General features: G+C 44.7%; 1 protein-coding gene, 1 long non-coding RNA gene and 1 other non-coding gene across 13 annotated transcripts; all 3 read right to left on the reverse strand.

Moving 5' to 3' along the window:
• Positions 1–1,124: 1,124 nt before the first annotated feature.
• On the reverse strand, positions 1,125–82,464 carry CHUK (component of inhibitor of nuclear factor kappa B kinase complex). The gene is made up of 21 exons (XM_054034253.1): positions 82,285–82,464; positions 81,352–81,446; positions 77,159–77,273; positions 71,642–71,711; positions 66,033–66,121; positions 65,002–65,091; positions 64,721–64,845; positions 64,120–64,227; positions 61,630–61,765; positions 60,998–61,192; positions 44,630–44,732; positions 42,592–42,715; positions 40,605–40,756; positions 35,759–35,820; positions 29,834–29,943; positions 22,304–22,353; positions 16,679–16,775; positions 15,749–15,896; positions 14,759–14,895; positions 4,336–4,435; positions 1,125–2,369 (listed from the first exon to the last, which is right to left on the reverse strand). Exons 1-21 carry the CDS (start codon positions 82,405–82,407, stop codon positions 2,343–2,345), a joined length of 2,256 nt encoding a protein of 751 aa, XP_053890228.1. The 5' UTR covers positions 82,408–82,464; the 3' UTR covers positions 1,125–2,342.
• Positions 82,465–89,013: 6,549 nt separating this feature from the next.
• Positions 89,014–100,533, reverse strand: LOC128840946 (uncharacterized). 11 transcript variants are annotated; one of them, XR_008445742.1, is made up of 7 exons: positions 99,997–100,530; positions 99,049–99,131; positions 97,443–97,501; positions 95,463–95,526; positions 94,572–94,688; positions 90,931–91,966; positions 89,014–89,606 (listed from the first exon to the last, which is right to left on the reverse strand). It is a non-coding gene; the product is annotated as an uncharacterized LOC128840946 (long non-coding RNA). The 11 variants fall into 11 exon arrangements; XR_008445741.1 differs by having other exon boundaries at positions 94,572–97,501; positions 99,997–100,189; positions 100,473–100,533; XR_008445744.1 differs by lacking the exon at positions 95,463–95,526.
• Positions 94,853–94,995, reverse strand: LOC128841384 (small nucleolar RNA SNORA12). Its single transcript, XR_008445825.1, has one exon. It is a non-coding gene; the product is annotated as a small nucleolar RNA SNORA12 (small nucleolar RNA).
• Positions 100,534–127,522: the final 26,989 nt, after the last annotated feature.

The following is a 127,522-nucleotide window of genomic DNA, read 5'->3' on the forward strand; positions in this document are numbered from 1 at the left end:
AGGCTAAAGAGTCCCAAATGACACACACGTTTAAAACCTGGGAAATTCTGAGAAGACACGAGGAAGATTCCCTACTGGGAAAAAAGCAAAACCAAAACACACTATTAAACTAAAAACCTACCAAATAAACTACAATATATCCTACCTACTACTAACTAAACTATTTACAGATAAAGTAATGTGTGAGTGGACAAGATGGAACACTGCCAGCTGGCTCTGTCTAACAGCCAGAAGTGGTGAAATGAACTGAGGGTCCTTTGGTCATGCCATCCCCTTGTATAACGTCTAAGTGGGGTAGAGGCTTGAGGCTACCCTGGGAACGGATGAAACCAATGAACACTGCTGGCAAAAATGTTCTGATCTCTGGATCAGAGATCTTCATCTCGCGCATGAAGAGGTATAGACACAGAAGATATTTAGACCAGTGCTCGAAGAAAAATATATTTTAATCCCAATGATCAGAATTCAGTTTGCTGGTTTGGGATGAAATATGCCTTCTTATACTTTATTTACTAGTGGGCTCAATTCTCCATTGCCTTGTATCCTTGGTCACTCATACTGGTGCAAAGTGCATGTAAAATGTACACCCAGTTTGCACAGATGTAAATGACTGCACAAGGAGGCAAGGGAACAGAGGCCCACTTAGTGTATTGCTGGTTATTTTGTGGGTGATATGAAATTTACAATTTCCTTCACTTTTTATTTCTTGCTATTCAGTACTTGGATTTGGTAAGTGACGTGAACTTGTTGCTTCAAAGCTACCTGGTTTTGAAATGTTTGGGTTTTAGAGTAAGTCAGCCTTATGTGGAGAGTAATGGAGAGAGACAAGCATGGATCAAGATTTTCAAAAACAGCTAATGCTTTCGAGTGCCCAACTTAAGACATCATAAAAGAGTATGATTTTCAGAAAGTGCTGAGCACCTGCCCTCTGTTAAAGAGGTTGGGTTGCACATCCAAAATCACTAGCCATTTTTGAAAATCTTGCCCATAAACTGAAGTCCAGGTAGCCTGTTACCTTCCCCCTCCTACATCCTGCCCAAACAGAACATTGGCAAGTCAGACCATTTGAGGGTAGCATCTTTAAAATGACGCAAATCTGGAACAGAATAAGCATCACAAAGAGGTTCTACATAATATAATATTTATCACAAATTAACAAATAGAATTCTTAAATATTTTAAGTAGCCAGTGGATATAAAATTCTGTCTGTTTGGAATTGGGGAGCATTTCCTAATCAGTAAGAAACATCTGTCAAAACTGCTTCTCAGTGGACAAGAATGCACAGCACAGGTGGAAAGCCATGGCTGTAGTGTTTTTCTTTCATCCATCAGAAATGGTATTCCCTAGACCAAGGCTCAGATGGTTGGGATTTTGGGGGGTTGGGGTGCAAGATAACATAAGTAATATGTCATTTTGCAACAGGATACAAAATGTTATAGGGATTTTGAATGCGAGATGCCTGCCTCAGGAGAAGAGGGTGAAGTAGCCCAGCACCCCAGCAGAACACTGCAGATACTACTGTAGTCTGTACTGTGCATCTTGTCCACTTAAGGCAGAGATCTGTCCGAACCTAGAAGATACTCCCTGCCTTCTTCCTACTCAGAAGAAATGAGGAGAACACCTCCCTGGTATCTGCCCGCTCTGCTTCCCCTAGAGCTCTCAGCTGCTCTAGCACCAAACAAATTAACGCCAAATGCTGAGGCAGAGTATCTCCTTCCGGGAGAGGTTCTCCATAGACAGAACATCTCAAATAGTGCCCTAATCTCAGCTCATCAGTCAGAGAAACAGCTGCCTCCCCTAGCAGTGCCTGCCAGGCACTGACTGCATGGACAGGTCATACTACTAGAAAGACTGGCCATCGCAAATATTTTCAAACCAACCCAGGTGCCTAAAAAGCTTCTAAATATAAAGGGTATAATTTTCAAGTGTGCTGAGCATCTGCAGTGCTCAGGGATGTAGTGGGAGCCAGGATCACTCAGCATCTCTGAAAATCAGGCTACTTCTTTAGGTAGCTCAATATGGATTTAAAAGCCCTGACATGAGGCAGCAGGTTGGAAAACATTTGCCTCTAGCAGCAAAACATACAAGGCAGGGTCTCTGTTGCTGCCCATGTACTTTATAATCAAGTCCGCTAACATCTACAAAACACAAAATGCCTCTTGCAGGACTAACTGTCATCCAGATGCAGTGGGAGAGAAGATTATTCAGTCCTGAATCAGCAGTGTGTGGAATCAACTCCATAACATTGATACTGGGCTGTTTCATCTCATCGCAGACTGTCAGCCAACCTTGAGCACATGGACATATTGGGGATGGCAACAATGCCCGCTTGTCTTCCTTAATTATTTCAGCCAACTCCAATCAAGACTCTAAAAAAGAAGCAAAAGAGCAACTAGAGTTCAGTCAGTTTATCAATTTTCAAATCAATGGCCACCTGCCTGGGAGCCTGCATTGTCCAAAACCACTCACTGATGGCAGTCTTGGAATTATAAGATTGAAGTGGGCAGTGTTTTAACTACCCAAGACCTGCTGGTAACAAACTCAGCTAATCAAGGTATTTCAAAGGCTTCTGACAGTTCACAAACTGCAACTACTTTCTGCAACAAGAGCCTGAAAAGAAGTCACCCTGAATCTACTCTCAGCATTGGGGAGGAACTGTTGAGAAAACCAGAAATGAGGAATTTTTGGTGCCAGGGACTGTGAGCTACTGAAACTCAGTATCCTGGCAGACAGTTAACCTTTGACCTCTAAGCAACTGGTTTCATCTGACACAGATCTGCAGGGACCAGAAGTCCTTACTGTCTCAAGGCTATTGGGTAACCACATGACATGAGTAAATGGTGTCAGCTCAGTCCCTACTGTCACAAACCTACCACATTAGTTGGCACTAATTGGACCTTGGTGGAGGTCTCAGCAGCAATAACTGATAAAGTGTCAGAGCTATTCATAAGCAGCTGGTTTGTAAATTAACAGAAAATAAGGTGAGAAGTAGTAAGCAACACAGGGTCATCAAAACCAAACATTAAACCCTAAAGGTTGGATTCTGTGCTGTGCCCATGAAAGGTGCAGCCTAGGAGAGGAGGTTAAGGAGGCTTTAAATAACATTTCACCTTCCACATTCTGGGCAACTGGGCTCTGCCCTGGGAGCTGCTCTAACTTACAGTAACCTCCCCAGGGCTGCCCATAGCTGTTCAAGAATCACTTTGGCTACTCTACCTCTCTACCCCATCCTACTCTAGGGTTTGTGGTGTCCGCAAAGAGCAGATTGTGCTGCTCATGTGCTGCTCCTGCGTTGGGAAAATTCTTTACTGGTCTCTTACACAACTGCCACAAAGGTTACAGGGGTCAGAGCAGTGATCCTCTTAACATGTTCTCAAGTGGCTGGTGAGGAGTGGAAGCATGTTGTATATGTAGGTTTTAGCATGGCTTCATAGGAAATCATCCTCAGGGAACCATGTATTGAGGGGAACATCTGACATTCCAGCTAGGAGAGTAGCTTAACATCACAATGGGAGGAGATAAGTGAAATCTTAATCCCAAGGTCACAGCAGGGACATTTAGATAAATGTAACTGCATAAGCAGCTTGCAACAGAACAAGCTGCCAGGAGAGAGAGTGGCATCTGACACAGGAGATCATCATCATTAGTCTGGACACCATACTGAGTGCTCATGGGAACAGCTTCATTTCATCCATTAGAGATGGGTTCAAACAGGTAAGGACCTTGCCTGCTCAAGGGGAAGGACAGGAGGAGAAGAACTAGCTGGCCCATAGTTTCTGTCTAGCCCAATGACTTATGAATTCCAGTTTTTCATTATTTAGAGAATGGTGAAATATCCTTCTGCTCAGACACAAGGTCCCAGATTGACATCATACTTGTCCAGTCACACCACTTGTTCCTCCTACTCTCCACTCCTCTGAACCTTAAGCTCATTCCTACTGCCCAACCTGCTTTTGTCAAGTCAAAGGGTGGACAGGGCTCAGGAACAGGAGAAAAGGTTTACTGCAGGCAGTTCTTTCTATTCTATAACAAGATCCTGAGAGATAATACTCCCACCACTGTCCCCTGCTTACCACATCCCTGCTTGAATAGCCCATCTACCTTGCACATTTCCAGAGCCAGGAATAGGATTCCTTAGCTGATGGTTTTGTCAATGCTCCTGCTATCCTTTGTGAGCAACTCACCAGGACACTGCACACATATTTGACAGCAATAGCCTGACTTGTCACAAAGGACCGGAGATATATTTTAAGAAGTCCTCAGTAAGCAAAAGCTTCCAACTGAAGCCAATGAAACTTTGAAAATCAAGCCTCTGAATCATAGAAACAGACTTACCATCATGCTGCTGTTCTGCTCCTGTTTCGCCTCTTGAATGATAGTGCTAAAGCGGTCCAGATAGTTCAGATTCTCTTCTATCACATGGGCAAAAACTTCCCTATAAAAAAAAAAGGCATAAGGGGGCAGGTTTAAACTATGACTGACCCACTCCTCCGGAAGGAGCAGAACAGGGAGAGAAGGAGATAAATTTACAGCAATTTATCTGCAATTCTAAAAGTTACTCTGCAACTATATTTGGCATGCCACTCTGCTGATACCAAGGGAGTGACATAGAAGGCTTCCAGCCACCATCCACAGGGCAAAGATTAAGTTAGGAATTGTTCACTGAACAATAATGTCCTGCACTTCACTCAGGACAGTGCAGAGTTCCAGAGAGGTGCCATAATACTGGAGACCTCAAAGATGAACAGAAATGCCATGAATTACCTGGGATCTAATCTGAAGCAGCCAATTTCTAAAATTCTGAGTAACCAAGTATGACCTGAAGAGCCCCTCGATGGCAAATGGCAAAAGACTCACTGTTCAGTAAATACAATGGTTACCGGGCCTGCCAAACTCACTGCATCTTAACAGTGCTGTCATAATATTTATCCAAAAAGCATCTTGTAAAAATTGGTGACCCTCTGATCATTAATACTGCATGATGTAGAAATGGTTGCTTACTGTAATTGTGGTTCTTCAAGAAGTGATGCAGACGTGTATTCCAGGTAGGCACGTGTGTACCCTGCAGGCCAGAGACCTTTGCCTATCAGTACTCTTAGAGGGGTGGAACTTATGTCTTATATCTGTAGCCCCTCTCTTGACTATATGAGGCAGCACCACCGCAACCCCTCTCAGTTCCTTGGCATTGAAGACACTGATACAGAGGGAACAGAGGGTGAGTTGTGGAATACACATCTGCATCACATCTCGAAGAACCACAGTTAACTGTAACTGTAACTATTTCTTCTTCGAGTAGATGCAGATGTATATATTCCACCAGGTAGGTGATTCACAAGCAACACCCCTCAGTTCCTTTGCACCGAACGTCCAGGGGAAGACTCTGATGCAGAGGGGATGGAGGGTTCATTGTGGAACACACATCTGTCTAGCCTTTCATCTGAGCAGGACTGAACAGTTTCATGCTTGCCTCGCCTGTTCATATCGTATGCAGATTGCATGAAGGAACAAAGTTTCTGTGCAGACCATCTCTAGATGATAACGTCTTGTACAGAGACATGAGCACTACCCGTCCAAGAGTACTGCTAGGCAAAAGTCTCTGGCATGTGGGGCGCACCACACCCCATCTAGAATACATGTCTGCATCACATATCGAAGAACCACAGTCTAAAGTATGGAGGCGCTACTCCTCCAGGGAAGAATGCGGCTTGGGGAAAAATACAGGCAAATACACAGCCTGGTGCAAATGAAACAGAGTCTGCCTTGGATAAGAAGTTTGGGTGTGGTTGAAACATTACCTTGTCCTTTGAGAACTGCATGTAAGGAGGCCCCACCATCAGGGCCTGCAACTCACCCACCCTCCTGGCAGAGGTAATGTCTATCAAGAACGCAGTTTTCTGAGACAGAGGTGGCAGTAGACAGGATGCAAGAGACTCAAATGGAGGCCCCAGTAGAGCTGTTAAAATCATGTTCAGGTCCCATAAAGGGACCGGCTCTTGGACCAGAAGATGTAGGTGGAAAAGTCCTCTCAGAAATCTTATCACCATGGCACTGAAACAAACTGATTTCCCTTGGATAGGGGGATGAAACACTGATATTGCTGCCAAGTACAGTCTCAGAGAACTGGAAGCCAAGACTGATTTCTAAAGGTGTAGCAGGTACTCCAAGAGGTCTTGCATGGAAGTCCCCACCAGGTGGGCCCCACTTCGCTTATTAAATTAGGTATTAGCTTGCGTTTTATTCTTATTTTCTTTTGTAACTAATCCTGAAGTTTATGCATCATCACTTGCAATCACTTAAAATCTATCTTTCTGTAGTTAATAAACTTATTGTTTTATCTTAACCAGTGTGTTTGGATTGAAGTGTGGGAAACTCCATTTGGGATAACAAGGCTGGCACATGTATCATTTTCCTTTGATAAAATGATGGACTCCCTATGAGCTGGTACTGTTCAGATGGATACTGAGCAGTACAATACACACATTTCTGCGGGAACCAGGCTGGGCCTAGAGAGCTTGCGGGTGTTTCCCTGTATGTAATTCATGATTGACTGGTCAGAGTGCTCATTATTTAGCTGGGAGTGAATCTGCAGCCTGAAAGCTGCATGAGCAGGCGAGAATTGGCTGTTCTGACAGCAAAACAGTGTAAAAGGCACCCCAGGCTGGAGAGTTAAGGGGACACAGCTGTTCAACTGTCCAGATTGTACCCTGGGTAATGTTACAGTCTAAAGCAGGTCTCGCTGATTTCTCTAGCGGATAAAGTTTTAAGACCGTTTACTCTGGATCTAGCAGCTCTTCGGATAAGGACTTGCAATCCGTAAATGTTCCCCAACATCTCATTCACCCAGGCTGTATACACAATTGGCAAACATGAAGAAGTGCTGTATGGGTTTGTGGGATTTTTAAAAAATGGTATGAAAATTATGGGCTATGGATGGCATTATAGAATAGAGACAATAGCCCCCAGCTCCCACAGATCTCTAGTCAAGTCGTTTCTATCCGACAACACATTGCCTTTTGGGAAATGTTTGCATTGTGCCAGACAGGGGGTGTGACACAGTGGGATACCTACCTGTGGTGCACTGCACTTTGCATCGACACAAGCACTGCTGGTGAGTACACACAGCTCTGACACAAGCAGACAAGTTTGAATGCGCATGAGTGATATACTAATTTTGGCAGCTGTACACCCATGTAACTTGAATCGATCATAGTTCGTAGTGTACACATGGCCTTGGAGTGAGCATTATTAAGGTGCATAACAGTTCCACATGACAAGCATTTAAAACCTCAAAAATTTTAAACAGACACGTGGAGATCTCCCTACTTGGAAAAAAACAAATCACATAAAAAACACTATTAAATTAAAACCCATCAAATACTACAATACACCCTAACTATCACTAACTAAACTATTTATAGATAAACTATTGTGTGAGTGGATGAGATGCACTGTCAGTTGGCGTCATCTCACAGCCAAATATGGTGAAAGGAACTGAGGGTCAGTTGGTCACTCCATCCCCTTTTATAACCTCATAGGGGAGGAGCTTGAGGCTATGCAGGAAGCAGCTGCAGCCAACAGACACGGTTGACTAAAGCATTCTGATCTCCAGTGCATGTGGCACCAGATATGGAGCACATATAGACAAGCACTCAAGGAAGAATGAAATACAAGGGAAGAATATGGACAAGGAGAAAAACAGTACACACTGATTGGAATAGTAGTCAGGCAGGTGTTACAGTCAGCGAAAGGAGTATACCTAATCCAGCTAGAAAGCTGGGTGAGGTTTGAGGGAAACAACTGAAATGCCTGAAAATGAATGCAAGGCGTCAGGACAATAAAACAGAGGAACTGGAACTACTGGTGCAGGAGGCCAAACTGGATATTATAGGGATAAGAAATCATGGTGGAATAGTGCTCATGACTGGAATACAGGCATTGAAGGGTATATGGTGTTTTGGAAAGAGCAATAAAGGTAAAGGTGGAGGGATAGAGTTCTACATCAACGATGCAGTAAACTGTTTGATTCAGATATGGATAGAGAGCTCATTTTATTAAGAGAGATAAATACTTTGGGGAATTGTGTCATAATGGGAGACTAACTTCCTGGATAGGGATTGAAAAATAAATGTTGCTAATGCTGATATGGCCCAGTTATTCTTGGATGTGATAGACGACAGTTTTCATTATCAGCTTGTCACTGAATTAACAAGAGGTGATGCAATTTTATACTTGATTTTGATAAGTAGTGAGGACTTCATAAAAGAGCGGGTCATAGGAAATAACCTTGGATCGAGTGATCAGAACCCTGGATAGAGTGATTCAGTTTAAATTAAATGGAAGGATAATCAAAACCAGGCATCAACTATGGTTTTTCATTTCAAAAGAGAAAACTTTGGAAAATTAAGGGAGTTAGTTAAAGAAATCAACTGGGCTAAAGAGCTCAAAGACTTAAAGATGGAGGCGGCTTGCAATTTCTTGTAGGGAAAGACTCCAGACCCAGCTGGATGAATAGCCACCTCAAAAAGGTTATTAGTAGTAAGCAGAGAACCTTTAGGGAATGAAAGCAACATCTTGGAGGTTAGGAAATGTGGAAATAAATGTGAATTAGCTCTTGTCAAGGAGATTAAAATAAATACGATTATTTTTTAGAGAGAAGGTAGGTGAGATAATACCTTTTTTTGGACCAACTTCTATTGGTGAGAGAGACATACAAAGAGCTCTTCTTCAGGTAAGCTCAAAAGCTTGTCTCTCTCTCACCAACAGAAGTTGGTCCAATAAAAGATATTACCTCACCCACTTTGTCTCTCTAATATTCTGGGACCAACATGGCTACAACAACACTGCATACGACTTTTTTAGTTATATAAATAAAAAGAGAATAAGGAAGGATGAGGTCGGGCTGCTATGTAGCACAGATGGGAGGAAGTTTAAAGATATTATATGTATGGCCCAAAAACTAAATGAACACTTTGCCTCGGTTTTCAATTAAAATGAGAACATGGATGGGCATGAAGGCAATTTGGCAGATGGAAATGAGTGTACAGAAATGGAAATTATCACATCTGAGGTGGAAGAAAAATGTAAAGAACTTAATGCACTCAAATCAAGGGGACTGGATAATTCCATCCCAGAATATTGAAAGAACTGGCACATGAGATTGCTAGTCTGGTAGCAAGGATTTTTAATCATTCTATCTATCTGGGAGGTAGTACCGTATGACTGGAGAATAGCTAACATCACACCAATAACCTGGGCATTTATAGAACTGCTGGTTTGAGCTCAGTAGCCTGCAAGTCTTGAGAACAAATAGTGAAGGAAAAGACAGTTACCTTTTCTGTAACTGGTGTTCTTTGAGATCTGTTGCTCATGTCTATTCCACAATAGGTGTGCATCCTCGCCATGTGCACCGGTGAGGGAAGTTTTCTGCCTAGCATACCCCTAGGGGAGCGCCCTAACGACCCCTAAAGTGGCGCCTCCATGGAGTGGTATAAGGGGCGCTCCCCCCACCCTCAGTTCCTTCTTGCCAGACAACTCCAACAGAGGGGAAGGAGAGCAGGATGTGGAATAGACATGAGCAACACATCTTGAACAACAGCGACCCCCCCCCCCGAGCAGAACCGGGGACAGCGACTGTTCTGCCGAGTTGCAAACAGGTCCACCTGCGGAGTTCCCCACACTTGGAAAAGTCTGTGCACCACCTCTGGATGGAGAGACCACTCGTGCTGAGAGGAGAATCCCTGCTCAAGCGATCCACCCATGCGTCCCGGGCACCTGGCAGATGGAAGGCCTGTAGGCAGATGCTGTGGGCTATACGGAAGTCCCACAGCTTGAGGGCTTTGCGGCAGAGGATTGAGCCCCACCTTGCCTGTTGATGTAGAACATTGAGGCCATGTTGTCCGTGAGGACCCTGACCACCCGGCCCTCCAGGTGCAAGCGGAAGGCCATGCACGCCAGCCGCACCGCCCTGAGCTCGACGTTTATGTGGAGGGTCAGATCCCGAGCCAACCACAGACCTTGGGTCTGAAAGTTCCCCACACGAGCCTCCCATCCCAGGACCAAAGTGTTGGACACCAGCTCCAGCAACGGGGCCCTGCCTCTGAATGGGACCCCTTGGAGCGTGTTTCTCGGGGAGGTGATTACTGGTTCGTGTACCGTGAAGACTTTGTCCATCCTGTCCCTGGCCTGGGAGAACTCAGAGACCAACTAGAGCTGGAGGGGCCTCATCCTGAGTCTGGCATGACGGACCACATACGTGCACACCGACAGATGACCCAAGAGCTGCAGGCATGCTCTGGCTGTTGTCACCGGAAATCTTGTGACCGTGTCAATGAGCCCCTTCAGGGTCTCAAACCTGTCTGGTGGGAGGGAGGCTTTGGCCGACAAGGCATCCAGGACTGCTCCGATAAACTCTAAGCATTGAACCGGGACTAACCTGGACTTGGTGTTGTTTACCAACAAGCCCAAAGTGGTGCACGTGGACAGAAGCAGAGCCACGTAATCCTGCACCTGCGACTGGGAGCTGCCCTTGATCAACCAGGCGTCCAGATAAGGGAAGATCTGGACCCTCCGGCGCCTGAGGTAGGCTGCTACCACCAACATACATTGGAGTTTATGCTCCAATACATCTGTTAGTCTTAAAGGTGCCACAGGACACACTTTTTTTTTTTTTTTTTTTTTTTACACACAGATCCAGACTAACACGGCTACCCCTCTGATACTTGATACATTTCATGAATACCCATGGGGCAGTGGACAGGCCAAACAGGAGGACCGTAAATTGGTAGTGTTCCTGCCCCACCGTGAAATGAAGGAAGCATCTGTGCCCCTGGAATATATGAATGTAGAAATACGTGTCCTGCAGATCGAGGGCGGTGTACCAGTCCCCAGGATCCAGGGAGGGGATGATGGAGGCCAGGGAAATCATGCGGAACTTGAACTTCACCATGTACTGGTTTAGGCCTCGCAGGTCCAAGATGGGCCTGAGCCCCCCTTTGGCCTTCGGGAGAAGGAAATAGCGGGAGTAGTACCCCTTGCCTTTTAACTCCCCGGGTACCGCTTCCACCACTCCTAAGCCCAGGAGCCGCCCAACCTCCTGCTCAAGCAGGGCCTCGTGCGAGGGGTTCCCCAGGAGGGACGGGGGGTGGTTGGGCAGGGAGGAAGTAAACTGGAGGCTGTAGCCCCGGGAGATGGTGTTGAGGACCCACTGGTCCGAGGTCAGCGCGAGCACTCTGGGAAGAAAGCACACAACTGACTGGAGACGGGAAGCTTTATTGGGGGTGGATCCCTGATGAGAACTGGCATGGCGCTCCCGGGCGTCCTGTCAAAACCGCCTTTCCCCTGCTTGCTTGCCCTTTGAGGACCCAGGCTGGGGGGCAGGGCAAGACTGCCTCTGTGGGTGCCTCTTATAGTCCCACGACTTCTTATAAGCGGTCTCATATTTTGGGTGGTTGGCCTGAGTGGGATCTGCTGCGGCTTGAACTTAGGTTTAGCTGGAGCCAGAACATAGAGACCCAGAGTCTGGAGAGTCGTGCGGGAGTCTTTCAGGCCATGCAGCTTTGTATCCATTTGTTCCGCAAACAGAGCTTTGCCGTCAAATGGGAGGTCCTGCAAGGAGGTCTGTGCCTTGCTGGACAGTCCAGAGAGCAGGAGCCACAACATCCTTCTCATGGACACCGCTAAGGCCATGGACCACGTGGCCGTGGCCACTGCATCTGAAGCTGCCCGTAGGGTTGCCCTGGCAGCCGCTGTACCCTCCTCCACCAACGCTTTGAACTCCTTCCTGTCGCGCTCCTGGAAGGAGTCCTTGAACTTGGTCAGGGAGCCCCACAGATTGAACTCATACCGGCCCAGGAGAGCTTTGTGGTTCACCACCCGTAACTGTAAGTTCGAGGACGAATAAATTTTCCTTCCAAAAGAGTTCAGCCTCCGCTAATCTTTATTTTTCGAGGTAGCGGCTGGCTGGCCTTGCCGCTCCCTGTGGTTGACCGACTCAACCACCAGGGAGTTAGGAGCAGGGTGGGTGTATAAGTATTCATGCCCCTTGGCGGGTACAAAATACTTGCGTTCCGCTCTCTTGGAGATGGGGGCCAATGAGGCTGGTGTTTGCCACAGGGCATTTGAAGTTTTTGCCACTCCTTCATGGAAAGGCCAGGCCACCCTGCCCGGTGCCGAGGAGGACAGCATTTTAAACAGGGAGTCCGAGGGCTCCTCCATCTCCTCTGCTTGGAGGTGGAGGCTTGATGCCACCCTTTTTCAGAGTTCCTGGTGGGCCCTAAAGTGCTCTTGCAGAACGGAGGGAGACAGGGCCGTAATCGCCTCATACGGGGAGGGCGAGGAGGCCGGCGCGGTACTTTGGGTGCCACCAGCACCGGAGGGTCCACCACCTGGTCAGTCTCCAGGCACAGTGCCAAGGATGTACGTCCCACCAACTCCTTCCTCAGAGGTCTGGAGAGGGAGGCCGATGGTCCTTCTGAGGCTCCAGCCACCGAGCGAGCCCCCACCGGCCTTTAACTCTGTGAACTGCCCTTTGATTTATTCTCTTTCATGATGCTTCAGATAGAGCAGATGTCAGTGCTGGGCAACTTGTATGACTGCTAGCAAGCATCTTCACTCTGAAGACAGAATGAAGATGGTGATATCTGGTGCCAATATATTCTTCTCTCTTATTCCAAATGGGGCAATCAGACAAAGTCTGCACCACTCAGTGAGTAGTCATGTCCCAAACACAGAAAATAACTTGTCCTGCGCTCTAGTGTGAATGACATCACATGAATCTTTTTAACACAGACTTAAGAGATTCCTAATCCAACTTCCAGTGCCCTAAGAGTAACTCTGAGGTGCACCATTGCTTTTCCTCTGCCAGCATACAACTTGACTAGATTCATTGAACATAAATTAGTTAAAGTAAAGAAAAAGCTAGTTCTGGTGAGAAAGGAGGTGCACCAGATCCAACCAGACTCAACAAATAGGACAGAGCAGCTACCCACTTTTAAAGATATGTTCTCGGCATGGTAAGGTGCCTGCAAAGAAGCACACTGCTCTGAGCTAAGCCAACAACTTTTACAGCTGTTAGGTGCGACCCAGGAAGTCCCTCAATGCCAACTGGCAGAGGGCATACCAAACCATAACTCACATCATTGCCTCAACACAGTGTTGTCATAATCTTTAACTACAAGGCATCATGTAAGGTATACAAACCAGTAACATGCTGGTCTTTAATATTCTCTCACGATGCATGTAACAGGTGGTGTATAAAGAATGATAGATGTGTGCTGGAAGAAGGTGTTTTGCAAGGAGTGCATAAATCCAGCCTGTCCTAGATAAAGAAATGTCATTTCACCCGCTTTCCTGCGTCTCCAGGGTAAATTGAGCCAGGTAATAGCTCAGAGGAAAAGTACATCTACATATAAAGTTAACACAGCCATCAAGCTAAATGAGTGAAGGGGAAGACCACTTAGCTATCATGATAGAGGATAGAGCCCGCACTCCAGAAAGCCTTCCTAGCTCTTGAAATGGACAACAGACTTTGGGAAATACAAGCAGAAGCATAAAGCCATTTTGGCATCCATCACTGGGCAGACAAAAGAGGCTAGAGCTCTGGTAATCTGAAAAGGGTGGATCCTTTAGCCAAGTGGGTTGAAGTCTCTGGGAACTTGCTGAAGTTAAGTTTTAGTCACTAGAAAGCATGTTTTGTTTTACTTGTAACCACATCTATGTCTTCTATTCTTACTTATTACTTAAATGTTTTCTTTGTTATAAAACTTGCTCTTGTTTTACTACAAAACCGTCTCAGTACTGTGTACTAAACTGAAGGGTGAAGTCCTCAGCTAAACGAACAGGTTGGTGTGTGTTCGGTCTCTTTGGGGGCAGCACATACAACTTCTGGGTATCCGAGAGAGCGACTGGACACTGTTTTGGGGAGACTCAATTGAAAGAGCTGTTGGTGTCCCCTGCAAGGAGTAACCAGGCTGGTGAAAACCAAGGCGAGACCATTGTGCATGAGTAGGTTGCTGGTATGTGGGCTCTAAGCCAAAGCAGCACAGCAGCAGGCAGTGCCAGAACCCCTCACTAGTCTGGTTGAACCCCCATAGCATCACAAGGGCAGCAATCGGGGCCAGCAAGTTTCATAAAAGAACAAGACTTCAGCCTAGTTTCTGATTCTGATATTCAGTATAGTCGTAACATACGAGACCTATTAGGACTCTGTCCTTCCACATACTCGGAAAAGGCACCAACACTCAACTGAATGGGAGCTCAAGATCACAGGCTAATTGCTGCCCTGAGCCCAGGCAACCTCAGTGACCCCAGCTCCTGATCTGTCAAGAGAAACTGAACAATCAGAGTCCACTTGAACTGAAGAAGATTCAGGCTACTGCAGCTGCAATGGACACCAAATGCAGCCAGCTTTAATCAGGATTAACAATAGGCCAGGCAGCCAACAAGAGGACTTGGGCAAGAAGAGAGGGCGGATTGTGGTTCACAGTGTTTCATAGGCTAGCCTTATTCTATTTTGGTTCTTACACCATGGCCATCACAATGGTATCTCTAAAGTCACAGTTACTCTAGCAAAACGTACCAGGCAGCACACAAGCTGTGTGCGCTTTTCAAGAAGTCCAGCGTCCTAATGTATCACAGTTGGAGCCTGTCTACACTACAACTCAGTGAGGGAGGGCAAGCTTTCAGAGTTCTTGCATATAAAATAGGTATACTCTTCAGAAAAGAAGGAGACTGGTCTTAACCTCCCCTCCTTGGCTCTTACCCATCTCTAGGAGCTGCCATAGAAGAGAGGGGATGGGGTATGTTGCCAGAGAAGTTTGGAGGGAGCCATGTAGCAGTTGAAGAGGTGGCTGCACTTTCGATGCTGGAACTCACAAGAGATCGAGCAGAACTCTGAGTCTAGAATAAAAGCAGAATTATTTTCATTGCACATATTCAGTGGATGGACACAGATTTTAGTCCTGCTTCATTTGGGTTTACACTGTGTATACAAGCCAAGAGACCTGAGATTAGTGCATTATAAGCATCATTCAAGATAACTATACATTAATGCAGAAGCTATGGCAATGAAACATCAAGGCAACAAATTGAAGTCCCAGAGGGCGATGAATTGCCAGTGTTTAAGGTTGTCACATCCACAGTAACTTACCCAAATTGCACATACTGTATATTTTAAGCTGAATTCACCTATGGCACTCGCCCTCCCATGGCCATGCACTATAGTAACCCTCCTGGCTAGGGAGAGCTGTATATGGTTTCAGAACTGAACTGAACTGGCAAGTGGCCAGGAGATGCAAAGCTTGCACTTCCCCAGGACCTGAGGGGGTAGCCTGGGGGAGCAGAGACAGACAAACTGATATGACTGGTGCTCCAGCCACACTGTCTGTCTTTGCTTCCCCAGCACAACAGCAGCAATGTAGGAAGCAGATGTGCTACTCCACAGCAGGCTTTTTCCTTGTTTTGGCTATTCAGACTAAGTTCTTCAGGGTAGCGACTATCTGTCTGTCTCTGTGTGTCTGTGCAGCACCCAGCAAAACAGGGCCCTGATTCTGGTTGGGGCCTCTACGTGCCACTGTAACAAATAATACACAGCATGCATAAGCCACAGAACAATTCCTGTATATACTCAGCACATAGTACTTCAAACCTTCCACAACACTTTACCAACCATCACAGATCTGACAGGTCACACACTGCCTGGCTAAAGAGGTTATTGTTAGTGTTTAGGGACTTCAATCCTAAAGTCACTTACACAAGCAATTTTCAGCAAATGCCAGATCTCCCTCTGCCTTTTTCCCTGCATCTGCATCACCGAGCTGTCAGCCTCCTTGATGTTATTCAGAGCCACTTCAATCTTTGGAAGCAAATCAATAATCTTCTGCTTACAGCCTAACAGCTTGCTGTAACAAAGGAGAAATCACAATCACTTTTCCATTCAGTGGGGCTCAGGCTTTAGCAGAGTCAATGTGCTGCACTGATTTTACATCTTGCTATTTAAGGAAAAACTGGGTAAACATGTACTTGTCCCTCAGCATTTACATTGATAGCTGAAGGCACAGATGCACAACTGAAAGATTCTTTGGGACCATGGTGGTTCCTGGAAGCCTTCGGGTCTAATGATCAAGGTACACAGCACAAAAAGTTCAATGTAAGAAGGCTTCAGGACTTAGAATTTTCTGTATTTTAGTCTTTCTTCACAAAGACACCTTCTGCCATGGACCCCTCCACCTCAGCAACAGTCACATATTTACATGGAACTCGCTTGAGGGAAGGTTCCCAGAGGAGATGTGAAATGCTTTTAGAGAAAGCGTTAAGGGTTTGTGTTACAGTATGAGTCAGATGAATGTGAGTATAGAGTCTCTGCATGTCCTTGAAGGGGAAAGCAATTCTTGGTGGGGGGGCTGCAGTGCCCCACTGACAACAGATAATTTGAGGGGGATGTATAGCAAGGTTTGAGACAGATATTCCCCTTTACTAGCTTTGAAGGTTTAGGGACAGTGATGGGAATGTGCCCTTCAGCAATCTGAATGGTCTCTGAATGAAGTTTTTGCTCTTGGAATATGAATGCAAGGGCTCTTTCTGCTCCTCAACAGAATTAGTATGTTAAAAGGTCTCCAGCCCAGAATGATGGAAGCTGCATTTTGTCTCTGTTTTCCTCCAGAAAGGAAAGCTCTTCTGGTACCTAAGGTGTCCAAAGAGCTCCTTGAGAACTCGATCCTGACTCTGCACAGTCTGCACGATAATCTTCACCATGTCAGTGCTGTCACTGTAGGCGTGATCTGGAAGGGACACCAATTGTCTGGTTAGCAGAGTGTTCCTCAGCAAACATTTCAGACACAAACCCACAAGTCAAAGAAGGAGTTCTCCTAACAAGCTCTGCCAAAGAAATAGAGACCTACATAAGAATACAGGAACGGCATACGGGGTCAGACCAAAGGTCCATCTAGCCCAGTATCCTGTCTTCCGACAGTGGCCCATACTAGGTGCCCCAGAGGGAATTAACAGGTAATCATCAAGTGATTCATCCCATCACCCATTCCCAGCTTCTGGCAAACAGGCTAGAGACACCATCCCTGCCCTTCCTGGCTAATAGCCATTGATGGACCTTTCATCCATGAACGTATCTAGTTCTTTTTTGAACCCTGTTATAGTCTTGGCTTTCACAACATCCTCTGGCAAGTAGTTCCACAGGTTGACTGTGCGTTGTGTGAAAAAAATACTTCCTTTTGTTCATTTTAAACCTGCTGCCTATTAATTTCATTTGGTGACCCCTAGTTCTTGTGTTATGAGAAGGAGTAAATAACCCTTCCTTATTTACTTTCTCCACACTAGTCATGATTTTATAGACCTCTATCATATCCCTCCTTAGTCATCTCTTTTCCAAGGTGAAAAGTCCCAGTCTTATTAATCTCTCTTCATATGGAAGCCGTTCCATACCCCAAATCATTTTTGTTGCTTTTTTGTGAACCTTTTCCAATTCCAATACATCTTTTTTGAGATGGGGTGACCACATCGGCACACAGTATTCAAGATGTGGGCGTATCATGGATTTATATAGAGGCAATATGATATTTTCTGTCTTATGATCTATCCCTTTTTCTTGATGATTCCCAACATCATTTGCTTTTTTGACTGCTGCTGCACATTGAGTTGATGTTTTCAGAGAACTATCCACAATGACTCCAAGATCTCTTTCTTGAGTGGCAACAGCTAATTTAGACTCCATCATTTTATATGTATAGTTGGGATTATGTTTTCCAATGTGCATTACTTTGCATTTATAAACACTGAATTTCATCTGCTATTTTGTTGCCCAGTCACCCAGGTTTGAGAGATCCTTTTGTAGCTCTTCACAGTCTGCTTGGGATTTAACAATCTTAAGTAGTTTTGTATCTGCAAATTTTGCCCTTTTTCCAGATCATTTATGACCTGATTAAAAAAGAAGGGGGTTAAGTCTATTAAATCAAAAACCCTTCTCCAGTGCACGCAGTTATACTACACATCAATCATGAGCCAGTCAGAGCACAGGGGAGCTGACACTAATCACCCATCTCTCCATACACTATACAATTCCAGGCACTCTGCCTGAGCACTACTTTCCATAATGACTTCAGCTGTTTACCCATCACACAACTATGCAAAAATCCCGCCTCTGACTGCCCTTATAATATCCTAGCCACAATATTCAGGACCATCTGAATTTCTGCCACCCTCCCCACCATTACACCAGACAGTGTAATTTAAAAAGCGGGGAAGGAGGAGCAGAGGGCATGATTAAGAATGTTAGATGCAATGGCAAGGTAGGGAAGATGCCAGAAGGTGACCATGTTTATTGTGGGCATGAGAATGAGGAATTGCAAGGACATTGGGCATAGAAGAATACCCATAAGAGTGCATGAATCAAAAGGTAGAGGGAGCATTTCAGTGTAGCACTAACTTGACACTCATCAATGCAGTAATAATGGAAACCTGGGACTAACATGACTTGGAGTTCCTTTCTGAGAGTTTGTCTAGCCCAGGATACAATTATTAAGTAAACAGGAAACACTTGATAAATGTTTGCAAACCCCCAAAATAATAAACGTAACAAACTAGTGAATAAAGTGTGTAAATGTGCACAAGTTGGGACAATCTCCACAGCACTCCCACTCCAGGCCTCCACCACAGCACTCCCTAAAAGTCCATCTAATTTTTGAACTAGAGGTGTAACTTCCAATTCAGAGGCATACCTGCGCTAGCTCTCATTTAGCTAGAGAGCTAAAAATAGAAGCATAGCTGTAAGTGGTGGTGGGGCAGCTAGCCATCTGAGTATGTGCCTGTCTAAGCCATAGGTATATACACAGGTGCCTAGCCCCTACCATCATTTATGGAGCCATGGCTATGCTTATTTTTTGCATGCTAGCTTGATCAGAGCTGGTGCAGACATACATTTGACTAAGTCATGGGAGTGGAATCAGACAAAGGACTGGCTACCACAGAGAGACTAATGGATTTAAGGCCTATGAGCTATTTTCCTAGACCTTTGAGAAAAAGCCAAAAAAATCACTGAACCAGAGCAATGCTAAGAAGGACTTGACTGTTTATCCATCTGTTCCATCTCCTTCTACTAGAGTGTGAGCTTCTCGGGGGGCAAAAGCTGCCTCTGTTTTTTCTGTTTGTCAAGTGATCAGCACAATGGGGCCCTCATTCCTGACTGGAAACTCTAGGTACTACTGCAGTAGGACCACCTCCACCATATAGGACACTGTTACGAAGGCTGAGCTCTTGGTGTGGTTTTAAGACAGCAGTGTCCATCAATGATGATCTTGCTCAATAATTCCATACGCATGGGTTAAAAAGACCTCTGGGAAGTTCTAGGAGGACGGCTGATCAGTTTCCTGAACTGAAGCATAACATTTAGGGTAAATGGAGGGACAGGGTGTGGCTCAACTGCTTTTTGGTCGTTTTGTTTGTTCCATATCTGACTTTTGCTTTCTACATCAAGTCCTGGTTCTACAAAGCCTGGAGCCCCGTCAGCCTCAGGCCATGGTGTTTCTCAGGGTTACCTAACCAGACCACGGTGTGGCTTTTGCCTGCTCCCCTGACATTGTCCTAGTGGCTTTTGGCACAGGAAGAAACTTCATCCACCAGATCCAGCCCAACCTTCTAACCAGGGCCACGACTCCCCTACTCAGGGGAAGAGGTGTGACTCCAGCAGAAGGTTCACAGTAACTACCACCCCCATCACCAGTTCACAAAAAGAGCGTTTGTTCTTCCTCTCCCCACTCTGTGTCTGTAACGCTCAGGGCCATTCCTTGTAGATAGTTATCAAAGCCATATTAGGTAGACTAGAATATCTAACCTTTTTGCCTGTATGGTTAGAGAATCAAAGAGTAAGTGCTAAATGTGTCTGCCTGCATTCCAGTAGAAATCTAATAATGTGATCTAATACGCATATAGTTGCTAAATCCTGTTCCTATCTTATAATGCTTCATTACTGTATTCTATTGACTCAGATCAAAAGGAGATATCATCATTTAGATGGGACTGGTGGTATAAAATTATTATTGTCCTCATCTCTTCTCAAAGCTTGTAATTCCACATAGTAAACCACCTATGAACTGTCTATGAATGGCTGTTACTAGAAGTATTGTCTGTGAAAGGACCCATTGAATAGAGATCACAAACTGTTAGCTCACTTTCCTCAAAGCCCATGTGGTAGAGTTACCTGTAAGTGCTCTGCCTGCTTCCACTATAAAGGAAACTTTAGGCCTGATCCTTTTCATCTCAGGTCTGCTTAAACTTTAACAGGGAAGATCTAATCCATAAGACTGAGGTCAACAGACTCTATACCTAGACTACCTATTGGACTGTAACCTTTTATATTGATTCCAGAAAGACTTTTACAAATCAGCAGCCTCACCAAACTCTACTATAAAGCTGACCTAAGAATTTTACACACATTTGTATGTATACTGATCTCTTAACCATATCTCTCTCTTCTTTCTTTCCTTTTATTAATGAAACTTAGATTTAGTTAAGAAGGATTGGTTGTAAGCATATATTTGGGTAAGATCTGAAATATTCATTGACCTGGTGGGCAATGTATCTGATCCTTTGGAATTGGTAAAACTTTAAGTATGGTTAGAGACCTATTAAATTCACAGCTGTGAAAAACAGTATTGCCACCCTTACTTCTGTGCTGCCTTCCCAGCTGAATGGCTGGAGAGCAGCAGCTGTTGGCCAGGTGCCGAACTCTGAAGGCAGCGCTGTCACCAGCAGTAGCACAGAAGTAATGGTAGCAATACCGTGACCCACCCGCACAATAGCCTTGTGATCCCCTTTTGGGTCCGGACCCCAGTTTGAGAAACGCTAAATCTCAAGGACTTCACATGTTTATATTTTTCCATTTTTAAATACAAATTAATGTTTTGTTACAACACCGTGAAACTTAAGATTTAAATATCTGAAATCATAAAATTCAAGATTTTTTAAATGACATGACCATGAAATTTGCAAAAACGGACCATGAATTTGGCAGGGCCCTAAATATGGTGAATAATGTTTTCAGTAACCCCTCACTATTTTAGACTTGGATGTCTAGATGGGAGCCAAAGGCTGGAATGCCTAACGAGGACTGTATTTGGCTTCTTGTAAACCAGCGCGCTATTTCAGAAGCTATTTTGTTACTGGCTTGGCGAATCTAAGGGCAGGTCTTCACTACTCGCTCAATCTATCGGGGATCGATTTATTGCGTCTCGTCTAGACGCAGCTAAATCGATCCCCGAACGCGCTCCCCGTCGACTCCGGAACTCCAGCTCGCAAGAGGCGGAAGCAGAGTCGACAGGGGAGCAGCAGCGGTCAACTCGCCGCCGTCCTCACCGCCAGGTAAGTCGATCTAAGATACGCTGTAGCCGAAGTTGCGTATCTTAGGTCGACCCCGCCCTAGCGTAGACCAGGGCTTATTATAGAATAAACCACCAGTTTGGGAGATTGTCTGTCCTATTTCTTGCAGTCTGCCCTGAGTGAAGCATTCTCAGTGTGGCCCATCAAGGCACCACGGTCACATTAGAGCGTCTGTTCTTCCTCTCTCCCCTCTCATCTGTGTGTCTGCTTGGGTTTGGCCAGTGACAGTGACCTGACAAACTCAAAGCTCTGTAAGTAACACAGAAGGTTTTGACGGCACCATCCCACACTAAGATAAGAGCTAAGCAACAAGGCTGGGTTGGTGACCTACATGATTTTCTAAACATCTTAATAACTGACTGAGAAGGGTTAACAGCATGCAGAGCCCTGAAGCAATTAAGCCTTAAACCACAAGACCAGAATCCTAACACTTTTTACCCTATAGCTGATGCTATGTAACACCAGACTGATTTATACATCATGACACCTATCTCCTCTACCCCAGACCCACCTGGTCAGGGCCAGGCCAAAGTGAAGGGGTGTGGCAGTTCTGACACTATATAAAAGAAGGTGTAATGAAAAGGATCACTACAAGTTACGTTTCATGGGCCATTTAATTTTTTGGTAGTGAAATTGATATATGATGTTATTTACACAACTCACAGACATTGCCGACATTTTCTCCACTCACCACCTATTTCTTTGGATATACACACCATCAAACCATTTCCCTCAGCTCCCACCAAGACCTTGAGGTCTTCCCCACCCCAATACTCTAAGTGTATCTCCACCCCTCCCTGCCCAACATTCCCTCTGCCGTGCTGCAAATGATAATGTAAAAAATCTGATCTTACTGTTGAAAGCAAAGATTACTTGCAGGGTTTGAGTTTTATGTAGGTCATAGAATAAACCTGTTCCATACCTGGAGGTCTTGGTTTTAATTGCTTGTATAGTTCTATGGCTTTTTGTTCACTGCAAAAAGAAGAAATCACTTCATACATGTATTCACACACACAGAGGAAACTGATCATATGTAATATTCAAGAGTAAAAAGACTTCATATTCAAGTTTTTATTAAGATGGAGCTAATTTTTAAATGTTACTAATAGATACCCTGCCTCTTCAACATTAGGAATCCATGTCAATTCATTCCATGATAGAAGTTGACATTTCCTAGAAAGCTGTCCCCTTTTCTTCATGATTCTGTATTTACCTTGTGGATAATTCAGACTAAATGGCATTAATTCTATGCTTTCTTCAATTATTTTGAAGATATTATTTATTATTTCTATAAAATCTACCAAGATTTTGTTCCCATATAACATTTAAACATTGAAGGTTTGATTTAGTAACTTTGTTAGCTTTTCTTCTGTATAACTGCCTGACAAATTCCCCATTTGCACTCATGTTTACTTGCTTGCTCTCAGTTCCATAGTGGACATTTGGGAAGAGTATGAGGAAGAGATCACTAAAAAGGTACATTGCTTTCTCCCTTTAAAGTAAGTTTTGCTACTCTGCATAGCTCAAATAACTCAAAAGCAGCTACATGTGGACGCTTCCAACTCCGTGACAAATCCTCACTTTCCTATTTCAAAAAGTTCTGCTGTGAAAGATTATGCTGATTAGTTTCTCCCTCACCCAGACCATTCATAAACCTGGAACCTCCCATTCCCTGTCTGGCCAGCCTGCCCAGCCACCCTTACTCACCCCCAGAGGAGTTTCAAGGGAATCACATATTCCGGTCAAATGTTCTGTGCTTTGTCCCAATAATAATATATGTATAGAGCACCCTCCTCCACAAAAATGCTGGGGTTGCTGAGCAACCATAATAGCATTTTCTTGTTAACTACCAGAAAATACCCCAATCTCAACAAAATTAGACAGGGTGGGTAAACAAAAACAGTAAGAAAAAAAAACCAACAGAACAGCAGCAACGGCAGGAGTAATTCAAAAACACCTCTGAAAAAAACAAGTTTTGGTGTTTTTTGAGTGGGGAGATGAAATGGACAGATTTCAGGAAGGAGGGAGTTCCACACGGCCACAGCCAAGGCTCGACCGCAGGCCTACTTCAGGCATGATGTTAGAACCCCTAAGCACCAGGTGGTGTGGGAGAGCAAAATTCCATTAGATAGAGGCTCAAGGAGGGAATCTTAAATATAACCAGGGCCAGTCCCATTCAGAACTTTATAAACCAGTAAAGATAACTGACTGAATCTGCCACTTAATAGGCAGCTAATGTAAAGAACACAATGCAGGCTGAATATGCTCCCAACAGCTCAAACTTGCAAGCTGTCATGTGACTGAATCTGAACGAGCTGCAAGTGGTGCATCAGCCTTGGTGGTAGCCCCACAAGAGAGAATTACAACAGCTGATTTCTCAAGATCACAAGGGCTTATGCAGCCATTGCCAGTTCGTCATGAGTTAAATGAGGACAAAACCTATGCAAATGTGCATAGCTGAGAACCACATCCAACACATGAATAGAGCATGGTGAAAAACGACACCATGATAATGCACCTGAGCTTTCAGAGTACTGGGAATAGCTAAGAGACGCCTTCCTCTTGGCACCCCCAAACCAGACAGCAGACCACTACACTGCACCTGTAATGTAGGGGGAGAAGAGCTTATTAGCATTCAACTCCCTCAATTAAAAAGAAGAACAGGAGTACTTGTGGCACCTTAGAGACTAACAAATTTATTAGAGCATAAGCTTTCGTGGACTACAGCCCACTTCTTTGGATGCATATAGAATGGAACATATAATGAGGAGATATATATACACACATACAGAGAGCATAAACAGGTGGGAGTTGTCTTACCAACTCTGAGAGGCCAATTAATTAAGAGAAAAAAAACTTTTGAAGTGATAATCAAGCTAGCCGAGTACAGACAGTGTGATAAGAAGTGTGAGAGTACTTACAAGGGGAGATAGAGTCAACGTTTGTAATGGCTCAGCCATTCCCAGTCCTTATTCAAACCGGAGTTGATTGTGTCTAGTTTGCATATCAATTCTAGCTCTGCAGTCTCTCTTTGGAGTCTGTTTTTGAAGTTTTTCTGTTGTAATATAGTCACCCGCAGGTCTGTCACTGAATGACCAGACAGGTTAAAGTGTTCTCCCACTGGTTTTTGAGTATTTTGATTCCTGATGTCAGATTTGTGTCCATTAATTCTTTTGCGTAGAGACTGTCCGGTTTGGCCAATGTACATGGCAGAGGGGCATTGCTGGCACATGATGGCATATATCACATTGGTAGATGTGCAGGTGAACGAGCCCCTGATGGTATGGCTGATGTGATTAGGTCCTATGATGATGTCACTTGAATAGATATGTGGACAGAGTTGGCATCGGGGTTTGTTACAAGGATAGGTTCCTGGGTTAGTGGTTTTGTTCAGTGATGTGTGGTTGCTGGTGAGTATTTGCTTTAGGTTGGGGGGTTGTCTGTAAGCGAGGACAGGTCTGTCTCCCAAGATCTGTGAGAGTAAAGGATCATCTTTCAGGATAGGTTGTAGATCTCTGATGATGCGCTGGAGAGGTTTTAGTTGGGGGCTGAAGGTGACAGCTAGTGGTGTTCTGTTATTTTCTTTGTTGGGCCTGTCTTGTAGGAGGTGACTTCTGGGTATTCGTCTGGCTCTGTCAATCTGTTTTTTCACTTCAGCAGGTGGGTATTGTAGTTTTAAGAATGCTTGATAGAGATCTTGTAGGTGCTTGTCTCTATCCGAGGGATTGGAGCAAATGCGGTTATATCTTAGAGCTTGGCTGTAGACAATGGATCGTGTGGTGTGTCCTGGATGGAAGCTGGATGCATGTAGGTAAGTGTAGCGGTCAGTAGGTTTCCGGTATAGGGTGGTATTGATGTGACCATCGCTTATTAGCACAGTAGTGTCCAGGAAATGGACCGCTTGTGTGGATTGATCTAGGCTTTGATCCGACTCAAAGAATATTTCCAACATACCTCTGAACAGCATACTAACCCACAGAATCCTCCCTACCAGCACTACAAAAAAAAGGATTCTGCATGGACTCCTCCGGACGGTCGAAACAACAGACTGGATTTCTACATAGATTGCTTCCGTCGACGTGCAAAGGCTGAAATTGTGGAAAAGCAACATCACTTGCCACATAACCTCAGCCATGCTGAACACAACGCCATCTACAGCCTCAGAAACAACCCTGACATCATAATCAAAAAGGCTGACAAAGGAGGTGCTGTCGTCATCATGAATAAATTGGAATATGACCAGGAGGCTGCTAGACAGCTCTCTAATACCACATTCTACAGGCCATTATCCTCTGATCCCACTGAGGATTACCTAAAGAAACTACACCATCTGCTAAAAAAACTCCCTGACAAAGCACAGGAACAAATCCGTACAGACACATGCCTAGAACCCCGACCAGGGGTATTCTATTTGCTACCCAAGATCCATAAACCTGGATATCCTGGACGCCCCATCATCTCAGGCATTGGCACCCTAACATCAGGCTTGTCTGGTTATGTAGACTCTGTCCTAAGACCCTACGCTACCAGCACTCCCAGCTATCTTCGAGACACCACTGACTTCCTGAGGAAACTACAATCCATCGGTGATCTTCCAGAAAACACCATCCTGGCCACTATGGACGTAGAAGCCCTCTACACCAATATTCCACACAAAGATGGACTACAAGCTATCAGGAACAGTATCCCTGATAATGTCACAGCTAACCTGGTGGCTGAACTTTGTGATTTTGTCCTCACCCACAACTATTTCACATTTGGGGACAATATATACCTTCAAGTCAGCGGCACTGCTATGGGTACCCGCATGGCCCCACAATATGCCAACATTTTTATGGCTGACTTAGAACAACGCTTCCTTAGCTCTCGTCCCCTAACGCCCCTATTCTCCTTGCGCTACATTGATGACATCTTCATCATCTGGACCCATGGAAAAGAAGCCCTTGAGGAATTTCACCATGATTTCAATAATTTCCATCCCACCATCAACCTCAGCCTAGATCAATCCACACAAGCGGTCCATTTCCTGGACACTACTGTGCTAATAAGCGATGGTCACATCAATACCACCCTATACCGGAAACCTACTGACCGCTACACTTACCTACATGCCTCCAGCTTCCATCCAGGACACACCACACGATCCATTGTCTACAGCCAAGCTCTAAGATATAACCGCATTTGTTCCAATCCCTCAGATAGAGACAAGCACCTACAAGATCTCTATCAAGCATTCTTAAAACTACAATACCCACCTGCTGAAGTGAAAAAACAGATTGACAGAGCCAGACGAGTACCCAGAAGTCACCTCCTACAAGACAGGCCCAACAAAGAAAATAACAGAACACCACTAGCTGTCACCTTCAGCCCCCAACTAAAACCTCTCCAGCGCATCATCAGAGATCTACAACCTATCCTGAAAGATGATCCTTTAACTCTCACAGATCTTGGGAGACAGACCTGTCCTCGCTTACAGACAACCCCCCAACCTAAAGCAAATACTCACCAGCAACCACACATCACTGAACAAAACCACTAACCCAGGAACCTATCCTTGTAACAAACCCCGATGCCAACTCTGTCCACATATCTATTCAAGTGACATCATCATAGGACCTAATCACATCAGCCATACCATCAGGGGCTCGTTCACCTGCACATCTACCAATGTGATATATGCCATCATGTGCCAGCAATGCCCCTCTGCCATGTACATTGGCCAAACCGGACAGTCTCTACGCAAAAGAATTAATGGACACAAATCTGACATCAGGAATCAAAATACTCAAAAAACCAGTGGGAGAACACTTTAACCTGTCTGGTCATTCAGTGACAGACCTGCGGGTGACTATATTACAACAGAAAAACTTCAAAAACAGACTCCAAAGAGAGACTGCAGAGCTAGAATTGATATGCAAACTAGACACAATCAACTCCGGTTTGAATAAGGACTGGGAATGGCTGAGCCATTACAAACGTTGACTCTATCTCCCCTTGTAAGTACTCTCACACTTCTTATCACACTGTCTGTACTCGGCTAGCTTGATTATCACTTCAAAAGTTTTTTTTCTCTTAATTAATTGGCCTCTCAGAGTTGGTAAGACAACTCCCACCTGTTTATGCTCTCTGTATGTGTGTATATATATCTCCTCATTATATGTTCCATTCTATATGCATCCAAAGAAGTGGGCTGTAGTCCACGAAAGCTTATGCTCTAATAAATTTGTTAGTCTCTAAGGTGCCACAAGTACTCCTGTTCTTCTTTTTGCGGATACAGACTAACACGGCTGTTACTCTAAATCCCTCAATTAAGTTTTAGATGCTGTGCAAACAGGTGTGAAGATCCAGCAGTCTCTCTTGTGCCCTAATCCCAGTCTGGTGCTTCTTGGTGTGCACTGGTGCTTGAAAAATAAATACACAGAGGAGAGAAAATCTGAGACAAGGATGGAGAGAAAGTCCCCACCCCATCATACCCCAGTCTGCTTCTCACCCCTGCCAGCCCCCAACTGCCAAGAGGCCAGGCACCCAGCCTGCTCTTCACTCCCTATGACCCCCAACCTCTGAGGGGCCAGGCACTCAGCCTGCTACTCACTCCCCTAATCCCTCACTCACCAAGAGACCAGGCGCCCCATTTGCTCCTCACTCCCCAACAAGGAAGGGGTATAGTAGAACCTGATATGCAATCCCCCTGCAACTGAAGAAGTAACCTGGTTTGGTATGTTTTCAGACACTTGTGAGCAGCTTATATCCCTCTGTTACTGAGGGGTAAAGTTGCTGCTGGTGACAGAGATTTGGACTTTAGGAATTGCCAAGAAAGGCTGTTCCTATGGAAGCGCTGTGACACTATGGTGACGGGTGCTAATATGAAACACTAAAAGGACAGTACTTTAGAGCAGCATTTGCCACCTTTGATACAGGATCGCATGCTGTCACTTCCAGTTGGATTGGATGGCACACAGTAACTGGGACAAGGGTCCTGTAGATCTAGGTCTCTCACTGAGGCAAGTCCTATTATCCAGTTACCACCGGGAAAAGCAATTGTATTATGGGAGTGCTCAGATGCCCTAGCCAAAACTGGAGCCCCTTTGTGCTGGGTATAGACAGTCCCTACCCCGAAGGCCTCACAATGTCAATAGGCACAGTGTAGGAGGAAGGACAGATTATTATCCCCATTTAACAGATGGGGAAGCCTGAGATTCAGCAGCTCAGTGACTTGCCCAAAGTCATACAGGGAATCTGACAGCTGGGGGAAAAAATGACATCTCCTGTGCCTCTGTCCAGTGCTTTAGCCACAAGATCATCCTTTCTTCTCATTTCCTGGCTCTAAACATTCACTTACTCAGGAAGGGAAGGGACATTTCTTCCTGCTCTCTGACTATCTGTTGTTTATGTGATAATTGGTTACATACTCAGCAGCACATTTTTCCTTATCTGTTTCTAGTAGGCTTCCTCCACTCACTCTGAACCCCAATTCCAAGCCAGCAATTTCACGATACACATTACTCATCAACACATCAGGCAATAGGCTGAAGCCTTGATCAGGCCTGTGACACTGCTGGAGACTGCACACCAAGCTAATTGGACCCACTACCATTATCAGTGAGTATCCAGCACCCCTCATCCTGCCCCCGTTGGCTGCTTTCACTCCAAAGTAAATATACTGAAATGTGTGCACTTACTCTGAATTGACAGCAGTGTAACTTAGACCAGATATGGCCCAGGATGGACAGTGTGTAGGGAATCATTCAGGGATGCACAGTGAATAAAGCAGAGATCAGGAAGACACCTACCTCAGTTAGCACACATTCACTGAGCACACTATAGAACAGAGTTTCTTTGGAAATAATAGATCCAGTAACTATAGGCTATATAGTTACACATATGCACAAAGAGACAAAGTTAAGACTGCATGTGCAAACTTTACTTTGGCACTTCCTAACTTGAGTGCTGCACTTTGCAACCCCAATGTTCTTTTAAAGCAGGCTGTAAATAGAATATAACTGATTTTCAAGGTTTTTTTTTTTTTTTTTTTTTTAAATATTATTGCTCCAAAACCACATCTGAAACACTTAATAATGTTTGAGAAAATATTGTCATTTTCATACAATAATGGCTCAATGAAGTTTACTTCCCTCTTTGGGCTGAAAACAAAGCAAGAAAAACCTTAGCTCTCTCAAGTACCCAGTTTTCAAAGAGTCTGGGTATATAATTCTAGAGCACTGAAGGAAACACACACACACTTACTCCCCCCCCCCGCCACACACACACACTTACTTTCACCTCTTCAAAATGGAGAATTTAAATAAAATAAATAATTTTGAAGAGGTGAAAGTGTGTGTGTGTGTGTGTGTGTGTGTGTGTGTGTGGGGAGCGGGAGGGAAGTATATATAAACAAACTTGTTACAATGTAAAATGATTTCAACAAGTATGAGAGAATAGCTCTTTTCCTTACAGACTCTCCATGACATCTCCCTGGCGCCTTGCATATGGACTCCTCTGCAGTTCCACAATCTCTGTGTGCAGAGCCATAATCTGTTCGTCTAGGTATCCAATATCTCCAGCCTAATGAGAAAAAATAACTCACCATAGATCAAGTTTTTACTGGAAAGTGATAGTCCATGTATTAAACAATTTCAGGAGCAGAAATACATAAAAAAATCAACAAAAAGATTCTCCAAGTTAGGTTCACTTGTCTATTGAACAAACTGAGTGGAATTAACAACATTCTGAAAGTGCGAGTCTTGCTGTTACTGAGGGACAATAATCATTCACTAGATCAACTAGTTGCTGCTATAGGTCTACGGATTTCAGACCAATTTCCACACAACGTACAATACCCTCAACAACCTTGGATAGACACAGACAATACAAACAAACAGCAAACATATCTTCTTATAACAAAGGATTCCTCTAGAGTCAGCATTGTTGGGTTAACCACAGCCACAAGACCACAGAATCAGCAGATAGTCTCAATTTTGGTGCTGAAACTGCTCCTATCTATAAGCTGTGGAACTGTATTACAGTCAAAGTTGAGATCCTTCCAGAACTTGAAAACTTAAAAAGCTATAAATAGATAAACTAGGTACCTGAATAGGAAAATGCCACTGTAGTGATCCCTCCTTTGTTAAGGGAAGACAAACTTGTAGTAAATCCAAATGGTCTGGTCTCACACGTAGAAGGAATCTACTAGTCTGGAGTCATGACTGATAAGTTAACATATTGTTAATCCCCAAGTGGAGGGTATAAAAGAGACCAGGATGAGATGAGGAGACACATGTAGGGAGAATGGCAGACTGAAGGACTCTGACCAAAGACAGCATTGGAAGAAGATGTTGTATCTCCTTGCATCTGATCAATGTACACTTTGATTGCCAGAGATCTGCAATTCTTCTCATAAGAGGTTCTATTTCTTTCTACCCAGCTTGTGGAATCAAACTGAGTTGACCATGCTCTGAGATTTGTAAATGTTCAGATTTTTTTCCTAATGCTTTTAAGATAGCTGAACGGAGTCATCAGGAGATGGTAGATTTTGAATCTTTTAGATCTTTGATTTTGCCAGCAAGGATATGAATTAGGTATCTGAATTCCAGATGGGTTCTGTGTCCTAATCAAATGGAATTGGATTGTTCTGCTGACATCCAGGTGATTGCATCTGTTTCCTTGGAAATACATGAAGTTAAGGCCAAAAGAAAGGAAACTTGTCCCCTGACAGAGATGATACTGAGCAACTATACTAGTTCAAGAAACCTGGAAGTAGTTCCAAGAAGTACTCTGGGTGAAAAAGCCCTGAGGACAAAATAAAAATGTCACTTATCCTTCTAAGAGAAACAAGTGGAGTTTGATAGGACAACCTTAACTTCCTAATTCTTAAGAAAAGAATCCAGATGGAGGCAGCACTTGGATCAAAGCACTGCTCCATCTTCAGGGTGCTCAAGGCAGGAACATGTAACACAATGCTGAGACTAAGTCCTATTAGTCAAGCCACCCAATATGACCCAAGACAAGTTCTGTTAGATGCTGACTTAGCATTAAAGCTATCCTGAGAGTGCAATGATTAGAAGACTTCCAGTACTAGCTATAGACAGAGAAGATAATATCTATCAATTACTCTGGGAGATGGACCTCGAGATCCAAGTCATCAAACTAAATCTGCCGGGACCCAGACACTGGACATTGCAATAGCATACCAAGGCTGGTGGAGAAAAACCACCAAGGAAACACATCGGCATCCTCCTTGAGTCAGAACCAGAGGAAACACTAGATGTAGCATTTTCTAATCATCCTGGACACTTGAACAAAGAATGGTCAACGGGAAAGCTGTAGTAAAGACCATAATTTAGCTAGTGTGCTGGCAGCAGCAACAAGTACACATTTCCTGTGTCATGCAAGTACAACGATCAAGAGAGAATCCTCCGCATCTCATGGACATCCAGAAAAATCAGAGGTAGGACCTTAAACTCCCCTACCCAGAGCAACAGGATTATGGATGACCGATCCTAAAGCCTTTAAACTGAGCCTTTCCTAACTGGCCCCTGCTAGAAAAAAAAGATTGAGCAATTTGTGGAAAGGGATGGGACTCTATATAACATCCCACTTCCACAAGACACACTTTATTTAAAAAAATAAAATGCAAAGTGTTAGGCAACACTAATATAGGAATCACCTCCACCATCTGAATGCACTATGTAAAAGCTGCTTCAATATATTTATCTGACTGGCCCACAACTACTACTAGAACACATGAAGTGATGCTTCATTGTTTTTGAGAAAAAACAGTAGAATTCCAAGGCAAAACAACAACATTGTGGTGGAGTAAAGGTTTCATAGATGTTAAGGCTAGAAGGGACCATTAGATCATCCAGTCTGAGCTCCTGCACCACACAGACCTGAAAACAGACCTGCATTAAACCCACATCTCGTAGTTGAGCTGGAGCTTATCTTCTAGAAAGAGCCGTCCAATCTTGATTTAAAAACTTAACATCTTTAAATTCAAAGTGGAGGAACTGGATAATCTCCATCCCAGAATATTGGAGCAATTGGGACATGACATTACAAATTAAGCAGCAAGGATTTTTAATAAAACTAGTAAATTGATAGTAGTACCATAGAGACTGGAGAATATCAAAAGAAGTTTAAGAAAAGGAAAAAAGGTTCCAAGTAACTACAGACCTATTAGTTATTCCCCTCTATTCGACACTGGTGAGGCCTCATCTGGAGTACTGTGTCCAGTTTTGGGCCCCACACTACAAGAAGGATGTGGAAAAATTGGAAAGAGTCCAGCGGAGGGCAACAAAAATGATTAGGGGGCTGGAGCACATGACTTATGAGGAGAGGCTAAGGGAACTGGGATTGTTTAGTCTGCAGAAGAGAAGAATGAGGGGGGATTTGATAGCTGCTTTCAACTACCTGAAAGGGGGTTCCAAAGAGGATGGATCTAGACTGTTCTCAGTGGTACCAAATGACAGAACAAGGAGTAATGGTCTCAAGTTGCAGTAGGGGAGGTTTAGGTTGGATATTAGGAAAAACTTTTTCACTAGGAGGGTGGTGAAGAACTGGAATGGGTTACCTAGGGAGGTGGTGGAATCTCCTTCCTTAGAGGTTTTTAAGGTCAGGCTTGACAAAGCCCTGGCTGGGATGATTTAGTTGGGAATTGGTCCTGCTTTGAGAAGGGGGTTGGACTAGATGACTTCCTGAGGTCCCTTCCAGCCCTGATATTCTATGATTCTATGATTTCAATAGCATGCAAGACTTTGGAAAAAACTTTAATGAAAGGATTAATTAAAGACATGGAGGTAAATGGAAAATAGGACAAAATGCAACATGCGTTTACAAAAGGCAGATCACACCAGACTAACCAGATATCTTTCTTAGATAAGATAAATGATTGTCTAGACCAGGAAAATACAGTCAATCAAATCTACCTGGATTTCAAGTAAAGCATTTGATACAGTTCCACATGGGAAATTATTAGTTGAATTCGAGAATATGAACTGGCTAAAAGGGATATGACAATGGGTTGTGCCTGGAGGGAAGTTATTAGTGGAGTCTCCCAACTATCAGTCTTGTGACAATTCTTATTTAATATTTTAATTAGTGATCTGGGGACAAAAAGTAGGAATGTACTAATGAAATTCACTGATGACACAAAGTTGGGAGGCATCAACACAGCAGAGGAATGAAATATTATCCAGTAAGAACTGAATAACCTAGAGGACTGGATTAATAGAAATGGGATGATATGTTATACTACAGCGTGCAAGGTCTTGTAGTTAGGGGCTAAAAACAAGAATTTCTGCTATAAACTGGGAGCTCATAGTTGAAAATGACAGAGGAGAAAGACCTGGGTGTATTGATCACAAGATGACTATAAGCCACAAATGTACCAAGGCCATGAAAAAGATAAAGGCGATCTTAAGACGTATAAGATGATGCATTTCCAGCTGAGTAGGGAAGTATTAATACCATTATACAAGGAATCTGGAATATTGTATACATTTCTGGTCACCCATGTTCAAGAAAGATGAATTAAAACTGCAAGAGGTGCAGTTTAAGGCTGTGAGGATGATCAGGGGAATGGAGAAGCTCTCTTATGAGAGGAGACAAAGAGGTTGGCTTTCTTAGCCTAGCAAAATGAAGGCTGGGAAGGGATCTAATTGCTCTCTATAAACATATGAGGGGAGTAAACACCAGGGAGGGAGAAGAGCTATTTAAGTTAAAGGACTATGTTAGCATAAGAGCAAAGGGCGATAAACTGGCCATAAGTAAATTTAGGCTCAGCTGGTGAAAATGTTCAAGGCTGACCTGAATGGACTGTGCTTTAACCTTTATTTCTCTTTGCTAATCTAAGGACTTCCAACACAGTGTTCCAATTGACTAATAAATCCTACATTGTTGTATGCCATTTAGTTGTAGCCATGTCGGTCCCAGGATATTAGAGAGATAAGGTAGGTAAGGTAATATCTTTTAGTGGACTAAGAAAAAGATATTACCTCACCCACTGCCTCTCTAATAAATCCTACTATGTTTTGAAAACACTGTTTAGGGTGTCATTGGAAATACTGGCTAGGGTGCATTAGTCCCTGAAGAGTGTACAAGTCTCTACCAGGAGTCTCTCTCAGTTGGACTTGCTGACCAGAATTCATGGTGTGAAGCAAGAATGCTGGAGCCTCCAATCAAGAATGCAGTGAATCTGCATTGTCTTCCTGGAAGGAAGAATGAGACCCCTTGAGGGTCTGGCATACTAAGGGGGTTCTCCAAGAGACTGTTCAAAAGCTAAGGATGTAGCACCAAACCTGGGGATCCGTGACACTTACCAAGGGTTGTGGTGGATTTCTCCAGAAATTTTAAAATCAAGATTAGATATTTTTCTAAAAGAGATGCTCTAGTTCAAGCAGGAGTTAATTCAGGGAAGTCCTGTGGCCTGTGTTACACAGGAGGTCAGACTAGATGATCACAGTGGTCCCTTCTGGCCTTGGAAGCTACGAACCGCATCATAAGAGATGCTTCCATAATGAGAAGTGAGCTTTATAAAGAGAATGTCAAAGTGGATGGCTTAGGTATTTCAATTACTCTGATGTCAAGACAAGTTTAAAATAAAGTGGTAAAATGTTAAGTGACTGGTTCCCTGTCAAGCTTGGTAAACCAAAAATATCTGTGTGCGGGGTGGGAGTGGGAACAACTACAAAATTTCATTTACTCCCAAAACACCTAACTCTAGAAATGAATAATAGTTTTCTATGATCTTGTTTCCCTAATATGGACTCTAAGATGACAATGGAAAGAGTACAATGGAGAAATAAATTGTTACATTTGAACAACATGGTGACAGTTGGATTGTTTCTTGAGGAAGATTCTCTGGCTGAAACAGTAATTTTGTTATTGCTACTTCGCTCAGTACATGAGGCATCTTGAACAACTGCTTCAGCTATGGCACACACTATATCTTACATAAATGTATTTCATTGGTCAGACTCAATGATTCTTTTTTTTTTTAAATGGAGATATCCCATCTCCTAGAACTGGAAGGGACCTTGAAAGGTCATTGAGTCCAGCCTCCTGCCTTCACTAGCAGGATCAAGTACTGATTTTGCCCCAGATCCCCAAGTGGCCCTCTCAAGGATTGAACTCACAACCCTGGGTTTAGCAGGCCAATGCTCAAACCACTGAGCTATCCCTCCCTCAGTTTCTTTAAAAATACTATAATTGCCTGAGAGAATTCCTTGAGTTTTCTACACCATACACAGGTCCTGTGGTTGCATAAGTTATTCCTCAGTAAAGCTTCACAGGGGAAACTGATCCAAATGCAAAAATTTTCAGTATCTCGGCCTGCCAAGTCCCCCTCCCCCGGACATCAAGCATCCTTCTTTCACTCCCATACCTCAGCACACTGGATAGCCTTTACTTCCATTTCCTTCCAGGCTTTGAGCATCTTTTCTGAGGCTTAAAAGAAATGGAGTCTGATTAATACACAAAAAGGCACAGATATCAAATGAATTGGGAACGAACCTAGATAAATGCATACATATACAGATAAATTTTTTAGAAAATGGGTAACTAAAGAAACACACTGAAGTCCATAGTTAGGCACCTAAATAAGTGTCCTGAACTTCAAGAATACTGAGAACCCAAACAGCTTGCAATGGCTGTTATCTTGAGTTCAGCCACTTTTTGAAAATCAAGCCTATAAACTTCATCTCATAACTTTAGGTTCCCACTTTTGGAAACTTTCGTGGCCTGTATAACACAGGCCAAAGAACTTCATCCAGTCATTCCAACATCAAACTCATCTTCTGGTTGAGCTAGAGCAGGTCTCTTAAAAAGAGACATCCCATTTTGATTCTAACACTCCAAATGATGGAGAGTTCACCACATCCCTATGTCAGTTGTAACAACATTTAGTCACACTCACTATTAAAAATAGCTCAACCAGAAGTTATGAACTTGAGGCAGGAATCATTGGATGAGGTTCTCTGGTCTGTGCCAAACAGTAGGTCAGGACTAGATGATCAGAATAGTCCCTTCTGACCTTAACATCTATTAATCTAAAATGCAGGTAACAGTACTTTTCTACCTCATAGGATTGTTGTGAGACTAAATATATTACAGACAGCAAGGCACTCAGATACTATGGTAATGGGAAACATATACAGATAGATTTCCAAAAGGGAAAAAAACACATGTGCCACCAGAATGGCAAAAGTGAAAAATGATCAGCAAAACTGCACTATGTATAAAGTTGTCAACAATGCCAATTGCCCACTGCTTCAAATGTAAAAAACATTATGCAAAAGGGGCAAGGGAGTCTTACTTCCTTCAGTGAATTCAAACTTTGGAACGGGCAGGAACTCCAGGGAAGGAAATGAATATGTGGCAGATTTTTTAAAGATAGCTATTCACCTTTTCTGTAAGTTGTTCTTCAAGATGGGTTCCACATATCCATTCCACTTTAGAGTGTGCATGCCCAAAACGCCAAAGTCAAAGACTTTTTCCCAATACAGTACCCATCAGGGTGGCACTTGCATCCTCCATATGCTTTTGCTCCCAGGCCAAAGTATGAAAGGAAGAGCTGCCCTGATCCCCCTTCAGTTCCTTCACACCAGAATCCAGAATGAATAGATTCTGATTTATAGGGGAAGGAGGGCAGGTCATGGAATGAACATGTGCCACACATCTTGACAGCCCCATGGATTATGATTAAGAGATCAGGTTCCAGAAAAGTACAAACTGAGGTTTGAGAAGGAAATGAACTGAGATAAAGGCAGCTCAACACAACAGCAACTAGATTTTTGGAGGCCTAGCAGAGCATGCTTAGAACAGCTTCCTCGCTACCCCCTCAACTCACTCTTCACTTCAGGTTCGTTCGCCTCCCAATATGAGTCTCCCCTATCTTAAAAAAAATGTAGTCCTTTACTTAACTGCCTTTCTGAACCCAAGATCCCACACCTCACACACTAACTCATCAATCCAGCTTTTACTCTTTCTGTTCCATGGAAGCTGCTCACACCAAACCTCTAACAACCTCTTCCAGGCCAAATCTCAGGGCTCGTATATCAGTCTTCCTCCTCGACCTTTGGATAGCTTCTTACACCACTGACCACTCCCTAATTTTTTAACTCTTTTCCAATGACTTTCATAGCTCCTTTCTCTCAGGGTCCTCCTCCTGCTTCTCTGACTGCTCTTATAGCAGGCTCTTTACCCACCCTCTTGATTGGCACAATCATTGACACCCTCTATGTCCTGTCTAGGTGCACATATCTAACAAGCATGGCTTCAACCACCACCGTCATTGTTGATGACTCACAAATCTACCTCCATCCAACCCAGCATCTCATCCTGTCTCTGATATCTCTTCATGGATTATGTCCTGTTCGCAAATTAAACACAACATGGAAAAAATTGATCTTTTAATCACTCTCTCAAGCCCTCTCTCCCTTCTTTCTCCCATATCTGTTGACACCATGACTATCCTAACAGGCATTCAGGTAGCATTTCTTTGACTCAGCCCTTTCTATGGCTACACATACCGACCATGTATAAATCTTGCTATTTCTCCATATGTAACAGCCTATCTTCTGTTTATGCCACCAAAATGCTCATCCAGGGTTTCATCATTTCCCGTTCTGATTACTGCAACCTTTCTGGCCTCAATTACGGCAGACTTACCTATTCAAATCTAATCAAATTGCTGATGCTACATTCACCTTTCTGGCTTGTTACTGACCACATTAACCCCTTGCTCTTCTTTCACTTTGCATCAAGCACCAGCCATCTTGTCTTCACCTTTAAGGTCCTTGACAACTTAGTCCTGCCCTACCTAGCTGCTCTACTAGTTTATTGCAATGTTCACCCCACTTTCACGCTGCCAACATTCTCAGCTTCCCTCCCCACCAGCCATCTCCTCCCACAGCTCTTCTACCTAGGAAAATTCCATAACGAAATTCATAGAGCCACACCCATCCCGTATCTCCTAGAAATCCCTCTTTAGGACATGCCCACCATGATGCCTACAAAACCCTACCATGACAAGGCGTGCACGGAAATGGGACTGTACTTCTGTTTCTTCCTTTTCCTACTCCCTTATTCTCACCAACTCCCTCACTTCTGCCATTCATAGATTCCAAGGTCAGAAGGGATCATTGTGATAATCTACTTGGACCTGCTGTATAACACAGACCATAGAAGCTTCCCAAAATAATTCTTAGAGCCTATCTTTTAGCAAAATATCCAATCTTGATTTAAAAATAGTGATGGAGAATCCACCACAACCTTGGGTAAATAGTTCCAATGGTTAATTACCCTCACTATTAAAAATGTACATCTTATTGCCAGTCTGAATTTGTCTAGCTTCAACTTCCAGCCATTGGATCATGTTATACCTTTCTCTGCTAGACTGAAGACCTCATTATTAAGTATTTGTTCCCCATATAGGTACCTAGCAACTGCAATCAAGTCACCCCTTAACCTTCTTTTTGTTAAGTTAAAATAGATTATGCTCCTTGAGTCTATCACTCTACGATATGTTTTCAATGCTTTTAAATCATTCTCAGGGCTCTTCTCTGAACCCTCTCCAATTGTTCAACACCCTTCTTGAACCACAGACACCAGAACTGGATGCAGCATTCCAGTGCCAAATACAGCCTTAAAATCTTCTCTACTCCAACTCAAGATGTCCATTTACACATCCCAGGATCACATTAGCCCTTGTGTCCACAGCATCACACTGGGAACTCATGTTCAGCTGATTATCCATCTCTCCCACCAAATCTTTTTCAGAGTCACTGGTTCCCAGGATAGAGTCCCTCATCCCGTAAGCATGGCCTACATTCTTTGTTCCTAGATGTACGGGTAGTCCTTGGACTACAATGCCCGACTTATGTCGGACACCACTTATGATACTTTTCAATTGACCCTTATGACGCTTGTTTCACCCTTATGACAAAAGCTGGCAGGGAGAACAGCACATATCACATGCTGAGCCTCAGCCAATCACTGATTTCACTGTTCAAGCTTTCTCATTGGCTCCCAGCCCCAGCCAATCAAAAACAAGCGGCAAGGCTACCCGGCAACAAGCTACCTTGGCCATGGAAGCCAATCAGACAAGCAACTGCAAGGATCCCCCTTCCAGCTCCATTCAGTGTAACAGCTGCTATAGAGAAATTTATAAGGAGAAGAGGAGAACATCTGCCCAAACTTCCTTGGACACTTTCTTTAAGATTGCAGAGAAGACTGCAGAGAAGCCCCCAGCCAAGAGCCCTTCAAAAAGTTCTGGGAAATCAAAGCATATGTGATTTGTATATGTTTATTTGAATGCTATTTACCAAATAAATACATTGACATTGCTACTTTAGTCATCTATAATTCATTTAGTACAAAAACCTGGGTTCTTGTGGTGAAAATAGTGTATCAAGCCTTGGTTCAGGAACTAATCCCCCTTTATATCTATGAGAAAAGCGGTTTCAACTTGCATCGTTTCGACTTACAACGTAATTCTGAGGAATGAATTGGGTCGTAAGTCGAGGACTCCCTGCATACATTTAGCCATATTAAAACTTATATTATTTGCCTGTGCCCAGCTTACAAAGTGATCCAGATCGCTCCGTATCAGTAACCTCCTCCTCATTATCTACCACTCGCTCAATCTGTATGTCATCTGCAAACTTTGCCTGCAGTGGTGTTGCAGCAGTATTGGTCCCAAGATATGAGAAACACAAGGAAGGGGATGTCTCGTATCAGACCAAAATCTGTTGGTGGAAGGCACAAACTTTTGAGCTATAGAGTTCTTCAGGATCGGAGAGCCCAGACCTGAAGATATGAGAAACAGTTCTATGAAATAACACAAGTATCCTGTATGAAGAAGGTCATAAAAAATTCAGTGCCATTGATGAAGAAGAGCTCTGTGTAACACAAAAGCTTGTACTTTCCACCAACAGAATTAGGTCCGATAAAAGACATCACTCACCTACCTTGTCCATCTGCAAACTTTATTAGTGATGATTTTGTGTTTTCTTCCAGGTCTTAGGTCCCCTGACCTCTGTCCCCAGTTAAAAAAAATACAAAAACACTAACAAAACTGTGCTGATCCCCCAATAAGTTCATTTGCTTATATGAGAGTCTTCATCCTCAAACCTCTATCTGTATCTTTTACATTACAAATTATCTGCAGCAGGAACTGTCTACCCACCATGACCTTCACTGGGGCCTTCAACTATTCCAAAAATACTTACATATTCCATAAGCCATCTGGTCACTGTATCTCTCCAGATCAAGATGAATGCTCTGATGAAAGAATTCCAGCTTTGCTTTCAGTTGCTGAGATGCGGACACCATATTGTTTTTCATCTTGGTTAAGTTGGCGTTATATCGAAGAAGACTCAACCTAAACAATAATTGCAAACAGGGCCTGTTAAAATTAATATAACTGGAATTCTGTGAGTTAGTAAAAAAGAATGAACGGCTATGGAGAACCTGAATTCTAACATCTAAAGGAAATGCATCAGTGGCACTGAATTTTTTACAACCTTTCAGGATAAGATTTCCAGCAGAGACACGAACCCAGTGTGTGACCCCGGGCAAGTCACTTAAATCCCTCTGAGCCTCAGTTCCCCATATGTAAAATGGGGAGAATAATTCTTCCTTTCCCCCCATTTTAGTTGTCTTGGCTATTTAGACAGTGAGCTCTCCATAGCTGGGACTGACTGGGTATGTGTTTGTACAGCACCAAACAAAACGGGGGAATGTTCATGGCTGGGGCCTCCTGGTGCTACCATAATACCAATAATAAATAAGACCATCTATCCCTGCACATGAAACTACTCTGAACAATCTGTATTAGTACTATTATATTGGTCAGAGAGCAATCATCATAGTTAAACTTGCAAAAACTATCTTTATTATCATCTGTTGTCTGTTCCTGGAATATGGTGAATTATTTTTGAAAACCCCTTTTAGCTTTTTCTGGCTTATGAACATCCGAAGTACAGTCTTCCCCACTGAAAATTCTACAGCTACCATTTTCCAACATACAGGATACTTTTGTTATTTCATAGAACTGAACTTTGAAACTTTAAATTTAGCCTGTGAAGGTACATCTCAGTGAGGAGTACTGTTTTGTTACATTCAATAAAACTGAATAAATATAATGGGAGCTGCTAGTCGTGATTCCACAGTTAAGGCTGAGTTGAGTTTTGCACATAAGATGGAGATTCGACCACTCTGGTGTACGAAAAAGAATGCAGCGTACCCTCACCAAACTTACAGCATGTACTCTGAACACAGAATGAATTTTCTGAGTATTTGCAGGTAAATCCATTAGTTTAGGAGTTAAACATTTAAATTCTGAAGTGGGTTCTAAGGTAATTACCTTGTGTTCCGAACAGTCTTCGAGTAACAGAAACTTCCAATTTACAATATAGTAAACACTCACTGAAATCTTGGGCACAGGCTACATTTGAATGCTGTTTTTTAAATGGACTAATGGTCTTTGTGACACCATGAAGAAAAAAAAAAAAAAAATCTACTGTGTCTTTAAAAATCAGTTTACTTTAAACTAATCTGGGACTACAACTGTGATCATGCACTAATCTTTTCTTTTAAAGGTTAACTTTAATTTGGCATTTCCTGGGCTTGTTAATGTTTGTTTTGGGGACAATTACATCATTGGGGCAACGTATTTTACTCAAAGTTACTAATTTGAGCTGAACCTTAACTCCAGTTCAATGCAGTTTTTATCTGGAATACAATTATATTTGATGGAAAATACACCTTTGAAAATGCTCAGCATCTTCTGCTATGATTTGTGACCTAATGAAGACCACAAAGCATTCCTTCTGACAAAATAGTCTTGATCACTAGCCATTTGAATTCTCAATTTACACTTACTGCTAAAATGCATTTGCAAGAATAAAACTACAGCCACCATAAACCCAGACCAGTTGCAATAAGCAACGCTACAGAAACAGCCTCTAGCTTATTGATTTTTAAAGTTGAAGTTGCTTTTACTGATGTAAATATTAATAATATATAGAAGCACTGAATATTTAACAGATTAGGACAAGTTCTCATCTGGTTTACAATTTAAGTTTATGGACAAAAAGAACAAAGCACTTCAAAAGAGTGGGTATCCAAGAATCCTTTAATTCATAGAGCTTTCAGTTCAAACATCTTCCATGTACACATCTCTCTTCCTGGTCTACTGAATTTGCACCAACTTACATTGCAGCTCTCTGCCCTTGGAATAGCCGGCTGTAATCTTCTTTTAGCCCAGTCACATAGTGCACGGCTTCTGCCCACACTTTACGCAGCTGTGAAATTGGCAACTGGATTTTGCTGTCCTGTACTGCACACAAGAGAAAAAGAAAACTGTATAAATGAAGTTTCCTAGAACATTTGTAAGAGACTAACATTGCATTTCTGTACCACTGCCAGCATTATTTTTCACATTGTAAGACTCTTTTAGCTACAAAAATAATCTATTTCAAGAGAATAATAAAGTAATGGGTGAAGATCCAGTCAACAGACTCATTAAAAAAATTACAAAACATCATCAGAATTAAGACATTTCTAACTCAGTCAAATTATCATTGATTTCTAGTACACTCCTGATGGTGAGAACAGCTAGGCAGGAACACACAGGATTTTGATCTTTTGTCGGTCTCAACTGGCCCATACTGGGCTCTGGAGTCAATGAATTTCCCTGCTTAGAGGTGTGCCCTGGAAAGCGCCTCCTCTATCGGCACACTCCCAAGTCTTTAGATAAGCTCAAGCTCTTCGCCTCCTTTGATGACTCAGGTACCAAGTCCTGTGTACAATGCCTCCTCTTTGGTACTAGCGACACCAATCTGCCTCTCAGTACCAGTAACACTGGAGATGCGCTGCTAACTGATGCCAAGGCACTTGGTACCTGGACCAAGGTAGATGGTTCAGACAGACAATGTAGCACCAATCCCAGCAGCAGGTATGTAAGTCTGGCTGCCCTGTCCTTCTTGGAGTAGCACTTAAAGCCCTTACGAATGCTACATTTGTCGCTCATGTGAGCCTCCCCCAAGCACTTAAGGAAACTAGGATGAGGGTTTACTGTTAGGCAGTGCCTTATTACAAGAGTGGCAGGGCTTGAAAACCAGAGAGCTTGGCATATCTCCAGTACTAGGGCTGGTACGCAGACTGGGTGCCAGATCCACAAAACCAGCTTTTTTAAAAACTACATTAACTAACCAACCTACACTAACTGTACAGAAACTTACAAATTGGCACTATTTACAGGCTTGACAAAAAGACTTACAGAAGCAAGAAAAGGGAATGCCAACAACCATCATGGGCAGCAGGAACGAACTGAGGAGGGTCAGGGTGGCTCCGCCCTGTCTGTCTGTGTACCATGCACAAGACACAGAGGGCACTTGTGCTGCCTCAATGAGTACCACGGGGGAAAAAACTCTCTGACAATTGTGCCCTGGAGCACTCCCTACAGTGGAATGGACATGTGCAATCACGCATAGAAGAACTGCTATTTGTCAATAAAATCCCATGCACATCTATAGTGCTGTACACATAATTCCAGAAAAAACACTACATTTGAAGAACACTAATGTTGCACAGTTGAGCACTCAACAGTTAGGAGATACCAAAGTTAAGGTTGCATGTATAATCTTAGTCCTTTTGTGCATGCCACATAACAATACAATCTATAAAAAACAACAGAGGGTCCTGTGGCACCTTTAAGACTAACAGAAATATTGGAGCATAAACTTTTGTGGGTGAATGCCCACTTCATCAGTCTTGCGTCTGATGAAGTGGGGATTCACCCACAAAAGTTTATGCTCCAATATTTCTGTTAGTCTTAAAGGTGCCACAGGACCCTCTGTTGTTTTTTTTACAGATTCAGACTAACACAGCTACCCCTCTCATACTTGAATACAATCTATTACATTCTGAAGAGGAACAGGAGGGAAAAGAGGTTCTGGAATCTAATTCTAACTTATATGATTCCATAGCAGTCTGCTCCCACAGGAACTCACACTAGAGAGTTTTTGGCCACACAGGTTGTGGTTCTATTTGGCTGGGATTTATTTACTGACAATGGAGATGGACCGTGTTCCCTCAATGCTCAAGGATTTTAATATAAATCTTTAAAAAGCTTAAAGAAAAAATAGCTCAGACAGACACTCTGTAGCTGCAGATTTTTAAGGCAAGACAAATTTGGTTATTAAACTAGTTGAAGGGCATTCAGGTTCAAAGTCTATTGGAATACACTTACCAATGTAATTTACACAGTCAGACAGACTTCTGGAAGCAAAGGGTCCTTCATACACAATTTTGCTTTTATCGAACAAATAAACCATGTAACTGTCCCAGCCTCTCTGGTGAGGAAAAGAAAGATTATAAACAGAGAATCCCAAACACAAACTGTCATCAAAAGGACTTCAACACATCTCACCAATACAACGGTTTGCTACTATGCAATTTTATGAACTAGTTAGAGGAGATGCTGATCTCAAATACAACCATACACAGAGCTGATGAGAGCTCAGCACTTTGGTGAATCGAACTATTCTATTTAGGTCCTTAAACAGAGACTAAGGATCCTAAGATTAAGCACCTATTTTTTTAAAATATTGATCTTTGGCCTCAGAAGGATAGGCACATGAAGCACAGCTGAGGTTCAGACCCCACACACAAGCCCAAGATTAGATTCTTTTGAACAGCAGTGTTCTTTGGGGCTGCACCTGTGCCCCTCACACCCTGTCGCTTTCCACAGCAGAAAGTATATAGGGCAGTGTGGCAGCAACCCATGCGCTGTTCCTTCACCAATAAAAAAAATCCCATGAATAGGACGTTCCATCAGGAATGTTGAGAAGATGTGGAATCTGTGTTGATAACCCATCTCGAAGAACTACAATCACTGTAGGGCAAGTAACCATATTTTCTTCAAGTATTTGCCCACACAGGTTCCTCTCTTCATGATTAGCAATCAATCATCTGAAAGCCAGAAGGTGGGTGAGGGGTCATCTACTTGAACAGTGATTGTAAGATTGCCCTACATCCACCTTGGAAGCTTGCACGAGAGAATACCGGGAAATAAAAGTGCAGACTTAATTCCATGCCACTGCTCTACGTATTTCTGAAATAGAGACACTGTAAGGCAGGCCACAGAGGCTTCCTGGGCACAGTTGGAGTGAGCTCTAACTTGTCCAAGCGTGTCTTTATTGGCTAGGGGATAGCAGGTCTTGACACAGTTCAAGACCCACTTAGTCTCTGTGAAGATTCTGATTGAGCCTTAACCCTCTCAGAAAACACCATGAAAAGCCTAGTCTTACATCTTTGGTTTGGTTCTGTTCAAATAAAAGGATAACATCCTAACAACATCTAGAGTGTGAAGTCTCTTCGCTCAGGAAGGAGTGAGGTTTCAGAAGGAAAACCAGGAAGTGAAAAGATTGGTTGGTGTGACACTAACTTAGGCAGACATATCAGGTGAGCCCTGAGGAAGACTATCCCTGAGGAAAATCATACGTGGAGGTCTTGCCCTGAGAGCTTGAATCTCCCCTATCCTTCTAGCTGATATGATGGCTATCAAGAAGGCAATGTTCACTGACAGATGGTAAAGAGAATGCACAGGCAGAAACTCAAACAGAGAGAGCCCATCCATCCGTCAGCACCATGCTGAGGTTTGAGGGGGGAAAACATGAGCCCCTTAAAAAATTTTGATGCCATAGGGCAGGGGTGACCAAACTTACTGACCCTCCGAGCTGCATACGATAATCTTCAGAAGTTCGAGAGCTGCAAGACATGCACTATCTGCCCCACAGGATGGCGTATGCCAGGGTGCGGGGCTTCTGCCCCAACACCCCCTGTGAAGCTAAAGCCCAGAAATCCCCCTTCCCACAAGGCAGAAGCCTCTAGCCCTGCCACCCCGCCACAAGACAGAAGCCCCGAGCTCTCCTCCCCCCCAGTCTGATAGATAAAGAATGAGGGACAGAGGGTGGTTCTGTGAGCCGTGCTTTAACTGTAAAAGAGCCACATGCAGCTCACAAGCCACAGTTTGGCCATACCTGCCATAGGGCGTGAGAAAACAGTGTAACCTTGAATATGGGGATGACTAGCAGATATCAAGATATACCAAGCTTAAAGAAGAATAAATAGAAGAGTAAATAGTCCAAAATAAAAAGGTTACTCACCTTGTGCAGTAACGGAAGTTCTTCGAGATGTGTCCCCCTGTGTGTGCTCCACTTCAGGTGGTGGTGCATCCTGGTACCGTCGATTGGAGATTTTGCTAGCAGTGTCTGGTTGGGGCGTGCATGCACAGTAGCTGTCTAGTGGTGGCGCTGACGCCTCTTCTGGCACGCACATGCCTCAACCCCCTTAGTTCCTTCTCCATCGTGGAGCAGTTGATTCTTACTCCAAAGTAGAGGGGAGGAGGATGGGAAGTGGAGCACCCACAGGGACACACCTCTCAAAGAACCTCAGTTACTGCAGAAGGTGAGTAACCTCTTCTTCATCGAGTGGTGTCCCTGTGGGTGCTCCACTTCAGGTGAATGTAGAGCAGTGCCCGCACGTGGATGGAAGGGGCTTCGGAGCGGATTGTGTAGCTGCTGCTAGGACCGTGCAGCCTCATTTAGCAACTGCGCTCGAGCGAAGTGTGATTGCGTAACAATTGGTGAAAGTGTGTTCGGATGCCCATGTAGCTGCTCTGCGTATGTCAAGGATGGGCCCATTGTGCAGAAATGCTGTAGAAGTTGCTAAAGCCCTTGTTGAGTGTGTTCTAATGCGTTTTGCAGCTTCAGTGTTGCATAAGAATTTGCACAAATGGAAGCAGTTTGATATCCACTTAGATAGTCTTTGTGTTGATACAGCTGTGCCTTTCGACCTTTCCATTGTTGATATGAACAGTCTGGGGGACTTACGAAAGGTCTTTGTCCTGTCTAGGTAAAAGGCCAGGGCACGGCAGACATCTTATGTGTGTAATGCTGCCTCTTGTGGGTTGTTGTATGGTTTAGGGTGGAAAGTGGGTAGGTGAATTGGCTGGTTAGAACGGAATGAGAATGATATTTTGGGCAAGTCCCAAGTGTCACTTTTTCCTTGTGGAACATTGCGTATGGGGGGGATGAGCCATGAGCGCCCCAATCTCGCTCACTCTTTGTGCTGATGTGATGAATGTTAAGAACGCTACTTTCATTGATAAATGGAGCATAAAGCAAGATGCTAAGGGTTCGAATGGTTTTCTAGTTATGGATTTGAGCACTAGGTTTAAGTCCCATGCCAGAGTGGGTTCACAGATGTCCAGGTACATGTTTTGTAGTCTCGTTATGAATCTCTTTGTAATCGGGTGGGTGAATACTGAGGTCCCTTCTACCTGTTGGTGAAAGGAGGTTATTGCCGCAAGGTGGACCTTGATCGAGTTTGTAGCCAGTCCTGATTTCTATAACGATAATATGTACTCCAGGATCAATGGGAGTGGGGTCTGGTTTGCCAATATTTGTTTGTTTTGGCACCAAATGGAAAATCATCTTCCATTTTTGGAGATAAGTATGTCATGTGTTTGGTTTCCTGCTATTAACCAGTACTACTTGTACTTGATCCGAACAGGTTAATTCGTCCCCCTTGGAGCATGAAGGAGCCACACTCTCAGAGGAGAAATTTCCCTGGATCGGGATGGAGGACTTGTCTGTTGTCCTGTGAGAGGAGATCATGTCATCAAGGGATACTGAATGGAGTGCATATCACCATGTGATTCAGGTAAGGGAACCAAGTCTGGCTGGGCCATGTTGGCACTATGAGGATTATCTTAGCCCTGTCAGTTCATATTTTGTGTATGACTCTGGAGATTAGAGAAATTGGAGGGAAAGCATATAGGAGCGGGGCGTTCCATTTTATCAGGAACGTGTCTCCCAGTGATTGCGCGCCCTGTCCTGCTCATGAGCAGAATCCTGGGCATTTCTTGTTTGCTCGTGTGGCAAATAGGTCTATGGACGGATTTTCCCACCTCCGAAAGATGCGTTGTGTTATTTCGTCCAGTTACCATTTGTGTTCTGGTGAGAACTGTCTCCTTAGTGTGTCCGCTGTTATATTCAGGCGGCCTGGTAGATATGAAGCTGTTATAGTGATGTTGTGCTTTATGCACCAGTTCCATAACTTTAGAGCTTCCACACACAACGAGTAGGATCGCGCTCCACCCTGGCAGTTGATAAAGAACATGCATGTCATGTTTTCTGTTAATGTTAATGTTCGGTTTCTTATTAGTGGAAGGAAGTGGTAGCATGCATTGCAGACCACGCATAGTTCTAGTAGGTTTATGTGAAGGTGCGTCTTTGTTGGTGACCATTTGCCCTGAGCACTATATTCTTTCAGGTGGGCCCCCCATCCAATTAGGGAGGCATCTGTTGTGATTTGAACTGATGGTGTTTCCTTTTGGAAAGGTATGCCTGAGCACACATTTGATGGGTTTGTCCACCAGCGCAGTGATTGAATCACCTCTGCGGTGGGTGTGATTCTCTTGTTTAGGCTGTGCCTTCGTGGTATGTAGACTGTATTTAGCCATGTTTGTAGGCATTGCATGTGTAGCCTGATGTACTGGGCCATGTGCCCCAGTAGTTGTAAGCAGGTGCGTGCATGCACCCATGGGCTGTGTGCATTGTTATAAAGCAGGTCATTGTTGTAAAGCGGGGCTCTGGAAAGGATGCTCTGGCCGTGAGTCAGTCCAGGGGAGCATCTATGAATTCCAGTTGTACTGGAGTGAGGGTGGTTTCTTTTCGTTGATTTGTAGCCCCAGGGAGTGGAAGAAGGAGATGGTTAATTGAACACCTCTTTCTGTTTCTGTCTTTGTAGAGCCCTTGATTAGGCAGTCGTCTAAGTAAGGGAATAGGAGTATCCCTTGTCTGCGTAAGTGCACTGCTACTACCGCCAGTGTTTTGGTGAACACTCAGTGCTGTCACTAGGCCGAATGGTAGGACTCTGTATTGGAAGTGTTCTTGTCCTACTGTGAACTTTAGGAAGCGTCTGTGAGCTAGGTGGATTGTAATGTGAAAGTATGCATATTGTAGGTCAAGGGCTGCGAACCAGTCCCCTTCTTCCAGTGTAGGGATGATTGAGTTCAGGGTGACCATTTTGAATCTGTGGGCACGAACGAATTTCCTCAACCTCCTATATTTCTTTTGAGTCAGAGAGTAATGGGAATAAAAGCCCTTCCTGGTGTGTTGTGTTGGGACTAGTTCCACCGCGCTTATTTGCGGAAGGTGAGGCACCTCGCCTCAATATATGCTCGTGGGAAGGGTCCCTGAAGAGGGACGGGGAGAGGGGGTGGGTAGCTGGGATAGATGTAAAAGAGATGGTATAGCCCATTAGAATTAGTTCTAAAACCCACTGATCAGATGTGATCGAGGCCCAGTTGGTGTAAAATGGCCTGAGTTGGTGCCCAAAGAGTTGGGTGTTGTCTGCTGACTCTGGTGTTATTGGGAGATCGTGCAGACCCTTGACCAATACTCCAAAATTGCAGTTTGTTTGGTGGTGGTGAAGATGCTGAATTCTGGGGTTGGTTCTGTCGCGTTTTTGTAGCCTACTTCTTGGTCCCCTTGCTTCACATGGTCTCTGCTGTCACTTAGACATGTTATCTCTGTTTCTGTGGTATGGCTGATAATGTCTCCTGTTTGGGGTTGTGTATAGCCCTAATGTTCTGACGGTCACCCTGGAATATTTCATGGAGTGGAGAACTTTGTCGGTTTTGGCCGAAAATAGTTTGTCTCTGTCGAAGGGCAAGTCTTCCACTTTGTGTTGCAGTTATCTGAAGAATAGCAGGTATTGCAGTGTCAGCTATAACGAAACAGCTCCATTGCTCAGACAGAGTCTGTTCCATTTGGCTGTGTGTCAGCCTGGTCGAGGGTTTCATATTGTGAAGGAGAATATCTTGCACTGCAGCAAAGCAGTTTCTTTTCATAACCAACAACCAGGTGATTGGGTCCAGCCAGCATTCAGGTGGCCAGGAGGGACATCAGGTCCAGATGAAGAACCCATTCATTGCTCTAAGAGAGACCAGGTTTGGCAGGTCCAGCAGGGTGACGGGCCATTAAATGGACAGGTTCACCAGGTCTGAGAACCAAAACTACCTGGCCCACGCTGGTGCTATCATGACAACTCGACCCTTGACCCTGCCTAAACTCCTTCAGCACTGTGGGTATTGTGAAAATAAGAGAAAAGATATACATCAGGCTGGGGGCCCAGGAGAACAAATATCTGATAGCAAACCCAGGCACAAGCCTCCTTTGGAACAGAACTGTTTGCACCTGGCATTAAGGCTCAAAAAGATCCACCTATGGGAGCCCCCATTTCTGAAAGACCTCCAGGAGGGCCTCAGTTTTAGGAGACCATCTGTGGTTCCCAAACAAGTCCCTGCTGAGGTAGACAATCTCTTGGAAACCCAGGAGATGAAGGACCATCAGTGAAACATGATGCTTGAGGCACCAGTGCGAGGCATGTAGCTTCCTGACAAAGGGGAAAGGATCTCCCCCTTGCTGATTTACACAATGCACTGCTGTGGTGTTGTCTGCAAGCACGTGTATCGTCAGATCCTTCTTTGGGGTAGGAAGGCTTTGTAAGCAAATCTGATAGCTGAGTTCCAGGGTGTTTATGTGCAGAACAGCCTGTAGAGGGGGCCAATGTCCCTGAGTTTTCAGACAGTTTGTGTATGCTCCTCACCCGGCAAAGAAGGCATCAGTGATCAATCTTTATTGGTAGTGTCTGTGAAAAGGCTATTCTGCTGCCTACTTGATTTGGAATTGTCCACCAATCTAGACAGGAGAGGACTCCCGGGGGAGCCTGACCACCCAGTCCATACTATGTCTCTTTGGCAGATATCACCCTTGCAGAGACCACAGGCTAAGTCTGGCCTGCAGCCTCATGGGTACCGAGTCGGAGATGGGTGGGTGGTCAACCTTGTCGGGGATCTTCTCTACCCAGGGGACTTGAAGCCCGATTTTTTGAGTCTTTTTGAAAGGAATCCAAGGATTTCCTCTTCAGGGGAAAAAGCTGCACTGAAGAAGTTGATGGAATCAGCTTCATCAGGGACTGTTGTACCAAGTGAGTCCCTAGGCCGGGATCAGAAGCTGATTGGAGTGAACTCTCCGTCATTAGCAGCTGCGGTTTTAGTTCGCAGTTCTTTCTGGCTCTTGATTCTAACTTAAGGCAGAAAGTACACTTTTGAGGCACATGTGACTCCCCAAGACCAGCATATGTAGTGGGAATGTCTATCACTGACCAGGATTGCTTCTTGGCAGGAAAGGCAACATTTAAACCCAGGAGAGACAGGCATACCCTGCCCAGATTTCTCTTCCACAGAGGGAAGAGACAAGGAAAAATATAACTAAGGATGGGGATTAGTTCACATTCTAATAAGGGAGAAAAAGAAAAAGAAAGAAAAAAAAAAAATTGAAATGTTTTGAATTTTTTTTTTTAAATGAAAAAGGTAGTACTAATACGAACAGAAACCATGAACTAATATTAACTATTTCAAACAAGAGAACAAAACATAAATGAGGTCATCTCAATTTGGATGCTGCTGAGGCTCTGGCTCAGACCAGACAGTTGAGAAGCTCAGATGCAGGGCACAAGACAGAGGGAGTGCATGTGTGGGCTGAATGGACACTGCTACATAAAATAGCCGAGCTAAGGTGCAAACGCATCTAGAGTGGAGCACTCATAGGGACACTACTCAAAGAAGAAGAGATGGTTAACTGCACCACGGCTGGCTCCCATTCCTGAACTGGCAGAGCTGGAAGGAGCAGCTCCACAGGCTGTGCATGGAGAAGGTTAACTGGTGCCTAAATCTGTGGTGGGTCCACAGTTCCTGCCACCAATCTGCTCAGTGAGACTTTGCCTTAGAGCAGGCTGAGACATGTGAGCTCTGCAACGAGCGTCCCACGCAGTGTTCCCTCTATTTTTTTCCATCCAAGTGCGGAATGAATTTTTGTTATGTGCACCATATCGAGGTAATGTGCAGATGTGCAACACCAGTAGAAACCAAAAACCTAGATATAATATATATTTTTAAAAAGTTACCATAGGGATAATTACTCCAGCCAGGACAGGTTAGGCATTTTAGAACTCACTACTCAAAGAATTAAATGTAACCGTATGAGAGAAATAAAAATTATGAAATGCATAGACCAGTCAAAAAACTAAAACACACTTTGAAAGAAGTATCAAGAAGTAACACCACCACCACAAGTATGTGTTGGGAGGCGAGTGTGAAATACAGTGTGTGAGAGAGACAGAAAGAGACACACACACGGTGTCTGTGAAAGACAGAGACGCGCATTGCCCCTTTAAATACACTGCCTCCAGTTTAAGTACGGTGCCCTTTTAAATAGATCACCATGTTCAGACACAACAGCAGCTGCCAACAAGCTAACTTCATCCTGAGCCCTGTCGTGTACCCTCCCCACTCCGTAAAGATGGGGTACCAGGGGACACCCTGACATCAGCACCCCCTCCCCCATGCTCTACACAGCAAGCTCCAAAGCAGAGGGCAGGAGCAGCACAGCAGTGGGGGGAGGGAAACCTGAAGTGCTACACCTGAAGTGTGCGGCACTTGATAGCCTGTTGGGCAGCCATATAGCTTAGAGGGAACTTAGGTCCCAGGGATTCCATGGAGGCCACTGATAAAGATATGGGAATTGGTGGCCAGTAGCCACTGGGCCAGGGGCCCCCATCCCGAGTGCAAGACGAGTGCCAATCCTGCTGCCTGTAGTGCTCCATAAATGGTCCCCAATGTGGGTTGGGTGATGAAGAGCGGGAGGAGGAAGATCCTGACCTTGATGCCAAGGAATCCCGATTCTCCAGGGAGAAAGGTGGAGCCAGTCCTGATGGAGTGAGTAACCGGTCTGACTCATTGGTCACTGAGAACAACGAAGGGACCAGCGGTGATGATGGAAGTGGTACCGCCGGCAAGAATATGTCGGTGCTGGAATCTGTGTTGACCCTGATGTCAGCAGTGGTATTGAAACAGCTGATAAAACTAAAATAGAGGGCACTGAAATCCGCTACAGTAACATCTGTGGTGCTGACAACAAAGGAGGAGTTTCCAAGGGCCAAGGTCCCTTGCACTGAGCCTGGTACTGGCCCTGCTTCCACAGACTATTGCAGGGGAACACTGGGAAGTAGTGCCAACAGACCAAGGGTTCAGCAGCCCGTCTAGCCAACAGAGCTATACATTGATACAGCCCTGGCCAAGTCCTGGACCAAAGGAGAGGTCAGGACTGAAAGGCAAAGATGGTCTGTAGCTGTCTGGTATGCCGCCCATGTAGAAACAGTTGGTGCCAGTATTGCCCTTGTCAGTGCTGGACTAAATTATGGCCTGGGGCCAGAACGAGAGCCGATGGTATGCAGTCTCTAACTCAGTACTGGGGAGCAGTTAAGAGACACATGCACCATACCATGCACCAACACTAACACCATGTTAGCTGATGCTCTTCTTGAGGAAGTCGGGAGAACCCCCACAAGACCTAGAGCTATCTCGATAGGTCTTATGAGACCTTCTCCTTGGTGCACTTGATGGGGAAAGTCTTCTTTATCTCTTCAGAGAGGTACCTGCTCCACAGCCTCAGATGGATGCACTTTTGGAACCCAAGGGTGACCTCCAATCCAACGAGGAATTGGTGCCAAAACATGGCCTGTTCAAGGTGCTGTTATAGGCAAACGTCCCTAGCCACTAGAGACCAGTTCATGAATGATTTACAGAGCAAACACTGCTCCTTTATGTGGGCCTCATCCAAACACTGCAAGCACCAGGAGCGGTGATCATTGTTAGGGATCACTCCCGACCCTGGGAGAGGATCACAGGGGAATACTTAACTAAATGCAATGAACACTAATCTAACTAACACAAAGAGTACTACAACTATAATCAGCTACAAAAAGCACTAAACTAGTGAGGGAATGTAAGTTTAACACGACACAGAGCTCCAACTCCAGCCACAGGTGGTAAGAAGGAACTGAAGGGTGTTGGGGCAGCGCCATCTCATATAGCATGGGGAGGGGCTATGGTCACGAGGCACAAGCACCAGGTACTGCTAAGCAAACTTCTCTGGCTTCAGTAAACTGGGCATGCACATAGGTGGAATACACAGCTGCATCTACTCGAAGAACCACCTATTAATATGCTAACTATAGAAACTACAGACCATCCAAAAGTGGGGAAGACTGAAGGGGAGTGAGAATATGCTGAGTCCATCTCAAAGAGCTGTGGTTACAAGTAACCAACCTCTGTTTCTTCTTCGAGTGTCCTTCTTCGAGGAATTTTCCTGCAGGGTAGATTGGCAGAGGCCCTGGAGGTTTTTCGCCTTCCTCCGCAGCATAGGGCAGGGGTCGCTTGCTGGAGGATTCTCAGCGACTTGAAGTCTTTAAATAATGATTTGGGGAGTTCAACAACTAAGTCAGGGGAGAGAATTCTTCCAGGAGTGGGTGGGTCAGGTTTTGTGGCCCGCACCATGCGGGAGGTCAGACTAGATGATCATAATGGTCCCTTCTGACCTTAGAGTCTATGAGTCCTCTGCATATTCCCACTCTTGGGATAGTTTGGCAAGCAGTAAACTAAAGATGGATGGGAGGGAAATGGAGTTCTAATTAAATAATGATTGAAGAAATTCTCTGCCAACCCGTGTGTCAGATCTGGCTGCCAAATCTAATGCACAGAATTTTGTGAAAGTGAGAATTGAACTCCACGTGGCAGCTCCACATATTTCAATAAGAGGAACATGTCTAGCACATGCTACAGATGTAACAACTATTCTAGTGGAATGGATTCTAAGAGCAGGAGGGGAGAGTGAAGAGTTTCTATATCTCTGTTCTGTACACTGTCTAATCCATCCAGACAGGTACTAGGTAGAAATAGCTTGACCCTTGGAGTGACCAATATAGGAAATAATTTAGGAAAGGGCCTAAAATCTTGAGAACTGTTCAAATAATAATTCATTCTTTTTGCATCTAAAGAATACAATCTAGATTCTCCCTTATAAGTATTACTGGAAAAAAAATACCAATAAATTAATACACTGATTTACTTAAAAATCCTAAATTACTTTAGAAAGGAATTTGGGATGCAGCTTAAGAATTACCTTGTCCTTAAGGAAAAAACAGTATGGAAGGAGGGCGTCAGCCACCAATGCATGTAGTTCCTGGATTCTTCCAACAGAAGTAATTGGTATTATAGAAGCTATCTTTATAGAAAGATGCAATAGAGAACAATCCATAAGAGGTTCAAATGGAGGAGACAAAAATTGTGTTTAAACTAGGTTTAAATCCTGTGGAAGAACTGGATCTTGTAATGATAAATGCAAGTTCAATAAAGTCCTTAACATTTTTTTTAACTAAGGTGTGTGGAAAAAACAGATTTGCCAACCATCTGTATATGGAAAGCTGCTAATACTGCTAAATGGACATGATTAGAGAAGACAGAAACCCATAACTTTTAAGTTTAATAAATCTAAAATATGTGGAATAAGAACTGAGAATGAATCAACACCTTTATTAGATACCCATATAGCAAATCTCTTCCACTTCAAGTCATAACTTTTCCTAGTGGACTGTTTTCTAGACTGATGAGAATGTGTTGCACGTCCGCAGAACACGACTCTTCTAAATCTGTTGAAGTCCTACTGCCCATTATTGGGGATCTGGATTGAAAACTCCCTCTCCCCCCTCACCCTCCCCCCCCCCACACACACACAATACAATAGGTCCTTTATTACTGAAAGCATCTTGAGTTTGCCATTGGATAAAAGGAGTAAGTCGTGTACTAATGTTGCCTCAGCCCTGCAGGATCAAATAGGATCCCTCTGGCCAAATCCTGTCTTAAATTTTCTTTACTACCCTTCAGCTCAGAGGGAATGGGAGGAAAACACTCAGATACCATGACCCTTCCCCAAATCGAGGAGGAACACATCCATCACTGATTGACTGTCTGAGCCTGTTCTTGAACAAAATCAGGGACATTTGGTATTGAACCTGCTGACAATGAGGTCTACGCGTACAAGACCCCAAAGACTGAAAACATCCTAAATCACTGAGTCTTTTAGAGATCACTTATGCATCCGTGAGAGATCCTTGCTCAGTTGGTTTACAAACTCAATGTGATCTCCTGCTATATGTAAGGCAATAGGATAAATGTTGTGTAGGATACACCAGTCCCAATGTTTTATCGCCTTCCCGCATAGCTAAGGCCTTGTCTACACTACTGATTAAGTCGATGTAAGTTATGTCGCTCAATGGCAGTAAAAAGAGCACCCCCCTGAGTGACGTAACTTACATCGACTTAACGGGGTGTCTACTCCGCACTATGTCCGCAGGAGATACTCTCCCTTCGACATGGCTTCCGCTTCTTGTTGAGGTGGATTAATTACATTGATGGGAGAGCACTCTCCTGTCAATTACTGCGTCTTCACCAGACCTGCTAAATTAACACCACTGTATTGATTGCAGCGGCACTGATTTAGCACGGTAGTGAAGACAAGTTCCAAGACGATTGAGCCCCTCCCTATTTATTCAAGTAATATACAACTGACATACTGTGTGTGTCTACTTGAATTACTGAATTTTGCACCTGAGGAAGAAAGGATTTGAGAGCCAAATAGCTGTGAGTTAATATGTTTATGTGTAATACAGATTCTTATTGGTTCCAAAGGCCTCAAATGAAAAGGTTGTTTGAGATGTGCTCCCCAACTCATTTTGGAAGCATCTGTCGTAACTATTACACAGGAGGAGGAGCAGGGCTGAAAAGTCTCCTTTGAGAACATACTCTGGTTTTAGCCACCACATTAGGGTGTAACTGAATTGTTCTCAGAATATTGAGCATCTTCAGCATTCTTTGGCATGTTGTCTGTAGCACATCTGAAATTTTTTGAAACACAAGGATGAAGGGCTTCATCCAGAGTCTGGCATATAGTGCCACATATGTCACTGAGACCATAAGGCCTAGCAAAGTCAAAAAGTATATTAGTTTTAGAGAGGGCTCCCAAAGTAGTTACAAGATAGTCGTTTGTAGTTGCAAAAACTTCTCTTCTAGAAGGACAGTCCTTTCTTTTCTGGACTTTAAAACTGCACCAATGAATGAGACCTTCTGGGATGGAGACAATAGAGACTTCTGTTTGTTAGAAGGCCCAATGTTTCAAAGAGAACAAGTGACTTGAATTGCTCTTCTCAATTCCTCCTGGCAGTGATATTTCAGCAGTCAATAGTCTGTCTAAGCACAGGGAGACAAAAATTCATTGTCTCCTTAGGTAAGCTGCTAGTAGAAACAGGCATTTGGTAAAAACTCTGGGTGCAGTGGAGAGGCCAAAAGACAGAACTTCGAACTCGAATCAGTCTTGACCAAGCATAGAATAAAGATATTTGCAATGAGGGTCTTCTAGAAATAAGAAAGCATGCATCTAAGACTGAGAGCAGCAAACCAAGATAGAATGGACAGGGAAGGAAGAATCAATTGCAGGGGTAGCATTCTGAACTGAAACTTTCTGATATATTTGTTTAGCGCTCTGAGGTCCAGAACTGATCTGAGAGCTCCATTCTTCTTTGGGATCAGAAAGTAACAGAGAAGAACCCCATGTTTCTGTAAGTTAATGGGGCTGCCTCTATAGTTCCACCTTGCAATACAGAGTGTGAACTTCTGTTCTTAATATCATCTTATAAGAAGAATACCTGAAAAAGGAGGGAAGGAGAGAGTTGTAGGGAGAAAGGGATTCAAACAAAATAGTATAACACTCCCTTACTGTTTCTAAATCCTTTCTCTTGGAGGAGATAACTGATCATGCATTGTAGAAATGGTATGACCAGTCTCCAAAAACATGGGTTGTGCTTTCTAAAACTGGGTCAAAGCTCTCAATTTCTATGTCAAATCTGAGGCCTGACACGGGGCAATGAAGATGCAGCTGAAGAATTCTTTGTCCTCATCCCAGGTTTAAAGGACTTTCTTCTTTCTTGGGATTGATAAGATGATTGGTGCTGCTAAGGCTGCCTCCGCTGCGTATAGTATAAAAAGAAAGGCAGAGGACACTACTGTTTATGGTATCCCAACACAGGCATAGGTGGTTTCCTTCTAAACCAGTGGTTTTCAATCTGTGGACCCTTAGGGGTCTGCAGACTGTATCTAGTGGATCCACGAAAGGTAATCTTACCATAGAACAGTATCAGAGGGGTAGCCATGTTAGTCTGGATCTGTAAAAAGCAACAGAGTGTCCTGTGGCACCTTTAAGACTAACAGATGTATCGGATCATAAGCTTTCGTGGGTGACTACCCACTTCGTCAGACGCAAGGTTATGCTCCAATACAGCTGTTAGTCTTAAAGGTGCCACAGGACTCTCTGTTGCTTTTTACCGTAGAACAACGGTTTTCAACCCGTACTCCTCAGACCCCATGTCTAAGATTTCCAAAGAGGTCCATATCTCCCTTCAAAAATTTTTAGAGGTCCACAAATAAAAAAGGTTGAAAATCACTCTTCTAAACACATGCAGTAAGTCAAGAGACCTAGCTGTGGTCTCGTTTTCAGATCCATTCCCTTAGAACAGTGGTTCCCAAACTTTAACAACCCGTGAACCTCTTTCACTAAAATGTCAAGTCTTGCAAACCCCCTCCTAAAAAAGAATATTTCCAGGGATTTTCTCCCTTACCTGAGCATAAATTATAAAAGCAATGATCTTGGAAATATAAAATTTGTTTTTCTGACATGCTTATTACACACTATTATTAATTATTATTTATCACTACAGTATTTTTATTACATTATGAAAACATCAACACTCTTCCAAGATCTCACTTTTGTAGCTTGTGTCACTTTGATTAAGTCTGTTATAAGACAAGGCTCCTATGTTTCATCAAGGAGTATCAGATGTGAGACAGCATGAAGGTATTTAAGAAGCCAGCTCAAAGAGTTCCTCCTGCACAAGCATTCGGGTCTTGAGCAGTCCAGGCAAACAACGCATGTTACAACAAAGCTTAAACTTGTTCTTCATAATAATTTTAAAAACAACCCTAGCAGTCTATTTAAATTTAAAAACAGCAGAACAATATCCACTCCCTTTCCATTTCTTATAAGGAGTCTTGAAGTTTAAATCTCCTCAGTGTGATAGATATGCTTGCTTTGATCTGCATAGCTCTTGGAAGTCCCCAGGACTCCAGGCTGCTGGTTGCCTGAGATCCCTAGGGACAGACCTGTCCACCATTAGGGAATTTTCCCCCGAGAACCCCCTGTAACATTTTGTGAGACCCCAGGGGTTCATGAACCCCAGTTTGGGAACCACTGCCTTAGAATGATCCATAGTTGTTATATCTTTAGGTCTTGGATCCATGCTGAGTTCTGAATGGCCCAAAGAACCACTTGAGATATGCTTCAGTTTGGCCTCTCTTTTCCTCATAACTGAAGTGCTTGGTTGAGGCAGTTTCTCCTGAGCTTTATGATCCTTAGCTAGAACAAGCTCTGATGGAGGTTGTAATAGCTTTGGAGTTAGATCAGAAGATTTGGCTACTGCAAGCTCAAATCGACTTGGAAGCGAAGTTTGGTCCCAAAACCAGATGACTTCTTGGATCCAGAAGTACTATGAGCCAATTCAGGTCTCCTATCCTTCCACTCAGATCCTCTAGCTATATCCGCTCCTGGAGATTTGGCTGACATGCCTCATGTAACAAAAGGGCCTGAAATCCTTCTGTCTCTGTGGGCCTGAGGAGCAAATGTGCAGCAAATAGCACAATATGAAGGAGAACACTTCTCTCCTAAGCATTTTGGTATTGGACTTTTTTTTTTTGATATGTAGGAAAGACCAGTGGGCACAACACACACCTTTTAAATCCATGCTTTTTCACATTTAGATCCACCATGATGTCAGTACTGGGCAAATATTTAATTCTCAATATTCTACTTAGCTTAAACTACCTTATCCTAAAATTAACTCAGTCTAAAAACTATTAACATTAGCTAATCTAGAAAACAGAAAGCTATTTATTGCTATGTATCCTTGCAATCCGGAGAAGTCCATATCCTTTTGCTGCAGCAGCTGGACGGAACTGAGGTGACAGCTGGTGCCATGCCCCCTTTTGCAGCCATGGCCTCAAACCATGCTCGGATGCGGAGGGGTGGGGCGCATGAGCACTCAGACACTACCAGAAGGTTCCCCCATCCAAGCTGCACTGGTTGGAACATTCCCAAGAGTGGGAATACTGGAGAGATACTAGACGAAGAACAAGGACAAGGACATTATGATGTTCTATCTTGTAGCCACAGGCGATAAGAAGGACCTGAGTGCAGTTTGCAACTGCCACACCCCTTATTCCCTGTTACAGGAAGCAAGAGAACAAGAAGGGTACAGCCACAGCCCCAGCAGACACTGATATTCAAAAGAATGTGATCTCATGCACATGGGGCACATGTGCACCAAGAGTGGAATTCTGTATGGCCACTCACTTGACTTCACATTAAATCTGTAACGCAAGGGGTGCTAGAACTTATCTAACCACTAACTAAACTGAAAGACCACAGCTTAAGCTACAATCTCCACTGTGGTGAAATGAAAGCAATTAATTTTCCCTGAGATTTTCAATGTAAAAACTTAAAACAGAAATGACACAACTGGAGTAAAATAAAAATAATCTTACCACACCATCAATAACACATTGGGAAGCAGGTTTCCGAGGGTCCAGGGAAATTCCCATCTCTAAAAGCAACTCTTGATTTCCAGTACTTATTCCAGTATCAAGCTCAATGCGAGACTGAAGTGAATGAAGACTTTCCTCAGGATGCAAGAGAAAAGAAACAATCTTGGCAGAAGTCATATTTAGGATGTGTACTATCTGTAAAACCAAGAATAAAGTCAACTTCATTTACAGTCGTCATTTCTTTCAAGAGACAAATGGCACTAAGGTATCGGGCTAAATGATACGCTGTCCTGGAAAGAAGATGTGCTGATGTACAGATAAATAAAAGTTAGGATGATTAGATAAACTGAATTTTAATTACGGTCAACATTGCATCCTTAACACATGGCACATACTGGTCTGAGGCCACCCTTATGCTTCCAGAATAAGGGTGAAAGTCACATTACTACTAATATTCTTGCCTTCAGGTATGAACTGGATTAAGGCACAAGTGTTTTCTCTCTGAGGAAAGGAAGAATGCTTCCCCTGACACTGGATTTGGAGGGTGCAAGGATTTCCACTCAATTAGCACATTCGTTGTCCACTGAGAGGTCTTCACCATCAGTATTTAGATAACACATTTAAAAACACACCTTCAAATTCAGTATGTCATCCATTAACAGGAAACAGCTCGGTCGATTAGTTTCTGTGTCTATACCTCCACCCCTCTGCTGTGGATCCCAATTCAGCATCAGTTGTAACCAACGCTCCATTGGTTTTACAATTATACTAAACAAAACAAAAACAAACCATACATTGATATGTGTAATACAAATGAAAAAGGCAGGCATTCTACAACGAAGAGTCCAGTTAATTCAAACATGTTTTCTACCAGTACTAGAAAAAAATACTAAAAGACAAAAATCCCAATGACTTCAATGGGACCAGGATTTCACCCAAAGTATGTATCCTCTATTTTATTTCCCTCTGATAAAGTAGTTTCACTTATTCAATGCAAGAAAATTATTACTATGACATTAAGGTCAAACAATTACACCTTAGGCAAGGCAAAAGTTAAGGTTTCCACAATAACTATCTTGGCCACATTGGGAATCCAGTATATAGTGTACGGTTTACACATTTTACATGAAACTGTAATAGAAAGCTACATATGAAACAAGAAATAGGAAAAACAAGGCAGCAGAAGTAACGTTGCTTCTGGAACATTAACTCCTGCATCTCCTGACTTTTAAAACCACCCCTCTTTAATGCGGCCTCTGTAGATTTAAACTTAAAAAAAAAAAAGGTTAAAGGAAAAACAATTGGCCTGTGCTTAATCTGTGCATTTCAATGGTCCCAGTTAGTCTTGGGTGTTCACACCATAGAGAGAAAAAATGGAGAGGAGTGAGTATGCCTTTGCTGCTGCTCTTGGCAAGTAGACAGTCCCATCCCAGGCCCCCAATTTCAAATGGGCCCAAGAGAAATGAAGATTACTCACCTGATACCGACATTTGAAATTAACTCTATACATTCCCACTCTTGGGATGTGCTGTAGTGCAGCTCTAACAGTGGACCATTCCATAGCAGTGCCTACTGGAGAGCTCTCACATCCCTCACTTCTCCTCACTGTTTCTAAAGTTTTTAGTCCAATCAAAATAGAATGCTAATGCCCTTTTAGCATCTAGTCTGTGGAGTTTTGACTCGCCTAAATGCACATGAAATCTGAGAAAGAACATCTGTAGACAAACTGATTGGTTAAAATAGAAATCAGTTACCACTTTGGGCAAGAATTTAGGATGTGGACTGAGGACCAACTTTGTCCTTACAGAAAACTGTGGATCCGCCATCAAGACCTGCAGTTCATTTACCCTTCTGGCCAATATTATTGCTATAACGAATGCTGTCTTGACTCATAGATGAAGCAGTGAGCACTAATTTATCGGCTCAAAGGGTGGTCTCATAAGTTGAGTAAGGACTAAGTTAAGGTCCCATGATGGCAAGGTGGCTATACAGTCACACCTCTCAAACCTCTCAATCAAGTCATGGGCAAATATGGTTCTGTTGTCTTCTAATATGTGGTAGGCTGAAATGGGTGCTAAACAGAGTTTCAGAGAGGATACAGATGCCAGATAGTATCAAGTGCAGTAAGCAGAGACTGATTTGATGCAGACAATGAAGATCAGACCCCCAGAAGACAAATCTTACCCACTTGAGGTCATAGCACTTATGAGTAGATTGCTTCAGAAGTTTAGCATGATGTGTTGCACATCTGACAAACAAGATACCCCCAGATCAGTTAGTCCTATAGACCATGCTGCTAAGTATAAGGACTGCAGGTATGGGTGCAAGATCTGGGCATCCTGCTGAGAGAACAGATCTGAGATAACAGGTCACAGGAAGAGAACAGTATACTCCCTTGGAGAGGTGAAGGAGGACTGGAAACCACTGCCATCTTGCCCATGCTAGAACAACCAGAATTACAAGGGCATTGTCTGCTTTATCTTCCATAGTACTCTTTGGATTTGAAGAAATGGGAGAAAGGCGTAGAGGATGCATATACCCTAGTAGAACAGGAACACATCTGATAATGGAAAGCTTACTAACTGTAAGCTAACTAACTGGCAGGGAAGGTTGCTGACAGTCACAGATACCAAGATTGTTCCAAGTGACAAGGTAGTTGCAGGGACTAATGGCAACCAGTGCCCTTCTCTCTTATATCCCCTTGAAGAAGAGCATGACAAGACTCAAGGAACATACACTCTGGGTGGATACTTCTGGTCACAAAACTGAACTCTGGCACATGAGGTGCACATGCACCACCAGTAGTGGAATGTGCACATGGACAACTACTCTAAGGAGAGCCACAATACTCCAGTAATCCCCCTTTTCATTCATAAACCAGAAGAACCTTCAACGTTTTTGGATAAAGTGCTAGACAACTGCTAGACAGTTTTACTGTGTTGCAAAACACATTAACCAATGGAAACCTGCTGCAATTTTCATATTTTTGATTTTAGTAAAATTGTGGCCATTTTCTCGCAAAACTATCTGAAATAATAAATCTGGTCCTACGCACTATTGTCTCTTTATGGTTTAAAAGACAACTCAGAGATTAATGTGCACAAAACTATAAACATACTTACCTACAAAGACTGTTCGGCTGTGGCAAATGGGTACTAAACCGAACCTCCCCAGTCATCTCTTCAAAAGCAAAGATGTGCTTTGGATCCTTTTTCTTGATTTTTTCATGCCTATAAAATAAAATTCTCTGTGGACAAACTGACTTTATGTATTCCTATTTCACTTACTCTAGTTCAGTGATCTCCAACCTTTTTACACCCAAGATCACTTTTTGAATCTAAGGGCAACCCAGGATCTATCCCGCCCCTTTCCCAAGGCCCCCGCTCTCTCCCCCACCCTCACTCACTTTAACTGTGCTGGGGGAGGGGGTTGGGGCTCTGGGCTGAGCCGGGGGCAGGGAGGTGGGGTGCAGGAGGGGGTGAGGAGTGCAAGCTCTAGGAGAGAGTTTGGGTGCAGGAGGGGGCTCTGGGCTGGGGCAGAGCATGGGGGTGCAGGGTGATGGCTCTTGGAGGGGGTTGGGGCGCAGGATGGGGTTTGAGGTGGTGGCTTCCGGGATCACGATCAACCGACTGGTGACCACTGCTCTAGTTCATACAGTCACCTCCCCACAAAAAGAGCAACTCTATCAAACCCAGGCACCCTCTCTCATAGCAAATGTCTTACCAGGTAAATGGCTGTAGATTGTGTAAAAAGGGTCTAAATCCTGCAATACACTCAAACACCATTGTTCCAAAGCTCCAATAATCTACAGTAACAGTGTAGGACTTACTCTCAAAGAGTTCTGGGGCCTAAAAAACAATAATATACTATTTTTAAAATGACAAAACTCCAGAGAATATATTTTTTTCTATTTCTGGAAAATATATAATTTGAGGAACATGTGTAAGTAGAACTGTGTTAAGTTATGCCAAAGTAAATTGTAAACATAAAAAAAAAATACTTACCAAATATTGTAAGGTCCCAACAAATGATGTACATAAACTTCCCTGATCCAGATCCTTGGCATATCCCAAGTCTATTATTTTGTGAATTATCTGTCAATATCCAAGACAAATGTTTGATAAAGCATGATGAAAAGGGAAAATTCAAAGTAAAAGGTGCAGAGTCAAACCCAGGGATGGGAGGGAACAAATCCATGAACAAGATTTAAAACTAACATGAAATGCTACACAGAGCTGTTCAGCCATGTAAGCCAAACTCATTCATTTACATCAATGTACACATACAATTCATTATTGTCCTGAAACTAGTTGGATTGGGCTTGACTGAACACAGCATCTACACTTTTGAGAATTTACAAGATACAATATTTTGATATCAAGAAAAGTAAACCAAAATGAAGAACTGAAATGAAGAATACCCCTTTTACTAAAAAATGATCCAACTGAGCACAAGGACAATCTTGATGTGTACCCTGCAGAAATCCAAAACATATGCCAGGATACAATCAATGTCACATTGCTGATACTGGCAGGAAGCAGAAACACTGGATATTTAAAAAAAAAAAAAAAAAAAAAGTTGATACTTTACAGTAAAGTAACCGATCAATTGACAAGTCTTCAAGGACGGGCAAACAGAATTTGCAATACACCTCAACCCCAATATAACGCTGTCCTTGGGAGCCAAAAAAATCTTACCGCGTTATAGGTGAAACTGCATTATATCGAACTTGCTTTGACCCGCCAGAGTGCGCAGCCCCGCCCCCCCAGAGTGCTGCTTTACCGCGTTATATCCGAATTCGTGTTATATCGGGTCGCGTTATATCAGGGTAGAGGTGTATTAAGAAGGAATATGAACTTTATTAAAATCATGGTTTTCTTTTGCATGAGCATCATTCAATGGGATTCAGTGCTATACTCAGTAAGAAAGCAGCATTCTTCATTTCAATTAGTCAAGGCAAAATTGTTACATGACTTCCAGATCTGATATTTGGGACACCAAAAGTGATATTCTTTGGCACAGTTATATGACTTACCTTTCCACCATCATCCTGCAGAACAATATTTTCAGGCTTTAGATCTCTGTGTATAATTCTGTTTTCATGCAAATACTGGATACCAGACCCTGAATAAAATCAAGCATTTGACATAAGGAACAGAAACAGCACCAGTACAAATTAAGTTATAAGAATTTCTAACACTTCTATATGATTTCCTGACCAAAAAAGAATTAATAAAGTTACGGTCTATGTATTTCTCTTTAAAAACAAGAATGGTTTAAAATATAATAAAATTTTGTGACTGGTAAATTTACACTTATGGCTCCAATACTAACCTTCACCTCTGTAACCTCTCCACACCCCATTAATAAATCAGAGAACCCTTTACCCTACACCAAGTGCCAGCTGCATTTCCGTGATAGGCCACCAACCAGCTGGCCTATCAACTGCCTGGTGAAGCACCTCATACAGATACAGCTGTCTTCCTCCAGCCCACTCTCCTGCTGCAGGACACACAGCAGCATGCTGTATTTTACCTGCCACATGAGGTTCCTCACCTACCATTTCACTAGAGCAGACCTCCCAGGCTAGTTCCCTCACTGTGCCAAAACAACCTGGAAATTCCACAGTACCTTCTACCCTCATCTTTCCAAGAGGTGAAGGGTCAATCCTTCATGACATAATATATAAATCTACCTTTACTTCACTCACTCAGCACAAATTGGCCTCAGCCCTCCAAGTACTACATACACCTGAATTGGGGCCATATTTTTACCTTTCCGTGTGGAAGGAAGATGGGAGCTAGTAAGTGCAGCCTAGGAGCCTCCATATGCTTTAGGAAGCACATCACTGCCATATTCTGCCTTATACCCTCCCTTTAGGTCAGGCCCCATGTCAGACGACACACAAGAGTGTCAAATTCACCCTAGACATCTCCCTCCTGCTCAGTTAATTTAGCCCTGGTCTACACTACAAGGTTAGGTCGAATTTAGCTGCATTAGGTCTATTTTATAATGAATGTGTCTATACAAGCAACCCTGTTCCGTTGACCTAAAGGGCTCTTAAAATCAACTTCTGTACTCCTCCCTGGCGAGGGGAGCAGTGTTAAAATCAACCTTGCTGGGTCGAATTTGGGGTCCTGCAGATGCAATTCGACGTTATTTGCTTCCGGGAGCTATCCCAGAGTGCTCCAATGTGACTGCTCTGGACAGCACTTTCAACTCCGATGCACTAGCCAGGTACACAGGAAAAGCCCCGGGAACTTTTGAATTTCATTTCCTGTTTGGTCAGCATGGCGAGCTCAGCAGCACCAGTGACCATGCAGTCTCCCCAGAATCGCAAACAAGCTCCAGCAAGACACTGGATCTGATTGCTGTATGGGGAGAAGAATCTGTGCAGACAGAACTCTGATCAAAAAGAAGAAATGCTAATATAGATGCCAAAATCGCACAGGGCATAATGGACAGAGGCGATAACAGAGACACACAGCAGTGCCACGTGAAAGTCAAGGAGCTCAGGCAAGCCTACCAAAAGACAAAGGAGGCAAACGGTCGCTCTGGGTCAGAGTCCCATACGTGCCGCTTTTATGATCAGCTGCATGGCATTCTGGGGGGGGGGACCCTACCACTACCGCACCACTGTCCGTGGACACCTGCAAGGGGAGAGTCTCACTCAACACGGAAGAGCAACTTTATTTTCTTCAGGAAATTGTTTAACTCTTAGATTTACAAATAGGCCTGAGAACTCCTTTGGCTTTGGGGATCAGGAAATACCAGGAATAAAAGCATTCCCCTCTGAGGCCTCGTGGAACTTCCTCTGTGGCCCTGATTAAAGAAGCAACCGGATCTCCTAATGAAGGATGATCTTGTCAGAGTGGTCACTGAAGAAAGATAGGGAAAAGGGTGCGGGGGTTTATAAATGAACCAGAGGGAATATTCCAGTTCTACCATGCTTAAGACCCACTGATCTGATGTTATTTGGGCCCCACAGTCTTAGAAAGTGGGATAATCAGTTGGAAAACAAAGGGCAGGAAATAGAGGGAGCTACTGACACTAGTGTACTGTCCTCAACAAACCCATCAAAATGCCTGTTTGAACACAGCAGCTGGAAAGCATGAGCCCACTAATGCTGAAGAGGAGGATGGTAGAGACTGCCCCGTATAACTCCTGCCCTTTCTCCTTGGCAAATCTTGAGACTGAGGAGGAAACCCTGGAGTCTGTATGGCTGTTGAGGACCAAAATGTTTCCTTTCTTTCACCATAATATAGATCCCTGGAATCCTTTAAGCTACAGAGCCCATTGTCCATCTTATCTTAAGACAAACAGGGACCTTTGAAAGGGAGGTCCATGATGGTCTGCTGGACTTCTGGCGGAATCCTGGATGACTGTAACCATGAACATCTTCTCACTGTAACAGCCAATACCATGGTTTGAGCCACCACATCTGCACTGCACATGATGTCCTGGAGAACAGTTCTGGCAATCAACTTGCCATCATCTACTATTACTGCAAACTCCTGCTTACAGTCCCCTGGCAAATTATAAAATTTAAAGATGTTGTTTTCCTAGAGGGTGGAGTCAGAGCAGCTCAGAAATGCCTGTTGATTTGATTCCTGAGCTGAAGACTCCCTATGGAATAAAGTTTGCATCCAAACAAGTCCAGTTCCTTTGTATCTTTTTGCCTGTCAGTGTCGAGGCTTAGTACACGTCTCTCCCATTTATTAGCAGCTGTCACCAACAAGGGACCCAGGGGAGGATGGGAATACAAATATTTATATCCCTTAGAGGGGACATAGTATTTCCTTTCAGCACACTTTGCTGTGCAGGGTAAGGAGGATGGTGTCTGCCATAACACCTTGACCGATTGGCAGGACCACCCTGGCAGGGACTGCTGATACTAAGATGTCCACCACTCAGGGGAGCTTAAACCTCTTGGAGAGGTGACATTTGTCACTGATATGGGACTCCCCCAAACACTTTAAACAGGCTGGATGTGGATTACTAACTGGCATGGGTTTAGTGCAACTGTGGCAGGACTTAAACCCCAGTGAGCACAGCATGGTTCTGGTACCAAGCCAGTTATCTAAAATGAAACTTAGTCCAAAGACTTAAGTCTAAACTATCAGTATAACTAGTAGGGCTGTCAATCTTTTTTGAGTTAATCACGTGAGTTAACTGTGATTAATCGTTATTAATCAGTTTTAATTGCACTGTTTAGTAAATTTCAGTCGGTATTCTAATGTTTAATATTTTGGGATTTTTTTCTACATTTTCAAATATATTGATTTCAAATACAATACAGAATACACAGTGTACAGTGTTCACTTTATATTATTTTTATTACAAATATTTGCACTGTAAAAATGATAAACAAAAAATAGTATTTTTCAATTCACCTCATACAAGTACTGTAGTGCAATCTCTATCGTGAAAGTGCAACTTACAAAGGTTTTTCTTTGTTATATAACCACACTCAAAAAATAAAACAATGTAAAACTTTAGAGCCTACAAGTCCATTCAGTCCTACTTCTTGTTCAGCCAATTGCTCAGACAGACAAGTTCGTTTACATTTGCAGGAAAGAATGTTGCCCGCTTCTTGTTTACAATGACACCTGAAAGTGAGAATAGGTGTTCGCATGGCACTGTTGTAGCTGGCGTCGCAAGATATTTGCATGCCAGATGCACTAAAGATTCATATGTCCCTTCATACTTCAATCACCATTCTAGAGGACATGCATCCATCCTGATGGCAGGTTCTGCTCGATAAGGATCCAAAGCAGTACGGACCAACACATGTTCATTTTCATCATCTGACTCAGATGCCATCAGCAGAAGGTTGATTTTCTTTTTTGGTGGTTCCGGTTCTGTAGTTTCCGCATCAGAGTGTTACTCTTTTAACATTTCTGAAAGCATGCTCCGCCTCATCTGGCACTTCAGATTCTTAAACCTTGGGTCCAGTGCTGTACCTATTTTTAGAAATCTCACATTGGTACTCTCTTTGTGTTTTGTCAAATCTGCAATGAAAGTGTTCTTAAAAGGAACATGTACTGTGTGCAGTTCTGGTCTCCCATGTTTAAAAAAAAAGATGAACTCAAACTGGAACGGGTGCAGAGAAGGGCCACTAGGATGATCAGAGGAATGGAAACCCTGTCGTATGAAAAGAGACTAGAGGAGCTTGGGTTGTTTAGTCTGACAAAGCGAAGGCTGAGGGGGGATATGATTGCTATCTTTAAATATATTAGAGGGATTAATACAAGGGAGGGAGAAGAATTATTCCAGCTTAGTACTAATGTGGACACAAGAACGAATGGATATAAACTGGCCGTGGGGAAGTTCAGGCTTGAAATTAGACGAAGGTTTCTGACCGTCAGAGGGGTGAAATATTGGAACGGCCTTCCGAGGGAAACGGTGGGGGCGACGGACCTGTCTGGTTTTAAGATTAAGTTAGATAAGTTTATGGAGGGAATGGTTTAATGGTAAAGCATAGTAGTCAAGGAAAACCAAGCAATGGTAGGTAAATAGTATAATGGCTGACAGGGGTCAGGCTGGAGACTCTTGCCTATATGCTCGGGGTCTTACTGATCGCCATATTTGGGGTCGGGAAGGAATTTTCCTCCAGGGCAGATTGGCTGAGCCTCTGGAGGTTTTTCGCCTTCCTCCGCAGCATGGGGAAGGGATCTCTAGCAGGAGGGTCTCTGCTGATTGAAGTCACTTAAAACAGGATTGGGGACTTCAACAGCAGAGTCCAGGGAAGGGGTAGGGACAGTTTTATGGCCTGCAGCATGCAGGGGGTCAGACCAGATGATCATAATGGTCCCTTCTGACCTTAAAGTCTATGAGTCTATGAGAATCATCCGGGACAGCTATAACATGAAATATATGGCAGAATGCAGGTAAAACAGAGCAGAAGACATACAAGGAGTTCAGTCACAAATTTAATTGACGCATTATTTTTTTTAACGAGTGTCATCAGCATGGAAACACGTCCTCTGGATTGGTGGCCGAAGCATGAAGGGGCATACAAATGTTTAGCTTATCTGGCACGTAAACATCTTGCAATGCTGTCTGCAAAAGAGCCATGCGAACGCCTGTTCTCACTTTCAAGTGACATTGTAAACAAGAAGCAGGCAGCATTATCTCCTGCAAATGTAAACAAATTTGTTTGTCTGAGCAACTGGCTGAACAAGAAGTAGGACTCAGTTGGACCTGTAGGCTCTAAAGTTTTACATTGTTTTATTTTTGAATGCAGTTATTTTTTGTACCTAATTCTACATTTGTAAGTTCAACTTTCATGACAGAGATTGCACTACAGTACTTGTATTAGGTGAATTGAAAAATACTATTTCTTTTGCGTTTTACAGTGCAAATATTTGTAACAAAAAATAAATACAAAGTGAGCACTGTATGTGCTGTAATGAACTACACAGTGTGTATGTGGGCATTTTCACCCCAGACTAACCTGAGTTAATGCAGATTGAAACCTCCAGACAAGCCTTAAGTGTCACAAATTATCCCAGTGAGCAGGACAAAAAGAGCCTTCCACTACTAGAGATACCTGCTTTGTTTTGACAACTTGCTTTTGCTGGAACACCAAAACAGTTACATACAGCGAACATGAAAAGGCAAGAAAGGCAGCAGATTACGTACCAATGTCGCAAAGCAGAGAAAGTATTTGACTTTCCTTAAGTCCACAGCAATTTTCTGGTTTGTTTAACAACTACAGAAAAGAAAAATATGTCTAAGTCGGCAATGCAAGAATTATTTGTTAATATCACCACAACATGAGAAAACAATTAAATTTACACTTAAACTGGGCTACAGAATTAATTGGTCTTGTGAAAGAATAAAAGGTACATAAAGACAAAAGTATATATGAGCAGGAAAGTGGTTTGAAAAGAAGATTCCAAGTGTGTGAAGACTGTTTTAGTTACATATAACACAGTTTTGTAGGCAGTTTAGAAGCCAGGCAATGACAGATTAAAAACTGACAGCCATTATGGGAAGCTCATGGCCCCCAGAGTCTGCACATTCCCCAAAATCTTGACAAATTCAAAACATTATATGAAAGCAAAACAATGAAATTTATGACTGGCCCAAGTCTCAGGAGCAGGATCACTGCTTGGAGGATCAACTGCTCTAAACAAATAGTCTAAACCATTTCTGAGGAACCAAGAAAAATCAGGCCAAGTGACAAGAAGAAACAGGAAAGAGCAGATCCATACAATACACACACACACTCACAACAGGAGCATGATACCCTGTAGTCCCTAGGTTAGTACTCCACAAAAAGAATAGGAAGGAAACACACGGGGTCAGATTTTTGCTATGTCTAATGTAAAGAAAGGGGGTAAAGGGGCTGTCAGGGAACCAGTTACAGCTCCCCGTTCTCTGCTTGACCCAGAATGATGGCTGCTTTAATCTGAACAAATTGGCTACGGACCTTAATGGACCATCCACCAGCAGGAACTACATGGCACCTTGACCACACACACCAGCACAAGGACCAATGGGTAGGAAGGCACAGAAGCCAGCTATATGGGCTCTGCACCTGCTGGAGACTCCCCCTCCCGAACTCTAGGGTAACCCCGACTAGGGCATTGCAATTAATCTCCACTCCCTTTGCACCACCTGAGCAGTACAGAGAGCCTGCCCCAGAGTCATGCTGGTGCGTGGAATGTATCAGAAAGAGGTATGCTCTCTTCTGCAATGATTGCATAACCTCCAGTGCTGATCCACCCAATGCCAGCCTGCAAGTTACTGCCCTTACCAGTTCAACTGAGTTCATTATATGTCAGCTGGCATTCTGAAACATTTAGCAGTCAGTAAGTACTTTTAGGTCACTCTGCCTAATTTCTGTTCACCTACTAATTATATATTTAGCCAGGCAGATAGAGTGATTGGCATTTCATCATAAGGCCTAGCTAGCTGTGTGTTATCTATCATTTAACCACTCTTCATCACTGAATATTTATTTGGGATTTAAGCACGCCTTATCTCATTCTTGGATTTCTCAATCTACTTGATCACTACTTGAAAGCTAAGCACTTGCCTTATTAAGCAACTGTCCATTGGATTGCCCCCAGCATGGCTGGCTCTACTAACCATTTGCTACCCTCTTACATGTGCTATCTTCAACTCTGTGCCTCTATTCCCCCACCCTCTCTACCCTTTCATCCTAACACCATACACACACACACCACCATTATCTGTACATTTTCATCTCTTCTTCCTGTCCTTGCTCAACCTCTCTCACTCCCACAAATTCACATACCTCTTCTGCCTTCCTCACTTCCATAATCACCTGTCCCACTCCAATCCTCCCTCACTAACACCCTGCTTCCTTTAACCTCAACTGTTTCCTTCCTCCTGTACCCTCTAAAATGCCAAATCCATCTAAAAGAAAACTTCTTCCATCCACGGCTTCACAATCTCCCAACTCTCCCCCAGACCTGAACTCTCCCCAGCCCTTCTCTTCTCCCCAGTACTGCCTCTGTTGAAACTCTCCTATTGCAATCACTCCTCATCAACTCCCCTTGCACAAAATTGTCCTGCACAGGTCATAGTTGGGGTATTTAGCTCCCCTCTCTTATTTCTGTCACTTCCAGCACCTTCTTTTCACTCATCTTTCGGACTACCCTCCTCTTTCTTCCACTCCGTGTTGCTGTGATCTATGGCCCACCTGATTCCATCTCACTGACCATTCTCAATGACTGACTCTAGGCTCCCATGCTTCACAATCCCTCACTTTGGCTACTTTAGCCTCCAAAATGATGTCCCAAATGATCCCTAGCTAGCTGCCCACCTTTCTGTCTTCAGCTCCTCATTTGATTAGCTCCTTCATTCACCTGATCTGGTCTTCACCAAATACTATTCTCTCTGATCTTTCCATCACTGAATTCCTCTCTCTTACCATTACCTCATCTCCATCTATTATCTCGCTTCTGCTTTTCACCACCCTTGTTCTCACATCTCAGAAGCCCCACAAGCATGACAGATTTCTCCACTACATATTCACTCCATTGTCTCAGTCAAGTAGCTCTACTTCTCCCCTCTCACTGAACACCACACTCACAATCCCAGTCAATCTCCCCTCCCCACCCCCCATCTTTGACCTCCTCAAGTCCTACCTCTATTCAGGATTTCTTCCAGGAAAAAACATAACATCCAATGGGACCTCTTCCTATCACTGACAGAGGTCCCACCTGCTTTCCTATGTCACCCAGAGGCACCCCCTTCTCCCAGTCTCCTTCAGCCCCCTCTCCCTCACTCTTCTCAACTTCTAACTTTCATCATGTGTTCTTCATCCACGGAAAAAGGCTTTTGTCTCCTGCTTACAGAACACCCACCCAGACCCCCATCTCACACCCAATCCCTTCTTTCCAAAACTCTCAATCAATCACTGTAATCACCTCCAGAGTTTCTTTTCTCCAGCTCTATCCAGCTTCCACCCCCTATGCTCCCTGAAACTGCTCTTGTCAGAGTCTAAAATGATCTGTTTCTGCCCAAACATGAAGGCCTGTCCTCCAGCCTCATGCTCCTCAACTTATCAGCTGCCTTTGACACGGTCAACAGTGAAATCTTGAAATCTTGTCCTCCCTTGGCTTTAGTGACTCCATCCTGTGTCCTGGTTCTCCTATCACCAAACAAAGCATCTTAAATATGTGCTAGGGTGATCATGTTTTTAGAAGCTGATGCCATTAGTAATCTACTAGTGTAGACAGGGCCTACACAGCATGCCTAAGGACAGAGAAGGAGTCACTGGCAGAATCAGGCTTCAAACTCAGGTGTTCCTGAATCTCATTTCTCTTCAGACAACACTCCCCGCAGATCAAGCTGTCCAGTAACTGATAAGACCACAACTTAGTATCAGACTGTTTTCCAGGCCAGTGTTGTCACAGACATTTAACTAGATATTGACATCAGTGCAAAATAAAGATGATGTCACCACACAAGTGCAGAAAGGAGATGAAAATGAGATCACCGGTGATTAAAAATATGCTGTCATGCTTCTCCTGCTTTAGTTGTGACGCATTAGAGGTGATCATTTGGACTAGAGCAGGGGTCTCAAACACGCGGCCCGCGAGCTCCTCGCAGCCCCCCGCCCTGACGCGCACCGGGGGCAGGGTAGGCTCCCTGCCTGCCTCCCTGCCCTGCCCCCGTGCCGCTCCGGGAAGCGGACGGAACCTGCGGGAGGAGGGGCGCACGGGTGTGTGTGGCTGTTGCTTCAGGCACCGCCCCCAGCAGCTCCCATTGGCCGGGAATGGGGAACCGCGGCCAATGGGAGCTGCTGGGGGCGGTGCCTGAAGCAACAGCCACACACACCCCTGCACCCCTCCTCCCCCAGGTTCCATCCACTTCCCGGAGCAGTGCGGGGGCAGGGAAGGCAGGCAGGGAGCCTGCCCTGCCCCCGGTGTGTCTCGGGCCGGAGTCTGCCCCCCAAACCTCTCCTGCAGCCGAACCCCCTGCCCTGAGCCTCCTGCCGCACTCCTCCTGCACCCCGACCCACTGCCGCACCCCACACCCCTCCTGCATCCCAACCCCCTGCTGCACCGACCCCCTGCCCTGAACCCCCGCTGCACCCCGCATCCCAACCCCCTGCCCTGAGCCCCCTGCTGCACTCTACACCCTGACCCCCGCCGCACCCCTCCTGCACCCCACGCCTCAACTCCCTGCCCTGAGCCCCCACCACATCCCACACCCCTCCTGCACCCCCATGGGGCAGGGAGGAGGCAGAGTTGGGGTGGGGATTTCAGGGAAGGGGTTGGATTGGGTGCAGGGAAGGGGTGGGAAGAGGCAGGGCAGGGGCGGGGCCTCATGGAAGGGGTGGAATGGGGGCAGAGTTGAGGGCGGCGGGGGGAGTGTCAGTAAATGAGGCCCTCGGGCCAATGTACTAGTCCTCATGTGGCCCTCGTGGTCATTTGAGTTTGAGACCCCTGAACTAGAGCATTTCACTTCCAGAACAGCCACAGGCACCAACAGAGCTTTCAGGGTCTGAAAAACCTAACAAATGCTACACTGAAATGAGATTTGATGTAACCAACATTGCCTGAGCCTGGCCCTCCTCCTAGTCCTTAGGGTTTCTCCATGCTCCTATTCACTGAAGGCAAAACTTCTGAGTGGGGCCTCTGCTATCCATATTATCAGTTCAGCATGCAAGCTGGTATCTCTGTATATCCCTAACCTGTCCCCTCTGGGGTCAGACTTTCAGTTTCCTCCTCCTGAGAATATCCAACCAGGGATTGCTCCAATTGCTCCAAATAGAGCCAGAAGTAGTTAGCATAGAAAACAAAGAGAAGATGAAAGTGAAATGGAAAAAATCATGGATATGATAGTATAAAGTTATTTACTGATTAAACAGAATTCAAAGTCTCTCATTGTTAAAGCCTATTTGCCTCTCTCCCAATCCTTAGTCTGTGGCACATCTGACTTGTCTGCTATTTACATTATTGTCATAAGCCTTCATCATTTTAGATACAAGATCAAATTCTTGTCCAATCCCCCATTTAATTACCTTTGTTTTTTAGTCTACAAATGAAAGAGTGTCATTCCCAATTCCCACTGCAAGGGAAGGGAGTACAAAGTGTATTGGTCTATATCACTGCTCTCTATTAAACTACTGAAAGGTGCTGGTGAATACACCATTAAGAATTTCTTCCAAGTGCTTTCTAGTGTCTTCCCAAATGAAAGCCACCCATGCAATGGCCTAAACACATTCCTAAATCAATCGGAAATATTAGCATTTTGGTAGCTTCTTCAGCCCAGGAAGATTCTACACTGATGGAGGCCATGTGAGAATCTAAATAAATTGGCAATTTAGTGTGACATCTTTCATACTTTTACATACACCAGAATAACTTCTCTATTATGTATCTGTATTAAACACACTGGTAGTTAATAAGGGCTTGACTTGACTACTAAAATTTGCACCACACTGATGTAGTTCCTATAACGTGGACACACTGCTTCAGTGTAAAAAGGGGATTGCACTTGTACTACTCACCACTGTAAGATGCTCTGGTGCAAACCCCTTCTTACACTGGTGTGGTGCATCTGTGGATTTGCACTTGTTACACAGGTGCAAAAATTCCAATCCACTTAGTCCCACAGACAGTCACAACTATGAAACCACTTATTCAGCTATAATGTCAAACAAGCAGGTTTTACCTTCCTGAGATCACCTCCTGAACAGTACTCCATTGCAAGAAGAGGGACATCATTAACTAGGAAGTTCATCTCCTCTGGAACATCACAGGCCTTTACTACATAGGGATTGTTTAACCTAAACAAATAGAAAGCATGATGAAAATCTTGATACAGATATTTCAGTAGAAGATCAAACAGCAGAAGCATCACTAAAATGTGTTTCAAATATGCGTACTGTAAGATTTCTTTTCCCGAAACATTTAATGAAAAGTGTTAAGGCCAGCATGTAATTGTCAGCAAGTTACCACAGTGTTACCCAAGGGCAATAAACAAAGTTCATACCTTCTAAGAACAAGCAGCTCAGTGATGAGTGGAAAGATAGTCTTATGGTTAAGGACTGGATTGGGACTCAAGAGATATGGGTTCAAGTCCCAGCTCCCTGTGTGACAATGGGCAAATGTCACTTAATCTGCACTTCAGTTTCTGTATCTGTACAAGCGAATAATACCTCCTCACCTCCCAGCAGTGTTGGGAGGATACATTTGTTAAGGTCTGTGATGCCCTCAGATATACCTATGTAGTGATTTACATAGAAAAGATGTGTACATAAAGGAGAGGGGGAGCCATTTAGCTATCTAACATCTATTTCCTGGTCATGTCTGAAAACATGCCTGTCAATGTCTCAAAAATAACATGAGGGGAAACAGAGTATCCAAAGGGCCAAACCTGGGAATACTGAGATTGTACTTCTGATGGAAACACACAGCCAACTCAGTGTCAACTAAGAGATTCAGTATGTTGCATAAAGCAAACTCCCCATAACACACTAAACAGTTCCATCTCATTTTTTTTTTTTTTTTGGAGGGGGGGGTTGTGTTAACTCTTGTCTAGTAATATTTTCTTTCCTAGTCTCTACTTCCCTTCTAGATTTTGCAGCCTGACTCACATCATCTACCTTTCAGTAACTGCCCCTCAGACTGACTTTTTCTATCATTTTTGTCCTTTTCAGTGTCCATCTAGTTCCTTCTCAAAAGGCTCTTTTGCTCTCTATGAAATTTTGCCCTTTTTTATATGGTGTTACCTTGTCATCCATTTTTACTGTCAGTGTTGTCCCTCTTCTTCCCCTGTGTCTCCCTATTCTCTTCTTTCTTCCATTTCTACCTCTCCTTCCCCCCAGCCTCTAGTGCCTTTATGTGGGCAAAAGCACTGGCATGACAATGAATGCACAGGTATCCATAAGCAGGTGGGTGCTCTCACCAGCCCAGGAGAGAACCAGTGCCATGTCCAAGTCTGTTTCAGGCTTGTGTCCCAACATTTTGTTCAACACAAATTTATGAATTATACAAAAACAAAGTGATGCGCCAACTCAACCCTGGCCTTTCCCCTTGCCTCTCTGAGCCTCCCGCCCCCAAAGAGAACACTGCCCCTTCTTAGTCCTGTGACAGACAGGTGGCCCTTATCCGTTCCTGACTATTTCACCCTGTCACAGTATTGCTGTCCAATGAAGGGGTTAGCTGACAGATCTGAGTGAACTGAATCGGGTACTAGAATCTGCTGTGACCCTTTGAAGTAATACGTTTTGGGCAAGTGGTAAAATCCATGTCAAAAGGAACACAATGCTGAAAGCAAAAATTTTAAACTACTGCAGTTCTTGCAAGAAGAAAGTTTTTGTTCACATGCAGGAGTGGTGTTTCAGCCTGTGCAGGCAGACATTGCATGTCACCCTTCAGTTCTTACTGAACTAAGCAGGACTGGGCCTGATCAGTTCTTTGATGGGAGACCAAAGCAAACCAAGGCTAAGAGGGAATTCAGCGGGTGACACTCTTTCTCTGAGTCAGGACTGAACCTGTGTGGTATTAAACGTTACTGTGCTACCGAAGGCACAGTGATTCTTATGAGATATAGAACAGAAGTTCTGACTTTTCACGATTATTAGGAAGTCTATGCCATATATGAACCCTGGTGTTTTGACCAAATTCCAATATGAGTAGTTATAATTTTCCTAAAATTCTCCCTGCAGTTTTAAATGGCTATGGTAACCTTCACTTCATGTTCTATCCTAAAGCACAGCAATGAATTGTTAAACAGCTGGCCACATTCCAGCCGAGAGGAAGCTGAATTTTAGAGGCAGATGTCATTTCTATGCACATATTCATGCCAAAATGCTCTGGACTCCATTATCGAAATACAAGATAGTGTTGTATCAGCACAGAAAGTCATAGAGGTTTATAGGGAAATTCTGTGGACAGGGATTATGTTAACCTAATATTGTCTTATAAAACAAGCTCTAGTTATGTGATCACTTACATTTTCTACATTAGAAATACACTTGTAGCGTATATAACAGATGAACATAAAACTCAAAGAAAATGCACACCACTCACATGCAATATTCAGGAAAAACAGGATGAAACCCATTGCAGCAAAGCCACATGAATCAGAGCAGTAGCAGAAAGTCTATGCAACAGAATATTCTGGACACAAGCATGTATCTGGGCCCATATACTTCTGCTCCCACCCTCCAGCCTGAGCCTTTCATTATAGAGTATCTATCCAACTGAGATTACAAGGTCCAAGAGCCAGGCATTTCACTTGTGAAAAGTGAAATGTATACTTCTAGCACTATATAGTAATAATAAAAATAAGTAGTTACTATTAGGATGACTTTGGCTTACTGTTTTTCCATATATGTCTCACAAATGTACTGGGGACACAAAAGAGTTAGGTGCCCAAGATGCATTAATAATAGCTTCAGACTCGCAGAACAACTGCTGAACTTCTGCAGGTGCTCTCAAGAGGGGTACTGTATACACAGCAAAGCCCTGAGTTGCACTCATGAGCCAAATGCAGCTCCAGCTCTGCCCTGTGCCCTTCCTTATGTTGAACTGTCAGGAGTTCAGCTAATAGCTCAGCTAAGGGGTCTGTCCACTACAAGTTACCCTAAAACACACCACCATTTTAAGAAAGTCAATCATCTTTCCAGGTTTCAAATTATAGAGAAGTTTGTCCTTAAATGTTAACACCATTAGAAGTTACATTTATTTATACTTCTGAACATCTATGGCACCTTCAAATAAACATTTAGTTTCTATTTTGAGACTGAGAATGGAAATAGATCAATATTAGATCACTAGTGCATAGCCAGTAGTTCTCAAGATACTAGGCTTGTACCTGAGCGTAAAAGCATTTCAGTATATTTGTAATAAAGAATATTATGTCCTGAGTGAAAGTAACATATGAACCAGAGCTAAACTAAAGCTGGGAGCTGAGGGGACCCCCGGCTGCCCCAGGACTGAACCAGAAAATGTCACGGAGGTCACGAACATTTTACAGATTCTGTGACCTCCGTGACATAATCTTAGCCTTAATTATAGACCATTAAATTTCACCTAGTTACCTCAATATTGAGTCCAATAACTTGGGGGTTAAACTAAACTGTTGAGTGCCACAAGCAGACGACAGGAGAGACTGAGGTGCCACAAATTCAGGAGGCCCCTGCAGTGGCAGGAAATTGATTAGGTGAGTCATGCCCAGATGATCCCTGCAGGTGAATCACGTCCCATACCACGCTGCCTGACCTCAAATCGGGCAGTCAGTATGACAGAAAGATTTTTAAAGACCCCAAGCAATAGTAGGTGCTCCACTCCCCCCAGTAAGCTATTCCAATACTAGGAAACCATGTCTTGTTTCAGGATTGAATTTGTCATATTTCAACTTCCTGCCCTTGGACCCTTTGTCAGCCAAGTTTTAAAAAAACCCTGCTCAGATCTCTTTTCTGCGTATCAGTGCCCAAATGCATTGATCAAGTCACCTCTTAACCTTCTCTTCGATAAACTGAGTAATTTAAACGCAAAATTCTATGAAATCTTGTCACATGAAAAGTTCACATCTGGGCCAGGAGAAAACAAGAAATCTCACTGCAGAGGGTAGCTTTTCCATAAAACTATAAGACTGTGAAAAGAGATGCTTATTAATTTATTGTAATTATAGTGTTTTATCTTTACAATATCAGTGTAAAGTTGATTTTTTTTTTTTTAAATGCAGCTTTCTTTCCAGTGAGCTAAAGATGTTTACTCTCACCTCTTAAGATAAGGTTAAGACCAAAAGAAAAGTCTATGGTCTAGTTAGGAGTCTGAAACGCAAATGCTCCCCCATTGATTTGAGGACACGATCTCCCAAAAGCAAGAGAAAAGGACATGATGCCACATACTTACTTCTTCATGATCTGGATTTCATGGCACCACCGGTCTTGGTTTTTCATGCTTAGTTCCAGTCGACAAGATTTAATAGCTATCTTATCACCTAAATCCTACAACAAAAACAATCAATGTGGTATGGCACAACAATCTGTCTGGGAATTAGCCAGGTTTCAACACACAGGAATGGGAGGGTTGTAGCAGAGGGGCATGATGCTGGGGATCAATGGGGGGAGACCAGCGTAGGGCCAGAATGCTCGGGGCATGAGTACGTCAGGATGGAGGGCTGTTAGTGCTGGTGGGGTCAGTACATTAGGTTATCAGGAGCATCTATGGGGAGCTGGGATGGGAGGGTTATTAGGTATTTGGGGGTGGTCAGTGCGGTCAGGAGTCACTGAGATCGGAGACAGTTGTGGAAAGCAGTGGGGAGGACAACCTGGAGTTACTGAATTGCCAGAATTAGGTTGATGGGAGTAGGGAATTATCAGTGGGGAGGGGGTTATCCAGGGGTCAGTGGGTTTGGTGGAGGCGTTACCCCAGAAGGGGGGGTGAGAGGGCATTAGACAGAAGAAATGATCAGCAGGGGCTACCTAGGGGTGAGGGGTCCATTGGGATTACCCAGTGGTTGGTGCAAAAGTTACCTGCACAGGGCTTGGCAGGGGTTACTGGGGGTTGGGTGGGTTTAGCTATGGACTCGGTTGGCGGGGGGACTAGTACCAAGGAGCAGGTTACCCGGGGGGAACCAACGAGAGTGACCAGATAGCAACTATGAAAAACTGGGGGGCGGGGACAACAGGCTGCCTCTCTACGACAAAGCCTCTAACATCGGCACAGCGGGTCACACTAGGGCCAAGGGGGATTATCGGGCGGAGCTAGCGGCGCTTCGGTTGGCACCCGCGCGGGGGGCAGGGCGGTTACCCAGGGTGGCTATTGGAGGCCCCCCCCCCGCACCTGATGCTGGTACAGACAGACGTTGCCGAAGCCGCCAGTTCCCAGCCGCTCCCGCATTTCCCAGGGGCCGCAGCTGCCTCCGGGCTGTCCCCGCAGCGCCGCGCCCACCGGGGGCCGCTCCATGCCACCCCAGGACCCGCAGCAACCCCCCACCAGCCCGGAAACCAGCGCTTCCCTCCGATCTCGCTGACGTCACTTCCCGCGAGACTCGGGGCGGGTATAAGCATCAGTCGCTGCTCCCCGCCCCCACGCTAACGGCCGAGGCGCAGCGCGTGCTGGAGCCCACAGCCCCGACCCCACCCGGCTGTGAGGGGCGGGGCCCCCGTTCAGCCCGGGCCCCGGGCTGACAAAACACCACGTCAGCGACGCAGAAATGCTCCCGGGAGGCCTTGGCAGGGCAGGTTACAGATTTGGCATTTAAGCTCTGACGTCACACAGGCTGTGTTGCGTGGAAGCAGAAGCCCTGTTCATGTTGAAAACAGGAGCAAAACTGCCACTGCATTCAAGGGGGAGCAGATCCACTAAGTCACACTCGGGCGTAGGGTTGGCAGGATTTGATTTTTATCAGAGAACGTCAAGTTCACCAAAGGCACACAAACCTATGGAAAAATATCTCTAGCACTGATCATCGCAGATTACAGATGATAGGCAAAGTAAGAAAATACTGCTTGATTTAAGGATAGTTGGTATATTTTGATGTATGAATTTGACAATTTGCATTTTAGAAGTTAAAGTACTTTTTGAATTTCTCATTAAATAATTGTGACAACCCCCCCCCCATAATTTCCTTCAACTGAAAATTTAAATAAACATCTAAAACTGCTTAAGAATAAACTATGTCTGTCAAAATTATAACAAATCAAAATCAAATTCTGCAAAACCTACTTATAAACAAACAATTTCTAACCAAAAATGTCATTAAGGTAGAATTAGGGCTACTCAGATGCATCCCCCACTTTTCATTTTTAAAAGGCCTTTTACTACAGAAAATAAAACGTAAAATCAATGTAAACAGAGCATTACCTTATACGGAATGTCATACATACATGATTTTGCATCGCTATGTTAACCTCTTCATTTTAAGTACTATGATTTTATTATCTGAAGGTGGCTATGTAGCTAACACATAATTAACTGGAAGTACATGGAATCTTTGCAAACAAATTTAAAACTCCAGGCCTCATTCCTCAAACGGAGAAGAGAAAGAATGGAGGGTCTTCTGGTTAAAGCACAAGACTGAGCGTACGTCTACACTACCCGCCGGATTGGCGGGTAGTGATCGATCTATCGGGGATCGATTTATCGCATGTAGTGTAGGCGCGATAAATCGATCCCCAATCGCTCTACCATCGACTGCTGAACTCCAGCTCGGCGAGAGGCGGAAGCAAAGTCGACGGGGGAGCGGCGGCCATAGATCCCGCACTGCGAGAACGCGAAGTAAGTGATTCTAAGTCAATCTAAGATACGTCGACTTCAGCTACGCTATTCTCGTAGCTGAAGTTGCGTATCTTAGTGTAGACTAGGTCTTAGAGTCAGGACATTTATGTTCTATTCTTTGTTCTGCCACCATGCTGCTGCCTGACCTTGCCCAAGTGACTTCATTTCAGGCCCTCAGTTTCCTCATCTTTAAATACTTATTCCTGTTTTGTAAGTGACTGAGATCTACAGATGAAATAAGCTCTTAAGAGCTTAATGTTATTTCACTAAAATATTACTTTAAGTTACAGAGTAACAGCCGTGTTAGTCTGTATCCGCAAAAAGAAGAACAGGAGTACTTGTGGCACCTTAGAGACTAACAAATTTATTAGAGCATAAGCTTTCGTGGACTACAGCCCACTTCTTCGGATGCATATAGAATGGAACATATAATGAGGAGATATATATACACAGTCTCTACGCAAAAGAATTAATACTCCTGTTCTTCTTTTTACTTTAAGTTAGTAATTGCTCATTTTTCTAGGCCAACACCCTAAGTTGCCCAGCTCCCCTCTTAACTTCTGTATGGGTATATCAAGTGTATACTTTATTATGCTAACCATGATAAAGTTAAATAGGAGGAAAAAGAAACCTTCCAAAGTGTAAGGGAACATTTTTCTTAATACAGTGAAACAGCTTCTCTCCAGTATCCAGTTCAACATAAAAATAAGGTGTCCCTGGCTGTGCAATCTAAAAGAGTGGGAATAAAGGTGATGCTGAACTGTTAGCCAGCATTTAACACAGTGGAAAAACCTGAATTTCTGAGCCAGCTGCGAAAAGTACAACTAATGTGACTACTGATCACTAGCAGAAAGTGGTCAGAGTAGCTGATTTTCAAATGCACACTATGAAATGTTCAAATATAAAATTCAGATAAAACAGTACTGAAAAACCCAGAAAGAGCTTGTAAGATAAGTTATCCTGTTGCAACTGCCAACCAGCAGAGTGTGGGTAGAAAGCCTAACTTTGCCAGTATGGGGGTCACGTGTCTTCTACTGCTGGGACACACTACGCACAGCAAGATGACACATACAAACCTTAAGTTTCTGTGAGGCTAACATGAAATTGACCAAAAAAGCTAGCAAATTAAGTTCTAGGTTAACTCAATTTGTTATTGTAGAAAAAGTGTTAAAGAGCAGAAGCACAGCTAAGTTTCTTGGCTTTTGTTAACTCATGAGATAACACTGTTTAGGCACACAATAGGAAGATAGTGACTAGGCTGGAAAGCAGAAGTCCTACAAAACACATTGGGGGCAAGTCTTCATCAGCCTGCCACCCAGCTAGAAAGAGACTTAACTGAAGTTTTTGATCAAAAACCTGTGATAATTGGTTTAGCTTTAAACATTTGTGTGTTGGTTTGTGACACAAGCTTAAAATGACAAGTCTAGTTTATATGCATCCAGATTAATGGAATACCTGTACTGTAATAGTATCACATGTTCTTTTTCCCTAGAAGGCCATACACCTGACTCGTAACAGCAAAGGTAGTAACACAGGGCAAAACAGCATTTGCTTAGGCTAATTTGGGCCTAGCTGTTGGTTCATAGCTTTTACCATATTTCTTTCTGCACAACCTCAGAGGTGCGGCCGGAGACATATTCCCACCCAAGCACTATTCTGTCAAGCTGTTGACTGGAAACAAGGACTTGGCAATTCTACACATTAGAATCAAGGTTGGTCAAGAAACGTTTACCAATTATTAGCATGCTCAGGATCATGGGCGGTGGGTGAACCCCAGCATAGCACCGTAGAGCACCCACGGAAAAAAAATAGTGGGTGCTCAGCACCCACCAACAGCCCACCGATCAGCTCCTCCGCCTCCTCCGGAGGCACTGGCAGGCTGGGGGAGAGAAGGGGAACCAGTGGGGTCAGGAAGTGGCGGAGCGGGAGTGGGGCATGCTCAGGGGAGGGGGCAGAATGGGGTGGGAAGAGGCAGAGCAGGGATGGGAAGGGACGGGGACAGAGCAAGGGCGGAGCCTGGGGGGGGGCTGGGGCAGAGGTCAAGCACCCCCAGGGTAATTAGAAAGTCAGCACCTCTGAACCCTGGGCTCGGGGAGGTTAGTCCCCGGCCCCACCCTCCCGCCAAAGCCCAGAGCTCCCATGCGGCTGCCAGCCCCAGAGCAGCAGGCAGTTGGCACAACCCCCCTCCCTCAGCCCCGGAGCACCAGGCAGGTGAGCAGGCGGCACATCCCCCAGCCCTGGAGCGCTGGGCGGGTGGTGCGTCCCCCGCATTCCTGGAGCATCCCCCACCCCCTCCCGAGTGCCAGTCAGGAGGGCTGGCGGCATAGCCCCCTCAGCCCCAGAGCACCGGGCAGGCCGCTCGCCTGCCCCTTTCCTCTCCCAGGAGTGCAAGCCGGCCCCCATTAGCCCCAGCCTGGGGTCCTAGCAGGAAGAACCCCCCACAGCACAGTGCCAGGAAACAGGAAGGGGCTGAGCGGCGCGTGAGCAGGGTCACGCAAGCCTGTTTGGGAGGCTCAGCCTTCCCCAGCCTTCGATTCCTGCCACTCACGCTGAGGATGCTGCCTTGTTTGTGGAGAAGCCAGAGATTTTCAGCCGTGCCCTTCAAAGTTTTCAAGATGCCACCAGCACTATGGGATTAAAACATCTCACGGCAGAAGACCAAGGTTCAAAAACCTCAAGGCATGTCTACACTACAAAATTAGGTCAACCAAAGTTATGTCAACATATAGCTGCCACAGTAATTAAAATCACTTTTCCACATCCGCACTACACTCCTTGTGTCGGCAGTGCGCATCCTCACTAGCAGCGCTTACATCGAAGCAGAGAGCAGTGCACTATAGGTAGCTCACCATCTGGTGCAGAGTGTTTTGGGAAGGGTTTGCAAAGCCTCATGGGGGCAAACAAGTCATGCAGGGGTGACAAGGAACATGGTTTCAACATCCCATGATGCAGTTTTCTCCATCCCATATTATCATTTGCATCCCATTATGTTTCACACATCTTTTCAAAAGCCCCACAAACCTGCACATACACAATCTCTGACACAAGCATGGATCCTGCACTGCTTTTCAGTATTGTGCTGACCGTTATGAACACAATGCGCTTAGAAGCAGCACATTTCTTCTGGACTGGCATTCAAGGGAGGTCAGAGAGAGCTCGGGGCTCAGGACTGACCCAGATGGACTTTGCTGTAACTTTCTGTTCTCTTGCCCACCACAGACTTTCTACACAGTGTTCCAGACATCTAATAAATCCTTCTGCTTTTTACAATACTGTCTGAGAGTCACTCCTGATTAAGGAATTTAAGGGTGCATTGCTCCCTTTGTGGCAGAGGTAGGATGGGGTGCTGGCGCCTCACCACTCCCGAGTCATTACATCCGCTCCTCTGTGGGCGGTCAGTGACTGCCTCTTGGCCTTCCTCTCTACTATCACCCGTCTGGCACAGCAGCCTCGCGGCCGGAGTCCATATTAACCCCCTTACGAGCGGGGTAGCGCGGCCTCGCGGCCGGAGTCCATATTAACCCCCTTACGAGCGGGGTAGCGCGGCCTCGCGGCCACAGTCTATCTAAGATCCCACACGGTGAGGGGGTGGGGGGACTCAGGCCCGCCCTCTCCACCAAGCCCCGACCCAGGTAGCGGCAAGCTCTCCTTGCCCCACGCTTGGCGAAGATCCGGCTGCAACACGCCAAGTGTCACCACAGCTGTAACGCTGTTTGTCTCTAGAGTTCCCCTGGGTCACTTCCTACCATGAATACCAGTTCATCTGGGGTGGGGAGTCCTCCGGTCTGTTTCTCCCGTGACGTCCCCTGTTGGGGTCTCAGGTAGTGCCTCAGCTTGGCTGGATCCTGGCACGCAGGCTCTCTCTCTTCAGGAACTAGCAGCGTGTGTCCTTCTCCTCCAGTGGTCAGCCCAGACTGAACTGATCTGCAGGCTTTTATACCTGATCTCCAGTTGGAGCATGCCCAGCAGAGCTTCCAGGACGTGGCTTCCTCTGCAAGGACGGAAGGGTTAACTCCCACGGTATCAGTACGGGGCCGCTCTGCCCCATCACACGGGGTAACATACTGAAGGGGTCCTCCTAGGGGCTGTTCCACAGCCGTGCGAGAGCACCGGACCTCTGGATTCTGTCACAATCGCATCATTATGCAGGTTTGGGATGACGAGCAATTGCTGCAGAACTTTTGGCTGCACAAGGCCACATTAATGGAATGGTGCATGAAGCTCGCCCCAGCCCTCCAGTGCAGCAACATGAAAATGAGAGCTACACTCATGCTGGAGAAGCGAGTGGCAATCACTGTGTGAAAGCTGGCCATGCCAGATTGCTACCAATCAGTCAGGAATTAATTTGGAGTTGGGAAATCTATCGGGGGGTTGCTGTGATGCAAGTGTGCAAGGCCGTTAATTGTGTCCCCTTGGCAACATGCAGGACCTTTTGAATGTTTTGCAGCAGTGGGGTTTCTAAATTCCAATGGGGGCAATAGCTGGCACACATCTCCCTATTTTGGCACCAGACCACCTTGCCAAGGAGTACATCAACAGAATGGACTACTTTTCTATGGTATTGCAAGCACTGGTGGATCACCAGGGATGTTTTACTGACATCAACCTGGGCTGATCAGGGAAGGTGCATGCCTGCGCATCTTTAAAGACACAGAAAGATGTTCAGAAAGATGCAAGCAGGGACTTCCTTTCTAGACCGGAGGATTACCATTGAGGATATGGAAATGCCAATAGTGATCCTTGGAGACCCAGCCTACCCGTTACTCCCATCGCTCATGAAACCTTACACCGGCTACCTTGACAGCACCAAGGAGCGCTTTAACTACAGGCTCAGCAGGTGCAGGACTGTTGAAGGTGCTTTTGGCTGTTTGAATCGTCGCTGTCCACTCACGGGATTGGACTTCCATGAAAAAAAAAATATCCCCAGGATTATAGCTGCCTGCTGCGCGCTTCATAATATTTGTGAAGCAAAAGGGGAAAGCTTCTGCCAAGGTGGAATACGGAGGTGGAACATCTGGCTGCTGATTTTGAGCAGCCAGATACCAGAGCTATAAGAAGAGCTCAACAGGGAGCTTTACAGCTCAGAGAGGCTTTGAAAGACCATTTCAAAAGTGAGGCACAGTAATGAGTGTTCTTGTAGTGCTCTCTGCTTGGCATTGTTTTCTAGCATTCCGGTCTGAACCTTATGAGTGCTGTGTGTGTGGTAATAACACATTGCAAGTGCACCTATTGCTATTATCTTTGAAGGATGTCAGCCCCAGCTACCACATGTTGTGAACTATTAAAGATTAATTAAGTTTCCATAAATAGACTTTTATTCCAAACTCATGCAAACAAAAATAACTGTAACTGAATGAAACTATATAAATATAGGGAAAAGAACCTTTGATGGGGAAAGAACAGTCATTCTCATTTCAAACACAAATACACCAACCGTCTCTCTCATAGGTCAGTGTACGTGCAGCTCTGATTGTGTGTACTCTCCCTCGGGGTGGAGTGGTAGGGGTAATGCAGTGGCCATGAAACATATGTGGAATGTAGGGGCAGGGAGCATAGGGAGGTCCCAGAATGCAGTTATTGATAGACTGCAGCTGGAGGCAAGCAAGGATTACTTGGACCTACAGGTCTATAAGAATCTCCAGCATGTCCATCTGGCGCTTGAGAAGCGCTAACATGACTTGCTGCATGTGTCTGTCCTTTTCCTCCTCTCTGCACTATCCCTTTCCATTCTGTCCACAAGGGTGCTCCTCCAAGCCCTCTGCTCGGTATGTGCAACACCAGAGGCTTGCAGGATCTCGTGGAACATGTCCCTCATCCCCTTTCTTCTCATCATCTGAGCCACTCCAGTGGTGTGGATGGAGAGAACCTCAAGGCCACATTTCCAGCTGCAAAAAGCACAATGCATAGAGGTACTATTGTGAGTGTTTTCACTCCCCTTGATCCACATAAGTTACAAGCACTACATGCTCTTTTGGGATTCATAGAGCACGGCAGCAGTCCCAGCCATGATTAAGGCTGCGAGTCCGTCATAAAGGTCACGGATTCCATGACCTCCATGACTTCTGCAGCGGCTGGTGCTGGCTCAGGGACTGCCCAAGCTGGGCAGCCCCTGGGCCAACAGCAGCAGTTTGGGTGTGTGGGAGGGGGCTCAGGGCTAGGGGTGGGGGGAGGGGCACTTACCTTGGGGTGGGAGGCTCCCTGGCTCCCACTGACATGGTCCCCTTGCACCTCCTAGGCAGCGGAGGGGCAGGGTGATCCACACCACATGCTGCCTGCAGGCCCCACCCCCACAGCTCCCATTGGCTGTGGTTCCCCACCAATGGGGGCTGCGGCAGCCGGTGCTTGTGGTGGGAGCAGAGGGGCCCCTGCCTCCACCACCGAGGAGCTGCAGGGACACGAAGCAAGGTAGGAAGCCCCTCCCAGCCCCGCCAACCCACCCACCCCCAAGCACGGGTCCCAGGCCACTTCCAGCAGCGCCCCTGGACCGCCCCTCCCAGAGCACCCATGGCCACCCACCCAAGTTTTAGTCAGGGCGGGTATTTTTAGTAAAAGTCATGGACAGGTCACAGGCCGTGAATTTTTGTTTATGGCCTGTGACCTGTCCATGACTTTTACTAAAAATACCCGTGACTAAAACATAGCCTTAGCCATGATGATTATGCCCCGGGGGAATAAGTGGGCGATTTTGGACAATAATAGGGGTGAGCACATGGGCATCAGTATATGTCGATAGGGCAACTGAATGGAATACTGGCACTGTTTTCCACAGGCGGTGGTAATTTTAGCTGATATCTCACTCCCAAGGGTAACAGAGGCTGAAAGAGAACAGCTCCTGAACGAGTCTGGCTGGAGACTGGATCCGTATGCTGCTAGCCTGTGTGCTGCATTGGTGCCTGCTGATGTAATTGCTCACTGCTGTGAGAAAGTGTCCTACTGCAGTGGAAAAAATAAAGCTGTCCTCCCCAGAAACCTTCAGCAGAGGACTGCAGACTTCCTCCAGGAAAGTTTTCTTGAGATCTCTATGGAGGATTCCCGGGACATCCCAATGCACAAAAACAAACTGTTCCACAGGGCCCCCTCTGCCTAGGGGAATGAGAGGCAGACCGTGAAATAACCAGTAGAGGTAGAGTTGCTATCTCTTCTTGCCAGATTAAAAAAAGAGTAAACGAACAGGTGTCCCTGCAAAATCAAAACAAACAGCATACTTACTAGAGGTTCCATCCCCTGCATCAGGCTCGCTGGTGCTGGATAGTAGGGACTCTCCGGCGTTCAGAAAGAGGTCCTGGCTCACTGCACCACAGCATTCCCCCAGTTGCCTGTCCTCCAAAACTACTCCTCCTCGTGCATCATCTCCTCCTCAGTGTGCACTGCAGGGGCCGCTGCTTCCAGCTCCCCTGAAATATCCACGGGGCTCGTGGTGGTGGTTTCCCCCAAGGAAGGCTTGCAGCTCCGTGTAGAACCAGCCTGTCTGCAGTTCCACACCAGAGTGACAGTTTGCCTCCCTTACCTTCTGGTACACCTGCAGCAACTCCTTGATTTTTACACGGCACTGCTGCATGTGCCGGTTGTAGCCCTTCTCCGCCATGCCCCCAGCGATCTGGCCATAGATGTCAATGTTTCTACAGATGGATCAGACCTGTGCCTGCACAGCCTCTTCTCCCCACAGACCATGGAGATCCACCACCTGCTGTGTACTCCTGGCAAGAGCACCTTTGCTGCGTGGCGCCAGCATGGTCAGCTGGACAGTTGCTATGTGAGCTGTCTATACCAACCAAACATGAAATAGAATTTAAAATTGGCGGGGCTTTAAAGGGGGAGGGACATGTACATGCATACCTGACTGCCAGGCAGCGGAGTTCTAATAGGTGACCAGAGCAGTTATGCTGGGGCATCGTGGGACACCTCCTGGAAGCCACTAAAGTAGACATAAGTAATGCAGTGTCACTGATATTGTGTCAACCAAACTATGTTGACCTAAGCACCACGCCTCTCGTGGAGGTGGAGTTACTAAGTCGGTGGAGAGGGCGAGTTACATCGGCAGGAGCAACATTTTAGTGTAGACGCTTACAGAATTAGGTCAACGTAAGCTGCCTTGCAAACAAAAACTCTGTAGTGTAGACCAGGCCTCAGAGCTGGGACACCAGAACCCCTGGTGTAGGTGGGGACGAGTTCAAACAGTTGCAGCAAACTGGATATCCACTGAAGAATAGGTCTCATTGCCTCTTGAATGAAGTCTATGTCTCACCTATGGATGCAAAAATATTTCTGCATTAAGACAAAGTTCAGGATCTATCAAACCTGTGTACTGCCTGCACTGCTATATGGGTCAAAAACCTGGACCCTCCTACAAGCAGACTTGGAGCAGCTAGAGACATTCTATATGTGCTGTCAGCATCAAATGCTGGGCATAAAATGGTTCAACTTTGAGCAAGATTTGGCCTTCCTCCAATTGTTTGCTCTTTGGCCATGTTGCCAAGATGGCCAAAAACATCCCAGGTCATTGTGCTCTCAAACTCTCCACTGACGTAACTTGACCCTACCTGGCGTTGCTTGCGGGACAGCCCAGAGATTCGTGGATTCTCAGAATTGAGCGAGATCTGGGAACTTCACTCTACAATGTCTGGTATGATGCCATCATCCAAAACTTCCTAACTGTCAGAGTGATTAAGCATGGAATAAATTGCCTAGAGAGGTTGTGGTATCTCCATCCTTGGGGATTTTTAAGAGCAGGTTGGACAAACACCTGTCAGGGATGGTCTAGATAATACTTAGTCCTGCCTTGAGTGCAGGGATTGGACTACATGACCTCTCAAGGCCCCTTCCAGTTCTAGGATTCTATGGTCACTCCAGCTGTGCAATGGCCCTCAGTATATTGTGCACATTTGATGATGGTGATGATGAATTTATAAAACACCACAGGGAAAACTGTGCATGTCTGAAATTTGTTACCAACTCACTGGTCCTGTTTTTCAGTACATTCCTAGGCACATATGAACATGAATATATTGCATGCACACCCCCACTTTCTGCATGCACACAGCAAGATAGGCAGCTAGCCTACTATGTGTGTCAAACCCAATTTGGGTGGCCTCTGTCATGCAGACCTTCATCATTCACTAGTGCAACATGGGGCTATAGTACCTTAAATCCATTTGGAAACTAAAGTTGCTGAAGAATAAATAGGGTAACTTGCCAGGAGCTCCTTCCACCAGTGTTCTGTGATCTGCACCAGCTGCTTATTGGTGGCTGGGTGGAGTTTCAGGTGTCTGTTTTGGCCTATAAAGCTCTAGATGGCCTAAGGCTTGCTTGCCTGCCTGCCTGCGATGCCTTTGCCCTTGTGAGCTGCTGACACAAGATCAATGAACGTGCTCAAAGTACAGCCTCCTTGGTTTACCAGAGAGGATGCTGCTGGTAGAACAGGGCTCTCAACTTAGAAATTCATTCCCTCGACTGAAACTGACTGAATATGCTCACCATTAGTACATGGTGAAAAGCATTTGGAGAATGCTGAGTTTGTAAAGCAGTTGTAGTGTTAGGGGTTCTGCAGGATCCAAGGACAGAGGAGTTCATTTCATGCTGATGTCTGGTTTTGTACACAGCAAGGCAGTTGGTCTGGCTAATGCTGTTTTTGTCTCAGTTTAGTGGAGTTTTACACATCCCAGCATGAAGCATCTTTAATTATTATTTTAGTTTGGTTTCAACATATAAACATTATTTGCACATCCAAGCCTGCTGAAAATCAAGCCCTTATACTTCCCAATGCACAGAGGGTATTATTAAACTTTTGCATTTTACAAACACATCTGTGCCATTGCCCAGAAGCTATCCAGTCAACTCCTCAGGATCATGAGGTAAGATCTGGCCCTTCCTGTACTGAAGAAGTGTTAATACTCACTGTGCAAAGCAAGTCTGGTTTTATTCATGGCATCTAGCTCCTTTACGAAGTTAAATATTTTTGTTCCCATTTCCTCACAGGAGCTTTCTCTGAGCCAGACTGATGAAAGCCTCAGCCTTGCTTGAAGTCAGGCTTTTCTGTGTAGTGCTGACCAGGCAGCTTGCATGAAGGTAAACCAGTGTGTGTCCAAATTAAAAGAAAAAGCAGGGACCTAATTTTTGGCTTGTGCCTACTTCTGCTGCAGATTTCCAAGGAGTAACGGGTTTAAAGGACACAGCAAGCTTCACTACAGTTAGTTATTACTTATTGATCAAACAACAAGGGCAAGAGCTTTCTAAACTCTATCCAGGCAAGTGCACCAAAAAGCCTGTCTGCTGGCATAAACTAGTACGAGTCCACTGGAGCAAATGGAGCTGCACCTGCTCTTCCAGCAACAAATTCAGCTGACTTTGTGCACATGACTGGCACACCAGACGAAGACTTATTTCTTATATCCCCTCACCTCAGACATTTCTGACTTCCCCAGGCTTCTGAGCTTTATTTACAGAAAGATGACTAATCTACAAAACATAAAGGGTGTTTTTATAAATTAAATCGTTAAGAAAACCGCTGAGAAAACTGCACCTACCTATGGGAATCTCTGGGATTTTATTCAAATAAAAGGAATAGGAGGTCATACAAGCAACGTTTCATTAAATGCTACATCAAAACATCTACCTACAGCAATTATTGATACAGGGCTTAATGTTCAAAGATGCAGTGCACTTGCAGCTCACAATGTCTTCACCTGGATGAGTAAGTACTCAGCATCTCTGAAAAATCAGGCCTACAGTATCGTCTATTACAACAACTGCCTACAGCTGAATGCTGGTCATGTAAGGATACTTTTTGATGAAATGACAAACCAGAATGGATTAAGGTTAAATAAATGAGAAGTGAAAATCTTGTTTCATACTTGCGTGATATCGGAGTGCTCTGGGATTTCTAGTAATTCGATCTGTTGTTTTTGCACTTGTACAATAGAGGACTCTAATGTCTTCAGTAGCACAACAGTGAGAGGTACAGGAATCACCTGGAGATGGAGGACACAATAAGAAAAAGACACAAAGCATACTATTCTTCTAGATAAGGCAATAAATCCATCATGGAGGTTTGCACACCCCTCAGTACTGTTTGTCATCATGTGAGACAGATGATCAACTGTCTCTACAGACTTAAACTTATGAGGCAGGTCTGCCTTGTAGGAGCTGGAAGAATAACTGAAAACGAAAAGTTCTGGAAAAGTTTTCATGACTGTCCTCCTCCTTTATACTCTTTGTGGTAGGTTGAGGCCGCTCTGACACTGTCACAGATCCGCCAGGCAGAAAACCACCACAATGCACCCTTCCATAATCAGTTCAGCAGAAACTGGTCACTGACTATCCATGTTTGTGAACACTGACCAAAGATTTGGTCAGGCAGAAAAGCTTAAAAGTATGTGCTGTATATCTCAGTACCCCAAATAGAGAGGAAAGCCTCCTGAATTATATGAAGCTCCTCTGGTCTTTATCAGTTGAAGACAATAAATGTTCTTGTCTATTGTCATTGTCCTTCAACAAACTCAGCTCTGTGCACTTGCTGTAACAGGAAAAATTAGCATGTTCAAGTGGCCATTTAAGTGGTCACAGGGGTTTTACTTTTGTCCTGTTCCCCATCTACTGCTCACGGAATTTTTATCTACCATGTGGGATGCCAAGGAGGAAAAAAAGAGAAGAGGGGAGTTTGCCTATGCTTAGGTTTAAATGTGACCTGTCCCCTTTCAAAGCAGTTGAGGTTGTATTCTTACACTGCTGTGCTATAACCCTACCTGCAACCGGCAAAATCAGGACATGATCCGTTGATAAGACACCCTTAGCCAGGGCAAGACAGCACTAAAACATAACAAGAGGTCACAAAATATATAAGTTTGCTGTGAATAGCTGATAACTCAGACCTTGCCATTATAATTCCCTCCTGAACACAAAATACATTGAGTGACTTTCATGGCTAACCAGGCCCACCGTTGCAAGATTCAAAATACAAAAGCCACAAAACCTCCTATGCCCTACCTGAGAGGAGATTTTGTAGCAGTCTGACAATTTTCAGCTGACTTAGAAAAGGGTAAGGAACTGCAAAAAATTACTTTGAATGCAGGTGAGTTGGGCTTCAGCCAGTGTGGCAATGAATGGGATTTATGGATAGGATGCAGACTGAAAGAAAATCCACTTGGGAATTTATGGTTGGATATAAAGTAAACAATGAATTAATTTGATCCTATGATAATTCATATTCAGCTCAAAATTTGGATTATATTCCACAGCAGCAGTAGTTTTAGGCAAGTGGAACAGACTCCTACCAACACTGTTTAACTCACAGTAGGTCACTGAATCAGGGTGAGGTGCTCCTACACAAGGGTCTCTATCTAGATAGAAAGTTATTAAAAATAAAAACAAAACAAAAAAACACAAGAGACCACTCCAGACTATAAACTACAAAGTTTAATCCTTAAGAAATGCATATGATTCTCATGATTTCAGTTAAAAGAACAGGAGTACTTGTGGCACCTTAGAGACTAACAAATTTATTAGAGCATAAGCTTTCGTAGACTACAGCCCACTTCTCCTGTTCTTTTTGCGGATACAGACTAACACGGCTGCTACTCTGAAACCCATGATTTCAGTTGAAATTTTGTTGAAAGCCAGTAGGTTCCACTCAACAGGTTCCTAGCTCAGGACTGAGAGTCTCAAAGCCTTGTGAGAAAAGTGGTAATTTTCTGTAATATTTCTGTTAATCCTATATGTGCCTCATTTTCCCCACATACTTTCCACATACCCAGTGGGGGGGCAGGGGAGGAATTAAGGGCTAGTCTACACTGGCAGTGCTTTAACATGCCTTGTGTGGTCGCAGCGCAGTGCTGGGAGAGCTCTCCCAGAGCTCTAAAAAAAACCCACCTCAACGAGGAGGGGCGTAGCTCCCAGCACTGGGGCACTGTTTACACTGGGGCAGGGGGATGTTTTTTCACACCCCTGAGTGAGACAGTTGCAGCACTGTTAATTGCCAGTGTAGACCAGCCCTCAGTTTGCTCTCAGGACAGATTAAGAGACATCAAGGCTTGTGTGTCACTTTGCTGTCTGAGCGGGTCATTAAGAAGACTGGCCAAAGCTGATCCATATCAATGGAAATTCCGAGAAGATAATGGAAAGCCTAATCATTGACATCTAGCAACCAATGATTCAAAGGGAGGAGGATTTCCCCACCTCACAACAGGGACATTGTAGAGTGTTGGAAAGGTAGATTTGTCCTGGCAGATTAAGACATTAAAGAAAGAGAGAGATGGAAGGGAGGAATAAGATGGCGTGAAAATCGATGCACTAAGAAAGAAAAATAGCAAGAACCTCAAGTTTATATTGCAGTTGCTCAAGACAGTCATGAGATGGTGAAGGTGTTTGGTTCCCTTTTTTCACAGCATCTTTCAGGACTAGGAAAAAAGACCACTGAGTCCCATGTTTCTCCTTCCCATTTATTTAAAAATTATGTTCATTTACTACAAGAAAAATAAAAAAACTGGAAGATATTAAAACGCACCCCAAGAGATGCAAAAACATAACATCTCATTTAAAAACAAAAACAAAACACAGTAAAAGGTACAACGTGACAACACTGTACACACCTGTTACATCACTTACTACACCAAAGCCCTTCAAAACAATATTTACTAGTCTAGAGATTATCCAATCTTATGCTGACCACTTGAGTGTAACGTGTTTATTAAATATGATAAATATCTATTTTGACATATCACAACTACCTTGGCTCCAATGCAATAATCAATATTCTTTCATCACGAGTCTCAAAATATAAACATGTCTGAAAAAGAAAGGCATCAGTAACACATTAATCAGTCTCAAATGCAAGTCCACATGCATTCTTACTTTTACTGCAAGTCAATACTGTTTTATTACTTATTTGTAATTCTGTAGCACCTAGGAGCCCCTGTCATGGACCAGGGCCTTATTGGACTAGGCCCTGTACAAACACAGAACACACTTTTCCTATTAAGCTACATACACATCATTCTCATGAAACAAAAATTAGAAACACTTCACCCAAAAATACTGATGGCAATTGATAAAGAAAACAAGTTTTCTCATTTAATGGAATCTGAAGAAAGTACGTATCAAAATATTTTTAAATATTAATCAAACAAGCCAGACTTCAAGTTGATGTGTTATAATGAAACATGCATTTCTTTGTATTTGAAAATAATATTTATTTTATCATATGTGTAGGAGCAAAATTTACAATATTTTGCAGCTATTAATTTCTTCATTCTTAAGTGCTTGGGGTTGTAAATGAAGTGACAAGTAACATTTATCATTTAACTCACTTTTAAAAAACAAATATAACTTACAAAATGTTTACAAATAAAGACACCCTTCCTTTCACCCACTTTAACTCAGAGACTCAAGAACTCACAAATGGCTGGGTTTTATGAAAAATAGTTACCTTTGTATGAATTGTCACTCAGAAACCAAAAATCAATTTTGGTAAAATAATCCAAGTTCTACATTTTGATTAATGTAGAATGAGCCTGGGGGCCAAAGGCCAGAACTCCTGGGTTCTATTTCTGGCTCTGCCACAAACTAAGGCCAGGTCTACACTTAAAATTAAGGCTGTGAAAAATCCACACCCCTAAATGCCATAGCTACGCCAACCTAAACCCCAGTGAAGATGCACATATTGTCGCTTGGGGAGGTGGTATTCTTATGACAACAGAAAAACCCCTTTCATCAGTGTAGGCTGCGTCTATGCTATGGGATTATGCCAGCATAGCTACAGCGCCACAGCTACGTCCATGCAGTCTCCATAGTTTAAAAATACTCTCAGTGAGTGACCTTGAGCAAGTCACTGCATCTCTTTGCTTCAGTTTCCCACCTGCAAATATGAGGATAAGTCATATCTGCAGTACCAACTTTAAAGAGGGTGTGAGCCTTAATATTTGTTCAATGTTTTAAAGATGGAAAGCACTATGCACATGTTAAGCATTGTGCTTCTAATTCACATTATATTTAGAGAAGTCTAACAAAATAAGCATTTGGCTTAATTTAACACTGTAGACCAGGAATGTTTTAATAATAATAATATATGGAGATATACCTATCTCATAGAACTAGAAAGAACCCTGAAAGGTCATTGAGTCCAGCCCCCCCTGCCTTCACTAACAGAACCAAGTATGGATTTTGCCCTGGATCCCTAAGTGGCCCCCCTCAAGGACTGAACTCACAACCCTGGGTTTAGCAGGCCAATGCTCAAACCACTGAGCTATCCCTCCCCCTTGCCAATGAGAGACATTATACACTCACACACTTCTAATCTCATAGATCATGATGCAGAAGCAGAAATATAAAACTTACATCAAATTCTCCACTTTTCTTCTGAACAGCTTACACTATGTTGATCAACATTAATTTTTTCTTCAACACCCCCAAAGGCCAGTCTAGGAGAGAAATAAAGTAGAAATAAGGACAAGATGACCCCATAATGAGTTTGTGTATCTATAATTTTTGAATTGATATTAAAAATGGTGACCCCCATCTTGCTTACAACCAAGGATTCACACACTCAATTCACCCAAGTGGCTGAGGAAAATCCTGCCCAAAATATCACTACTGTCTAAAAGCTGATTAACACAAACAGATGCACTTTCCAGAACAGGTTTCAGAGTAACAGCCGTGTTAGTCTGTATCCGCAAAAAGAAGAATAGGAGTACTTGTGGCACCTTAGAGACTAACAAATTTATTAGGTCTCTAAGGTGCCACAAGTACTCCTATTCTTCTTTTTCCAGAACAGGAGTCCTAAGAGTCACCAGGAGACAGACTGCCTGAAACCTCTGAGGATCAAGAAAAAACAAGTGCTGCCTCATTTAATGCACATCTCCCCAAAACAGACACATTTTTTCTACAACCATGTCAACTTTATTACATAATATCATGTAATTAAAACTTATATTGAAACGCACACACACAAGGGGCAGAGTTAGGATTGCATGAGGAGCCTAGATAACTAGCCTATCTTGAATTTTAGGTGTTTAAACCATAGAAAATTAATGTTCTCTTTACATTTTTTTCTGAAACATTTTTGGTTTTAAATAAACAGAAAAAGCGTTTGATGCCACTGGAGGCCCCTCCATTTGGGCTACAAGATATGGAGCCCGTTAGCTCAGTCCTTACACACCTTAAGGCTTAATGGTGATTAAATGGTGATTAAAACCACCTTAAAAAGTTGTTATACTGCGCCTGCACAGTGCAATTTTCTGTTAAGAGGTATTAAAAAACAAAACATCGCAAAAGCGTTTTATTTACCGAAATCAGATTGGAAATACTTAGGCAACTTTTGAACGATGTCATTACTTTTCCAGTTATCCTAGGTGGCAGCAATTATAGCAAGGTTGAAATTGCAACACAGTTTCCATTATGAAGCCTGTTTTCTAACAACTTCCTCCTGCAGACCTCTCCTTCGGCACGGAGAGTCTCCCTGCCGGCCCGGCTATCGTAGCTACAAGAAAACGGGGGAAAGCGCCAGAGCGTATCAGGACGGGACCGCGCGGCTCGGGAGCAGCCAGCACAACCGGCCCAGCGCGGCCCCCGGCCGCAGCCCCCGGCGCTGGCAGCGCGGCCCTGGCGGGGGTCGGAACGGCTCGATCGGGGGGCCGCCCGGCGCAGGGCTGAAAGCAGCGGGCGCTCAGACCGAAATACCCGCAGCCCCGCCCACTGCTGAGCCCGGCCGGTCCCCGCCGAGTCCGGCTCCGCCCGTAGCCCGGGGCCTAGCGCGGACATACCAGAACCGGCCCTCGGCGCGCAGCGCGATGGTATAGCACCAACACGGCCCCCCTCACCCGGAACCAACAATCCTGATCACCCTGTGCATCACTCAAACCCTTCCCCTGAATCAATAGCCCGGCTGGCTGTGTGCGTCAGCTGATCCCTTCCCCTCCAGAACACACAGCCCTGATCGCTGTGTGCGACACCCAAACCCTTCCCCCTGGAACCAGCTCCAAAACACCAGCCCACTCACCGCTAGCCAGGGATAGTCAGTCAATTATTTTTGGTCAAGGTCCAGCCCCCAGAGAAAATAATTTAAAAAAATCTGATAATAATTAGTAAATAAAAAGATTTCAAGGTCCTTTTAAAAGCATCTGGAGGTGCAGATTTGGCCTGTGGTCCGCCTATTGGCTACCCCCTGCCTCAGGCATTACTGTACTAAAACCTTCCCCCCCACACCCTCTGGAATCAACATCCTCTCTGACAGTGTGCATTAGCCCAACCCTTCCCTACAGCCACACTCACCATATATGTCAACCGCACCATTCCTCTGGCACTAAATTCACTGCTCCATAGGAGCGTGACACAAATTGTTCATGAGTGTGTGTATGTGTGTGTGTGTCGCTGACACTGTTTCCCCCAGAGCTAGCTGTGACCCTGATACTGTGACAGATAGGGTTTCCAACTTCTAATCACACAAAACCGAACAGCCCTCCCTCGCCCCTTCTCCGAGACTTGCCTCCCACTCGTTCCACTCCTCTCCCTCCGTTGCTCACTCTTCCCTACCCTCACTCACTTTCACTGGGCTGTGGCAGGAGGTTGGGGTGCAGGGTTGGGTGGCCAAGCGGTGCTGCGCAGTGCGCGCTGTCTTTGCAGGCGCCACCTCCTGCAGCTCCCAGTGGTCATGGTTCCCAGACAATGGGAGCTGCAGAGCTGGAGCTGGGGGCAGGGGCAGTGTGCAGAGCTTCCCAGTCCCTGGCCACCCCAGCGCCTAGGGACTGCAGGGACCTGGCGGTCACTTCCGTGGGCAACACATAGCCAGGGCAGGCAGGGAGCCTGCCTTAGCCCCAGGCCTCCGCTGCGCTGCTCACTGGACTTTTAACAGCCCAGTCAGCAGAGCTGCCAGGGTTCCTTTTCGATGGGGCATTCCAGTCGAAAGCCGGATACCTGGCAACCCTAGACAGATACTGCAGCCACATACAGTATCTCTGGGGACTAGATTGTATTTTACATTGAAAGCATGGGGAAAAAATCAAAAAGCCATTCTACGATGATAGGCCAGACAGTATGAGCTGTGGAATATCCATAGCTCTTTTATTTGGGCATAAGCTTTTGTGGGTAAAAAACCTCACTTCTTCAGTTGCATCTGAAGAAGTGAGGTTTTTTACCCACGAAAGCTTATGCCCAAATAAATCTGTTAGTCTTTAAGGTGCCACCAGACTCCTTGTTGTTTTTGTGGATACAGACTAACACTGCTACCCCCGATACATAGCTCTTTGTATCACATGGGTGCAATTAATGCAAAACCCCAAGGTTGGCTTTGAAGCTTGACCTCTTGGATAATAGGCAGCAGGAAGGTTTTTCCTGTTTTCAGGAGGCAGGGAGACAAAACAAGACATTTGGTAAAAAAGGCTGGGTTTAAGTAGACTCAGGGTCATCTTTTAGATTTGGCAAACAGAACTTTTGGCCTTGGGGCCCCACTCCTTGCTGAAGGTTTGGAAGGCTTACCAATGGCCCACATGGAAAATGGACTATTTCTGGTATGTTGAGGAAGGAGTACTGTGAAAAGGGATCTGGGGGTCATAGTGGGCCACAAGTTAAATATGAGTCAAAAGTGTAACACTGTTGCAAAAAAAGCAAACATCATTCCAGGATGTATTAGCAGGAGTGTTGTAAGCAAGACATGAGAAGTAACTCTTCCGCTCTACTCCGGCCTGATTAGGCCTCAACTGGAATATTGTGTCTAGCTCTGGGCGCCACATTTCAGGAAGGATGTGGACAAACTGGAGAGAATCCAGAGAAGAGCCACAAAAATGATTAAAGGTCTAGAAAATATGACCTATGAGGGAAAGTTGAAAAAATTGGGTTTGTTTAGTCTGGAAAAGAGAAGACTAAGGGGGGGACATGATAACAGTTTTCAAGTACGTAAAAGGCTATTACAAGGAGGAGAGAGAAAAGTTGTTTTTCTTAACCTCTGAGGATAGGACAAGAAGCAATGGGCTTAAATTGCAGCAATGGAGGTTAAGGTTGGACATTAGGAAAAACTTCCTGTCAGGGTGGTTAAGCACTGGAATAAATTGCCAAGGGAGGTTGTGGAACCTCCATCATTGGAGATTTTTAAGGGCAGGTTAGACAAACCCCTGTTAGGGATGGTCTAGATAATACTTAGTCCTGCCAGGAGTGCAGGGGACTGGACTAGATGATCTCTCAAGGTCCTACCCAGTCCTATGATTCTATGATTCTCTGGCCACAGACCTGCAAGCTAAGGTCCTCTAAAATCCCCTGATCCCTCCCATCACCCTGAACCCCCAAAATCAGAGAAATAGGGCAATAGAATACCCAGAAGCACACTAGTCCCAAAGGAAACCAACACTGCACCCATGGCTAATTGGTTTCCAGCAAGCAATAAGGCAGTTATGTTTTCTCAGGCTGATCTCTTTATACCTTGCAGGCAGGTGGGATTGGACAGACCTCCACATTACAATTTCTGCAGAGCCAGGTGAAAACCTATAGCCCCTCCCCCTCCATTAGCACCCACCCAAGGTCTTTAGCTGCGGCTTTCAGATTCATCACAACTTCCCCCAGAGACAGGAGGCCTTTGGGAAAATGGAAAGAACCTCACTCAGATGGCAAATTGGCTGCTGTTTCTGCAGAGATTTATTGGCATGCTTTCTTTTCTCACTTATTTCCCTCTTGAGCCTGACTGAGTTTAAATTTTGTCCTTCCCTAAGTCCTGAACCCCCTTGTGCAAGGTGCGTGGCTCGGCCCCAAAGAGATCCCTTTTACCATTTTCTAGCAGGCTCCTGTGTTGTTATTAGGCCCCAATCCTATAAGCTACTTTGTGTAAGTGGAGGCCAGTGCTCACACAGCGCCCCATTGAACTGAATAGCACAAACATTTAAAGAGATTTGTATTAAAGGTGTAAAATCCATAGGAAAACAGAGAAATGTGGGTATGTCCAAAGTGAGGCCTGTGGAGTCAGAAATCACTTGTTGTTGGAGTCTGTTTATCTAGGAGGGTTGTGCTGCAAAAAGCACTGGAAAGTGGCACAGAGTACAGCAGACTGCCCAAGATGTAGAAAGAGAGCAGCTAGGGGAATGAACTCCATGGAACAGTCCTCACCGGTGAATGTACTTTTAGTTTGCATTGTTTGTGCGGTAGGGAAATTTTCTAAACTTCTCAGTAATTAGACTACAGTGCCACTGCTGCAGTTACCACTCAAATCCTCCAGATGTCGCATGTGCATCAGGTCCAATTCCAATGTGCAGGAATCATCTAAATCAGGGGTAGGCAACCTATCTATGGCACGCGTGCCAAAGGCGGCAAGCGAGCTGATTTTCAGTGGCACTCACACTGCCCGGGTCCTGGCCACCCGTCCGAGGGGCTCTGCATTTTAATTTAATTTTAAATGAAGTTTCTTAAACATTTTAAAAACCTTATTTACTTCACATACAACAATAGTTTAGTTATATATTATAGACTTACAGAAAGAGCCCTTCTAAAAATGTTAAAATGTATTACTGGCACGCGAAACCTTAGATTAGAGTGAATAAATGAAGACTCGGCACACCACTTCTGAAAGGTTGCTGACCCCTGATCTAAATTAAGAGGCTGGTGAGATGTATTAATTAGTCCCTCAGGCTCTCCTATGGACTAGCACAGGATTGTTTCCTATCGTACATGCTTTTAGAGGAACTTCTTTCAATGGCAAATTGATGACAGCATCCCTCTGGGAAATGATTTATGTCCTGCCTCCATTCCCAGTGCACTATCCATTGTAAAGTTTACAGAGTCTGACATACTGTATGAACCTTCCAGAGCAGCTTGTGAGAATCTTCCCATACTTGTCATCATTTTAGTAACACAGAGCCAGCAGCTTGATGCCAGCCTGGGTGTCAAGTCATTCGGCGTGACATTCAGAGCTTAGCAGGATTTAGATAAAAGGACTAGACATTAATATGGCTAAAGAGCGCGGCCAAAGTTACACTGGAAAGGATAAAAATATTATAAGGGATCTCAGGCCTCAGGGCATCAACCACTATCTGATGAACATTAGGAAGAAACTTCTCCCATTGGCAAGTTATTTCCAAGTGCAAGTCTGCTACTGGGTTACTTGCACCTTCCTTTGAAGTATTAGGTACTAACTAGTGTTGAAGACAAGATTCTGGCCTAAACAGATCACGTATCTGATGCAAAAAGGCAATTTCTGTATTTCTATGTTGCATGATCGTGCCATGACCTACTGTCATAAATGATGATGGGGACAGATCAAGGCCCAAACACCCTGACCCAGAGCCTCAAAGGTATTTAGGTGCCTAACTCCCATAAATAGGGCCCTGACAAATTCATGGCCATGAAAAATGCGTCACGGACCATGAACCCTGGTCTCCCCCTGGTGAAATCTGGTCTTTTGTGTGCTTTTACCCTATACTATACAGATTTAATGTGGAAGACCAGAGTTTCTCAAGTTGGTGGTCTTGACCCAAAAGGGAGTTGCAGGGGGGTCGCAAGGTTATTTAGGGGGGTCGCGGTATTGCCACCCTTACTTCTGTGCTGCTGCAGATGATGATGCTGCCCTCAGAGCTGGGCGGACAGAGAGCAGTGGCTGTTGGCCAGTTGCCCAGCTCTGAAGCAGTAGCGTAGCTGGGCGGGAGCAGGGGAGCGGCCACTCCCCCACTGAGCACAAGTGGCACCTTGTCAATTTCTTGGCGCCTTTTTACTCACCCGGGGGAGCAATAAAAAAAAAGGTGCCACCCACTGCGGCGCTTTTATTTTACTCACCCAGCAGCGCTCCAGGTCTTCGGCAGCACAACCTTCACTCGCTCCGGGTCTTCGGCGGCATTTTGGCGGCAGGACCTTCAGTGCCGCCGAAGACACCCGGAGCGAGTGAAGGGCCCGCCGCCGAAGACCCGGAGCGCTGTCGGGTGAGTAAAAGCGCCATAGCGGGTGGCGCCTTTTTTTTTTTATTGCTCCCCCTGTTCCCTCCACCTGGCTACGCCACTGCTCTGAAGGCAGTGCCCCGCCAGCAGCATTGCAGAAGTAAGGGTGGCAATACCTTATCATGCCACCTTTAATTCTGCACTGCTACCTTCAGAGCTGGGCGGCCAGAGAGTGGTGGCTGCTGACTGAGGGCCCAGCTCTGCAGGCAGCAGCGCAGAAGTAAGGGTGGCAATACCATACCATGCCATCCTTACTTCTGCACTGCTGTTGGCCATGGCTCTGCCTTCAGAGCTGGGCTCCCGTCCTGCAGCCACCGCTCTCCAGCTGCCCAGCTCTGAAGGCAGCACTGCCGCCTGCAGCAGAGCAGGAGTAAGTGTAGCAGTACCGCACCCCTCTGTACAATAACCTTGCGACCCTCCCCACAACTCCTTTTTAGATCAGGACCTCTACAATTACAACACTGTGAAATTTCAGATTTAAATAGCTGAAATCATGAAATTTACAATTTAAAAAATCCTATGACCATAAAATTGACTAAATGGATTGTGAATTTGGTAGGGTCCTCATTATTATCGTTATTATTGGTGTAACACCATTGAACCAATTAATAGCAATGCATGTGATACACTGGGGAAATCCATAGCTGGTGGGGAATGAACAGTAAATATGGGTGTGCTAAGGATTTGTGTTTATTTCTATGAGTGTTTATGTTTTTGATGGGGCCCTGCATAACAGGATCCTGTCTTCACGGATTATTTCAGTTTTAAAATGAGATCAAATTCTGCAGGCTTTTGGCCACATAAATGGCCGGTGCAAGACAAACAAATTCAAATGCAGAGATGCTCAGGTTTGTTTGTCTTGACCCTGAATGCATAGCCCTCTGGCAAACAAAGGGGTAGCCACTGTCTGGTATCTAAAATTCTCCTGTTGTCTGGCCATGAGTGGGGAAAGTATTTACTGCATCTGGAATGAGCTGCATGTTGTTGTTTTTCAATACTTTCCAAAAGTTGGGAATGAAATTACATCACAAGTACTCATAACAAGGGAGGGGAGAGGCAGCTAACAGCTCTGTTTTCGAGCTGGCATAGTACAAAATGTGTCACGCAAGATTGCCACTGAGCTATGCTGTGTCCAAAACAGTAAGTAAAAAGAGGAGTGGGGAAAGAACAGGTCCCAGGAGTGCCTTACACAGCCAAGAAGTTTTAATTAATAATTCATCTTGGAACTGGATTAATGGCAGCCTAGGTTCTTTGTCATAGCCTCATATATTAAGGACAGCTAGCTATTGAGATACAGTGGTAACCCCTTATTTTGAATTGAGATACAGTCAAACACCAGTTGTAGTGGGGATGGGGGAAAAGTTATTTGGCCAAACTGTGAAATCACCTAGAAATCAATGGCTCGCTATTTAGAATGGAATTCACTAGCCAGAAATCCTTATGGGCAAAGCACCAGAGAGCCTCCCCGACACCTTGGTGAATGAGTTAGTCCCAGGCTAAAGTACAGCTGAGAGTTAGTTAGTTTCCTAGAGACCCTGGGCCAAGTTGAAAATGTATGAATATATTTTCATGAATATTTCTAATTCACTTCTTTTCATGGGGAGATCTGTATTCTGATCCCTTGGAGAATGGGATTGCTGACTCCCCCAGACAGTGAGTGGGAGACAGCCCAGTGTGTAAGCTCCGATCACAGGTGGGTACACTTGTGTGATGGGAAATGATGCAACACATACATTCCTTTCAGCCGTTCAGAGGCTGCATGCGTAGGCTTTTCCCTGAGATTAGTACAGGGTCACAGTCCTAAACAAGGAGCAAACTCCTCACCAGTTAACGTGACATGCGTGAGGGTGAGCCAGCCTTTCTACAGCTGGGCTCTGCTTTGCAGCCCCCACAGCCAGTTAATTCCACAGATGCTCGGAAATCCAGAACCAAAAGTGGACAAGAGACCAGTTAAGCAACTTACTGGAAACATGCAACAGTTACAGGCAGAACAACAGGAGTAAAGCCGCAGCTCTGAATTTGTGGGTCATCAGTACTGAAGTACATTACAGTTGAACCTGATGCTAAACAATAACCCTTCCAGATTTGGAGGCAGACCCTCAGTTTGTGCCAATTGGCCTAGCTCTGTTGAAGTCAATGGAGCAATGCTGATTTACTCTAGCTAAGGATCGTCCCTTGTCTTCATCCAACCCCAGAAAAACATATATGGGAGGTAAATCTACCTGTTCACTCACTATTATGGAACAATGCATGATATATTCCTCCATATGTTTTTTTTATTTTAGGGCAGTTCCATCAAATATGGGGAAAAAATTCCAAACCAAATGACCCCATCCATTGTCTCAGTATTGTCATTTATTTACTCTAAATTGCATAAATGAGATAAGATTATTACAGGATCTAGTACCAAGGAAAAAGGTGTAATTTAGATTTAGAAATGTACATAAGAACTTACGAATGGCCATACTGGGTCAGACCAAAGGTCCATCTAGCCCAGTATCCTGTCTACCGACAGTGGCCAATGCCAGGTGCCCCAGAAGGAGTGAACCTAACAGGTAATGATTAAGTGATCTCTCTCCTGCCATCCATCTCCACCCTCTGACAAACAGAGGCTAGGGACACCATTCCTTACCCATCCTGGCTAATAGCCATTAATGGACTTAACTTCGATGAATTTATCCAGTTCTCTTTTAAATGTAGAAATCTAATTTCACTTAAATTGTAAGTCCTTTGGGGCAGGGATCTTTTGTTTGTTCTGTGTTTGTACAGCACCTAGCACAATGGGGACCTGGTCCATGACTGGGTCTCCTAGGTGTTACCACCACACTAAATAAATAAAATATAATAAATATACAGATTGATATTTTACTGATAGGTCCAAATACAGCAAGCCAGACCTACTCGATTCCTGAATCTGCATACCTGTTTTCTATCCAATACTACAGGAGAAGAGACTACTTTCTCACAATTGGTCCCTTACTATCTACAAAGGCATTTGAAAAGGCCAGAGTCTTAGCTAGTGTAAATTGATTTAGAGCCATTGACATCGATTTACACCAGCTGAGGATCTGGTCATTAGCATTTTTCCAATTTTTTCAAATGTCTGAAAAAATCATTTGCAGGTGGAGATAGAATATGATGAGAAAACAGCTACAAAGGGAGCTACAAAACAACCTGTTCTCTCAGGAAAAGCTGAACCAGATAATTGAATGCCAGATTTTTTTATGCTCTTTCCTCTCTTTCTCTTTTTCACTTTTGAGACCAAGGCTTCTTCTGAGTAATTAGGGGATTGTATAACTTAAGGGGTTACTAATGGTATGGAGCCTTTCATCTCTAGGCCACTGCTGTGATTTCAGCTCAGATAAGCAGTGACAGAAAGAGACTGATGGTTATTCAGCAGCTTTAATGAAGTGATCTAGTATTCTAAGTTCACTTCCTAGTGATCCAGTATTCTCAGTATTCTCACTTCCTAGTGAAAACAAAACCCACCATCACCACTGGCCGATAACTGTTGTCAGTCTCAGCAGAGATAAATGGGCCAAAGAAAATAAACTAGAGAGAGAGATCACTCCAGGTCAAGTTTGTGGCAGTTTGGTGCCATGGTTTCCATATACATTGCACTTGATCTGTGAATAGAAGTTTATAGTTTCCAGTAGTTGGTCCAGAACCTTTCACTGGCGATAAAATCAATAGATATGAAATCACTCAGAAGCAAAGCCAAAATAAAAAGCTGGCTGCATCCTAAAGTACGAAAGATGGGTGTTATTTCCAGTCCAAGCATTCTTGTAGCATTGTGCAATCATCTCAGCTGTTGTGTGAAGACTAATCACTGAGATTCACAGGATCATTCGTTCCTGTCGAACTAGCTCATTTTGTTTAGTAAAAATGTTATCATATTTTTCAGTGTTTTCTCAGGTTACCCATTTTAATTGAAACATCCTGTTTTGTGGCTGTTAATAGCTCAGAGATGTGCCCCATAAACATGCACCTTCTTGAAAAGCTGCCCACCAAGGCTTTGGATATTTCCAGTTGCTTTTATCATGTGATTATTGAACATCTGTTATTTTTGTTCCTTGTATTTTACTTTTACTAGAGAAACCCACTGACACAGACTAAGACAAATACAAAGTTGAAGCTAACCAGGCATAGATGCTTAAAAGCAAATTTATTAGGAAGTTTAAAGAGACTCCTTGGAAAAGAATCATCTCAGTTTATCGGAGGATAAATATTCAGCCAAATGATTCTGTGTACAATGATGGCACATACATAGAGCTAACGAGGTCAGCTAGTTAGAACACACAGGAGATCATTAAGTCAGATACTGTGGTGCGGTTTTCAAGAGGGCTGGTTGGGAGTTGTAGGTATTCAACACCTCTGAAAACCATGCCCCAGGTGGCTTAAATTGGCCGCCCAATGAAGGACACACCCAAAATGGATGGACTTTTCCTTATAATTTGGACCTAATTAATTTACTCAAGGTCACCCAGAGAGTCAGTGGCAGATCTGGGACTAAAACCTAGCACTTCTGAATCCTAGACCATTCCCCTCTCCACTGCACCATGCTGGCTATACCTTTGCACAGTTGTTTAGGTTTTACTAGGACTAGGGAGGAAGAGAGCTGCTGTGCGGTCCTTTGAATTTTCAGGTACAGACCAGTTAAAGAAACAGGATACCAAACCTGATGGACCAGTGTTTTTAATCTTATGACCATATGAAATAGCCAACCTACCTAAACCTGTGTGGGTGGTCAGGCCTAATGGTTAGAGTCAGGCACCTAGAACCAGAGCTGGGGTGAGAGCCACGGTCAGAGTCAGATGCCAAGCCAAAGGTCAGAGCTGGTGACAAAGTCAGAAGTCAAGCCAGGGGTCGAAGCTGGATTTGGCATGGGGGTAGAGTGTAGGAGCAGGGACCTGCAATGAGGTAGGAAAGCAGGAACTGGGAACAAACAGGGGCCTGGGACAAGGAGGGCAGGAGCAGGTTGGGAAGCAGGAACTAGGAGTCAGAAAGTAGGCAGGGTCCATAGTAGTAGCCAGCCAGAGATTCACCTAGTTGCTTGGACAACTTCCTGGGCCTCTTTCTGGTTTAAGCAGTGCATTCCAGCCAATCAGTGGGGCTGTACATCTCCACCCAGGATGAGCTTTGTGGGTGTGGCACTTTGAAAGCCAGACCTTCTTTAGCCTCCTTGTCGATTGGTTTGGGTGAGCTGCTGGTCACTGCCTGGTAACCCGCGGTAACTCCCTCACAACCTGCTGGCTCCCCAACAAGCCAAAACTAGGCTAGCAACTAATCTGACTAGCTGGTGCCCCTATAACTGTGTGTCTGGTGTTTGGTATAAAAAAATTGACCTGTTGTGATTGCAAGCTGCTTCTAATGTTATTTCCTCAGCATTCCGTCTTCATGTCCTAGCATGAAAGAAGAGGAAAAACCCACTGAAACATGAAAGAGCAGGAAAACAGAAAGAACAGAAAACACATTGTTGCTTAATTGAGCTGGGAAAGGAGGAGGAGGAATAGAATGCTATGACTTGCAGCTCTGTGTTTATAGGGCTGTTTCGCTAGCATGTCTGGAGATACGGTGCCCACTTCACTCTTCCAGCTGTCATACAGGAAGTCACTAAGGAGCACATTCAAGCATGGAGCAGACCAGGTTATGTGTTTAAAATGCATTGACTCTGTTGGGGTCAGGCCCATGTGCTGTGGTCTGGTTTACACAGAAAGTTACACCGTCATCATTTACAAGTGTAAGCTAAATCAATATAGACCAGATTTAAATCAGTGTAGACATGTTCATGTACAAGTTTGTACCCATTTAACTAAATCAGTTTAACACCACCTCTTTGGGTATATCTACACTATGGGATTAATCCGAATTTACAGAATTCGATTTTTGGCAACCGATTGTATAAAGTCGAGTGTATGCGGCCACACTAAGCACAGTAATTCGGTGGTGTGCGTCCATGTACCGAAGCTAGTGTCAACTTCCGGAGCGTTGCACTGTGGGTAGCTATCCCATAGTTCCCGCAGTCTCCTCCACCCATTGGAATTCTGGGTTGAGATCCCAATGCCTGATGGGGCCAAAAACATTGTCGCGGGTGGTTCTGGGTACAGCCTCACCCCTTCCTCCATGAAAGCAATGGCAGACAACCGTTTCGCGCCTTTTTTCCTGGGTGAACACTGCAGACGCCATACCATGGCAAGCATGGAGCCCACTCAGCTCAAGACAGCAGTCATGAACCTTGTAAAAACCTCGCAAGTTATCATGCAGTTTATGCTGAACCAGAATGTGCAAAACCAGGCAAGGAGGAGTGGGCTACGGCAGCATGGTGACGAGAGTGATGAGGACATGGACATAGAATTCTATCAAACCGCAGGCCCTGGCGCTTGGAGATCATGCTGTTAATGGGGCAGGTTATAGCCGTGGAACGCCGATTCTGGGCTTGGGAAACAAGCACAGACTGGTGGGACCGCATAGTGTTGCAGGTGTGGGACGATTCCCAGTGGCTGCGAAACTTTCGCATGCGTAAGGGCACTTTCATGGAACTTTGTGACTTGCTTTCCCCTGCCCTGAAGTGCCAGAATACCAAGATGAGAGCAGCCCTCACAGTTGAGAAGCGAATGGCGATAGCCCTGTGGAAGCTTGCAACACCAGACAGCTACCGATCAGTCGGAAATCAATTTGGAGTGGGCAAATCTACTGTGGGGGCTGCTGTGATGCAAGCCTGGTGGATCACAAGGGACAAAGCAATCACTGAGCTGCTGCTATCAAAGGTAGTGACTCTGGGAAATGTGCAGGTCATAGTAGATGCAATGGGATTCCCTAACTGTGATGGGGTGATAGATGGAACCCATATCCCTATCTTGGCACCGGAGCACCAGGGTAGCCAGTACATAAACCGCAAGGGGTACTTTTCAATGGTGCTGCAAGCACCAGGAACATACACTGCCAGGCTTTGTCATGCAATGATACCAGATTACTTGCTACTAGCATGGCGTGGTTAAGTGTCCTACCATGGAGGACGGAATAAGGCTGCACTGCCCAGAAACCTTCTGGAAAGGCTTTTGGAGTACCTCCAGGAGAGCTTCATGGAGATGTCCCTGGAGGATTTGCGCTCCATCCCCAGACACGTTAACAGACTTTTCCAGTAGTGTACTGGCTGCGAATGCATCCCAAGTCCTCAGGGCAAAGTAATCATTAAAAACCCTTGCTTTTAAAACAAGTTTTATATTTTAAAAGGTAAACTCACCTGAGGTCCCTTCCATGGGGTCGTGGTCTTGGATACTGAGTTGGGAGGGTACTTCAGTCAGGCTGAGAAAAAGATCCTGGCTGTTGGGGAGAACAGAGTGCTGGGTGCTCTCTGCAAGCTCGTCCTCCTCCTCCTCCTCTTCCCCGTCCGCAGAATCCTCAGGTGTAGCTGATGAGATTATCCCCGCCTCGGAATCCACGGTCAGAGGTGGGGTAGTGGTGGCAGCCCCCCCTAAAACTGCATGCAGCTCAGCGTAGAAGTGGCATGTCTGCGGTTCTGACCCGGAGCGACCGTTTGCCTCCTTTGTTTTTTGATAGGCTTGTCTGAGCTCCTTAGCTTTCACACGGCACTGATATGAGTCCCTATTGTGGCCTCTCTCCATTATGCCCTTGGAGATTTTTCAAATGTTTTGGCATTTCGTCTTTTGGAATGTAGTTCTGCTAGCACAGAATCCTCTCCCCATATAGCGATCAGATCCAGAACCTCCCGTACAGTCCATGCTGATGCTCTTTTTCGATTCTCGGACTTCATGGTTACCTGTGCTGAGGAGCTCTGCGTGGTCACCTGTGCTCTCCACGCTGGGCAAACAGGATATGAAATTCAAAAGTTCGCGGGGCTTTTCCTGTCTACCTGGCCAGTGCATCCGAGTTCAGATTGATGTCCAGAGCGGTCACAATGGTGCACTGTGGGATAGCTCCTGGAGGCCAATACCGTCGAATTGCAGCCATACTAACCCTAATTCGAAATGGCAATGTCGATTTTGGCGCTACTCCCCTCGTCGGGGAGGAGTACAGAAATCGATTTTAAGAGCCCTTTATTTCAAAGTAAAGGGCTTCATTGTGTGGACGGGTCAGGGTTAATTTGATTTAACGCTGCTAAATTCAAACTAAACTCATAGTGTAGACCAGGCCTTTGACTAAACTGGTCCAACTTGTGTGTATAGACCAGCCCTGATAGAGAGAAACCTCTTAAAATGAATAACTGCTAAGTGAATACACTCTTTGCATACCCAACCTTCTTGTCTGCCTGCAAGGGAGAGCAGAGGTGTAATGGTGAACAGAGTCAAGTAAGATCACTGAAAAGATGCCTCTTCCCCCATTGTAAGCTAAGGAGTGTTTGTGACTCATTAGTTCTGAGGGTATGATCCACAGATGATTAGTAAGACTGTCAAGCGTTCCTTTTCAAGTGCTGATATGGTGTGAGACATCTCCTTTCCTTCTAGGGTGGGATCCATCCAAATACAGCTAATACCTTTTGTCTCAGCAGCCCACCACTCCAATCCCAACCAGGAATCATGGGAATGGCTTAAGAACAGGTATATGAATAAATCAGTGAAATGGACAGAATTAAGTGTCCATAACGTTATTCAGTGGAACACAGCCATGGATTGTCTCTGTACAGAGTCTCTCACCCAACCCACTCTCAGTAATGAAAGTGGAATGAAGTAGGCACTGTGCGTGAATCAGCAATGGGCACACATTCATCTATACATTTACAGCAAGGTTCACAGGTGTTTATTAGCTCCCCATGGAGCCAGCATAATTTAACATGGAAAGGAAGGGGTTCATCCCTCATTCTTTCACAGTTATCAGCTGCATTAACAATGATTTAAGATGGTCCCGAGCAATGGCATACAAACCGAGATCTGGATTTCAGGCATACCAAAATTTGTGGGTGTTTGGTCCCATCTCTAGTAATCCCAATAACAATCTTCTATAATAAACTTGGGGCCAGATTCTCTGCTTAGCTTAATTTACAATCACAGGGATAGGGCTATTATGGAGCCAGTTACAGCTCTCTGATTAACAGATTAGTCTGTTAGTCTTTAAGGTGCCACCAGACTCCTTGTTGTTTTTGTAGATACGGACTAACACGGCTACCCCCTGATACTTGAGCTCTCTGATGATTCTCTGGCTGGCCCCGGACTGTAGGCTACACAAACTAGGGGTACAACACTTTGCTTCAAGCTCAGGGTACAACTGGCAAGCTACTCAGTTTCTAGGGGGGGTTGATTTCCGTCAACATTCATGGTGATCCAAACAGGAGAATTTGGTTGCAATATACCTATATCCTCCAGTCTGGAAAATGTGTTATCTGAAGGTTATGGCACCATGTAGGAGAGTGAAGGTAAAACTATCCAAACATATACGAAGTCTGATTCTCCTTTTACATTGGTGTAAGTCAGGAGTAACTGCACTAAGTAAAAAATAAAGTTATGCTGGTTTGAAACCACTCTGAGAGGAAAAGTCAGGCCCATTGCCTCCTCCTTAGCGACTGATCATTAACTAACCCTGGAGAGTGAAAACAGGAAAGAGTAAAAGAGGGTTTCGCTGCTGTTTGGTAAGAGGAAGTTTTCAGTCCTGAGAACAGCCATACTAGGTCACCAATGGTTCATCTAGCCCAGTATCCTGTGGTCCAACAGTTGCTGATGCCAAGTGCTTGAGAGGGCAACTTATCGAGTGATCCCTCCCTTGTTGTCCAGTAGCCAGAGGTTTAGGAACACCTAGAATATGGGGATGCGTCCCTTACTACTGTGGCTAATTGCCATTGATGGACTGATCCTCCATGAACTTATCTAATTCTTTTTTGAACCCAGGTTTTCATTTTTGCCTTCAAAACATCCCCTGGCAATGAGGTTTCAGCGCTAATCCCCTCGTCGGGGGAGGAGTACCGAAAACTATTTTAACAGCCCTTTAAGTCGAAAATAACGGCTTCGTCGTGTGAATGGGTGCAGGGTTAAATTGATCTAACGCTGCTAAATTCAACCTAAACTCATAGTGTAGACCAGGGCTTAGTCACACTAAGGACTTGATCTAACTTCCACTGATCTCAGCAGGAGTCATTCAATTGACTTTAATGGAAATGGGATTAGAGGGCCAGTGCCATGTGGGGCCAGTGCCTTGTTGGCTGACTCTAAGGGTGCACCTACACTAAGAGATTTCTTGACAGCAGTACTGGTGCCACCAGCAGTATAAGTGCTACAGTAGACAAGATGCTGCTGTTTTTAGCATAGAATCATACAAATATAGGGCTGTAAAGGACCTCAAGAAGTCATCAAGTCTAGCTCCCTGCACTAAGGCAACACTGCTGTTAATACAATCCAGAATGATATTAGCCTTTTTCACAATTACATCACATTGTTGACTCATATTCAATTTGTGATCCACTGTAGCCCCCAGATGCTGCCATCTAGCCAGTTACTCCCCATTTTGTAGTTGTGCATTTGATTTTTCCTTCTGAACTGAAGTACTTTGCACTTGTCTTTATTGAATTTCATCTTATCGATTTCAGACCAATTCTCTAATTTGTCAAATAGTTGTTTTCAATTTTAATCCTGTCCTCCAAAGTACTTGCAACCTCTTCCAGTTAGATGTCATCCACAAATATTATAAGCATACTCTCCACTTTATTATCCAAATCATTAATGAAAATATTGAATAGCACCGGACCCAGGACAAACTCCTGTGGGACTCCACTAGATACACCTTGTCAGTTTGACAGTGAACCATTGATAACTACTCTTTGAGTATGTTCTTTCAACCAGTTGTGCACCCACCTTATAATAATTTCATCTAGACCACATTTCCCTAGTTTGCATATGAAAATGTCATGTGGGACTGTATCAAAAGCTTTACTGAAATCAAGATATATCACATCTACTTCTTCTTCCTTATCCACTAAGCCAGTAACCCTGTCAAAGAAGGAAATTAGGTTGGTTTGACATGATTTGCTCTTGACAAATCCATGTTGGCTATTCCTTATAATTAGAATTAATTTACTCAAGGTCACCCAGCGAATAGCCAGCATGGATTTGTCAAGAGCAAATCATTTCAAATCATGTCCGGGCCCCGGGCGTGTTCAAACCCGCACTCCACCCTAGGCCCCGATCCAAACCAACTCCTTCCCCCAAACCCCTACCTCTGCCCCGCCTTTTCCCACCCCTGCTCTTTCCCAAGCCCCCTACCCCTGTTCCACCTCTTCCCACCCCCGCTCGGCCCTCACCCCACCCCTTCGCCCAAGCCCCCACGCCCACCCAGCCCTGCCCCCTCCCCATAGCGCACCCCATCCCCCCTCCTTTCCCTGCCCTCCAGTGCCTCCTGCAAAGCAGCTGATTGCGGCAGGCGGGAGCCACCGGGGGGTAAGGTGGAAAGCTGGCTGCCAGTGGGTGCTAAGCACCCGCTAATTTTTTTCCGTGGGTGCTCCAGGGCTGGAGCACCCACAGAGTCGGTGCCTATGCCCAGTGCAGTGCAGTGCAGTTTTAAATAACACTGAGCAGGAAGAGCACTGAGTCATTGAGAATTTGACACATTCACCTCCTAAATGTTGCTGGCTGCCAGAGAAAAATCACCCTGACTCATGAACAGATGTTTGTATTGTGTTGTCATGCTTATGGCACCTTCATTAAGGGCCCAATCTAACTCCTATTAAAAACAATATAAAGACTCCAGTACACTTTAACGGGAATTGGATCAGGCCCTAAAAGCAGCTCCTGCTAGCCAAGGAGCAGATGCCTAGACGATCTGCCATTTTCCTGCTTGGATGCAGTTGGACTGGGAAGCACCCGCAGAGAAAGCCTGCCAGGGTAGGGAGCTGAGGTCCTGGTAGCATAGGGCAGCTGCTGTGCCAGGAGAGTAGGGGGCCAGCACTAGACCAAAGTGGGCTTCTGGGCTGCGCCAGAATTGGACATGGGATAGGCTGATTTAACAGCTCCCTGTAGCCGTTTTGTGTGTGTGTGTGTGTGGCAGGAACCTGGGCGGGAGGGCGTGCCAGCTGGTGGAAACAATACTGCCTACCCACCCTGGGGCTGAACATCTGTTATAGCATAAGGGACCTCAGTGCACCATGTGCCTTGAGCTTTCAGAAACCAACCTGTAAGAAAGATCATGTGCCAAATTCCCTTCTGGTGTAACTCTGTTGATCTCAGTAGTTTCTCCAGCAAATATTTGATCCCTTATTTATTGAGTGTAGCTCGTAATAGTTATGAATTATTGCTGGCTTCAGTTTGGGTTGTCAAAGAGGACTAAACATGGGAACAAAAACAAGTGGTACCTAGCATGGATGTTCACAGTCCTCTCTATTAATAAAAATGCCTGGCTCATACTGTCAGTAGACTTCAAAGCACTTTATAAGGGAGGTCAGCACAATTATTTCCATTTTACAGATGGGGAAACTGAGGCAGAATGATTTATTCAAGGTCACCCAGCAGCAGAACTGGGATTAGAACTCAAGTCTTCCGAAGCCCAATCCAATACCCTAACCACCACACTACACTACACTGCCCCTTCCATTAGTAGCTTTTTACTTTGCATTTCTGGAGCATCTTCCATCCCAGGCTGGCAATTCACTCATTGTTTAAACCTCACAGTATGCCTGGGAGCTGGGGAAGCTTTTTTAATCCCCACTTAACAGACATGGACACTGAGGCATGGAGGAGTTGAGACTTACCTTAAGTCAGACATCAGTACAGTGACAGGAGGGGAAGCAGAACCCAGGAGTTATGACATAGTAGATAATGCTCTCCCATTTGATTTGAGCTAGTGAAGTTATTCCTTACAGTAACTAGTAGCGCTCATGAGTCTCCTCTCCAAAGATGGTTTCCTGCATTCCATACAGATCAGGGTGTGAATGGGCTCCAGTCATCTCACCGTTCCACAGCGGACAAATTGAAAATCACAGGCTCTCTCATCATCAGAGGAATCTAACTCTACTCTATTTCAGACTCTGGGCTTGTCTTCATGGCAAGTTAGCTTGGATTAGTACTGTCAAGTTACTCCACTCCAGCTAGCTCAAATGGAGTGACATGAGAGTACTAACCCAAGCGTGTCTAGTTTGAGTGAGAGTGGCCATCCTGCAAAACAACACTCAGAGCTGCACAGACTGAGTGGATTAGCAGCTGGTGAGTTGTAACTCAAACTGCTGCAGGACAACACAGAGCTGGAATCCAGAAACATTGCCGCTGTTTTTAAAAGTGCAGGAGCTCATCCTAATTTCCTGCCCAGAATTCACTCCTTGTTTTAATGTCCCCATAAACCACTTGACGCTGACACAAAGATTTTTACAGATTGCTGTGGGATGTTGCTGTGCACCTAACACTCTTAGCTGTGCTGTACATTTCCCAGCCACTGTACAATTAAAGGCTTTATAAAGTCCACCAAGGTGTTTGCTTAGTTGGAGTGCTGCACCTTTTTAATTAGGTCAGACTAATGCACCCAGAGAAATGGTAAATTTTTAGCAAAACTTTTATCTGCAAGGGTGGATTCCTTTAGAATGTCTCATTCGTAAAGGAGCTCCAGTCCACACCCCAACCCTGTGTAATTTGGTTTTAATATGCTCAGTCCCCTCCGAGAGCTGTTGTATCTCTGAATTCACACTCTGCCACTATTATGGGCCAGATCGTCACTTGGTTTAAATCAGCTGAACTCCCTTGAAGTCAGTGGAGTTGGATGGATGTACATCAGCTAAGGATCTGGCCTATCTCTGTCTCTGATGCCCATTGCCTGATGAAGAGAGTGAGAGTCTCAAAAGCCTGCCTTCATGATTCTTTTCTGTTATTTGAATATCACCTTTGATTTCTTCTCTTTTTTTTTTTTTCCCCTCAGTCAAACCTTATGTCAAGGACTCCCTTGGGAAAGAAACAGTGAAGTTTCTCCTGCATGGTGTGTGATTCCTTGCCTTTCTGCTGACAGACTGAATGGTTGGTGCTGACTAGTGATAATTTTACACTTGATCCAATGGGGAACTGAGCAGCCATCTCTCAAGGAATAAAAGCAGGAACTAAAACATGTACATTGTTTTATTTGCTACTGCAACAGCCACATTTCACTGATAATGGCTTATTTATATACAGAGCTTTATAGAGCTCTTTTCATCCTGAAAGATCCCAAAGCACTTTTAAAACTTATTCACAAACTTAAGCTCTGATCCTACAAAGTCACATGAGTCCTACTTACTCATGCAGCATCTTGCTAAAGTCAGTGGGATGACTTGTGTAAGGCTGCAGGATTGGGTGTTACATCAGTAAAATGGGGATTGGGGAAATCCAGGAGTGCCACCAGCTTTTCTGCCGCCCTAGGCGGCGGAAGGTTCCGCCCCGAATGCCGCCCCCCACAGAGGCAGTGGAAGGTCCCGCTGCCGAAATACTGCCGTGGTCGCCGCCCCCCAAATTGTAGCGCCTTCGGCAACCACCTAGGTCACCTAATGGGTTGCGCCAGCCCTGGGGAAATCTGTACAGTTTTTAAATAAGACATGTAGTTCAGGTCATGTGTCATCTTCAGACACATACATTGTCCTCATAAGCATTATTCTACATCCCATGTCCTTTCCAACAAAAATTGTTGAGTTTCATCTGGTGACGGACAACTGATCTGCAAGTTTCCAGTTCATCATTACAAGTTGCCTACACCTACAGATAGCGCCAGACTCAGAACTTTTAAGCAGTTCTTCTAGATGGAATTCTGAGCCCTGGTCTACACTACAGGGTTAGGTCAAATTTAGCCACGTTGGGTCAATTTTATAATGAATGCGACTACACAAGCTACCCCATTCCGTTGACCTAAAGGGTTCTTAAAATCGATTTCTGTACTCCTCCCTGGCGAGGGGAGTAGCGCTAAAATCGACCTGGCTGGGTCGAATTTGAGGTAGTGCGGACGCAAATCAACGTTATTGGCCTCCAGGAGCTATCCCAGAGTTCTCCAATGTGACCACTCTGGACAGCCCTTTCAACTCCGATGCACTAGCCAGGTACATAGGAAAAGCCCCGGGAACTTTTGAATTTCATTTCCTGTTTGGTCAGCCTGGCGAGCTCAGCAGCACAGGTGACCATGCAGTCCCCCCAGAATCGCAAACGAGCTCCAGCATGGAGCAAATGGGAGACACTGGATCTGATTGTTGTATGGGGAGAAGAATCTGTGCAGGCAGAACTCCGATCAAAAAGAAGAAATGCTAATATAGATGCCAAAATCGCACAGTGCATGATGGACAGAGGCTATAACAGGGACACACAGCAGTGCCGCGTGAAAGTCAAGGAGCTCAGGCAAGCCTACCAAAAGACAAAGGAGGCAAACGGTCAATCTGGGTCAGAGCCCCACACATGCTGTTTCTATGATCAGCTGCATGGCATTTTACGGGGGGACCCTACCACTACCCCACCACTGTCCGTGGACACCTGCAAGGGGGGAGTCTCACACAACACAGAGGAGGATTTTGTGGAGGAGGAGGAGGAGGAGAATGCACAGCAGGCAAGTGGTGAATCCATTCTCCCTGGCAGCCAGGACCTTTTCATCACCCTGGAGCCAATACCCTCCCAAGTTGGGATCCCCGACCCTGAAGGCGGATAAGGCCCCTCTGGTGTGTGCACATTTGAAACTACAGTACAGGGTTTAAAAGCAATAATGGTTAATGTTTGATTTGCCCTGAAGAGTTGAGATGCATTCGCGGCCAGTACAGCTACTGGAAAAGTCTGTTAACGTGTCTGGGGATGGAGCGGGAATCCTCCAGGAACATCTCCATGAAGCTCTCCTGGAGTACTCTGAAAGCCTTTGCAGAAGGTTTCTGGGGAGAGCTGCCTTATTTCGTCCTCCATGGTAGGACACTTTACCACCCCAAGCCAGTAGCAAGTAGTCTGGAATCATTGCAGTACAAAGCAGGGCAGCGAATGGTCCTGGGTTTTGGTCACATTCAAGCAACATTCGGTATATATCTTTCTGTGTTAGTCTCAGGAGAGTGATATCATTCGTGGTCACCTGGTTGAAATAGGGGAATTTTTGTAAGGGAACAGTAAAAGGACCCCGTTCATGCTGGGCTGTTTGCGCTTGGCTAAAAGGGATCATCCCTGAGAATAGCCACGCGACGGGGGGAGAGGTGAAGGGATCATCCCAAATAGCCACGTGGAGGGGTGGGGTGAGGGGTGTGCTACACATCCACCCGAAAACTGCAGCCCCTCCTTTTAAACGGCAAACCCAACTGGCATTGCTTGCTATGGGAAAGGAGGGCGCTGCAGTTTGAAAACATTCTCACATGTTATGAAGGCATTAGAAGCCAAACCCACGTACCTTTTGGCTTACCACAGAATTCTGTTGCCCAGCCATGTGTGATGTGTCACCATACTGGCAGGTGCTCAATATAAAAGGCAAAATGTGACCTTGTACCTAAGGCACATGTGCATCTGATGTGAATTGCTTGATTCACTGTGAAAGAGTCTCCCTTTTGTTCTCAGAAAGGTATCATCTTAAATTTTATTCTTCCTTTTTATCCCCCCGCAGGTTCAAATGTTTCTATGCTCCCCCTGTCATCTCCATCCCTGAGGTTATCACAGATTAGAAGGTGAAAAAAATGCACTCACGATGACATGTTTTCTGAGCTCATGCAGTCCTCCCGCACTGATAGGGCACAGCTGAATGCATGGAGGCATTCAGTGGCAGAGTCCAGGAAAGCATTAAGTGAGCGCGATGAGAAGAGGCAGGATGCAATGCTGAGGCTAATGGGGGAGCAAATGGACATGCTCAGGTGTCTGGTGGAGCTGCAGGAAAGCCAACAAGAGCACAGACCACTGCTACATCCACTGTACAACCGCCTGCCCTCCTCCCCAAGTTCCATATCCTCCTCACCCAGACGCCCAAGAACGCGGGGGGGGGGGAGGCTCCGGGCACCCAGCCGCTGCACTCCAGAGGATGGCCCAAGCAACAGAAGGCTGTAATTCAAACAGTTTTGATTTGTAGTGTGGCTACAATAAACAATGTGGCCTTATCCTTCCCTCCTCCCCCACCCCACCCTACCCCACCCGGGATACCTTATCAGTTATCTCCCTTTTTTTAATTAATTAAGAAAGAATGCATCGTTTCAAAACAATAGTGACTTTATTTCCTTTGCCAGCTGTGATCAAAGGGGTGAGGGTGGTTGGCTTATAGGGAGTTAAAATCAACAAAGGGGGCGGGTTTGCATCAAGGAGAAACACACACAACTGTCACATCATAGCCTGGCCAGTCATGAAACTGGTTTTCAAAGCCTCTCTAATGCACAGCGCACCTACCTGTGGTCTTCTAATGACTCTGGTGTCTGGCTGTTCAAAATTGGCAGCCAGGCAGTTTGCCTCAACCTCCCACCCCGCCATAAATGTCTCCCCCTTACTCTCACAGATATTATGGAGCACACAGCAAGCAGTAATAACTATGGGAATATTGGTAGCACTGAGGTCTAACCTAGTCAGCAAACAGTGCCAGCGAGCTTTTAAACATCCAAAGGCACATTCTACCACCATTCTGCACTTGCTCAGCCTATAATTGAACTGCTCCTTACTACTGTCCAGACTGCCAGTGTATGGCTTCATGAGCCATGGGAGCAAGGGATAGGCTGGGTCTCCAAGGATAACTATTGGCATTTCAACATCCCCAACAGTAATTTTCTGGTCTGGGAAGTAAGTCCCTTCTTGCAGCTGCTCAAACAGCCCGGAGTTCCTAAAGATGCAAGCGTCATGCACCTTTCCCGGCCATCCCACGTGATGTCGGTGAAACATCCCTTGTGATCCACCAGTGCTTGCAGCACCATTGAGAAGTACCCCTTGCAGTTTATGTACTGGTTGGCAAGGTGGTCCGGTGCCAAGATAGGAATATGCGTTCCGCCTATTGCCTCACCACAGTTAGGGAAACCCATTGCAGCAAAGCCATCCAGTATGACCTGCACATTTCCCAGAGTCACTACCCTTGATAGCAGAACGTCAGTGATTGCATTGGTTACTTGAATCACAGCAGTCCCCACAGTAGATTTGCCCATTCCAAAATGATTCCCGACTGACTGGTAGCAGTCAGGCATTGCAAGCTTCCACAGGCCTATCACCACTTGCTTCTCAACAGTCAGGGCAGCTCTCATCTTGGTATTCCTGCGCTTCACGGCAGGGGAAAGCAACTCACAGAGTTCCTGGAAAGTGGCCTTACGCATCCAAAAGTTTCACACCCACTGGGAATCATCCCATACCTGCAACACTATGTGGTCCCACCAGTCTGTGCTTGTTTGCTGGGTCCAGAATCGACATTCCACTGTATCAACCAGCCCCAGTGCCGCCATGATGTCCCAATTGCCACAGCCCGTGCTTTCAGGAATATCTGTGTCCATGTCCCCATCACAATCGTCCTCATGCTGGTAGGTCGTAGTCAGTTTCTGCACATACTGCAGTATTGTGATGAAGTGGGGGTTTTTCTTGTTTTCTGTGGAGTTTCAATGGTTTGCATGCGGAGGGGGTGGGACTCAGTTTCCCTGGGTGTTACTGGTTTAACAAGGTGAGGGGAGAGGGAGTTTGTTTTGCAGAGGACCGGAGAGAGGACGTGGGGACCCAGCCGATGGCCTGGAGGATGGATACCCCAGCGACCGGTGACCTGGTGACCCGGAGGCCCAGCTGAGGAGACGCAGCCGGTTCTGGCCAGTGGGCAGACAATGGGCTGCAGAGTGAAGACCCAGTGACTTAACCAGCCGATTCCAGCCAGAGGACAGAAGCGAGGAGAGGAGGTCCCGGTTTACGACCCTGTTTACCTGGAGAGAAGACAATGGACAGAGGTGGGGCCTGGGGCCGGTGATCTCAGAGGCCCAGCTGGGAAGCAGGCGGGCTCTGGGCTGGAGAGGGGGAGCAGAGAGACTGGGATGTGCTGGGCTGAGGGAGGCCAGGCCTGAGGCCCTGAGAGTTTCCTGTGCTGTGTTCAACCCTCAGTAAACCCTCCTGTTTTGTGCTGGCTGAGAGTCACTCTGGTCTAGAGAACAGGGTGGCATCAACCCCTTTGGGGGTGAAGGCCTGGAGGGTCCAGAACGAGTGGACTCCCTGAGGGGGCCCACAGCAAGAAACAGGTGTGCTAGGGTCCGAGAGGTGCAGATCCAGGAGGTGGAGGGGCCTGACCCTGAGAATGAGTGGACCCCCGAGAAGGGCTGTCTCACTGAAAGGGGCACCCCCCATGGACCGCACGGGGCCAAGAGTGGGCACGATCTGTGAGTCCGTGACAAGTATAATGCGCAAGGTATTTACAATGCTCACACCAGCAGCGGTGAGCTGAGCGGGCTCCATGCTATGGCGTCTTCATGGGTAACCCAGGCAAAAAGGCGCGAAATGATTGTCTGCAGTTGCTTTCATGGAGAGAGGGAGGGAGGGAGGGGAGAGTGACGACATGTACCCAAAACCACCTGCGACAATGTTTTTGCCCCATCAGGCATTGAGAGCTTAATCCAGAATTCCAATGGGCAGCAGAGACTGCGGGAACTGTGGGATAGCTTACCACAGGGACCGCTCCGTGAGTTGATGCTAGCCACGGTAGTGAGGACGCACTCCACCGACTTAATGCGCTTAGTGGGGTCAGACACAATTGACTGTATAAAATCAATTTCTAAAAATAGTTTTCTATAAAATCGACCTAATTTTGTAGTGTAGACATACCCTTAGTCTCAGCGTATGAAGAAGGACAGTACAGAGGATGTCTAATAAGATTTTGTATGAATTTTCTCCAAATGTCTATATTTGCTAATAGTGGAAGCAAGCAATTTGTTATCAGGCAATATGTTAGATGTTACTCCTTGTACAACATAATACAGGCGCAACATTCTGGCCAGGTATAGGGATCACAGATTGGCTGGTTCAGTAAAAACTGCTGACTTGCTTTCTATGCTGACTAAAGCTCTTTTAGGCTCAATGTAATTTGGCCTGCTTTACTTCAGAGGTATATTTTAAGTAGGTCTTGGCCACAATTTTTTTTTTTTTTTGCACACATGATGAATTAGCCAGCAAATCATCCTGCCTTTTCTCACGCAGATGGAATAAACTGTAATGTTGTCCCATGAGAGGGTTTTGTTTTTGTTTTTTCCAAAAAGGAAGGTAAATAACAATGTAAAACAGAAGCAGAAACCAATCTGGATCTCTTTTGTAAACATGGCATTGCGGAGAAAGCTGCAGATTTAGCCTTATGGGAACTGAAGCGAGGTCCCTACATCCAATCTGTTGATGCATGCAAAGCATTTTGGACAGGGTTTTGGATATCCACTTCATCTGCAAAACTGGGCATTTCCCCCTTTACCTTGTGCTTTTAAAAGAATAAAAAATCCTGCAATTGAAATATAAAAACCCATTTATTTCTTGAACATGCGCTGAATGCCCCCACTCATCAGGATACAAATGTATTATTTTTTTAAAAAATTAGCTAGACTAAAGTTGCTGGTTGGCTCATCTCTCTAACTAGAAAGGATGGTCTTGAGAGGCAGGCATGGGGCTAAAACTCAAGATCTGGATTTGATTCCTGACTTTCCCATAGACTCCCTATGTGATATTTGGCAAATCAATTAAGGTCTGATCCAAAGACTACAGGAGCGAACAATAGGAACTCCCCATCTATAAATGGGAATAACAATCCCTCATTTCTTTCTCCCACTCTTTGTCTGTCTTGTCTGTTTAGAATGGAAGCTCTTCCCGGCAGGTGGTGACTCTTCCTAAGTGTTTGTACAGTCCATGGTACCATGGAGACTGATTTCAGTTTTGACCTCTAGGTGCTAAATATAAGGCAAGTTGTCATAACTATAAAGCAGTGGTTCCCAAATTTTAACAGCCCGCGAATCCCTTTCACTAAATTGTGAAATCTCGTGAACCCCCTCCTAAAAATGAATATTTTCAGGGATTTAAGTTTAAATTTTCTCAGTGTGATGGATGCCCCAACTGCCGGGCCCCGGAATCTATGAACCTCTGAAAAATATTTTTAATTGAAACTTTTTTTTAACAAACATAGAAAAACCAGAAACCAAAAATGTTTCTGTAAAATGTTTTTTTGGCTTTTATTTTTTAAAAATGGTTTCTAATAAAAATAAATTCATTTTTGGTTTTCAAAAATCAGAAAATGTTTCATGAAAACAGTTTTTGAAAATGGACCATTTTTCCGTTTCAGTTTTTTGTAATTTTTTCTTGGGGAATTTTGAAAAATGTGAAAAAAATTCAAAACTTTCTGTGAAAAATGCTTGGTATTTTTCATCCACCTCTAGTTTCTGGTGAGGTTGTGGCTGGTGGTAACAAGGAGGTCCGTGGTTCTGGCTTTAGATGAGATTTGGCAAATTCCTGGGGCTCGGGCTGGGGTTTGGGCTGCCGGCTCCCCCGCTGACGGGGGCAGGGCTCAGGCTGCCAGCCCCAACTGCCCGGCCCCACTCTCCCTGGGGCTCAGGCTGCCAGCCCCGCTCGGAGCGCTGGGGTTCAGGCTGCCGGCTCCCCTGCTGATGGGGGCAGGGCTTGGGCTGCTGGCCCCAACTGCCCAGCCCCGCTTTCCCTGGGGCTCAGGGTGTCTGCCCTGCAACTGGGTCCCACCTGCTGTCTCCAATGCCCGGGGTCCTCTGTCCGCCATTAGTGAAATTTTTCAGGCGAACCCCCTATAACGTTCTGCGAACCCCCAGGGGTTCACGAACCTCTGTTTGGGAACCACTGCTATAAAGGGAAGGGTAACAGCCCTCCTGTGTACCATACTATAATCAATCCTGGCCAGACACACCAAAATCCTTTTACCTGTAAAGGGTTAAGAAGCTCAGGTAACCTGGCTGACACCTGACCCAAAGGACCAATAAGGGGACAAGATACTTTCAAATCTTGGTGGGGGGAAGGCTTTTGTTTGTGCTCTTTGTTTTGGGGGTTGTTCGCTCTTGGGACTAAGAGGGACCAGACATC

The sequence above is a fragment of the Malaclemys terrapin genome, chromosome 7 (assembly GCF_027887155.1).
Source record: "Malaclemys terrapin pileata isolate rMalTer1 chromosome 7, rMalTer1.hap1, whole genome shotgun sequence".
Lineage (NCBI taxonomy): Eukaryota > Metazoa > Chordata > Testudines > Emydidae > Malaclemys > Malaclemys terrapin.

Coding starts and splice junctions, on each gene's coding strand:
- CHUK (XM_054034253.1), bottom strand. CDS start 82,407: ATGGAGCGGCCCCCGGTGGGCGCGGCGCTGCGGGGACAGCCCGGAGGC. Junction 61,193..61,629: donor ATGACATACTGAATTTGAAG/GTGTGTTTTTAA, acceptor TTGGTTTTACAG/ATAGTACACATCCTAAATAT. Junction 29,944..35,758: donor AGGCTATCCAGTGTGCTGAG/GTATGGGAGTGA, acceptor TTTTCTCATTAG/GCTGGAGATATTGGATACCT.